The 137,670-nt window shown below is 40.9% G+C and overlaps 2 protein-coding genes, 1 long non-coding RNA gene, 35 other non-coding genes and 1 pseudogene across 42 annotated transcripts; 36 read left to right on the forward strand and 3 right to left on the reverse strand.

Moving 5' to 3' along the window:
• Window positions 1-9,456: 9,456 nt before the first annotated feature.
• Window positions 9,457-23,716, forward strand: LOC143707652 (transmembrane 4 L6 family member 1-like). 5 transcript variants are annotated; one of them, XM_077200037.1, is made up of 6 exons: window positions 9,457-10,591; window positions 12,008-12,609; window positions 12,713-12,781; window positions 13,723-13,868; window positions 15,565-15,751; window positions 19,901-20,191. In XM_077200037.1, exons 2-6 carry the CDS (start codon window positions 12,439-12,441, stop codon window positions 19,916-19,918), a joined length of 591 nt encoding a protein of 196 aa, XP_077056152.1. In that variant the 5' UTR covers window positions 9,457-10,591; window positions 12,008-12,438; the 3' UTR covers window positions 19,919-20,191. The 5 variants fall into 5 exon arrangements, with proteins under 5 accessions (XP_077056152.1, XP_077056151.1, XP_077056155.1 ...); XM_077200036.1 differs by lacking the exon at window positions 9,457-10,591 and having other exon boundaries at window positions 11,622-12,189; window positions 12,392-12,609; XM_077200040.1 differs by lacking the exons at window positions 9,457-10,591; window positions 19,901-20,191 and adding an exon at window positions 23,699-23,716 and having other exon boundaries at window positions 11,622-12,609.
• Window positions 23,717-25,705: 1,989 nt separating this feature from the next.
• LOC143707667 (uncharacterized) lies at window positions 25,706-29,116 on the forward strand (annotated as a pseudogene).
• A 6,240-nt stretch (window positions 29,117-35,356) lies between these two features.
• LOC143707661 (uncharacterized) lies at window positions 35,357-50,293 on the reverse strand. Its single transcript, XM_077200048.1, has 15 exons — window positions 50,170-50,293; window positions 48,396-48,491; window positions 45,395-45,937; window positions 44,238-44,332; window positions 44,007-44,048; window positions 43,406-43,757; window positions 43,154-43,300; window positions 42,752-42,868; window positions 42,582-42,671; window positions 40,690-40,833; window positions 40,267-40,394; window positions 40,060-40,104; window positions 37,131-37,467; window positions 36,971-37,054; window positions 35,357-36,683 (listed from the first exon to the last, which is right to left on the reverse strand). The coding sequence occupies exons 1-15, from the start codon at window positions 50,291-50,293 to the stop codon at window positions 36,601-36,603; spliced, it is 2,427 nt and encodes an 808-aa protein (XP_077056163.1). The 3' UTR covers window positions 35,357-36,600.
• Window positions 50,294-64,907: 14,614 nt separating this feature from the next.
• trnam-cau (transfer RNA methionine (anticodon CAU)) lies at window positions 64,908-64,981 on the reverse strand. Its single transcript has one exon. It is a non-coding gene; the product is annotated as a tRNA-Met (tRNA).
• A 7,122-nt stretch (window positions 64,982-72,103) lies between these two features.
• Window positions 72,104-72,864, reverse strand: LOC143707668 (uncharacterized). The gene is made up of 3 exons (XR_013193194.1): window positions 72,761-72,864; window positions 72,490-72,605; window positions 72,104-72,396 (listed from the first exon to the last, which is right to left on the reverse strand). It is a non-coding gene; the product is annotated as an uncharacterized LOC143707668 (long non-coding RNA).
• Window positions 72,865-73,804: 940 nt separating this feature from the next.
• Window positions 73,805-73,878, forward strand: trnat-ugu (transfer RNA threonine (anticodon UGU)). Its single transcript has one exon. It is a non-coding gene; the product is annotated as a tRNA-Thr (tRNA).
• Window positions 73,879-74,017: 139 nt separating this feature from the next.
• On the forward strand, window positions 74,018-74,106 carry trnar-ucu (transfer RNA arginine (anticodon UCU)). Its single transcript is given in 2 exon segments — window positions 74,018-74,054; window positions 74,071-74,106. It is a non-coding gene; the product is annotated as a tRNA-Arg (tRNA).
• Window positions 74,107-74,645: 539 nt separating this feature from the next.
• Window positions 74,646-74,719, forward strand: trnat-agu (transfer RNA threonine (anticodon AGU)). The gene has a single exon. It is a non-coding gene; the product is annotated as a tRNA-Thr (tRNA).
• A 1,630-nt stretch (window positions 74,720-76,349) lies between these two features.
• Window positions 76,350-76,423, forward strand: trnat-ugu (transfer RNA threonine (anticodon UGU)). The gene has a single exon. It is a non-coding gene; the product is annotated as a tRNA-Thr (tRNA).
• Window positions 76,424-76,562: 139 nt separating this feature from the next.
• Window positions 76,563-76,651, forward strand: trnar-ucu (transfer RNA arginine (anticodon UCU)). The gene is given in 2 exon segments: window positions 76,563-76,599; window positions 76,616-76,651. It is a non-coding gene; the product is annotated as a tRNA-Arg (tRNA).
• Window positions 76,652-76,787: 136 nt separating this feature from the next.
• Window positions 76,788-76,861, forward strand: trnat-cgu (transfer RNA threonine (anticodon CGU)). Its single transcript has one exon. It is a non-coding gene; the product is annotated as a tRNA-Thr (tRNA).
• A 763-nt stretch (window positions 76,862-77,624) lies between these two features.
• Window positions 77,625-77,698, forward strand: trnat-agu (transfer RNA threonine (anticodon AGU)). The gene has a single exon. It is a non-coding gene; the product is annotated as a tRNA-Thr (tRNA).
• Window positions 77,699-78,416: 718 nt separating this feature from the next.
• On the forward strand, window positions 78,417-78,489 carry trnat-cgu (transfer RNA threonine (anticodon CGU)). Its single transcript has one exon. It is a non-coding gene; the product is annotated as a tRNA-Thr (tRNA).
• Window positions 78,490-79,325: 836 nt separating this feature from the next.
• trnat-ugu (transfer RNA threonine (anticodon UGU)) lies at window positions 79,326-79,399 on the forward strand. The gene has a single exon. It is a non-coding gene; the product is annotated as a tRNA-Thr (tRNA).
• A 139-nt stretch (window positions 79,400-79,538) lies between these two features.
• trnar-ucu (transfer RNA arginine (anticodon UCU)) lies at window positions 79,539-79,627 on the forward strand. The gene is given in 2 exon segments: window positions 79,539-79,575; window positions 79,592-79,627. It is a non-coding gene; the product is annotated as a tRNA-Arg (tRNA).
• Window positions 79,628-79,764: 137 nt separating this feature from the next.
• Window positions 79,765-79,838, forward strand: trnat-cgu (transfer RNA threonine (anticodon CGU)). Its single transcript has one exon. It is a non-coding gene; the product is annotated as a tRNA-Thr (tRNA).
• Window positions 79,839-80,584: 746 nt separating this feature from the next.
• Window positions 80,585-80,658, forward strand: trnat-agu (transfer RNA threonine (anticodon AGU)). Its single transcript has one exon. It is a non-coding gene; the product is annotated as a tRNA-Thr (tRNA).
• Window positions 80,659-82,202: 1,544 nt separating this feature from the next.
• trnat-agu (transfer RNA threonine (anticodon AGU)) lies at window positions 82,203-82,276 on the forward strand. The gene has a single exon. It is a non-coding gene; the product is annotated as a tRNA-Thr (tRNA).
• Window positions 82,277-83,910: 1,634 nt separating this feature from the next.
• Window positions 83,911-83,984, forward strand: trnat-ugu (transfer RNA threonine (anticodon UGU)). Its single transcript has one exon. It is a non-coding gene; the product is annotated as a tRNA-Thr (tRNA).
• Window positions 83,985-84,123: 139 nt separating this feature from the next.
• On the forward strand, window positions 84,124-84,212 carry trnar-ucu (transfer RNA arginine (anticodon UCU)). Its single transcript is given in 2 exon segments — window positions 84,124-84,160; window positions 84,177-84,212. It is a non-coding gene; the product is annotated as a tRNA-Arg (tRNA).
• A 136-nt stretch (window positions 84,213-84,348) lies between these two features.
• On the forward strand, window positions 84,349-84,422 carry trnat-ugu (transfer RNA threonine (anticodon UGU)). The gene has a single exon. It is a non-coding gene; the product is annotated as a tRNA-Thr (tRNA).
• A 763-nt stretch (window positions 84,423-85,185) lies between these two features.
• trnat-agu (transfer RNA threonine (anticodon AGU)) lies at window positions 85,186-85,259 on the forward strand. The gene has a single exon. It is a non-coding gene; the product is annotated as a tRNA-Thr (tRNA).
• A 1,630-nt stretch (window positions 85,260-86,889) lies between these two features.
• trnai-aau (transfer RNA isoleucine (anticodon AAU)) lies at window positions 86,890-86,963 on the forward strand. Its single transcript has one exon. It is a non-coding gene; the product is annotated as a tRNA-Ile (tRNA).
• A 139-nt stretch (window positions 86,964-87,102) lies between these two features.
• Window positions 87,103-87,191, forward strand: trnar-ucu (transfer RNA arginine (anticodon UCU)). Its single transcript is given in 2 exon segments — window positions 87,103-87,139; window positions 87,156-87,191. It is a non-coding gene; the product is annotated as a tRNA-Arg (tRNA).
• Window positions 87,192-87,327: 136 nt separating this feature from the next.
• trnat-cgu (transfer RNA threonine (anticodon CGU)) lies at window positions 87,328-87,401 on the forward strand. The gene has a single exon. It is a non-coding gene; the product is annotated as a tRNA-Thr (tRNA).
• A 747-nt stretch (window positions 87,402-88,148) lies between these two features.
• Window positions 88,149-88,222, forward strand: trnat-agu (transfer RNA threonine (anticodon AGU)). The gene has a single exon. It is a non-coding gene; the product is annotated as a tRNA-Thr (tRNA).
• A 1,634-nt stretch (window positions 88,223-89,856) lies between these two features.
• Window positions 89,857-89,930, forward strand: trnat-agu (transfer RNA threonine (anticodon AGU)). The gene has a single exon. It is a non-coding gene; the product is annotated as a tRNA-Thr (tRNA).
• A 139-nt stretch (window positions 89,931-90,069) lies between these two features.
• trnar-ucu (transfer RNA arginine (anticodon UCU)) lies at window positions 90,070-90,158 on the forward strand. The gene is given in 2 exon segments: window positions 90,070-90,106; window positions 90,123-90,158. It is a non-coding gene; the product is annotated as a tRNA-Arg (tRNA).
• A 136-nt stretch (window positions 90,159-90,294) lies between these two features.
• trnat-cgu (transfer RNA threonine (anticodon CGU)) lies at window positions 90,295-90,368 on the forward strand. Its single transcript has one exon. It is a non-coding gene; the product is annotated as a tRNA-Thr (tRNA).
• A 747-nt stretch (window positions 90,369-91,115) lies between these two features.
• trnat-agu (transfer RNA threonine (anticodon AGU)) lies at window positions 91,116-91,189 on the forward strand. Its single transcript has one exon. It is a non-coding gene; the product is annotated as a tRNA-Thr (tRNA).
• A 1,619-nt stretch (window positions 91,190-92,808) lies between these two features.
• On the forward strand, window positions 92,809-92,882 carry trnat-agu (transfer RNA threonine (anticodon AGU)). Its single transcript has one exon. It is a non-coding gene; the product is annotated as a tRNA-Thr (tRNA).
• Window positions 92,883-93,021: 139 nt separating this feature from the next.
• On the forward strand, window positions 93,022-93,110 carry trnar-ucu (transfer RNA arginine (anticodon UCU)). The gene is given in 2 exon segments: window positions 93,022-93,058; window positions 93,075-93,110. It is a non-coding gene; the product is annotated as a tRNA-Arg (tRNA).
• Window positions 93,111-99,156: 6,046 nt separating this feature from the next.
• trnar-ucu (transfer RNA arginine (anticodon UCU)) lies at window positions 99,157-99,245 on the forward strand. Its single transcript is given in 2 exon segments — window positions 99,157-99,193; window positions 99,210-99,245. It is a non-coding gene; the product is annotated as a tRNA-Arg (tRNA).
• A 536-nt stretch (window positions 99,246-99,781) lies between these two features.
• Window positions 99,782-99,855, forward strand: trnat-agu (transfer RNA threonine (anticodon AGU)). Its single transcript has one exon. It is a non-coding gene; the product is annotated as a tRNA-Thr (tRNA).
• A 708-nt stretch (window positions 99,856-100,563) lies between these two features.
• trnat-cgu (transfer RNA threonine (anticodon CGU)) lies at window positions 100,564-100,637 on the forward strand. Its single transcript has one exon. It is a non-coding gene; the product is annotated as a tRNA-Thr (tRNA).
• An 831-nt stretch (window positions 100,638-101,468) lies between these two features.
• On the forward strand, window positions 101,469-101,542 carry trnat-ugu (transfer RNA threonine (anticodon UGU)). Its single transcript has one exon. It is a non-coding gene; the product is annotated as a tRNA-Thr (tRNA).
• Window positions 101,543-101,681: 139 nt separating this feature from the next.
• trnar-ucu (transfer RNA arginine (anticodon UCU)) lies at window positions 101,682-101,770 on the forward strand. The gene is given in 2 exon segments: window positions 101,682-101,718; window positions 101,735-101,770. It is a non-coding gene; the product is annotated as a tRNA-Arg (tRNA).
• Window positions 101,771-101,906: 136 nt separating this feature from the next.
• trnat-ugu (transfer RNA threonine (anticodon UGU)) lies at window positions 101,907-101,980 on the forward strand. The gene has a single exon. It is a non-coding gene; the product is annotated as a tRNA-Thr (tRNA).
• Window positions 101,981-102,714: 734 nt separating this feature from the next.
• trnat-agu (transfer RNA threonine (anticodon AGU)) lies at window positions 102,715-102,788 on the forward strand. The gene has a single exon. It is a non-coding gene; the product is annotated as a tRNA-Thr (tRNA).
• The last annotated feature ends 34,882 nt before the right edge of the window (window positions 102,789-137,670 follow it).

Genomic DNA, 137,670 nt, shown 5'->3' on the forward strand with positions numbered 1-137,670 from the left:
GAAGGTCTTACGGGGTTGAACAACATGAGGGTGGGTAAATACTGACAGAATTTACATTTTTGGGTGAACTATCCCTTTAACCTCTAATTTCATGTAATTTAACACTATGAATATCATTAGAATTAATGTTCTTCTTAACTCGGTTTCATTTGCTCTGTCTTAACGGATCCATTGGTCGTGTTATGAAACCGCTCATAGAGGCTTGCTGTTGTGGCGTCCTTGGCCTAACTGCTCCTTGTTGTAATGAAGCAGCAGACTCAAGGGGATCCATTTGTGGCTTTTATTAGAGTAGTCAAACAGGCAGAAATCAACAACAGCAAACAGGGCAATGGAGACAAGGCGGAGACAAACCAGATAACAGGCAATGGTCAGGGCAGGCGGCGAGAAGCAAGGTCCAGTAAACAATCCAGGTCAGGGTAGCAGAGAACAATCAGAAATGGGGATATACAGTCCAAGGTCAAGGTAATAAACAGTCCACAGGAAACAAACGCTCAGTAGTGACAGCCAGGGCAAATCAAGACTTTGCACTGGTGTGGTGCGTGGAAATGGTTTATGTGTGTGTGTATGTGTATGTGTGTGTGTGTGTGTGTGTGTGTGTGTGTGTGTGTGTGTGTGTGTGTGTGTGTGTGTGTGTGTGTGTGTGTGTGTGTGTGAATGAGATACAGGTGTGTGCGTAATCAGTCCCAGGCAAGAGGCATTATGGGAATTGAAGTTCGGTAGTGATTAATATTCCAGAGACACATCCCTCCGGTGGTGCGGAGGAGGCGTTGCGGGAGCCTCTTCTGTAACACTTGGATGGTGGTGCTGCTGGTATACTGGATTCTGCAGATGTGGTCCAGGTGCCAGTCAAAGATCCAGCTGAAGAGGTGCTGGTGGTGGAAACAACTCCAGCTGTTCACTCTCTGTTCTAACATGTGCTAACGGCACAGTTGGATGTGAGGTTTAAATGTGTCTTCTCAACATTGAAGTGCTTCCTCCTTTATTGGAAAAAAAAATGTCTTGCTTCAGTGGCTGAAGTTTCCACAAAATGAGTCCAAACATCACTCCTTTTTCTAGCGCTTGACATTCTCCTGATCTGTCTGAGTCTCTTCTCTGCTCCTCACCTTGTGCAAAACAATGGGGGCAGGGATGAGTGTAGAAGGGTCACTGTCCCCTTAGTGACAGCCTTGAGTGACAGTTGCACTTCAACTCAACCATTGGCGAAACCCTTGTTTGACCCAAACACACATTATGTTTGTATGTAGATCATTGTATCTGTGATGACACCAGACAGTTCAGATGTTGTGTTGTTGTGCACAAGCAGCTGACGTCCCTTTTAAATCAGTTCTCCATGGACTCGGGACACTACCTGATGGATTGGAACTGGTGGAACATAATTGGGCATCTCTGAAACGGTTTTCTCAACTGCTTCCTCGCTGACAAAAAAACCCCCAATTTGATTGTTGTTTCTGTCTCTAGCAACACAGAAAACCTTCCCTTCCCAAGGTTCGCCTCAAAAACGTTCCATGTGGATAGTGGAGACTTCTGGATGTGCTCTCTGCACATAATCAAGCACTGGTCACAAGTACTGCCGGATTACTGGTGGGCCCTTTATTCTTGAGGGTGAAACGCTTCGGAAAGACATCGGGCGAGGGGTTGCATGATGTTGCACACCTGCTGGTGTGATGCTCCAAAGTGGACTGCCTGTATATCTGTGCTGGACATGCAGAGGTAATTTTCAGAGAAGTCAACATGAATGAAGCATTTATGTGCTTTTAAGCTTTGTCTCAACGCTCTGTAGTGGATAAACTGATTGTTGATGTTAAAAGTGTGACTCTTAAACCTGTGCAGCAAAAGGTTTTGCTGTTCCAGCAGTTCTTCTTGATTGGTCTAGAACTATTTTTTTTAATTTTTTTTATTGTGACTTAGATGTTTTGCCATTTGGGGTCATTCTTGTGTTGCTTAACTACCCACTGGGTATAAGACACTTTATTTTCTGGATTATACTGTGTAGAGACTGGGAAAGAGAGGTCCTTGCACTCAGAACATTCTCCATACATACACTTTATATTTTCTGTGTCCCATGAGATCCCTTTGATAAGGAAATCCAGATTGATTGTGCTGATTTCTTTCAAGCTTCTGCCCAGATTCTCATGCATCTTGCACATATCACTCAGCGGATGAACAACCCAGAAAGGTCTGAGCTTATAGAAGATTTAGTAAGAGATGGAGCTTTGTTCTTCAGCCAAAAACTTGTTTTTCAAATTTTTCATGGCATCCAAAAGGAATGCTTTTTTTTTTCCTTCTGTGTGAGGATCTGCCTCTTCGCATTTGTGATGCAACTCACATCATTCCTTAAGTAACAAGCCCTCACTCTGCTTATCAGACCATCTGCAACCCTGTTGTTCCTCCTCCGCTGGTAGGTGTAGTTAACCATCATATCCTTCTACAGATGCACCGATCGACCGGCCAGGGACCGGAATCGGATGGTTTTCCGCATGCTTGGCCCAGACCGGCCGGTCAGTCTCACGTCTTACCGATTCCAGATTCAACAGAACCTTTAGTTCTTGGTTTTGTTGACGAAGTTTCTTTCGTTTTTTATCTTCTTCTCTACCCTTGATTATGTTGCTTAATAAAAAAACAACATGCATCAATAAATGACACACTGCAATAGTCATGAACATGTAGTTACATTGTTAAATTAATCTCTTTGACATGATAAGCAAATTCATAGTGTAATGTAATTAGGGCTGGGTATTGTTAGGAATTTCACAATTCTTGAGGCTTCGATTCAATTTTGATTCGATATTGATTTATTAGCTTCGATATCGATTCAATAATTAGTAGATACACAAGTAATTAAGTACCTGAGTATATTTTTAAATAATGTGTGCAGTATTACCAATGTTTAAAGGCCATGGTGCAGGTTTTTTTTTTTTTTTTGGCAATTTTCTAGTTGGTAATCAACATTTAAACAGTTATCCATTGTATTTGATGTTGTAGGGTACTCAAAAATTAAAATATAATACGGAAAAGTAGGTGATATGTTAGCATTTAGCTACAGCTTAGCGATGATTCTTATTTCTCCCACAATGCATTCCATGATGTTACATGAGGTACTCGCTGACTGTTGGACGACAGACGAAAGCCTGCGGCCCGCCTTACCATTGAGGGAGAGTGATACGAGGAGTAGCTAGCTAGTGAAAGAGTGACAGTGACAGATTTATAAGTAAAGATAGATAGATAACGATAGATAGATAGATAGATAGATAGATAGATAGATAGATAGATAGATACGCATAGCATATATAGTGAGAGATAGCATAGCATAACAGATAGCTTAGAGATAGATAAAGAGTAGATCATAAATAAAGTAAGTCAAAATGGTTTATTACTGTGTTTGTGGCGGGTGCAAGAACTACAGCAAAACTGGACATAGGGTCCATTCCTTCCCCAAGGACAAAGCGATCTTCCGAAGCTGGGTGCAGTTTGTGAAGATTAGGCGGGCAGATTTTTCAGCTAGCTCTGTCACCGCCTACTCGAGAATATGCAGCGCGCATTTCAAAGAGGAGGATTACAACTCAGGGGACGCCAAGATGGTCTCATTTGGTTTAAAGAGTGAGGGAAGTGCTAAATTACTTCCTACCGCCGTGCCGTCTGTGAACGCAAACCTCTCTGCTTGCCCTGTCCAGAGGTCGAGAGACACCGTCTGCCGCAAGTGAGAAATTGCCACGCTACGCATCATGCTAACGTTAATGTTTACAAGCTGCGTGTTAGCTAGCTCTGTGTGTATTTTGTATACCGTGCTACGTTTGACACAGCCTCCACTAATTTACAAGCACGATCACTCTGACATTAGAAGAGCATATTTCGTGATTCACGAATAAAAATTAGAATAATAACAAAATTGCCCTGAGGTAAAAGGCCATATCATCATGAGTGTTTGGATCAGATCAAGCGGCTTTCGCAATGGTGTGTTCGCGTTTTGTTTTTTGACTGCTACGGTTCTCTTTCACATATATTTGACCGTGACGATGTCGCCAGGGCTGTAGTGAAGGCTAAATGCAAGTAAAACATTTAGTATCGCATATCTGGGTCCACAGTACTGTAATCTAAGTCAGTGGTTCCCAACCTTTTTTCTCTTGTGTAGCACCTACCCTCTTAGCATTTTTCTCACCCACTCGCACTGTTTTGATTTTGGTACGGCTGTGCCATAGGTTATTGTTTCCACTGGGAAACTAACGTTAGTTGTAGCACACACGTCCCATTTTATTGATGGACTTGTGAAATGACTGGGAATATTTACTTATCGTCTTGGAATTTCAAAGATAAGTAAATAATTCTCAGTACTTCCAAGTTGAAAATAAATGATTAATTTAATGTGCTCCTGCAATGTGCTTGTGCACCCAATGTGCTTGCGAATCACTTCTAAGTATTCATAGATTACCCACCTCTTATTTCACCACTACACCCTTGCATTTTGCTGACCCTTTTTCATATTTGTTTTTGCAAGATGTTGATAGACGCCTCACAGCAGGAGACTGTGGACAGTGTAGACACTGTGGAGAGTGTCTATACTGGGGATCAGCCCTTGCCCGCCTCCACTTCTGACGCTGGGACACAGTGTTCTTTGAAGCCCCCCCGATGGTCACACGGTAAAACTTGGGTATTTTAAGGGGTAGATATTATCATATAGTCTGAAACATTGCCAGTATCTATGCAATCAGAACATTTCCATACACATTGATTAAATTAATACATACCTTGTAAATGTGTTATTTTGTAGGCTTCTCTTAGCGGCGCTGCATTATAATCACAATGGCAACCGGGAGACAGCAAGGAGAAGTGATGGGACGGAGAAGTACTGCGTGTGGTATCCGCGCTTCAGAAAAGGTGCCCATGTGGTGCGTCCCATCCAAGAGGCAGCCTCATACGGTAAGCAGTGTCATGCAGTTCTATCATATTTTGAGATGATCTTTATTAAATATTATTATTATTATTATGTCTGCAGGTTATGCAACATCATTGATGAAGGCCCTTCAGGAAAGCTACACCCATTCACCTGCAGCTCTTCGAGAGGTTAGCGCTAATTTGTCCTCCGATGCACCCGCCCCCATCGCCAAATCCTTTGAACAGGTTCCTAAGGAGGAGGCCGTCAGCCTCTTCCTAGCCCGGCAGTCACGCTACAAGGGAACCTAAATGCACATTATAAAATAAAATAAAAATCCACAGACAATTCCAATGATTTAGTTGTAAGTATTTATTTTATTTTAATTTATTTTAGTAAGTATTTATTTAGTTATCCTATTTCCTTCTGTCCCTGTCATCTCATTTGGTGGTGGTTTCCTGTATTCTGCATGTTTTGTTTTTTCTTTGTGTGCTGTTGCTTTGGTTTTACTTTGCACTAAATCATTACATTTTTTCGTCTTTGTAAGTGGCAATAATTGTCGCTGTACCCCATTCACGGGGTCCTGCATGCTGCACGTCTGCTCCTCTGTCTGTTATTTGCATGAAATTTGTTGTATGTAATTCCAAATAATTTACCAATCATTTTACCTGTGCCTTGTCAACGTCTGTGTGCGGTGTTGTCTGGGCTCACTGTGTGTCAGCTTGATGTGCTTTTGCATGTAACACTGCATATGCATTCATGAAAGAGTGTGTGTGTGTGACTGTGTGTGCGTGCGTGTGTGTAAGTGAGTGTGAGTGAGTACGAGAACCATCAGTTGACCCTCAGGTAAGACCCCACTTTTGCAGGCATCTGAGAAATACTTTTTTATCCTTGGATGATGCTAAGCAACTCATACATATTTTTATTTTCTCCCATCTTGATTACTGCAATGCAATGTACACTGGCCTTTCGAAGAGTTCTTTAGCGAAGCTACAATTGATACATAATGCTTCTGCCAGAGTACTAATGAAATTAAAGCGTTGCATTCCATGTATGAAAAGTGCTATACAAATAAATGTAGTAACCCTTACAAGCAATGCCAATAAACTGTTTTTACTTATTCAAATTCATGTGTTCTGTGTACTTTATAACATTTTAAGGGCAATTGGGCGATCACAACAGAATATTTATTTATTAATATTTATTTACAGAATTATTTTTATTCATTCTCATTCAAACGAGGCCATTGAAAGCCCTGATAGGTCTGGTCACCACTTTGGAAGTTTTGCCTTATGGTTGAAACCACACAAGAGGGTAGAGGCTTCCTTATACTCCTCCCTAAAACTCCATAAGCCCAGCGTATAGCCTGCCTGTACACAGTGTACCGGTATTGCCTAGGGATAAGTAGGAAAGATTCGTAAGTTTTAAACTCTGTAAGTAGGTTGGAAACGTCATTTGAAGCCTGTCTCTTATGCATGTTTGTGCATGCAACACATGTCTTGTCACCTATAGCTGTTGTTCAAAGGACTCCCTGTAAAAAGATTGGTAAAGTAAACATAAACCATGAACATACTCGTGCGTGCTGGCTTGAAGGGGACCATGATCCTGCCTGAAGTGCGTGTATGCTATCTGTAGCACAAACGGATTCAGGCAGCATGCCTCATATCCAGGATGCTGCGTTAGGCACGTTACATCTGCTGGCCGCGGGGTGAGATCCTCGACCAGCGACCAAAACACGCTCACCTCCCTACAACACAAGCTCTCCACCACAGTTTCCATGGGACGACACCGCCCACACACACACACCTGCCAAACACAGCGACACAGACGCTTACTACTCACTCCCTATCCTGGTAAGCCTGACTGTGTCAATGACAATCAATCGCGAGTAAAACGAGTTGGCACTATCAACAATAATCACACTGAAGACATGACCAGCCTACTCGGCGTCGGCTACGGTGAAACAACATTTTCACCGGAGAAAGAGGTAAAAGTTTAAAAATAAACACTCACAGGTGGGACTGTCAAGCTTGCATTATATTTATAGATCTTCTGACTAAGTTTAGGGTAACGTTACTTTTCTGAGCCAACGACATAATCACTGTCACTGGATAAAAAGAAAACGTTGACTTTCACTTGATGCTATTCACTGACAGTAAAAAAAAAAAATGTTATTGTATGCACTGCTGCACTGCTGTTCATTGACCAATAGCTCCAGCGGTCATTGCTGCGTTTCTAAATGGTAGCAACTCACCAGGACACTACACCAACTCTCTATTCATTCTCCTCTGACCATGCATTTATTTGTCTTTGACGGCCATCGGCTCTCGGTATTTCCTCATTCGCCCTCTCACGTCTAAACGGTTCGAAATTGTATGGCTGTGGGCCATCACAAATGTTAACTGTGGGTCTTGCCACCTCTTCCTCATCCCAGTTAGACGCCATAGTAGTCAGTGCCAGTCTGCTAGAATTAGTTCAAGTAACTTAGCTGAGAACGGCTGAGGCTACATTCCACCGCGTCTACCTCGTGTGACGTCATCGGCGAGTTGCGTAAAAAATAACCGTTGCTAACCAAAAACTACAATAACTAGACTTTAACACCATTTTGGAGACATTTCTAACTTTATATACATATCTTGACTGCTTTATCTACCCATTAATCGACAGTGGTGTTTAACCTGCACCATGGCCTTTAAGAACAAATTGACCCCAGCATGTTTCCTGTCATTTATTTCACTTTATTTAGCAGAACAGACTGTACATATTGTACATGTGTTGAATACAAACCACAACTGTAACAAACAGGTGCTTTATTAACACACCTCTAAAGTGCATGTAACTGTAATAGAAAGTATATTTCTTTCTTCCTATACATTCAAGTTATAAAAGAAATTTAAACAGAAACACAAAATGTGCATACTCATTAAAAAAAAGCGCTTCGTGAGGCACACGCGCGCACATTCGCACACACACGCAAGGACTCTCGCTCTCTTCCTCTCTGTCGTGCGCGCGCTATGCGGTTCGGAGCTCGTGAGCTCTAGATTTCGGGAGATTTGAACTAATTTGCCGACATCAGGGAGCCGCTATCAATATGCGGGAGACTCCCGGAGACTTATTATTGTTCCTATTATCATTTAGGGGGGCTTAGGAACATTTTGGGGTAGCTTCAGCCCCCCTAAAATAGGCATAATGACGTCCCTGGTTGGTGGTGCAGGCTTGAACGGAGTGCAGCTACTGTCCGTCATCTTGCCGTTTTGGTAAAGCGCGTCTTGTACAACGCTGAACGCTCTCACTAGAGTGTTGCCCACAGCGCCGCAACTGGCCGGTGGGCTGAATCGATTCATAGGATTTGATGAATCGATATTGAATTGAGAAACAAATAATTGCAATGCATTGATGAATCGATATTTTTACCCAGCCCTAAATGTAATCATGACTATTTTCATTAACCCTGCATTATTATTATTATTATACATTACCATACCTTAAAAAATATGCAATTACAGTAAGCACACCTAAAAAGAAAACAAATGAAATAGCCTTTGTTTATTCATTTCATGAATTTAAGAACTGCACAATGGCTAAAAACAATTGTACACGACACTATTAAACAGTAGTGCTAGCAGAGCTCTGTTAGCCATTTTATTGCAAAACAAAAACTGGTCAACACTGATCAATCTACTCTGTCAGGTAATCACTTAGTTCACATTTACAAATTTTTTTTATGCAGAAAATTCAGACAAAACTGATCTACTCAGATATTTTCAGCTTTAGCTTTTGGGCTCTGTCTGACAGCCTTTGTCCATCCAGATTTAGAAACAGTTTTTGAAACACCTCGAGAGTATGCTGCAGGTTGGATGGGTAAATCCAGAGCATTATACCCAGGGTTTGAAAACCTGTGATGGATTCAGCTGCCTTCACAAAGTGTTATGTTTGGTATTGCAATACCTATTCTAAACTTCTTAAATCTGCCCCAGCCCTAAGTGTTTCTGTTTGTAATCCAAATTTAGTGGGATGTTTTGTTGTTTTAACCATTACACAGACACACAATATTTGTTTTTTGTGCTCTCCAACTTCAAGGACTGTGACGAGGCTGAGAAATCAAAAATGGAGATGGTCCTTGGGATCTGTGTGGTCCATCCAGAATGTGTACAACAACCACCAAAAGTGTCAATTGTAATTGAGAGAGTAGAGGTACTCTGGGAAATTCAGATTGTGCTGTGTGCCATCACTCTGCTTATGGGCATGGAGGCCCAGAGAGAAGGAAATGAATAGTTTAAATAAAGTCGTTATTTTTATTTTTTTTGCGCACAAAAAGTGTTCTCATCGTTTGATAAACTTAAGATTGAGCCACTGTAGTCACTTGGACTATTTTAACGATATCTTTAATAACTTTTCGAGGCCGGCAAGTTCCAATCCCTCAAGAAGCCTATGGAGGAGTATGGAGGAGTGATGCAGCGTTCAGATTTCATCAAAAATATCTTAATTTGTGTTCCGAAGATGAACGAAGGTCTTACGGGGTTTGAACAACATGAGGGTGAGTAAATACTGACAGAATTTTCATTTTTGGGTAAACTATCCCTTTAAGGTCATCCAATGAATGCCAATGAGCACTTTGTTGAGTGCATTACATTAACTAATATTCACAATAATAAATCAATACACCAGAGGATGCTACTCACCCCTGTTACAGTTACAGTTTATATAAGTAACAGGACTGAAGGTAACAGGACTGAAGGTAACAGGACTGAGTTTTTAGCATAGAATTAGCAAATACATGAAATATAGCTACATGGTATACATGCTATTAGCATGAGGATACTGAGCGAATTCTAGTGACTTACCAAAAAGTAGTATTTTTTTTTAAAAATAAACCAATAACCTCTAACAAATAATTTAGGTAACAGGACAGAATGTTGAGATTGACCTTTTCTAAGACAAGTGTATAGAAATATATAGAAAATATCAAATATATAAAAAAGAAAAAGAGAGGACTTACTTTTGGTCTTCACATTGCCTTCAGAAGATCCATATGATGCAACTTCCTGTTAAAAATGTGTCTTGTGGCATGGCAAAGTTTTTCAGAGGGGGGAATGTGTTCGACTAACAGTGAAAACCTGGGGACACGACTAAAATGTGTGTTTTATCTAAAAAATTTTTGGATTTCTCATGAAAAAAATATTTTAAAGCATAGATTGGATATAAAGTCACACAACAATGCAAACAAAATTTAAATTTAGTCATTAAATTCCATGGTAAGGTTTAGAGATAGAGGGTGGGGACATGCAACAAATGCTATTTTTAAGTGTTGCTAGTCTTTATTAAACCATGCCTTCTTCGAAAACACATGAACGCACACAGCAGATTTTGTAAAGCATCACGAGACGAAAGACAGCGTTAAACAACCTCATGTCTCAAAGCACATAACATTATAATAATAATAAACACCTGACTGCTGCATATTCATTTCGCCGTTGATCGAGTTGCCATTGAAATGCTTAAATTCGAGTCACGAACCGCTCCAAGTATAATGTCACGAGTTTCCATCTCTAACAAATTGCAGTAGTTATGGAGTGAACACAGCATAAACTGGTTGTTTTGGTTCAGGAGGAACTGTAAAAGGTGGCAGCAGTTTCGTTTGTGGTGCTCGGTGACTGACGTCTGTCTAACTCTGCATGAAGCGGGCTGATGACGTGTGATGTCTGTGCGAGCAGGTGCGCAGAGGTATGAAAATACATACGTTGACAGGCAGGTACAGTATGACATTGAATGCAATGATTGGACAAACATTTTATTGTCCTTTGCCTTCCACAGACGACATACAGTATATACATATACATACATTTAGACCGCTTAAAGGCACACTTTGCAGTTTTTCAAACTTCATAATATATTTCCAAGACATGAGAGATGGTACATCGACTTACAATAGGTTGAATGACACGTCTGCCATAGCCCGTCCGTGTCTGTATAGCTTTTACTGGCACTATGTAACTTCGGGGTTCGGGTAGTAACCCGAGCACAAAAAGAACACAAAATTCGACTGCTTTACGGCGTACGTCACTTCCCCCATCACCCCCCACTTCCTCAAATTCTGACGTGAGAGCCCAACTAGCGTTTTTTTTGCCGTCTGTATGTTGTTGTCTTGGCCGAAGCAGCAACTAAAACGAAGAAGGCAAAGGTTTTGTCGGAGGAGACTAGAAAGAGAAAAAGGGAGAGTGACAATATAAAAGGCCGGACGAGGATTAATATTGGTCCAGCGTTCGCTCGCTGGCATGAGCTAAAGGAAGGGGAGGGGTGCAGACACGAGTAAACATCGGACCTGCGTTTTCAGAATGGCGAAAAAAACCCGAAGAAAGCTGAGTGGTATTTACGACAGTAACGTTAAATACAAGTACTCTACAGCGACTCTAGGAGTCGCTGTTTGACAAAAACGGAAATCCTGCATAGTGTGCCTTTAACTTATTGATTGAAATCAGTATGTGAAAAGACTATTCCTGACTATATGGACTATATAAAAAATATTTTTAATGTTTTTAACTCTTTCCCGGCCATTGACTGAATTTTTCCGGAATGCGAAGATGATGCAGAAAAAAGCGATATCATATGTAATCATATGTATATGTTAAATAACGTAATCATTAACATTAAACAGCATATAAGTCAAATCTGCCTAATGTTACTGAATGAAATGTCGACCCAGGACGAGCTATCTGGCTGGCAACTTTTTAAAAGAACACTGGAGAGGAAGTTGCAGTTAGCTTAATGTAAAGGACACTGTGCGTAATAATAAAAAGTATTTTAGAGTTCCTGATTCTAGAATTCCTAGAGTCAGAAATGTCACCCATTTAGTGGAAGACAACCTTCATTTCTGTTTGAATTAAACAAATGATTATAATACCTAATCACAAAGTGTAGGAGGCAATAATGTAAGAAGTTATATTTTTAAATGGGATTCAATGATGTTTTTTTATTCCATAAACATAATGAATGAGACCTACTTAATAAATAAAATAAGTAAAGAGGTAAAAATTTTGGTGTCATAGAGTTAAGTTTTAGACATTTTGTCCAACATCACTTTCAAAAAAGATATACATTTTGATTTATGTGACTGAAACTGATTTCTTTCTTTGAAAGCAGGGTCATTGACCGCAGGGACAGGTGCCTGTGTGTGTCATACATGCTTTTGCTTACATTACCTTTAGTGGTCTCATGATACTGAACACTTTCCTGGTTTGCGACAACTTTTCACAAACTACTTGATAATTATTAGCCCCACCAGGAACTATTAGAACGATTTGTTAGTCAGCGAGTAGAGAAAGGTACAGGGAGAACTCAAAGAAACAGGTAAAATATGTTATTTTTGTTTATAGTAGCTGTAGTTTGTAAATTGAATAGTTTGTATTTTTATTCTTTTCCATTATTGTATGATCATGGACAATGCAGTAATAAAAATGGGAATGTTGCTCATCATTCAGTAACCGAATACTCTCAGTCTCTTCTGGTTCGTAATTTTAATACAAGAAAATTCTCTTTACGCCGATTAAGCAACAAACCCAAATCAGGTCATCATGTGTACGGGGAAATGTGCCAAATGCACCGGAGACCTTCTCTTTCCACTCGGCCTCTTAGCCATAGTTGCAAACATCTTGCTGTTTTTCCCCAATGGTGAGGTGTGGAGGACCGAGGAAATCACAGAAAAGATCTGGTTCTTTCCCGGGGTCATCGGGGGAGGACTGTTGGTGAGTCTGAAGCTTTGAGGGTATCTGAAAGAAAGAGATACAAGCCTCCATTCGCGTACTCTGTTCTAGAGTGTGATTCCTGTCATTTGTGTCCGTGTTGCAGGCGTTTTTGCCTGCTTCGGTGATGAAGGCTGCAGGGCACGAGGGGAACTGTTGTGCAAACAGATGTGGGGTGAGTAACTGCTCTCTGCTTGCACACACAAAGTTCAGATCTCTGATGAGGTGTTGGAGGCACTTTTTCTTTGTGTGAGCCGCATGTGCATTTGCTAAATCTTTATTCAAAAATGTGTAGCCTATTCTATAGAGTAGTCATCTTTATAAAGGTATCTTGCAATATGAGTGGCAAACTATTATGTCACACAACATGCAACTATTTTGCAGTAGAAGCACTGCAGTTCTAATGATCTGTTTAGCATTACATAAGGGACAACAGTCGGTCATATAATCTAATAACAAATAGATTTCATTAACAAACAAATAAATGAATGGACATTAAATGTTGATTTGGGTTTAAATTACTTGTAGAGATGGTGGGAGGATAAATCACAAGCACAGCGATGTATGAAAGATAAGTTTTCTGCATAAGCAGTCAGTTATAAAGCACTGGAAGACGGTCATTATTCAGAAATATTTTAGCGCTACATTTTGTGAATGACCAGTTAAAATCAAGGATAAAATGTTAAAAGCTTTGTCATTGGTAATAAACTAATTATTGTATGTGACACCCACGATTGAGATAGGTGAAGAATATATGCTTCGATTCTTGGACAATGGACAAAACTAAGCTTTATTCATTCTTTGTATTTATCAGAAAAAAGTTCTTGAATATATCCTCGCATGTACAAGAGTTGCCATTTCTTTCAACATTTATTTGTGAACAGTAATTTCATCCGTTCAAAATCAGACAAACAGCATTTCATGTGACCTTAAAGTAGGCTACATTTGGCCCTGGCAAAGAGCGCCGTGAGAGAAGCTGAGCCAGTGGTTTATGTGTTTGGTCTGATGCGTGTGTGTGTGTGTGTGTGTGTGTGTGTGTGTGTGTGTGTGTGTGTGTGTGTGTGTGTGTGTGTGTGTGTGTGTGTGTGTGTGTGTGTGTGTGTGTGTGTGCTGCAGATGATGCTATCCATGCTGATGTCTGTGCTGGGTGCCGCTGGAGCTCTGTACTGCATGATCGTCTCTGCCGTCGGCCTGCAGGACGGCCCGCTGTGTGACACGGGAGACGGGACCTTTATCTACCCATTCTTAAACAGAACTACAGAGTAACGTGAAAAACACACACACGAGTCTTCTTGCATCTGCAGTCTTGACATCCGTACAGTCTGACATTAATGACAACTGAGATCCTACAGTGTGACGTAGGCTACTCTCCTACATAGGATCCTACAGTCCTACATGTTCGTACAGTTTGACAAGTCATAAAGGACTGTTATAAATTGACTGGTGTGCACCTGGCTTTACTCACCAACTGTCCACACCCAAAACCTTTTTTTTTCTTGGATTTACACAATTCACATGGGTCATACTTTTCACGGTGGGAAATACGGAGGAATCACATCCCTGCTTAACTTAGTTTCTTAACTATGTTTGTAATATATCGTCGCTGCCCGATGAAACTCACGTATGTCCAAAACGGTTACTTTTCAGGAAGTGAAAAAAAAACACCGTAATTTCAAAAGCAGTTGAACTTAGCGTTGCATACTTGGTACGGCATCTTTAAATGTAACCATATTCTTGCCAGTGAAATGATATAATCCACATTTGACCAAAATCGAGTTTAAATGGACATACGTGCATATTTTACAGTAACGGTGGTCGATACGCTTTCTTCCGCTCATTAATTAGAATGGTCAAGTCGCGTTTCATATTGACAGATGAATAGGCTACGCTCAGTTTATTAAATACGCTCAGTTTATTAAATGTCTCTTGCAAACTATGAAGGGACAATGAATCAATACACTGACATGGCAATGCTAGACTGATACTTTGTTTGCACAGTCCTACCATAATTTTGTGCATATATAATAAACTTGAGAACAGTTGTCAAAAACAAACGTTTGCTGATACTTTACCTCACAGTGTTATTCGGCTATCCAATGCTGAGCTTCCAGAGACGCTTAAGATGAAACTTCACGAGACCGGCGAGATGCCTCAACAGGGTTGGAGATACGCGGCGTGATTGACAGCTTTGACACCAAATGGATATATGTGAAAATCAGATGACATGATTTCACAACTTTTCATTGGTCATTTAGATAATGTGAAGCATACTGTATACAGAAATGAACCTGGGCATTCTATCCATGACAAATCTCAAAATCGGCAAAATGGACATACCGTCATACCATCATGTTTTCATTGGACATCGACGATATATATGTATATGACATTTGATCTATTGGTAAATCTTTTGTCATTCGAGAAAACATTAAGAAATAGTATTTTTTGGTCTTTTAAGCATTAGAGCAGCAACAGCAGTTTGATAAAAGATTGGTGTTCAGTGTAATTGTCGGTTGGCAGGTGATGTAATCTATCAGTGTCACAATCAGGAACTAAAATACACAGAGATAATTAACCAAATGATAAGCGGCTGTGATGATTCATCTGTGTCCATAGAAACTAATGATTAGCAGGAAACTATGACAAAGGAGGACAAGTGACAGAACAAAACAAACTAAAAGTGCATGAAAATAAAACTAACTGAACAGAACCTTGACAATCAGAGTGTTGTGTGATTGCTGCAATAATGATAATTTCAACTGATGCAAACAGGTGTGCATATGTCACGTTTTAGTTTATTAGGATTTCGAACAAAATAGCTTAATGGCAGGAATATGCCGTCACTGTCATCACTCCTGCATGAATATGAGAAAAACACTGGCCTTGTGCAGTTAGAAGAGGCCTTTGAGGATACTTATTTTTGCAATGACTTTTTCCCCTTTGCTTTCCTCTGTTCAGAGAGAGTTACCTGTTTAACCAGACATCATGGATGGAGTGCAAGAGACCGCAGAACGTGGTGCTGTGGAACGTGGTCCTGTTTTCAATTCTGTTGAGCATCGGTACCCTGGAGGCTGTGCTTTTACTGGCACAGGTAGTCAACGGACTGATCGGATGTCTCTGTGGGACGTGCATGAACAACAATCAGGTTTCATGTTAACTCTCTATATTTCTATGTATGTAAAAATGTGTTAACTGTCAAAGTGTTTACTATACATTATAAGAGCCAAGTACGGTAACAGTTAATTTTGATAGTCAATTTTATTAAGTATTTAAGTATTTGGTCCTGTGATGAATAGCATTGCGAATACAAAGATCTGAACGGCTGCTTAAAACTTTTAAATACTGTACAGAAACAGAAAGTAGCAGCCTGGTTTATTTATAGGGTTACCACGGTAACCTGCTGTCACCGCCACGTGCTGTCAGAGAGTGAATGTGCAGTTTAATTAATTCTTCACTCGTTCCGCCATGCGTGCTCATGCGTGTTGGGCTTGTTTACATCAGTGCTCATGCCTCTTTGACGCAGCATACAGCGTTGTTGTGCATTTTAAACAGTTGATGTAAAGTATTCTTAAAATGCACTAGGGCTGCACAATTAATCGCAATAAAACCACACACGATTTGGCAAAGGCTACGATTATTTTATGTGCAGATTGTTAGTGCAGTGTGGCTGATCGGTAATAAATGCTGCTCCGTCTGAACACCAGAGGGCGTCTCATGCAGACACGCCATATATGCCCCGACGCAGAATTAGACAACACGCGTTATTCCAAGAAATCCCTATTGGGCATCATACTATCCGTAGCTGAATATACAGAAGATTGAAACATTTTGATTGATTAAACATGACTAATAAACACACGACTGCCCTTTTCTGTGTAAGAAGCCACATCATCTCACAGAAGGATGCTCAACCTTTGTTATGAAGTGAGTTTGGAGTAAAAGCATGTTATTAAAGGTTGTCTTTTGTTGGACAAGAGGTTCATAAATGCTTCTCATGTTTGGAAAGATGTTTGACGCGTGTTGCTTTTTCAAATGCACTTTATAAACCAAGTTTTGGATCTCCAGAGGGGCTATGAGGAGGACTGAGCATTTGTTCTCCCTGATCCGCTCGATGACCTGTGGGAGCATCGAGACCGGAGGGAACGAATAAAGGGGGCGGCTGGGCCACTTGTGGGCAAGCTTTTCTTTGGGTCCCTTTTCTTTGAAAAGAATATTGGGCAGTGAGCATTGCCTTGAGCATTGTCGAAGAGGTTGACCTATGCCTTGCCAAAGGTGCTCCAGATCATATGAACCATCTGAGGGTGGAGAGACCATTCCTCTGGGGGGACATTGTCTCTGGATGACATATCCGAGCCCTGGTTCAAAATGCCCGGTATAAACCAAGTTTTGGATCTCTGGAGTGGGGCTAAGAGGAGGACTGAGCACTTGCTCTCCCTGATCCCCTCGATGAATTGTGGGAGCATCGAGACTGGAGGGAACGCATAAAAGGGCCAGTTGTGGGCCAGCGTGTCCCTTTTCTTTGAAAAGAATATTGGGCAGTGAGCACTGTCTTCTGAGGCGAAGAGGTCGACCTCTGCCTTGCCGCAGGTGCTTTAGATCATATTAAGGAAGGAGACAGGACCCAGCAATAAACGTAGGAAATATGATCCTGAATACTTAAAGTTAGGTTTCACCTGGTCTGGGTCCAAGGCTGCATATCTGCCGCAGTGTGTGGTCTGCAAGGAGGTGCTAGCATGAGACTATGCAAACTTTGGCATCACATTGAAACTAAGCAAACAAATTTAGTGAACAAGCCAGTTCAGTTTTTTGAGAGGAAGCGTGATGATTTGCTGTCACAAAAAAAGCATAATACAGTCGTTTGGCACTATTCAGAATCAGAATCAGAAAGAGCTTTATTGCCACTATTAACATGAAGGCGACAGAAGCATCTTATCGTGTCACGCTACGTATAGCGAAGGCAGGCAAACCTCATAACATCGGCGAAACATTGCTTCTCATTGCATTACACATGTTAAGCATGTTTTGTTGACTTGTGGTTAGGCCTACTGATGTTCAGTGATTTTAAAAGTAGCCTCATTAGGCCTGCATGAAGCTGGAAATGATTTGCTGTTGCAAAGAATCATTTATGAATGCAAAGAAGTTGTGGAAATAAAATGTCTTCAAACACAATATTAAAAAAATATTTAAATTTGTATCAGTTTTTATTGAAACTCACATTGCCTGGAACACACACAAGATGGCATTTACTGCAGTGGCGTGTGTGGGTTAGGGCAGGCGGACGGGATTTTGGGGAAGGGGGGGCTCAGCTGTCCTTACCTACTGTAAGGGGAGGCTCACATTAACCCAATTTAAAAAAAAAACCCTGCTCTAGGGGGAACAATGTGTTGTAGCCTTTCTCCTCAGTGCCATCAATAGTGCAAAGCGTTGCGGAAGTTGAAGTCTTTAAGCGCGCCATGATTTGGTCAGCTCGTAGTGTAGCTTGGGGAAGTAGGGTGCTGGTCTTAGGGGTCTGCTGACTCACCGGCAGAAACCACACCGTCGAGGCGGCTTCTGGTGGGCTCCTGAGGCGGGGACCACTCAACGTCGAGGCCTTTGACAGCTTTAGTGAGGACGCAAATAAGTTCAGCATCCACGCTCACTCTAACGCCGTCTCTGCTGGCTTGGGATTGAGGGGCGGGGTCAACTGTCGAGCCCGGCCAGTCTTCTCCCTCAGTCCCTCACTTCCTCAGGCCAGTCCTTCTCCATCGCTTCTTCCGTCGCAGCTCGCGGAGGGAAGGAAGTGCAGGAGCGCGAGTGGCAGGGTCACCGTCCAAAAGGAGAGCTAGCCCCGAGCGCAGTATGGAGATGAGTAGGCTCTCGCAGTGCGGGCAGCCGCCATTGTTGAGTACAGGCTGTACGTGGGCGAGTCCCAGGCACGGGACGCAATCGCTGTGTCCATCAGTTTCATGCAAAAAAGCGATGCGATTGGTTCCCGCGTCTCAGCCGCCTTGCCATAGGTTCGTGCAGAGACGAAGTGAACATTCTTGAAAGGGAACTATCGTTCATACCCTCTGAATAAACGGTGAAAAGTATTACCTCAAGTATCCAGCACGTTTCGACAACATTGTCTTGCTTCCTTTGAAGTTGAGGTGAAAAAGCGGTTTTATTTCACTATATTGATTATTCACTATATGTTAGATTATCAGGTAACACTTTACAATACGGGTGCACTAATAAGCATTAATTCATGCTTAACTAATGCACAGATAATACTGAATTAATGTGTAACTAATGATTGTCTAAGCTATTAATTAATGATTACCACATAAGGAACTAATTAAGAGTCTGTATGGTTAATGTATTAGTTCATACATGAATTGTTATTAATCAAATATGTAATTGTGAATAAATTCCCTAATAACATTTTTTTTAACTAATAGTGTTAATTAATATGTTAATTACCTGAATGAGCCAAAGCCTTGTATTTCATCTTCCAGATAATACAGGTACACATTAATACATGATTAATTATTTCATTGTTAGTGCAAATTCATGTGTAAATTACAACAATTACTAAATGACTAGTTAATAATGATGTGCCTCAACAAGTAAAGTCATAACATAATGATACCTTTGCAAATCATTAGCTAATGATTTATTAAAGCAGACAACTGGTAGTTGAAGTGCATAGCTTTGACTAATTGTGGTAATTAACAAATTAATTTACACTATTAGTTAATAAAAATATGTTATTAAGGAATTAATACACAATGACACGTTGCATTAATATCAATTAATGTATTACTTAATCTATTAATCATATATACTCTTTATTAGTTGCTGATGCAGTAATAATTAATTAATGGTTTAGTTCTTCATGAATCATACATTAACTCATGATTATCTGTGCATTAGTTAAACATGAATTAATGCATATTAGTGCACCCGTATTGTAAAGTGTTACCGATTATCATATTAATTACGCTAGCTTCACTCAAAATACAGCATGCTGAGGACATCTGCTGGTTAAAGCCGTGTAAATGCAACATGAACAGCAAAACCATAGTCAATGGCGTTTTACATACATACGCAGCGTGTGAGCTTAGAATAAACAAATTATCGTTCGTTGGTGTGGACGCAAATATAGTTATCGTTATAGTTATCTTTATAGTTATCACTCTTGGTGTGAACGGGCCTTAAGTTAAAGTGAAATAAAGTGTAACCCCAAAAACATTAAGCAATTGCTTTCAAAATTTACTTACATGTTGGTATTAAAAATAATATATTTACAAATAATGTATTGCTTTGGCTTCAGCAGACGCAGTTGGCATGAAAACCAAAGAACACACTCCAGTAAGTGGGATCTTCACAGTAATACAGTAGAACACAATCTACAGATCTTCAGAAACACATGTGAAGTCTACTAAGGTTTCACTAGACTCAGATGATGTCATTTTCAGTTTTTGTGAATGATGCCCTTGTCTTCAAAAAATGAAGCCTTTGACACAGGTAATTTATCTATAGAAGGTCAAAATATCTCAGATGCATGACATTCATTTAATAGGCTACTGTAATATTCAGCTATCAAATATCATAATAAACAAGTCTCAGGGAAAAAAGTATACCCATGTTACTGACATAACCAAATATTGATATCAGTAAAGATTAATAATGTAGTCAGTTCATTGCAATGAGAAATTCATATTTCAACTAATAGATTTTTAAATAAACACCTATTGTCAGGATTATGTTTGGTTTATTTGTCTTTTTGTTTGTGTGACATGTATTGTTTCTTGATGACTTGTATGTTTCTTGTATTTCCTTTCCGTTTGGTCTTGATTATTCCCCTGTTATTTTCCTTGGTTACTGATTAGTTACACCTGTCTCGTTTAGTTCCCTTGTTTGCTACTGTGTATTTATGCTCCCTGTTTTGTTCAGTTCTTTATCGGTCGTCGACTATGTTGGAAATGTATTTAATAGTTTCTCTGTATTTAGTAGTTGTACATCATCGTATAGATGATGCTGTTGAGGGTAAATCACCTTTAATCGAGTTCATTGATTATACCTTGTGGTAGTGATGGTGAAATGAAGCTTTGTGAAGCACTGAGGCTTTCCCCTCAAGTGTATCGTAAATTGGTTCATTACTCAAAGCTTTTCAACACGGTGCACACTAACGACATCTTGTGGTCAAAAAGTGGAAAAGCTACCTTTCCCATTTATTTTATTTTATTGTTTTATGTAATAAATCACTTTGTGCTATGAAAACCACAAAGCAATAAACATCATTAGTGTTAGTGTTGATGTTTACACAATGTATGAACAAATGAGATCTGTGAATCAATTTATGAAAGAATTAAAACATAGGACAAATTAACTCTGCTTTGTTCAACAAATGCAGCCTTAAAACCTTAGCCGTAGTCCTAAACCTATGAGTTCATAGGCAAGGCTCATATAGGCATATATAATCAAAATAAAAGAAAACTATTGTGGAATGGTGAAGTGCTGTGAAAGTGCTTGTGAACTGGGGAGTTGGGTAATTGAAGAAATTAAAGATTTTTATTAAGGAACAGGACTTGTTCAACAGTGTGGGGGTTAAGTCTATTTCTTTTTTTATTTACTACTTCCCCTGCATTTGAGAATATTCTCTCACGGGACTGAGGAGGCAGGAGTGCATAAACATCCCAGGGCAAGATGCAGATAGACACCCTTTGAGTAGCCCCATCAATCATTTGTTTTCTGATCACTGCAATACAGTCAAGTATTTAAAATATAACTGAATAAGTATTATAACTATGCACTATTTAAGATGTCTCATTATAAATACAGAAATTGACAAACAAATAAATGAATGACTGATCAGAAGTCTTATAGTTGTTGGTCCACTTCCAGAAGATGTGTTTTCATGTTTAGCTCTAAAATGTCTCAACAGTGACGATGTGTTTTTATTATAAGAAAGCTGTTGAGAACATATTAGGCACTCAACCTACAGAAGGTGGTCACATTAACTTAAGTACTTTTTTCATATACATAATGTAGGCCTATTATTTAACATACTGTTGATTATACACTGAATATGCATAAAATTACATGTAAATATCAATTTACATAATTAATTATTATATTTATTTTATATAAATTTTATAAATCATAATTCATTTTAAAATCATATTCTTATGACAAAATAATAATAATAATAATTAGCTCGCTGTATTTGTGGATACGACCTGAAAACGCTTGGCTGGTTCCATGCTGAAAATTCAAAAGAGCTCACTCTGTGGTTCAGTCTCAGTCGGTCTCAGTTCACTACCGAAGCGCATGACACGAAACCTGCGCAAGGTTTGCGCTATTTATGAATCAGAATATGAAGCAGTCACGTGGCTGTGTGTCAAAACGAAGCTTCGGACGTCACTGGTCACATGGTTATGTCAAAACGAATCAAGCTCCGGTACAGTGGTTCATGTGAGATGTTTCGTTTTTTTTGATACAAGCTTCGAAGCCTCGGTGCCGAACGTCACATCACTACCTTGTGGGTTTGCGGATCCTCCCTCACCGTGGGAGTCTTCAAGGACAACGCCACCATCAACTCCAAGTCCCCGGGTCTTTTAACACCTCCAGCAGCCATCTCTCTGCCAGATCCAGATAGGACACATCGCCCCTGCCCGGAGTGTCCCGGACAGCTAGAGAGATCCTCCAGCTCCATCATTCACCTCGACGGAGATCCTCCATTGACCAAAATCCCGAGCCAGCACCTGACTCGTATCACAAGCAAAAAAACCTCCACAGAGCCAGAGCCAGCCATAGAGTTCATCCCGGAATCAGAGCCTGAGCCACGGCATCTGAACCGAAGCAGGATCTGATCGCCAGGTCCATCACAGAGTCAGCACTGTCAGGTCAGTCCACGGCCCTGGATTCGCCTGCTCCTCTGGTGTCTCGCAGCTCCTCGGCTCGGCCTTCGCATAGCTCTGTGAAGCAGATCCCCTTGCTACACCTTGGCCCCCAGGCCCATGTCTCCACCTCGGCCTGTCAATCCTTTGGCTCTGCGCTTCCTCTGCTCCACCGTGGTCTGCCATCCCTCAGGCTCCACCATGGTCTTTCACTGTGGACTGCACCTCAACACTCCACCCCTTCTGCTCGACCAGGCTCCTCCTTCCCTCCGGCATCACACTGTTTTGCCAGGCGGCTGCGTCCGAAAACTGAAAAAGGCTGCCTCTGCAAGCAGGAGATGGAGGTAGGAAGGTAACAAGGCACATCCCAATCCAATGATCATGCCACATCCCATCTACTGATATACCTTCATCTGAGCGATTTTTGAAGGCAGCATAGATGGATCCTTCGCTGCCTTTGATATCCCACAATCCTGTGTGTTCCATTTCCTGACTGTTGAGCTAAGAAATAAAAATGGCGTCTGAAATTTGAAGTTGGTGGTAGGGTTTGTGTGTAAAGTTTACATTTTTAACAACTTTTCCCACTCTTGATGACATTTCTACCGAGGAGTTAGTATTGTAGTAATTAAATATTACATTTGTTTTGTCAGCAAAGCTCTCTCTGTTTTGTTATCGATTCATTACATCTTTACACTGCCAGAAGTCTGTCTGAAATAAGCTTTGTGAGGTGTGGTCCAGTGGCGTGTCTATTGGTGGCATCTGTGCAGTGGGCGGTTGGTCTTTGCCGTCCAACTTCGCCAGATTTTACAACTTGGAGTCATGCAGAACTTAATGTAGTCATTTGACCATTAAAACAGACATGTTAATCTGCTTTATGCAGAAATGTTTTCTGAAAACACCTGCAATAGCTGAAAAAGAAGCTACTTAACAAAAGTCAAGAGCCCACCTAAAGCAAACACTGCGCAACTAAAGCAAACTAAATATTTTCAACCAAATATCAACATCTAAACCTCTTGTTAATTCTCAATAAGAACTGCTGTAGACATCTGACAGAAAGTAAATCTGGTTAGTAATAAATGAAGCTGGAAATGATGTCTGTGGAGTTGTTTAATCCTTCTCTGCTGAGATCTTCAGAGATTAAAAAAATTTTTTTTAATCTTCCGATTATTTCATCTAAGGCTGTGGCTGAAGAAAGTTGTAGTTTGTGTTCTTATTTCTCTTTCTTTTAGTAAAAACGCACCCTGGAGAAACTCAACAGCAGTGCAAAATATGAAAAGACAACGCAGAAAAGACAAAACTTGTAGTCCATTATAACATCTACAAAGACAGCATCCATGCTTTCAATAAGAAACTAGGCAAAGCTAGACAGACTTTCTTCTGGAATATTATAAACAGCAATATAAAAAACACACACACTCTTTTTGCTACTGTAAAGAGACTGACAAACCCCCCAAGCCAGATTCCCAGCGAAATGCTCTCAGTGAGAAAGTGCAGTGAGTTTGCTTCTTTCTTCTCTGAGAAAATCAATAATATCAGAAAGGTGATCAGATCATCCTTGAGTTGCGCTGGGGTCAGACAGATCAGACCACAGCCTGAGAAAGTAGTCACTATGTCTGATTTCGAAGAAATTGATGGCAAAATTTTGGAAGAAACTGTACAGCACCTTAACTAATGAACCTTATGTAAAGTGTTACCTAAATATATAATAACAAGCTATAATTATTTGTTCAAATAAAGTATCAAAGTAATCATATGGGTTTTATAGAACAAGGCTTTTAAAATAGACCATGTAAAATAAATGATATAAACTAATTTAAACATAACTTATGTACATTATGTAAAAACAAATGTCCGCAGAGAGCACCAACGGCTTGGTTACACTAAGGCATGATCAAATCCTAGATTTACAAATGCAGACCTGCAAACTTAACAGTGGTGAAAAAGGTGACATGTCTCCTGTTGGGGAGAGTACTTTTTGTGCGCAAAAACAAACAAAAATAACGACTTTATTTCAACTATTCATTTCCTTCTCTGTGGGCCTCTAGTCAGTTAACGTAGTGTGATAGAGGTTTTACTGTGAAAGGTACTTTTAACACAATCTGCACGCATGTAATTAATTAAAGGTTTGTGCTTTTCTGTGGGGAAAAAAAAACAGCGCATATATTTAACTAAGCCTTTTGTCTTTTTCTCCATCACTTGTGGGCCAAACTCAGATTTCTGCACTAGACATATCAGCAAAGCGTTTTCTATTCATTTATCTGATAATTTGATACCAGCCGCTCGAATCGGAATCCTGAATATGAAAATATGCATCCTTGTTCAAATGTTCAGGCTAAGTCAACGTTTTCTCAAAACTCCCTAATGCAGCTTTAACAGTGCACAGTAACAAATATGAACAACAAACACACGTACAACAACAAGAATATTTAAAAAAAACATTCTGATAATAAACAATCAACATTAGACTACTTAAAAGTACAATTTATACATTCTGTAGATTTAAAAGATGTAGTTACTAATAGTTATATATTAAAAGCAGTGACAGCAATTTATAGCATCTATTTCCAAAAATGTCATGTAGTGTTTAAATTGACCAAAAGAAATCAGATTTCGCAACTGCAAATCAGTCTGCGATGTGTTCCATGTGGAAGGGGCTGCATAACTAAAGGCCTTCTTACCGAGCTCTGTACGGACCGTAGGTACAGATAACAAACACAGATTACCAGAGCGCAAATTGTAGGAACAGCTGTTGCGAGACATAGAAGTGCAAAGGTAAGAGGGAAGCATATCCAGCATAGACTTGTAAATAAACGTAAGCCAGTGAAAGTGCCTCCTCACTGATAATGAAGGCCAATTTGTCATTTTGTACAAAGTACAATGATGTGTTGATGCTTTATATCCAGACACAAATCTTAGTGCACTGTGGAAAACAGTATCCAACAAAGATAAACATTTATCAGGCGCATTTCTATAGAGCAGGTCACCATAATCGAGTGCAGTAAGAAAGGTTGCAGCAACCAATCACCTCCTGGTTTTCCAAGAAAAACAGGCTTTGTTTCTAAAATTAAATCCTATTTTTAATTTGAGCTTATGTACCAATTTATCAATGTGCAACTTAAAAAGAGAGCTGATCATCAATTAATATACCCAAATATTTATACAATTTGACTTGTTCAATCAGTTCGCCATGTATAGTAGAAATACTTGGAAGACTGTCAAGAGACTTCTTAGTATCACTGACGATGTGTCCAGGTTGCACCACAAGGTGTATTCAAGTACTAAGCCAGCATGGCATCGCCATTGACTTCCAGGAAAAGGCTGGATGACGACCTCGAAAGTGTGGTGACTGCTGGAGAGACAGTGGACAGTGCGGAGAGACGGCAACCGGGGCAGGGCGGGTTAGCACCCCAAACTGCAGCTCCCGAGAGGGAGCACCCAAAACACGCTACGGAAAACCCTAAGGAGAAATACCCCCAGGGGCGCCCGAGAGGGGGGGAGAATGAGCGCCCCGAACGGACTGTTTTTCTGGTAACGACTAATGCAAATGGACAATCGACTACGAGTGCAGTCTGCAAATGTGGCAAGGTCTGCAAAAACACGACTGGTCTAAAAATACACCAGACCAAGATGGGCTGCCTAAGGAAGCTTGTGACGCAACGCACAGTGCCAGTACTCAGTATAGCAACTGGTGAGACGGAGGAGGAACCAGGCCCGGATACATACCACAGTGCCCAGAGCCTCCAAGCACCACAAGCTACACCCCAAAGCAGACCATCAGAGCGGCGTCGGTTTTTGTGGCCTGCTGCCAACAAAGAGTCAGTGTGGCGACAGTTTGATGAAGATGTTGATGCAGCCCTTGAAGTAACAGCCAAGGGTGGTGTGGACCAGAGGCTCCGAACCATGAGCACGTTCATAACCAGCATCGCTTCAGAAAGGTTTGGCGCCAAGGAACAGCGCGCCACCAAGACGTCTACTGCGGCACCAATTCCGAACCGACGAGAGGTCAAGATTACCCAACACAGACAAGAGCTGAGGACACTCAGGAGACAGTACCGGAAGGCAAGCGAGGAGGAGAAGGTAGCCCTGGCAGAACTTAGGGGTGTGGTAAGGAAAAGGCTAATCACCCTTCGGCGGGTTGAGTGGCACAGGAAGAGGGGCAAGGAGAGGGCCCGTAGGCGCAGTGCCTTCATTGCAGATCCATTCGGTTTTACAAGGAAGCTGCTGGGAGAGAAACGCAGTGGTCAACTCTCATGTCCTGAGGAGGATATCAACCGCTATATCCGTAACACCTATAGCGATGGCATGAGGGAGCACGACCTTGGTCACTGTGCAGCCCTTATTTGTCCACCTGAACCTAGCACCCTCTTTAACATCAACGAACCCACCCTGAAGGAAGTCAAAGAGGTTATCAAATCGGCCAGAACATCATCAGCACCGGGCCCAAGTGGAGTTCCATACAAGGTCTTCAAACATTGCCCCAGGCTTCTGGAACGTCTTTGGAAGATTCTAAGAACCATCTGGAGAAGAGGGAAAGTACCTCAGCAGTGGAGATATGCAGGAGGCGTGTGGATTCCCAAGGAGGAGAATGCAAGTAACATCGAGCAGTTTAGGACAATCTCCCTCCTCAGTGTTGAATGCAAAATCTACTTCAAGATTGTTTCCAATCGTCTGATGGGGTTTCTCCTTAAGAACACCTACATAGACACCTCGGTGCAGAAAGGAGGAATCCCAGGGGTCCCAGGGTGTATTGAACACACAGGGGTGGTGACACAGCTGATCAGGGAGGCACGAGAGGGCAAAGGGGACTTGGCAGTGCTGTGGCTGGACCTTGCCAATGCTTATGGATCGATACCACATCGATTGGTGGAATTGGCCCTGAGCAGATAACACGTCCCAGAGAAGATTCGAAATCTCATCCTTGACTATTATATCAACTTCAGTCTTAGGGTGTCCTCTGGGACTTCAATATCGGAGTGGCATCGTCTGGAGAAGGGCATCATTACAGGCTGCACAATCTCTGTGACTCTGTTTGCACTGGCCATGAATATGCTCGTGAAGTCTGCAGAAGGGGAATGTAGAGGTCCACTGTCCAGATCTGGCACCCGACAACCCCCGATTAGAGCATTCATGGACGATCTCACGATGGCTCTCGGCAGTGGATAAGTCAGGGCTTCCTGGTAGGTTTAAGGCCTGGATCTACCAACATGGCATCCTCCCTCGTCTCCTCTGGCCACTGCTGATATACGAAGTCCCAATTACCACCGTGGAGGGCTTTGAGCGGAAGGTCAGCCTATTTCTGCGCAGGTGGCTGGGCCTGCCACGGAGCCTAAGCAGCGTTGCTTTCTTTGGCCATAACACCAAGCTACAGCTTCCCTTTAGCAGTCTGGCAGAGGAGTTCAAGGTCACCCGAGCCAGAGAAGTCCTGCTCTACCGAGACTCAGTTGACACCAAGGTCTCTTCAGCAGGGGTAGAGGTCAGAACAGGAAGGAAGTGGCGCGCCCAGGATGCAGTGGAACGGGCGGAGGCAAGGCTGCGGCATAGCACCCTGGTGGGTACGGTGGCTACTGGGCGGACCGGGCTTGGTAGCAATCCCAAGCCATGCTACAGCAAAGCCAGAGGAAAGGAGAAGCGGAGACTTATCCAGGAGGAGGTACGAGCCGAGGTTGAGGAAGCTCGCTTCAGCAGAGTGGTGGGCATGTCCAAGCAGGGGGCCTGGACAAAGTGGGAGCAAACAGCTGGCCGTAAGATCACTTGGGCAGAACTCTGGAAGGCGGAACCACACCATTTCAAGTTCTTGGTCCAGTCAGTGTATGATGTCCTTCCTAGCCCTGCCAACCTGTTCACCTGGGGCCTGGTGGACTCACCTGCTTGCCAACTCTGCCAGAAAAGGGGATCATTAGAGCATATCCTCAGCTGCTGCTCAGAAGCCTTGGGAGATGGGCGTTATCGTTGGCGCCATGATCAGATCCTGAAGGCAGTAGCAGACGCCATCAGCACTGGCATTAACATTAGCAAGCAGCATCATCCAACCAAGTCTGCAATTGCCTTTGTTCGAGCAGGAGAGAAGCCTCAGCCCCCTAGAAAGACCCAAGGGGGCGTCCTCGCAACAGCAAGAGACTGGCACCTCCTGGTGGACCTGGGGACTCAATTGAGGTTCCCAGAAACCATTGCAGTTACATCACTACGACCGGACATGGTCTTGATGTCCGCAGCAAGTAAGCAGGTGGTGTTACTGGAACTAACGGTCCCCTGGGAAGATAGAATCGAGGAAGCCCAGGAAAGAAAGAGGGCCAAGTACGCTGATCTGGTAGCGGAGTGTCGGAGGAATGGATGGAAGGCCCGCTGTGAGCCTGTTGAAGTGGGCTGTAGGGGCTTCGCAGGCCAGTCTCTACACCGGGTCCTGGGACTCTTAGGGATTTGCGGACTGCACAGGCAAAGAGCCATCAAGAACATCCTGGAAGCCGCTGAAAAGGCAGCACGGTGGCTCTGGTTAAGGAGGGGGGACGCGTGGCGGAGAGCGCTACCTGGACACAAGTCGGGGCTTGATCACCCCCGGCTGGGTCGCCCGGGTGAGGGTGTCTGATGTAAGACCCGAAACACCCTATGACCCCGGGAGTATCACTGACGATGTGTCCAGGTTGCACCACAAGGTGTATTCAAGTACTTAGATTTTGGAAAAAAAAGCATCATCTTAGTTTTCTCAACATTTAAAACTAGTTTAAGCTGATACAGTTGCACCTGAACAAGGTTGAAAGCAAATTGTAAATTAGAAAAAGCTTGGTGTAAAGTTTCAGCCTTACAATAAATAACGGTGTCATCTGCATAAAAATGAAAATGAGCTTGTGGGATGTCTTCACCCAAGTTATTAATATAAATTTGGAGTTAATAATATAAAATTTGACCCAAGACTGATCCTTGCGGTACCACTAGATACAGTCAATGTTGCTGATTTGAGATTGTCAGAATAAACACACTGAGTTCTGTCTGCCAAATAATTAGTCTACCAATCTACAGTCTGTTCAGAAAAAACAATATTATGTAGCTTTTCCAGTAAAAGGCAATGATCCACTGTATCAAATGCTTTAGATAAATCTATAAAAAGAGCTACACAAGTGTTCTTACAGTCTATTGCTTCAATAAAGTCATAAATGACCTTCATTGTTGCAGTAGTAGTGCTGTGCTGCCTTTGAAACCCAGACTTTAAGTCAGACAAAATATTGTTGGAAACCAAATAGTCCTTCAACTGATCACCAACCAGAGTTTCTAAAACTTTAGCTAAAATTGGTCATTTAGAAATCGGTCTATAATTACAATTTTTTATTTATTATTTTTACTTTGTTATCCTCCTCCTCCTCCTCGTCTGCAAAATACTGGAGAGAAATAAAAATCAAACAAAAAATGAACAACACAATTGCAACTGCAACCAAACTGAAATCCTTCAAACTTCAAGCTTTTAAAACTTCTTAAAACTTTGATACTAACAAACTATCTTTCTATCTTTCTTTGTTTCTCTCTCTCTCTCTCTTTCTTTCTTTCTAACTTATCTATCTATCATCTGACTATTTTTATCTATCTATCTAATATTTCTAATCTATCTATCTATGAATTAATTTATTAATAATATCCAAGATTTTGATTGTGTCAAGTCAAGTCACCTTTATTTACACAGTGATAACATGAAAAAATACAACAAAGTTTGTTTCTAGAAGAATATTGCATCGTCGTCCACCTTAAGCGAGACGGATCAATAATATTGTTGAATATTAAATGTCCCCAACTAAGCAAGCCAAAAGCCAAGGCAACAGTGGCAAGGAACCAAAACTCCATCAGTGACAGAATGGAGAAAAAACCTTGGGAGAACCCTGACTCAGTCGGGGGACCAGTCCTCCTCTGGCCAACGAGCAAACAGTGTCTGTTTATGATCCAGGCAGCATTACAGGTCAGAAGTCAAATTGGATCAGAACATCATATTATGCAGTGCATCTGGTTGGAAGTCGGAGTCATCACGCCGGTATGGAGACGAGATTGTTGAGGATCAGTGCCGATGGCTGTCGTGTCGATGAGGCCTTCACAGGGCTGATGAAGGATGCGTCATGGATGGGTCCAGGTGCTGGTCCACCATCTGATCTGGATACGGCCGGGATCCGGCTGACTTCAGTAACAGGGACGGGACTGGTTGACACTTCAGGACTGCGTTGTTGTCGTGTCCAGGCGAAGGTCCTTCATCAGATCTGGATCCGGCAGACTGCGGCAAACCTCGGATAAACAGAGAGACTAGTATTAGCGTAGATGCCATCCTTATGATGTAACGAGTAGATCAGGATTTATGGGGAGTGTCCCCGGTTCCGGCTGATCTAAACTATGCAGCCTAACATTGAATTATAGAAGTCTATAATGTAGTATGTGTATGGTAAGCCAAAGAGATGTGTTTTTAGTCTAGATTTGAACTGACAGACTGTGTCTGCTTCCCGGACGATGTTAGGAAGATTGTTCCAAAGTTTTGGTGCTAAATAGGAAAAGGATCTACCGCCAGCAGTCGATTTAGATATTCTAGGTATTATCAACTGGCCGGAATTTTTAGATCGCAATAGACGTGATGGACTATAATGCGTTAAGAGCTCCCTCAAGTACTGCAGAGCTAAACCATTTAGTACTTTGTAAGTAATCAGCATTTTTTTTTAATTTATACGATGTTTAATAGGGAGCCAATGCAGTGTTGACAGAACCGGGCTAATATGGTCATACTTCCTGGTTCTGGTAAGAACTCTAGCGGCTGCGTTTTGGACCAGCTGTAGTTTGTTTATTAAGTATGCAGGGCAACCACCCAGTAGAGCATTACAATAATCTAGCCTTGAGGTCATGAACGCATGAACTAATTGTTCTGCATTTTTCATTGAGAGCATATGACGCAAATTAGATATATTTTTAAGATGAAAAAATGCGGTTTTATAGAAACTAGACACGTGACTTTCAAATGAAAGATTGGTATCAAAGAGCACACCCAGGTTCCTAACCGACAACGAAGACTTGACAGAGCAGCCATCAACTGTTAGACAGTATTCTAGGTTATTACATGAGGAAGTTTTTTGTCCAATAATTAGAATCTGTTTTTTCAGAATATATCATATATATGATAAATATATATATATATATATATATATATATATATATATATATATATATATATATATAGTATCATCAGCATAACATTGAAAACTAATGCCATGCTGACGAATAATATCTCCTAAGGTTAGCATGTACAGAGTGAACAGCAACGGTCCTAGTACTGAGCCTTGTGGTACCCCATACTGAACTTTTGATCGATAAGATATCTCTTCATTTACTGCTACAAACTGATAACGGTCAGATAAGTATGATTTAAACCATGCTAGTGCAATTCCATTAATTCCAACATAATGTTTGAGTCTATTTAAAAGAATGTTGTGGTCGATAGTGTCAAATGCAGCACTAAGCAATAAAATGGAACAGTTTATTTGAAAAAAATGCCTTTTCTTGTATCTTTGACAGAAAAAGTAGATTCGAGATCGGCCTGTAATTGACTATTTTTAACAAGCGGTTTAATCATAGCCAGCTTAAAAGTTTCCGGTACGTATCCTAATGCCAAAGAAGAATTAATGATTAATGAAGAGGATCTATGACCTCTATAAGCATCTCTTTCAGTGGCTTAGTCGGTATAGGGTCTAACATTCATTTAGTCGATTTAGATGATTTAACGAGTTTAGAAAATTCTTCCTCTCCTATAGCAATGAATCATTTTTCTTCATGGAGAATACACTGCACTGCCTGAAATCTCAAATCTCAAACGGGATTTATCATTTACACTAGATATTGTTACATTAAGCACCAACACTTCAATAGAATTCTATTTGAAACTAGACTAATTTTGAAAGTATTACTATAAATTACAACAACAACTCCCCCTTTGCCTATTAGACGAGGCTCATGTTTAACAGTAATCTTGGGGGGTGAACTCATTTAAAGTAATGTAATTGTTTGGTTTTAGAACAGGTTTCTGTCAAACACAGCACATCTAGGTTATAGTCTGTGATCATATCATTAACTATGAGTGCTTTTGATGTGAGAGATCGAATATTCAGCAACCTGAGCTTTATCATTTTTTCATTTGTATTATATCTGTTTTTTATTTGTTGAACATCAATTAAATACCCTTAGATGGGTTTGGAAGTTTTTTGTATTTCCTAATTCGGGGAACAGACACAGTCTCTATGTGATGACATATAGGTGACAGAGTCTCTGTGTGATGGGGTTTATCTGACCTTGGTGACGTGAGACAGCTGGCAGGCGGTCGGTCTAGCCAGTTTGTCTGCTTCCTGACCTGAGCCCCAGATTGTCAAGTTTGAGCTCTAAGAGTATGTGCCATATTACTAGACAGAAGAGCAGCACCATCCCAGGAGGGATGAATACCATCTCTTTTCAACAGGTCAGGTCTGCCCCAAAAACTTTTCCAATTGTCTATGAATTGTATATTATTTTGTGGACACCACTTAGACAGCCAGCCATTGAGTGATGACAGTCTACTAACTATCTCATCACTCCGGCGAACAGGAAGGGGACCAGAGCAAATTACAGTGCCTGACACCGTACTTGCGAGTTCACACACCTCTTTAACATTAATTAACATTAATCTCCGACTGGCAAAGTCGAACATCATTAGTGCCAACGTGAATAATAATCTTAGAGAATTTACATTTAGCATTAGCCAGCACTTTTAAATTTGCTTTGATGTCAGGCGCTCTGGCTCCCGGCAAACATGTGACTATGGTGGCTGGTGTCTCTATTTTCACGTTCCGTGTGATAGAATCTCCAATAACTAAGGCACATTCAACAGGATTCTCAGTGGGTGTTTCACTGAGTGGGGAGAACCTGTTTGATGTTGTAACCGGAACGAAGAGCGGTGTTTTGTCCCGCGACTACAGCGCCTCACAGTCACCCAATTGCCCTGCTGCACGGGCTCTACTTCAGCCAGAACCGAACAATGTACAGTGTTCTATAAGCTAGTCACATCCAAAGCAGTATCTAAAGCCCTTGCACTCTTACAATTAACCTCAATTAAAGTTTGGATGCGTGTCTCTAGTTCTGAAATCTCCTCCGTCGGCCTGACTATCTCCCTGCATTTATCACATGTAAACCCTGTGCTGAAAGAGAAGGCCATGCTATACATGTTACATAATTTGCAAGTCACAATAAGAGGAGAAGAAGACATGACTTACCGTGTTTGTTGACTGATCACTACTTACCACAGCTTTGATGGATTTGTGAAAGGCGCAAGCTAAATAAAGAAATAAATAAACAAATAAAGATCGCACTGATGGCACGCCAACAGGCTAGCGAATTACTAGCGCGTTGTACTAGTAACGATTTAGATTAAAGCTAGCGATGTCAAGTTAATATGTGATGTTGAGTAAGATATTTTAGCAGTATAAACAAAAGGGAATGGTAGTAAATAATGATTCAAAACGGGAAGATATACGAAGCTACAGACGCCAACCAACTCAGCATAGCAGCGAGGTAGCGAGTGTCAGAGAGAGTGAGGGAGTGTGTGTGTGTGTGTGAGAGAGAGATATTGAGTGAGTGTGTGTGTGAGATTGAGTGAGTGAGTGTGTGTGTGTGATTGAGTGTGTGTGTGTGTGTGTGTGAGAGAGTGTGTGTGTGATTGAGTGTGTGTGTGTGTGTGTGTGTGAGAGAGTGTGTGTGTGATTGAGTGTGTGTGTGAGTGTGTGTGATTGAGTGTGTGTGTGATTGAGTGTGTGTGTGTGTGTGTGTGTGTGATTGAGTGTGTGTGTGTGTGTGTGTGTGTGTGTGTGTGTGTGTGTGTGTGTGTGTGTGTGTGTGTGTGTGTGTGTGTGTGTGAGATTGAGTGAGTGTGTGTGTGTCTATAATTCAATGTTAGGCTGCATAGTTTAGATCAGCCGGAACCGGGGACACTCCCCATAAATCCTGATCTACTCGTTACATCATAAGGATGGCGTCTACACTAATACTAGTCTCTCTGTTTATCCGAGGTTTGCCGCAGTCTGCCGGATCCAGATCTGATGAAGGACCTTCGCCTGGACACTACGACAACGCAGTCCTGAAGTGTCAACCAGTTCCTTCCCTGTTACTGAAGTCAGCCGGATCCCGGCCGTATCCAGATCAGATGGTGGACCTGCACCTGGACCCATCCATGACGCATCCTTCATCAGCCCTGTGAAGGCCTCATCGACACGACAGTCATCGGCACTGATCCTCAACAATCTCGTCTACATACCGGCGTGATGACTCCGACTTCCAACCAGATGCACTGCATAATATAATGTTCTGATCCCGGCCTTATTCAGATCAGATGCTGGACCTGCACCTGGACACGAATTACAACAATAACTTTATAATATTTGAATGATATAGTACGCCTCACTCATTTCTGGTTATGTTTACTTTCAATGTACTGTGGTCGTCTAAACTAGCGACCGCGACGCTGAAGTGTGTGAGAACAGAGGAATAACATTAGTGCGAATCACCAACATTTGCTTATTGGGATTAAATATTTTAACCATTCTGTGTCATTTTTCAATATCAATCTTTTCACTATTTACATGTTTATGCCCAAAATGCTATAACATTCCAAGTAGTTGACTGTCATTCTCCTCTACGCTGTGTGTGTTATTGATTAAATAGCCTAGCCTATTTAACATGGTTACAGGCACCTCGGTCTGCCCATTTTAAAAGACTGGATTAAACACCAGCGCACACAAGCAATTATTTTAATACTCAATTTCATTTAAAAATGTAAACCCAACAGGTATGACATGTCAGAAAGAGAAAAAAACTTCATGAGAAGACGAACATATAGGACAGCCACAGCTTAGTGGATAAATATATTTTAGCTATTTATTATTCAGGATGCACAGCAGGCTCAAGATAATTAACACAGAGATCAGAGTATTCACAGAGAACACAGAGTATTCACTGTTTTAATCAATTGGCAGCCATTAAACAGTGATAATAATCTGAATGTGTGGAGGTGTGCTGAAAGCTGTAACCGGAAACTCCCGATATGCACTAACTAGAACGCGGAAGAAGTTGTGCAAGTAGTCCATTGACGTGCTACATGTGAACGATATTATTTGTACTGTCCTGTAAAAATAATGTAGTTCATTTCAATTATTCAGCCTTTATGAGCAAGAAACTAATGCGCAAATGGCAATCTCATCGTTTTGATTTCAGCAAATTAGTTTCAGCAAATGCAGTGATTAATATTCACGAACCCGGCAGTTCATCAATCCTTAGTGCGGTTTATATTCTTATTAGTAGCAGAATTCGTAGTAGTATTATTATCATCTTATCAGTGTTATTGTTTGTTTTATTTTTAAAGAAACACTGACCGACAATGTCTTAAGCAACACCAGTCCTAATTTCAGTTAAAATGACAAATCTGCATTCTTACGTCCTCATTCATACTGTTACCAAAAGTGAGAGAGCTTGCGCAGCACTGAGACAACGGTACTTTTAAATCCATAAGTAATTAACACGCTAGTTTTCATACTGAAAGAATATTTAACATAATTTGGTACTTTAGATATTTTTAACACAAGAACATTACACATTCTTCATGCTACATTTCTCAACACTGAGAATGAATAAATAAATGCTTGTTTCTCCAGACTCGCAGTTGTCAGTCATCCACAAGTCAGAGCACTTTCATAAAGCCATAGCGATTTCAAGTTTATTTAGATTATATTGTTCCGAGTGACTATGAATGACAAAGCGTATAGAAGGGGGATCGAGCGGGATTCTGTGTCGCTGTCTCTTTTCTATCATAAGCCTTACGCATTTGTCAATCATCCTGGCTTGCTATTTGGGGAATGAGCCAGCGCTGTGATCGGCCAAACTCTTCTTCTTCTTCTGCTGTTGCTTGATTTGAGGACAGCTCGTGCAACAGGCTTTTGCGTAGTTTAGAGTGACAAATCGTACCAGCGTACTTTGAGGTCAAAATGCGAACAGGTTGGCAGGTCTGAGTCTGTCTCAAATAATATCTTTTTGATTTAAAGGCCAGAATTGATTAAACAAACAAAAAATAATCTTTTTGTTACTTATTTGGCTTCTCTCTTCTTCATTCTATGTCCAAATCTGCAAACAAGGGATGATCTACCAAGTTCTCTGCAGTCAAGTAGTATTTTGCATCAGGCACATGTTCTGTGGAAGAGTAAGTGAAGAGGGCGGATTAATCACATTTTGCCTTTCTGTAGTAGGCGTGTACACGTAAGGTGAATGTTACCATGACATACAAAGCATGTGTTGCTGTTACTATGACATGAACATTTAATCACTGCTAACAATCATTATCAGTCACCTGTGTTTTACACTTTGCTCATTTGTCATCAAGGTTTGACACTTATCATTTTACTGTCACTTTATGTTTCAGAACTTTATATGTTTTCCAAGCAATGTTAGTTCCACTTTGTTCTTGTTATCGATCTTACCTAATAATGGGTCTTTGTTGTGTTTTTCCATGAAGAATAGAGCGATGTATTCACAGCGCAAATCCTCATCCGTTTCTTCAATTCCTGCAAGCAATAGATTTCCAGTGTTTAGTAAAACATCACCAGTCATCAGTGATCTGTGTTCAAAAAGCCAACTCACTACTGAATTCTTTTTCGGCAAGGTGTGCATATTTTATATGCAGGGTTTTTGGGTTGATCAGTATCAATCTCTTGAGTAATGGGTAAGAAAGATCATTATCCGTCCAGTGACGGATTGCAACATGGATTTGGCTCATGATGCGGTTCGCTGTCTCGTCAGTCAGGCTCCCTCCGTTTCCTCTGATGAACTCCCTCAAGGTCACATAGGCAGGAAGATGTTCCATTACCAGGGCGGTTTGGTCTTCCAAGATGAAACGCTCATATAGACGTACGGAATGGTCGCAAGTTGGACGCTTTTGCATTTTCAGCAATGAAGTGCCCTCTTCGACAAACTTAGGCTAAAGAAAAGAGATTGATAAAACATTGGCTAAATTCAAATCTCCTAATTAAAGAGTGAGGGAAATGAAAGATGAAAGCATTAGCCATGTTTCCATCACCCTGTTTTTACGCACATTTTAAAGTCTCGCATCAGAAACGTGATGGAAACGGCAAATGAGAAAAAAATCCCTTACGTCGCTAAAAAGTTCACACACTCACTTGAGGTGGTTTTTGACTTGTGCGAAAAAGGAATAATGCGAATATTGGGAGATGGAAACGCATTTGCCAAATTAATTTGATTTATATTGAACTATTCAAAATAAAACCATTGTAAGCACATCACAGTATCATTCGAATCAATGTCTCAGTGTGACTGGTACAAATGTCTCATTTCCAAATAAATAAAACAAAAGGTAATATGGTTTTTAAGAGTTTAGAGATAACTGGCACACAAAGGAAGATGATCCAACCCCCAAAAGGTGTCAACTCTGAATGCAAATTACCATTGTTTCCATGTGAAAGAGGTTCTGGCTATTTAATGGGCCGCAGCGAGGGATTCTGGGCCTTTCTGTACTTCAGATCAGGCCGTGAGGCTGAGAGTGTCCGAGACTCTCAGACTCATGTATTTTTTAAAATGTTGGGCAGGGCTGGACTGGTAATCTGTCATACCGGGCAAATGCCCGGTGGGCCGACGTGCTTTTTGGGCCGATACATCTCATAATTTTTTTATTTTTTTTTTACGGCCCATAAAACTCGTACATCGGCAGCCCATTCGTTTTGTTTTGTTTAATTGACGGCGCTGGGTTAGTGCCGATGTAATGCATTGGTCAAAAAAAAAAAATCATATTTTTTTCCAATGACAGACCGGCCCATGAAACACGTAGATCCGCGGCCCATTGGTTGTTTTCTTGATTGACACTGGGCTGGCCCAATCACATCTTGAAACACCTCCCCCTTTGTGCTTTGAGTGAGCGTGCAGTGTCAAGTGTACTGTGTATCTATAGTCTGAGAGATGGAGAAGAAACGCAAGGAATGTGCAGAGAAATAGCGTGAAAAATAGATATAGGCCCTTCAAGCAGACGCTGTAAAATGTGTCAAAGTATTGTTGACGATTACAGCAATTTACTAGAAGTTTAATGAGTCGCGTTTGTATCCATGTTTTCCGCCAAAATAAAAGCTTGATGCAGTTTCCGTCAAAATAAAAGATCATGTGCTTATCTCTTTCAAGTTTATAAATTAGTACAAAACTAATAATGAAAGTTTTCTTTATTTTTCAGTGCATTTGTTTTACAATATATGGCTATTAGGCTACCGTCTTGAGATTAATTATAACTATTATTATGTAGTAGTGTAATAGTTTTATACTAAAAGAGGTTTTTTTTCTGTGTTTAATTTGCACACTAAAAATGGGTTGGAGCTTTTAATTTTTAACTCTCAAAGTGCACCAGATTGATGAATTTAACATTAAAATGCACACAATTTTCTTAGGGGGGCATGCCCCCAAACCCCCCTAGAGTGACAGAGGTCCACCCACCACAGTTTTACCAAAGATCCTGTGGGAAACACTGGTATTGCTATGCCAGTGCAGCTTATAGCTTGTTTTTTGATGCATCACTGCGGAGTATAGTTCAATTGTATTAATAAATTACAATTTCTTACTTATTTCACCTGTTAACTCTCACTCGTTCCTACTCACTCATTACATGCCATTAGTGGTTTTAATGAATAGGAGTTGAACATATTCAAGGGCGTGCAAAGATGGGTGGTGTTTATGATCATATGTAGTGGGCCAGTCTGGGCAAAAATGCCAGGGCAGATTTTCTGTCCCAGTCCAGCCCTGATGTTGGGTTTGCATCTCTTCTCTTTATTCCAGAGCATTTGATGTTTGGTATCGATTATCTTTGGATTGATTATGTAATTGGCATGATACATTTACCTGACATAATAAATTGTTACATTTGATTATTCTAACTGACTTTGATACTATTTTCATTAGAGTTAAAAGGAATAGTCAAACATTTGCTCACATAATGATGCTCATTCGAAAAAGATTTGCTTCACGTTTGGATGGAAACCCAGCTAATGAAAAAAAACTCTATAACCGATGCTTCTAGGCTTTGGTTGTGTAATTCAGTTATATATCATACTATCTATATTACCGAATTTAACAAACCAATTCTTACTAGAGAATTTCATGAAGAATAAAGTCTTAGAATTAGTCTTAGATTTTTCTAAACTGTCTCTGTTAATAATGTATTGTACCAAGTGTCCATTTCATTATAATATTCAGATTTATCATAAATAATTGAACATGCACATGTATTTTAAGTTCTGTTAAAGAGGGGTGGAGGTGGGGTCACATTTGAGCATTTAAAAATTGACTTGAAAGAAATGCAATAGTCACTTTCTGAAGTAACTAGTTACTTTTATAATGTGTAACTGAGTAACTAATTTAGTTACTTTTTGGAAGAAGTAACTAGTAACTGTAACTAATTACTTTTTAAAAGTAACTTGCCCAACACTGGTTATATATCATACTATCTATCTTATCGAATTTAACAAACCAATTCTTACTGGAGAATTTCATGAAGAATAAAGTCTTGTCAACTTACCGATGTTTCCCAAAGTCTGCACCTCTCAACAAATTTGATGGCAACCTAAAAAATAAAGACAATTTTTTGCACATGATCATCTACAGTCTACATTTTTTTAAACACTTTTTGAACAAAACTGTCAAAACTGATGTTTATGGCAAGACTCAAAGTTCACAGAAGGAAACAAGAGACAAAACTTTTGTTTTTGGAGAAAGAGCAACATACTTTCTGGCCGTCCGATCTTCTAATTCCTTCATGGACACGATCATCATATCCCACGTTCTTTCCCACTTTATAAAGACACCGAAAGTATTTATGTTGCAGTGTCGGTTGACGAGGAAATCTTAAGGTCACTGAAAAACACACAGCAACAACGTGTTAACATACAGCATGAGACTGAACACACCAGTGCAGATCAGGAGCCAGTATGAGTGGAGATTACAAACAAAACCAGAACAACAGATTGAAATGGACATGAATCCAGTGGTACGTGATACCTCTACTGTAAGTAAAAGTAGCATATATGTTCTCATGAATGTAAGCGTAGCAGCAGCGGCTTGTTGCTATATTGGATTGTCTCTAGAACTAGGTGTGCAGGAATCTCAGTTTACTCTAGACTACAGCACTGCATGATGACTGGAGACTCACGGTCTGTGGGCTCGGCTGGCCTCGGCTCCTGTCCGGGAGTTTGTGGCCGCTCCTGCGAAGGCTCAGGCACACAAGGACACACTTTCCCTATAAAGGACTGGAAGCCGCGCTTTACAGCAGCCAAACGAGGACGGCCTTCCCTCCCTTCAGTGTGTTTTTCGGAAAGCAAAGAATATTGATTAGAAACTTTTATTAGCACAGATTACAGCTGAATGATTAATGTAAAACTGTCCAGATGTTCATGTGAATAATTAGCAGGTTTAGCACTGAGGGTCATGTTAGAAAGATAACTTAGTCCAGTATCCAGGCGCTGTTTGACAGGCTTTTAGTGCCTGTGAGCGTCGGGTGTATGTGAATGAGATGTTTAGCCGGCAAGGCTTTCAATCACATGCAAATAATGAACTTTAGTGAATGGCAGTGTCCCGTGAGTGTAACTCTACCTCTGCCTTAACATGTGACGTGAATGTAACAGAACTGCCACTGATAGAATGAGCGCAGTAACGCGATACTACGACATTTCTTCAGAAGCAGATCGTGGAGACTCGTCCACGAGCAAATACTGTGATATCGCACACCCCCATGTGTCCCGCTGTTATTTCTGCATACAGTTGGTACTCAACCAGAAAATAGTTTTGCCGCCGCCGTTTCCCCGCGGTGGCAAATTGGGATGTGTATTTGCTGCCCTTTACCACTAATTGGTGCTGTAATCACAGACTTTGAAAAGTGTAAGTTTATTCTCTCTATGGCGTAATCTGCCGCGGCTCATTGAGGGCTGAGGACGCAGATAAATTCAAGTTAAACACTTGAGTATACTATAATAGCCTACTTGTCTTTTACTTCGTGTTATTTTAATTTGTTAGTAGATTTAATAACTGACATAACAGTGAAATAACTTAAAATAAATAATTGTAAAATTAAAACATTGTCAGGACTTGCTAACTGATCTTAGTCGGCAGAATTTGTGTTTTAGGATTAATTAAGAATTAAATAAGGCTTACAGTAGGTTGTTATTATTAGCATACTTTTCTTTAATAAATAATTAAAACATTTCAACATAAACATTAAAGATTATTAGAATCAAGCGTTTTGTTTAATTAATAATGGCACATTACAACATCAGTGTGCTAGATTCCAGCAGCGCCTCTGTTGTGCTGCACAGACGACTAAACCCGAAGGTCTGTTGAAGATTATCAGCCCATCGCACCAGAAAATCAAGACCAGGCTGAATTATTGTTTTGTGAATCATTCACGAAATTGAGACGATTGCCAGTGCTTTCCGGCCATAACAAAAGATTTGTGACATTTTAAATTTGTATTGACAAAGAAATTGCAGCTTTGTTATGTAAGCTACAATTAAAACGGTACAAAATGAAAACAGTAGCCTACAAAGCAACATAAATTAAGAACGGGCGTTTTTCTGTGCCTCTCTCTCTCTCGCAGACGCGCTCCTGGATCTCTTTTTAGCTTATTTTGTCACTCTCACTCTCTCGATATTAAATGTTTCAGGCTAGTAACACAGGCTTCAGCTGATAATACTCGCACTCGCTTAGTTGGCATAAACGCGTTTAGTCAACAGTTCATGTTTAGATAAGGCCAGAATGCTGACAATCATACACACTGCTCACACACTCTAAAACCCTACAAAACCAGTTGAAACAACTGGATTAAACCCTTCCATTTTTTTCAATGAAAAACCTATTTGGACACATCGAGAGATTTATCTGAAAGGAATCTTTCCTTTGCCTGTTCTGCTGAATCAGAGTGGTAATAGTTAATGGTTTAGTTTTGCTGCGGTGACTTTGCCGCGGGGAGCTACCGCAGCGCTAATAGGCATTCTGGTTGACTACCTACTGTACATGTGAGTTTTGATTTGTATTAATGTCCTCAGTTACCTGTCGGGTCGTTCTGCGCAGGCACATCTGTTGGGCTTCTGCTCGATGGTTGAGCACTGCTGCTATCCATTCCCTCAAACTGCATGTTGCCTAAGGAAAAATTAAAACCAGCATCAGAAACATCAGGCCGAAGCGGACACGAATCAGAGTGGTAATAACTCGAGACTCACCGTCTGACTCGAGTGCATCAGTGCCTGGTGTTTTTTTAAACCAGTCATGATCTAAAATGTTCTGTAAGGTGATCTCTGACTCTCTGTCACGAAGTTTCCGAAGTAGATCCTGGCATTCTGTAAACGTTTTCAGAAGAGAGCTGATTAGTCCTGTTTGATTTTGAGATATGTCGTTTGTGTAAGTACGGTAATGTTAATATCAAATACACTGCATTTGTTGCTGTTACTATGGCATTCTCTGGATGCCCATGAACATTTATTCATTGCTAAACTTCACTGTCAGTCCGCTGTGTTTTACACTTTGCTTATTTGTCATCAAGGTAACTTTACTGTCACTTGTGTAAGAGCTTGACATGTTTTCAAGCAATGCTATTTCCATTTCGTTCTTGTTTTTGGTCTCACCTTTGGACAAGCGTGTATTTTTCCAACCAAACCAGAGTTTCAAAGAGTTTGCTTCGACCATCCCCTTCAGCACTCTGTATAAGCCTTCATTGGTTGCAAATAAAGCGTGAAATCTCCTCACTAATGCTGATTTCGATTTAGCTGTTTCTGTAAGCAATACGTTTTCAGTGTTAAAAAAAAACTTTAAAACGCCCTTATTTCCATATCCTGTGCATAATAAATCAGTGATTTGTGCTGGAAAAGCAAACTCACGTGTTTCGAAGATGGTCAGTGCTCTGTAAAAGCCGGTTAACTTGATCTGCATGGTGTCAGGGTCGATGAGTACTTTACTCAGGCTCATGTCTTTATAATAAACACCCCGTTCACTGCAGAGCCGAAACGCAGCGATGAGTTTCTGCATGATGTCTTTCGCTACCGCTTCAGTCAGACGACCTTCGTTTTCTTTGATGAAATCACACAAGGTCATGCTGGTACCTGGATGCTCCATAACTAAGATGTTGTGATCTTCCATGTCAAACCAGTCGTATAACTTCACGACATGGTTGCTGTGTCTCATTATCCGCATTATAGCTGCCTCTCGACACAAAGGTTCGGAATGGCCAATCTAAAAGAAGAGATTGACGAAAGGTTCGTTGACTTCTAACCTCAAACCTCCTCACTAAAGAGTGAGTGACATTCAAGAAGAAAACAACCAACTGTACATGTACAATACAACTGATGCTTCAAGGCTTTGATTGTCTATTTCAGTTTTATCCTATGCTGTCTACATGCAGACTTATCAATTACCGAATAATAATTTAATAAATAATTCTTAATAGTAATTTTCATGAAGAATAAAATCGTGTCAACTTACGTGGAAATCAAACCGGCGCTTCTTAACAAATTTGATGATCACCTAAGAAATAAAGAAAATATTTGCAAGCGTAAGTGAACTGATACATTTTAGTTGTTTAGATGACAATCTACAATCTTTTTTAAAACATGTTTTGATCAAAACTGTAAACACTGATGTTTATGTCAGGACTCAAAAGACAGAAGGAAACAAGAGGCAGAAAGTTTGGTGTATCGAGGAAGAGCAACATACTTGTTTGTCATCTGATTTGCGAATTCCTTCATGGACGATGCCATGGGATCTTGATGCCAGTTTCTTTCCCAGTTCATAAAAAGAGTCAAAGGATCCTGAAAAACACACAACAGCATGAGACTGAACTGCATGTGACTAAACACACCTGTGCAGAACAGGCGAGGAACCAACCGGTGTGAAGATCACTAATAAAATCAGTAAACAGGCTGAAATTGACACATGTGAATAATTAGCATTAAGGTTTTGCATTTAAGTTCATGTTCCTTATACTCGAGATGGCAACTTCTTGAATCTGCAATCCTATTACAGTATTTTTCTCAAATAAAGTAATTGTTTAAAAATATGTGAATATGTGAATAAAAAGGAAGTAAACACTGTAACAGGACACTCAGTAATCTGGTAATTTCGTGCGCACTGATAATCATATTTCTTCAAATAAAGGTAATGCTAATTTTACATACAGCACACAGTGAAAACTATATGAATATGACACAGTGGGCAACTGGATATAGCACAGCATATTTTACAATGAAGGATTCAAAGTTTTTCGATCATGTCTCCCGTGAAGCTGATCTTCAGTTCGCACTCACTCGCTTCACACGGCCCGACCGTCACTCGCAGGAACACGTTTATATCGGCTACAAATGCACACTTCACAAGATATCACAGCTGGATTCCAAATTGCATATATCACTGACTTGTGAAATTAAATGTTTATTTGATATTCAGAGATTTGTTTAAATGATGTAGATGTGGATTTGCTGAATGTTGACGGCAGTTGAGAAAGTATTTTAGCCTGATTGTTTGCCTTTTCTGTTACAAATAATACGAAAGCAAACTCTTTACTTTTTCACACACCATTTACTTTCTTTGTTTACCAGTTCTGTTTAAAAGTATAAGATATGACTGACAGAGATCGTTAACTAATGAAGACGGAGAATGTGAGTGTGTGATCAGGCGCTGCCGTTTTCTTCTCACGCGCTTGTGTTCTCAGTGCCGCCCGTCAAAATAAAAGTCCCATTTCTAACTCATCGGCCAATCAGAAAAACGAATCGGCCGATGTTTTAAAAATGCCAAATATCGCCGTTGGCGATATATATATCGGTCGTCCACTACATGTGAGTTTTGATTTGTATTAATGTCCTCAAGACAGTTACCTGTTGGGTTAATCTTCACAGGTCTATCTGTTGGGCTTCTGCTGGGGTTTCTCTCAGATAACACAGCAGCGCTGGTCGATGGTTGAGCGTAGTCCACCATTGGCTTGGTCTCGAGCGCATCTGTGGCTGGAGTCGGCTCCTGTCCGGGAGTTTGAGGACGCTCCTGCAATAACACAGCAGCGCTGGTCGATGGTTGAGCGTAGTCCACCATTGGCTCGGTCTCGAGCGCATCTGTGGCTGGAGTCGGCTCCTGTCCGGGAGTTTGAGGACGCTCCTGCAATAACACAGCAGCGCTGGTCGATGGTTGAGCGTAGTCCACCATTGGCTCGGTCTCGAGCGCATCTGTGGCTGGAGTCGGCTCCTGTCCGGGAGTTTGAGGACGCTCCTGCAATAACACAGCAGCGCTGGTCGATGGTTGAGGAGCACTGCTGCTATCCATTCCCTCAGGCAAATACTCGTATGCGTCCACGAATACGTCGCTGCTGCTGATATCCATTCCCTCGGGTAACGTTGCATGCATGATGTTTACTTTCTGCATGTTGCCTAAGGAAAAGTTCAAACTAACATCAGAAACATCAGGCTGAAACGGACATGAATCAGAGTGGTAATAACTAGAGACTCACAAACTATAAGTGTAAGCTATTGTGATTGTCAAAACATTTGGTAGCCTAACTTAACATCATTTTTTCAAGTTTAGTGACAGCATGGTGCAATAACTCGCTGGAAATAGTGTTTTAAGTGTGCTCAGCACATGTTGAAAGAGTCCCTCTTTTTGACGAGACATTGGTTGGGAGGTAATGCCATAGCATGGTGTTGGTGAGAATGAGATGTTTGTGTGTGTTCTGTTCAGGTTTTTCCCAGCGGCTGCACTCGAGAGGCAGTGGGCGCACGTATGCCGTTTACTTTAGTGGATGCAGTGGTTTGGTGTCAGGGTGTCACATATATTTAACAAAATTAAAGTTTTGGCTCACCTGGGACTGGTAGATGAAAAAATCCACCAGCCAAGCATATTTTTTACCTTTTTGTGTCACATATACATTCATTCCTACATTTAATTGAGATAAGGTATTATGTTGAATGAATAAGAGTACATAGAAGTCAAAACAGAGCAACAAATAGTAAGACATGGAAGATGTGAGTTTAAATATAATGACGTAGCTCTTTTGCCCGCCCACGGGCGATCAGAGTGGAACAGGTTAACCCTTCGGAGTCTTGGGCTATTTTGGCCGTTTTTGAGTACTTTTATTTTTTTTAAATTTTGCAACATAAAAAAATGTTTACCATACCAATGTTTGGTATAATTTTTTTCAGCACAACATCACCTATATGATCAGACAATTAGTTTTTCACTTTGATGTACTCTATCAACATACTGGACCCAAAATCACACAAAAAACACAAAATCCGAATAGAAAAAGTATAGCTTTTCTACTACAAAAAACACAAACATGCTCAATGAAGCATTTTAAAAGGTTTAAAATGTAAACACAAGTTGTAAATGTCAACATATACAGGTACAATTCAGATATAATCAAGCTATATACAAAAAAAATATGATTTACAAAAAAAAGCGTGTGTAGCCATAGGCTTTTTTTCTTTTTTTTTAGCTCAGCCACTTTTTAAAAAATGTTGTGCACACAATTATTCAGAGAGCTATATTTAAGGCCTTGTATTCCCAGAGTATGAGGGTTCGCAAATAGTGCAAATACAACATAAAAAATTTAAAATTGAGATAAAATTAAACTATATGCAGCAAAAAGCAGGTGTGGCAATAGGCGTTTTTTCTTTTCTTTTTTGCTTAGAAACTCTACAAAACAATTCATGTACAATTACACAGATATCTACATTACAGGGATTTCATTCCTTGAGTAAGAGGGGTTCCTCAATAGTGCAAATATACCATACAATAGGTAAAATGAACACAAAATCAAATTATACATACAACTATTTACAGCAAATATCAGGTGTTTTTTATTTTTATTTTTTATCTGTGCCTCTCCTCAAAACAGTTTAGCTAAATCTACTCCTAAACTACCTAAACTACTCCTAAACTACCTAAACTATCTACACTACTCCTAAACTACTCTCAAAATCTACTCAAACTCTTCCAAAAACTAGCAATAATCTCTCTCTATATATATATAACGTATATATGTCTATCTTTATCAACTCCGTAAATCCTCTGCCTTTCAATTTTGCGTCTTAGCTCAGTTGGCATGATGTACCTGTGAGCTCTTTAAGTGGGCTAGGTTACAATAAGCTGTAACCGTAATTAAACTAAACTAAACCTGTTCTGTCTCCATGCAGCGTATATTCTCTGGCTCTGTACGCATTATTGCCCGACTCCGGTTCCAACAGATAATGACATTTCATGAACACAAAGGTCCATGTTTAATAAAAATGTTCATGAAATTAGAAAATATTTAAGAGATTGATGTTTAATTTAGTTTTATACATGTTCTCATACTCATTTATTTTGTTATAATGTCAGTAATAATATTTTAGAAGTATAAAATGTGTATAAAGTAACTGGATGACCCCTGACCTTTCCTTGCGAAGGAGTAAATAATCTTTAAAGACAACTGGCACATGTCTGTCTCTTATTCAGTGATTTAAAAATGTTTGCCACTACAAAATCAAACCGGTTTCTAGGTTTCAATTGTACATTTATGCTAACCGTTTAAATAACGATCTAGTCTTGCGTGTGCGCATCAGTTGCGTTTGTGTAGAACTGAATGTACAACAAGTTTGTCCTTTTTCAACCGTATATAACAGCAAGTATGCAAAACGACATATTCTTCACTTAAATCAACACGTTTTCCACTATGGAATGACAAAGCTGTCGAAATAATAAATAAATACACATCAAGTATCTGTATCATGTCACATTGCAGCCTAAAGGTGGTGCCAGAAAGTGGGAAAACGGGTGAAAGAAATCTATCGGTTTTAAACTCGGTATAAATGGAGAGTTTCTCCATGTAAAGTATTTAAGGAGTTTTACCTCGAGACTGACACTTCTTAAAGAGAAACCGTAATAAGAGTCCAGCGAAGATCAGACCCAGAGGAACCAGAACCAGAGGGATGATCAGAGAAGAGCCTGAAAACACAGGAGAAATCATCAGAGAATATGATCACGTTGAGCTCATTATATTACAGTTATATCCCTTTGTTGGTTCCAGACTCAAACCAACACTTTCTCCATCTCTGAGACTAGTATTTCTTTTTTTGTTAAACCTTTCAAGGTCATATAATGTGCAACGATTTGCATTCACAGTAATATGGTTGTATCGCTAATATCGCTGGTATGAGAGATTCGGCATGTTGGGACACAGTGCATCCAGTGATGCGGTTTTCTGTAAGTCCTGCCGGCAGTTTCTGAGCAAAGTGAAGCAAAATTTACCCAGCTTGTTTAATACCGAAGTATATCCCTCACACACACAGTTCATCTATATAATATCACACACAGTGCAGTTTTTCTCCAGATATAAGCATGATAACAAAATGTGATTTTGATTTTATACACGTTTAATAAACAAGAAGTTAATATTAAGTTTAGTACATTTAAGACACCATATTGCCTGTTTTAGCTCTATTTCGCCGAACTAAAACAGTGGAAAACGAAGCCACAGCACTGTATTAGCGTCTCTAAGAAACACTCCTCACTGAATGAATCAGCTTTTTCAACGAATCAAGTTGAATCTCAATGACTCACTCATTAACCGCCTCCTACTGGCGGGTTTAATCTTACATTTAAAGTACCTTTTCATGTTTTAAATCATTTCAAATATCAATATTAAACGTTTTATGTTTAAAACATCAAAACATTATTTATGGATAACTGCAGGTTCTTCATTTGTCATTAAACAGTCTGTGTAAATGCATTTAAATGCCACTTCAGCTGCAGATTCTGTTTCCTCTCCATTGCAAAGATTTTGTTGATACAATTTTATTGCTAAAAGCCCTATTGTGTCTTATTATTATAATTTAATAAATGTATGAAATTCATACAAAAGGTGATGCATGCTTAAAATAAATGTATAAAGGTAAAACTGCCCATAAAATCAACTGAAACGTATTGGTAAAAATGATTTCTGTCACTGCTGTGAACTGACCAACACACAGAGTATGAAGAATATCACACACTTCAGGAGTCAGCTGTACACAGCAGTCCTAAACATGCAAGCTACAGCACAATAACACACTCTGCTAAATATGTCCTCTGTGTACATATCCTTGCAAGTATAATTTAGCTTGTATTATTTTAAGTAAGAAGAGAGTTATAAAAAGGGGGAGTATTGGCTTAAGCCATGTGGTGCTGCTCGGTTGGGGGACTGGCTTTAGGCAATGCTGTGTTACATGCGCTTCATGAGGCACACACACACGCACACACAGAACACACACACACGCACACACAGCACGCACACACACACACACACACACACACAAGCACACACACACACACACACACACACACACAAGCACACACACACACAAGCACACACACACACACGCACACACACACACAAGCACACACACACGCGCAAGGTCTCTCCCTCTCTGTCGTGCGCGCGCTGTTTGAACATACATATTATCACATAGGCAAAGCCTTTTGAAAACCGGGACATATTCACGTAGCCTTTCCCGGGACAGGTTGTTAAAAAGAAGGACAATCCCGGGAAAAACCGGGACGGGTGGCAACAGTAATGCTGTGCCACATACAAGTCCTGCCATTTATGTCGATGTGTGTGTCAGTTCTGATGTGTATAACTCAGTACCTGTTGTGTGGTCCTCCCAAGCCTCAGTTGTGTTCAGGCTTCTCCCAGCGAACACAGCAGCGCAACTCTGCGGCCGAGAGTCCTCGAACAAGCTCTCCAGATCCAGCGGGAACTTTACAGACATGATGTCGGATTGACACGGTCTCTGCCTGTTGTTTATAGCGGTGAACTGCGTTTGCAAACCTCGTCCGTTAGTGACTGAACTACTGTTATGATCAGAAGATTCCGTCAAAGTAACTCAATATTGTATAATATATTTTGAATGACACCGTATTCTGTCAGATTCAGAAACTCGACGAGCTGTGTAGACGTGCCTGTTGTTTAAAGCGGTAAACTGCGTTTGTAACACTTTGTCCGTTAGTGAATCTCGACTCTGATCATCGCTGTTGAACTCAGTCTGTGACGTCACATGGAACTCGCGCTGCCTGTGGCGTCACGGCTGATGCTCTGCTAGCGCTCGAGCACGCATAATTAAAGGGATAGTTCACACAAAAATGTAGAGAAAAAAATAATGTCACAATTTACTCACCCTCATGTCTAATCTGAGAGATGTCTGTCCGTCCATTGAAAACTCATTCACCCAGATTCTCAGAAGAGACTCGATCACTTTATATAATGAACAGATTGAATTTGGGCTTTTATTCTTTATTTTTTTTATTCTATGCTACAAAACAAATAAACCCTCTAAATTCAAATGGTTAAAGTGAATTGTATTGTTTTTATGGCCAAAACGCACTGCATTTGTTTATTAATCAGCATTTATTCAGTGTTACACACACATTTTACACACACACACACACACACACACACACACACACACATTTAACACACACACACACACACACACACACACACACACACACATTTGTGGTTTATGAGGTCAACGTGACTTTTTAGTGGTTTACGGGGACACACCTTTCCCAACATCCAATCGCCATGAAAGTCATGTCAAAAATTTTCATTTGATCTACAAAAAAAACAACCATGCTTCAAAATAGCAATTTCCCTTTTACAACAAACAAATAATAATTATGTGACATTTCACAGGCTTATGGGGCCAAATAGTGGTTTATGAGGTGTCTCTACACAGTGGCGCAAAAAGTGGGTATGCGCGTTCACGAGTCCGCAGTGACGCTGATGACGTGTATCTGGTGTATACACGTCACGTCATGTGACGCTCGTGTATCCGTGTATTCGGGTTCAAATAAATATGGCTGGGCAAAAAAATGCAAGTCTTCGTCTGTGTGGAAATCCTTAGACATGTTTGTGAAGATTGTTTTGTTTCCAGCGTGCGTCTCCCTCAGACTGTAAACGAAGCTCGGGCGCACCAGACACACGTCAGCAGCGTCACTGAACGCGGATCCACAACAGAACCGGAAGACAATACAATGCTGAATAAAGTCCTAGTTTTTGTTATTTTTGGACCAAAATGTATTTCCGATGCTTCAAAACATTCTAACTAACCCACTGATGTCACATGGACTACTTTGATGATGTCTTTATTTCCTTTCTGGACAAGGACAGTATACCGTTCACACATTTCAATGGAGGGTCACTTATTGCAACTTTGTTTATTGAGTGAATAAAATCCATGTCAAATCTGCAATCGTGCTGATATTCGAGAAACAACACTACTGGCGGTCTCATGTTGCTTAACTAGGCTACATCATAAACTATAAATGTAAAAGCTAAATGTTTACAGCAGTGTTTGTTCTATATGTTTCTTTGTCAGTACTAATTTGTTCTGATTTCTCCATGAGATTCTCTCACCTCAACTGGTGTGGCTGTTACTGTCAATACATTATTCATGATCAACTGAGGCAGTTCAGGTGTTTGTATTTCTGTATTTGTTTTTCTTTTTTAAATTGCTGATTGTTTTTTTTTCTTGGTGTTTAACAAAACCTTAAAAAAAATCAACAGCATCAGTAGGAGAGTAAAAACGTTCAAAGAAAAATTCATTTTTTGAAATGGGTAAAAAAACAAACATTGTCACTCAGTGAGTTTTTTGTTTTTTTAAAATATTGTAAAAACAACAATAATATTACATTCTAGTGCTGTCAAATGATTAATCGCATCCAAAATAAAAGTTTTTGTTTACATAATATATGAGTGTGTACTGCGTATATTTATGTATACATAAATACAAACACATGCATGTATACATTTAAGAAGAATATGCTGTTTATACATTTAATATAATATAAAATGTAATAATAAAAATATGTAAATGTATACACATGCAATTTTTAAATATATATTAATACTGTATCTGTATTCATATGTACATAAAGTACGTAAACAAAAACATATTTTGGATGTGATTAATGGTGACAGTAAAGGATAGCAGATGCAGGCAGATGGATGTTGTCAGATGTTGCTGACCCAGAGCACAACCAGGACAAAAGCCCACGGCGGATTGAATGGAGGGAGGAGCCATGATGGTGGTTTAAGGGGCCTCATCCTGGTGACGATCGACGAACAGGCAGCCGCTGGAAGAGACTCCTTCACAAACGTAGAGCCGAGGAAGCGATGAAGTGCCGATGACCCTGGCGACCCACCGACGGAGCCGCAGCGACGACCCCCGAGAAGGAAGCGAGGATCCTGAGGGCTGAAGACGAGCCGATGTGACTGAGGGCGGAGGTGACAACTGGGGGAAGGCGGAGCTAGCCGGAGCCGAAGAGATGGAGGGTCGGAGGGCAGTGGACAACCCGCAAGTCCGCAGCAGAGGCGTGGCGAGGTCTGACCCAGGCGAGGTTGAGCGGCCGAAGGTCAACGCTACAGTCGAGGGATGAAGGAGTGCAGGAGCCAGGGCGACGGGTCGAGGTGAGTCTGAGCACTCCAAGGCTGGAGGCGGAGCCACGGGCTCAGACCACTCAGGAGGGATTGGCTCCTTGCAGGTCCAAGCTGGAACCATGCCACTGAGTTACCAATGGAAGACGATGACGACTGGGTGGTAGCAGTGGCTGATGACTGAGGATAGGCACAGAGAGATGAACAGAATACAATTAAAAACAAAGTGCTACCAATAGCAGTCAGGAGAGTTACTCATGGTTTATGAGGACATGATTTGGTTTGTGACGACTGATGACTATTGTATGTGACTCAGCGGTAGACTATTGTTTTACAACACTTGTGTGTTTTACTCATGGTACTGTTAACACACACGAGTGTTTTTAACAATAGAGTACTGCTAAATCACATTTAGTAGCAATAAGATAATTTTATGACGTTTGAAACTTAATTGATAAAAGTATTAACGAACCTCTTCAGGAGACGTGACTTCACTTCCTGTTAAGGCTGGAGCGACAGGCTCATGGACAAGCTGGAAGACAGAAACAAAGAGAAAGGAGCAATAATGTGACTCAGCGGTAGACTATTGTTTTACAACACCTGTGTGTGTGTGTTTACTCATGGTTTATGAGGACATAATTTGGTTTATGACGACTCATCACTATTGTATGTGACTCAGCAGTAGACTATTGTTACTCGTTCAAAATAAACAAATCTTTTTTAGAGTCATTTCGTTCGTTGAATGAACAGAATGACTCGAAAAAAGATTTGTTCATTTTGATGATGGAGTTCGAACAGGAGAGTCACGAACGTGCATCACAGAACAGAGCAAGGCGAGCATTTGAGCTTATAAAACTTAAACGTTTTTTATTTATTTTTGAAGTGACCGATTGTTTCGCAAGATAAGACCCTTATGCATCGTCTGGTGTCGTTTAAAGCCATTCGAAGCTGCACTGAAACTGTCATTTGGTCCTTGAACCGTTTGGTACCCAGTGAAGTCTATTATATGGAGAAAAATCCTGGAATGTTTTCATCAAAAACCTTCATTTCTTTTCGACTGAAGAAAGAAAGACATGGACATCTTGGATGACATGGGGGTGAGTAAATTATCAGCAAAAGTTTTTTAAAAATTGAACTACTCCTCTAATTTAGAAATTGTTTGAGATCAGAAAAAGATCAGAGATCGGTGTTTTACAAGTAAAGCCCTGTTTTAAGATCGTTTCTGATGAAATCGAACGGTTGAGATTAAAATTTGGACACATGCTGCTGTCCCGAGAATTTTAGGTTTCTGTGTTAGTTCATAGGGGCACTGGAACAATCATTCATATAAACGCATTAAACTTTAGTTTACAGAGACGTGAAACTCACCGAGTGGTCTGGAGTGTGCACTGATATGCTCACGCAAAAATCGCTGCAAAAGATGCTTAGTGTTCACACAAACACCTGTCAAACACAGCGATAGGGACATTGATCTATTTTTTTCTTTCTGACAATGAGTGGCGTTTTAATATATCAATACGGATGATTCTGTATCGATACAGTAGCAAATCCATTGATGCAGTTTTGAAAAAGAAACCGAACAGAAAAGACAAATTTTAAAACGTTTAAAAGTTTAAAAAAATAAATAATGTGCAGTGTGCACCTATTAATAACTCTGGGATTAGAAACTGAAGTATCTTAATTTGACCCAACCTGATGGCTTTTTCTTCTCTGTTATACAGAATAAAAAGAACAGCTGTTATAGTAAACTGTGTAGGACAAAATCAACGGGGCCCATGTTTCGTACAGTATAGTTTTATTTAATGCCATATCAGCATCTGTGGCTATTTTCATGGCATAAACTGATTTACACAAATACAAGAGTTACATTTATACAATGAAAATAAAAACAAAGCAAACAGAAACAGCAATTAATACTTTACAAGATGTTTTACATTAATGTGATACCTGTTCTGGTACATTCTTACTAAAGTCAAAGTGAGTTTGCTGCCTTTGCTGTTGTTGTTGATGTTGTTGTTACTGCTGCTGCTGATACTGCTGATACTGCTGGAGCTGATCTGAGACTGTAGACATTAAAACAAACATATAGAGATATATTAGCTGATTAAATCATTTTTATGTGACCATGACAAGATGTAAAGATTGCTGACAGTGTTTGGAACCTTCACTAGCTCACTGACCTGCTGTAAAGCTGCAGATTCTGCCCAGGCTGCTATAATATAATAATATAATAATAATAGTAGCCTAATAGTATTAGGGGAGATGTTCACAGAGGCTTCTGCACACAAAACATAAGATATTGGTAAGCCTAACGGTATGTGATAATAAGCCTAAACTCTTACCAGATTTGTGATCATTTTTATGGCACTATTTTTTTAAATAAATACTGTAATAATAATAATAGTTTAAAGTAAAAATAATAGTTTTTAGTGAAATAACATAAAAAGACCAGACCCCTCGACGCCCGTGAAACTTTTCTCCCTCAAACAGCAAGCTAACGTTACTTCTACAGCCTACACACAGCAATATAAACAACATCTCTGCATGCTCTCTTCACGTCGTTCTTGTAAAATAATAATAATAAGTAAACAAACATCAAAATCACTTCGCTGAGAATAAAACACCACTTACCAGCAGCCGCAGAGTTGAAGATATCCTCTGGTAGTGCGCGTAGTCGCGCGAAATTAAAAAATGCGCGTGCAGCGTCAGGAATCGTCCCGGATGAGTTCGTCAGGTGAAAGGTCATCATGTGGGTCATTTAATTTACGGATAAATTATTATTCATTAATTTTACTAATAGTTAGATTGGGAAGGCATCCACAAAAGGGCCTTTAATTACAAAAAAAGGAGAGGAAATTTTGCCTTGACAAAAGGGCACTTTGGGCACCAAGGGGCAAAAGGGCAGGAGCTCAAGCAACAAAAGCAAACAAAAGCCCCCCCCCCCTCTGCACGTGCCTGGATGCCAGCAAAAGTGCCATTGTGCCTGTGCAGTGTGTGCATCTCTACAGCTCTGATTAGGACCACTAACACCATGTAAGTAAATAATGTCTTCAGTTGTTGTCCCTTCTTGCTATTCTACATGATGGCAAGATTTTGAAAAGACTTTAGCTTGTTTCCTAATGTTATCCGGGCTAGCACCAGGCTAACCTAGGCTAGCTCTAGCTACTCACCAGGAAACCTGGCCAAGCCTCCACTAATTTTCCTCACACCAAGCATTAATAACTCTTTGAGGGCCATGATTTCTGACAATTTCCTCCCCTCTCTCACGCCTGACTGGTTCAAAATTGTAGGGCTGTGGTCCATCAAGAATTTGATGGTTTCCCTCCTCTTCAGTCTCCCAGTCGTTCTCCATAGTCAAACCGCAAACAGAAGGAATCTAGCAGAGTACGGGTTGCTACTCCCTGTTATGACGTCATCACCCAGTTACGGTAAAAAACATGCTACCTTTGAAGAAACCCCAATAAATGTTATTTTAACGTATTTTAAGACAGAAATTATTTAAAAAAAAAATATATATATATATATTGAGCACTTAAATTAACACATTAATTGATTGTGGTGGTTAACCTGCAATTTACACTTTAACAAAGCCTCTAAAAAATATTTTCACGTTTTTATCTATGACATAAAACACACCAGTTATAACCTGCTCGTGGTTTTTTAAACTTTGTGTCTGCTTGTGGTTTTTTAAACTTTATATAGGCTTCAAAATGTATTAATTTTGGATTAACTTGTGAAGATTATCTTGATAGACAAAACGTGTAAGGGTCACAACTCTTTGTTGAACACAGATCTTATTTTTTGCGATTTTCCAAAAGTCTATGGGGAAGATGCATAGCTTTTCGATCGAGGGAACCCATGCGCCGCTAACTTCCGAGTTGTCCTACAAAGTGACGTCATAACTTCGGCACTCTATATGATGATTTGCTGCTCAGAAATTCTGATTATTATCAATGATAAAAATAGTTCTGCTGCTTCATATTTTTGTGGTTGCTGAAAAAACTACGTTGCATTACAGGGATTGATTACATTTTAAAACATAATTCAAACAGGAAACAGTTAAAGTATAAAAGTATTTCACAACATTCTGGGCACAAGATGTACACGATGCTGTTTTTATTAAGAGGACTGATGCTGATTTTAACCGTATGGCTGATTACATGCGATTCCATGTTGGTGAATCAGGACTTGTTGATGTCGGAGGCGGTTCTGTGCTATACCCGTGACCAACTTTTACTGCTCCAGCCTAGTCACACACTCGCCCCCCAGCTACCGAGGGAATTACAGGCGAGAACAGTGGGGGAAAGCCGTCGGAGACGGACGCGGAAGAGGGGAAAACGTGGCGGTGTAAGGCAGAGATTACGGAGAAGGGCAGTAAGACCACCACTACCCTCAATGCTTCTCTGCAACACCCGCTCCCTGAGAAACAAAGTTGAGGAGTTAAGAGTCAATACCAGAGTTCGACATGAGTACCGGGATTCATGCCTGCTTGTGTTCACGGAGACGTGGTTACGAGAAGACGTGCCGGACTCGTTCATTGCCCTGGAAGGCTTTTCTCTGGTACGCTCTGATAGGAATGACAACTCAGGCAAGAGCAAAGGGGGCGGTATTTGTGTTTACGTTAACCAAAAGTGGTGCTCGCAATTCTCCGTGAGGGAGCGGCTCTGTAACTCCGACATGGAACTGGTATGTGTAAGCCTTAGGCCTTTTTATCTTCCACGCGAATTCGGAAACATTTTAATATGTATCGTTTATATTCCACCTAGTGGGAATGCTGCAAATGCAGCTAAACTTACAGCAGACTGTATTCATAGACAATTAAGTCGTACCCCTGAAGCACCTTGTTTCATTTTAGGGGATTTTAATCATTGTAAACTTGATGCTGTGTTGCCTGGATTCCATCAATATGTGGACTGTAATATGAGAGGCAAAAACATCTTGGACAAATGTTATGGGAATGTTAAGAATGCCTATATAGCTAAGGTTAAATCGCCATTAGGCTCCTCTGATCATAATGCTGTCCATTTAATTCCGACATATAAGTCCATGCTTAAGAGCAGTAAACCACAAACTAAAACTGTATATGTGTGGAATGATGATGGAATTGAAACGTTAAAAGGATGCTTCTCTTGCACTGACTGGAACGTCTTTCAAAGTTTGGATCTAGAGGAGGCCGTAGAGACTATGACAGATTATATACTTTTCTGCAAAGATAATGTGTTAGACCAAAAAATAATAACTATATATCCGAATAATAAATCCTATATCTCTAAGGAAATTAAGGAGTGCATAGTACAGAAAAAAATGGCTTTTAGGAGAGGAGACCTTGCAGCTATGAAAGATGTACAGAAGGAACTGAATTATAAACTAAGGAATGCTAGGAGAAAGGAGAGGGAGAAATTTGAGGCCCATTGTTCGACTATGAATACCAAAAAATGATGGGATTCTATGAAACATATGACAAACATGGCTCCAGCCAAAAGATCTATCAATGTGATAGATGAGGGGGCAAAGGCAAATGAGTTGAATGACTTTTATTGTAGATTTGATGTAAGAGACTTCTCACAGGAGCAGGCAAATGCACTGGATGCCTTGTCTATATTGGATAATCCTAAAATAATTATTGACCAGAACATGGTGGAGAGACTGTTTTCACAGGTCTGTCCTAATAAGGCTTCTGGGCCGGACGGCATCTCTGGGCGGTTACTAAAATCTTGTAGTAGAGAGTTGGCCGAAGCCTGGTGCCCTATTTATCAGAAATCTATGGACACGAATAGAGCTCCACTATTATCCCTGTCCCAAAAAAGGCTAGCTGTAAGGAGAATAATGATTATCGTCCTGTAGCACTTACTTCAATAATAATGAAGTGTTTGGAGAAAATTATGATTAATTTTGTTAAAACAGACGTGAGTGGTCTATCAGACCAACTTCAGTTTGCTTATAGGAGCAATAGAAGTACAGACGATGCTGTTATAGCTATAACACATTTTATAAATAGGCATTTAGATGATCCAGGCTCGTATGCACGTCTTTTATTTGTAGATTTTAGTTCAGCTTTTAATATCTTGCAACCACATCTTTTAATTGCAAGGCTGAATGATTTTAAAGTCAATCCACTTATTATAAAATGGTATTATTCTTTTTTGACCAATCGTAGGCAGCAGGTTAGTGTTAATGGGACACTATCTGAATTCAGAACGTTAAGCACAGGAGCCCCTCAGGGCTGTGTTAGCTCACCGGTTTTGTTCACTTTGTATACAGATGATTGCAGAAGGCGTTATTCTAATAACCACATCATTAAGTTCTCAGATGATACTGCAATTTTAGGGTTATTGAAAAAGACAGAGGACTTGTCTGAATATCTGTCAGAGATTGAACAGTTTGTGAATTGGTGCAAGGATAACCACCTAGCTCTGAATGTCAATAAGACGAATGAAATGGTGTTCGACCCTAGAGGAGTTGGTGATCACAGGCCTGTGATTATCCACAATGAAACCATCATACAGGTCCCTTCACATAAATATCTTGGGGTCTTGTTTGATAATTTATTGACATGGAATATCCATGTAGATAGTCTTTGCAGTAGATTACAACAACGGTTGCACTTTTTACGGCGTCTTAGACTTTATGGTGTGGATCAGAGGTTTATGATAATTTTTTATCAGGCAGTCTTCGAGAGTTTAATTAGATATAGTATTGTAGTCTGGTTTGGTAATCTGTCCGTAGCACGTAGAACTAAACTGGTACGGATGATCCACACTGCTTGGAAAATCATTGGAGTAAAAGAACAGACATCATTGCAGACCCTCTATGAACAGGCTACTTTAACGCAAGCTAAAAAGATTGTGTGTGATCCGTCGCATATCCTGTACACAGAGTACGAGTTGCTGCCTTCTGGGAGGAGGTTTAGAGTTCCTCGCTGCAGATTGAACAGATACAAAAACTCATTTATCCCAGTGTCTGTAAAGTTGTTAAATGAAGGCGGTACGGAGTTGTAATTTATGCCATTTTTATTATTAATATTGTCTGGTTTGTAAATTTGTTGTATGTTAACTGTATACTGACGGCAGCATGGGTGATGGCCCAACACAAATTTCCCTCCGTGGGACAATAAAGTTTTTACTACTACTACTTTTTTTTTTTTTGTTACATTACCTCAGGTGAATGCGGCTATACAGCCACAAAAAGCATCATTAAAGCATAAAATCTATAAAAATGGGAATGTCACTTGATTAATGACATGCAAAAACAAAAGTACACCTTACTGTCAAAAGAAATGACCTCAATTTTAAGCCCCACAAACATAATAGGCATAATTTACTGTTACGCGCCTAAAAACAAAAAGACAACTTAACGGCTAAATTTGTTTAAAGGTCATTTCAGTTGCCAAAACACGGTTCCCTATGGTTTAAAACACAGATAATACAGACATGTTTAGAAAATATTCATTTTACCTCCTTACTTTATCCACGACCTCGTCGTATATCCAGAAACGATTATGAAGTCGTCGCTCGCTTCGCCCGTTCGCCGGCGCCACCGCTCTACGTTTGGTTTGAAAGAAACTGTATCCTTGCGCCTGGGGGGGAATTCTTGTAGTTTGAATATTTCAAATCTTTATAGCTGTATTTTAAATTTCCGATTATTTTCGGTAAATATTATATGACATATGATATAATGATATGTGAAAAAAAAATCGTAATTAAAAACATTCGAAGCAGGACTACTTTGTCAAGCGTAATGTGTCGTCAGTCAGTGACTAGGTCATGTTGAACCCGTAGGTCTCATATGGGACCCACTTCATTTCTGACATTTCTTAATTTCTCTCATTCCCAGCTTTGCAAATTGGAAATAAAATACATGTTTGATAAATTCATAGGCAGGTGAACGTTGTAATAATGATAATTCAAACAAAACGAAATGTCACAATAGAAAATAATGCATTTATATTTAAAACAGTTGTTATACTGATCCGATGCTATCTATGATATTAGTTATTTGTATAAAAGTGACTACCAACCAAATGTTATCATTTCAAAATTTTAAACGTATAAATATATATATATATATATATATATATATATATATATATATATATATATATATATATATATATATATATATATATATATATATATATTTTAAGCATGAAATTATTTTGCCCACATAGGTCCTATGAAGGTCCCATATTATCATCCAACATGGGCATACCTATATGTGACCCACATTGTGAAACCCACATGGGACCCACATCAATTGCCCATGTTCAGCCAATGCCCACAAGGAACCCATGCTGCCTGGATATAACCCACATGGGGCCCACATATCAATGTTGGCTGGGTACCCAGTCATATTGTGAGTAAAACCCCAATAATTGATGTTTGAAGCTCGTCTGATGAAGATTGCTGTGACCATTTTGCACCGAATTCATAACAAATAGAAACTAAGAACTAATTGCCAGTGTACTAGCCATAGCTCTTGGTTTTCCTTTATAGTGATGTGATTTATTCAGGATGTAGTGCGTAATGATTGGTGTGGGTATTTGTGTGCGCAATTGAGTGGTAATAGGCTAACGTTAGCTTTTATTTGCATTGGACTAGAGATACTGGTAGTTGTTTCTTCTTTTCCTTCCGGTAAACTACTGTCTGGATCTGTGGAGATCGACGTGCGGTGGGACCAACCCAGGACATTTATTCATTGACCATAAGGACATCATACCAGACTGTGCTAAGGACTGCAGCTTTTTTTGACAATGTGTTTTAATAATTAGATCATCTTGATTTTATGGTAATAAATGATTTTGTAATTCAATCTACTACTGTTTGAGTGTCAATAGTGTCCAGCCCTCAGTGAGAATTATTTAATTGGGTGAATTTGGGTCCTGGGTTTCAGTAAATAACCTAGGTGGCGTAGTCGGCTACTTTTTAACTGGGTTCAATACCAATAGTATTGCTCCTTTTCGTAGGAAGAGGTGTTATAAGAGAACAACCCTTTCATCTCCATTGAACAATGGACAATCATCTCCATTTGCTGTGCCGTATCGCGCCACATATCTATCAATGCAAACAAATATCATTTGGGAATTACCCGTCTTTCGAATATCTGGATATTGTGTTAAAAGGTGCTCCACGCATTTTACTTATCATTGTTTACAGGCCTCCAAAATACTCTCCAGCCTTTGCTGAGGACTTTACAGAACTGTTATCAACAATTGCCTCAGAGTTTGACTGTTTTGCCATTGCTGGAGATTTTAACATTCACATAAATAACGCAGAAACCAATATGGCAAAAGAAATCAAAACTGTTTTAAAAACTTGATCTGACTCAGCATGTACATGGACCCACACATAATCGTGGACACACTCTAGATTTACTTATCAGTAAGGGTCTAAACATTTCATCGATTGCTATTAAGGACGTAGCACTGTCTGATTATTTTTGTATTCGCTTTGATATATTGATCTCTCCTGCCATTGAAGCTAGATCTTTGTCTGTCAAGAAGAGATACTTAAATGAGAACACTAGTGTACTATTCATGAAGGCTATATCTTTAACACCAAGCATATCTGCTGACTGTTGATTTTCTCCTTGATTCTTTTAACTCAAAAATTAAGAGTGTAATTAATGATATTGCTCCTGTGAAAGTCAGGAAGAAGAATGGCACACAAAAAGCACCTTGGAGAAACTCAGCAGCAGTGAAAAATATGCAGAGTGCATGTGGCGGAAGACAAAACTTGTAGTCCATTATAACATCTACAAAGACAGCATCCATGCTTTCAATAAGAAACTAGGCAAAGCTAGACAGACTTTCTTCTGGAATATTATAAACAGCAATATAAACAACACGCGCACTCTTTTTGCTACTGTAGAGAGACTGACAAACCCCCCAAGCCAGATTCCCAGTGAAATGCTCTCAGAGAGCAAGTGCAGTGAGTTTACTTCTTTCTTCTCTGAGAAAATCAATAATATCAGAAAGGTGATCAGATCATCCTTGAGTTGCGCTGGGGTCAGACAGATCAGACCGCAACCTGAGAAAGTAGTCACTATGTCTGATTTCGAAGAAATTGATGGCAAAATTTTGGAAGAAACCGCACAGCACCTTAAAACATCAACCTGCACCCTATCGAAATGATATTCGCTTAAATACTGATACAGGCAAATTATCAGTGCTGGTACTACTCGACCTCAGTGCTGCATTTGACACTGTCGATCACAACATACTTCTTGATAGGCTGGAAAACTGGGTCGGGCTTTCTGGGATAGTCCAAAAATGGTTCAGGTCATACTTGGTAGGGAGAGGTTATTATGTGAGTATAGGAGACCATAAGTCTGAGTGGACATCCAGGACATGCGGAGTCCCTCAAGGCTCAATTCTTGCGCCACTCCTATTCAACCTGTACATGCTCCCAATGAGCCAAATAATGAGAAAGAACCAAATCGCTTACCACAGCTATGCAGACGACACACAGCTCTACTTATCCCTATCGCCTAACGATTACAGCCCCATTAACTCCCTCTGCCAATGCATTGATGAAGTAAACAATTGGATGTGCCAAAACTTTCTTCAGTTAAACAAAGACAAAACTGAAGTCATTGCATTTGGAAACAAAGATGAAGTTCTCAAGGTGAACGCATACCTTCAGTCTAGGGGTCAAACAACGAAAAATCAAGTCAGGAATCTGGGTGTGTCTCTGGAGTCAGACCTTAGTTTCAGTAGTCATGTCAAAGCAATAACTAAATCAGCATACTATCACCTGAAAAATAATGCAAGAATTAGATGCTTTGTTTCTGTTACAGGCCCCACGCGGAAGGCTCAGTATACAGATAAGACAGTTCTGCAAAATAACAGGAAAAATTTATGAGACAGGAGCCACAGTGTCACGTCGCACTAAATCCTCAGCAGATGTGAGGGCGCAGGCGCACACAGCTCCTATATGAGAGTCCTCCTTTCACTTTTCATAATACGAGTCCCGTCTTCTCACTACAACAACAAACTATATTTCTACACCGATCCTGTACTGATTCACTTTCAAGTTCCACAATTCTTTTTAGTTCACATAAATAACAATCCAATTTTGCTTAATGAATTAACACTTTACCGAAAATGTGCACATACTTTGGGGTGTCACATTTCCAGTCAAGACTTAGAGAAACTTGTGCATGCTTTCATCACCAGCAGGGTGGATTATTGTAATGGACTTCTCACTGGCCTTCCCAAAAACACCATAAGACAGTTGCAGCTCATACAGAATGCTGAGCAGAACCAGAACATATGAACACATCACACCAGTCCTTAAGTCTTTAGAGTCAAGCTAGAGTCTTTAACCCTCTGGCAAGTTTATCCAGAAATGCAGCAATGTTGGCAAAGCACTGCAATTCAGTTCATGCTAGAATTAACCAAACATTAAAGTAACACTGACCTGCAGTACATGACCTTTAAAGTAACACTTTAGTGCAATGTATGGGATTCTATGGCACTTGGAATTTCAAGTCATGACATTTCAGAAAAAATGGACATGTTGATTGAATCGGATTCAACTGAATTTCACGCAATAACATGTTGTGATGTTTACCGGAAGAAGATGCAGTAGAATTTCATGGCAAGGATTCTTGGAAATTTCTTGGAATGAAATGTCATGGGTTTGGGGGCATGGGGTGGAGTGTCATGACACAAGTTTCAAGGAATGTCATGTAAAACATTACATTAGCATTAACAAGACATGCCATTAGAATGAAAGAATGATATAAGCCTTAACAAAACATTGTAACAACACTGACACATATGACATGAATATGAGAGTAATACTATTACTGCATTTGTTCAACATTAGTCTTAAAAAAACACTGGATTTCAATTACAGTGCATATGAAGAAATGGACAAAGGCATAAAAGGGAATACAGAAAGCAGCTCATTAATTTACACGGTCCCGTGTATCAAAAAGCACCATTCTGCCCCATGTGAGGCTCGAACTCACGACCTTCAGATTATGAGACTGACGCGCTGCCTAACTGCGCCAACGAGGCATGTGCTCTGACTTGGGTGAGCGGTGAAGCCCTACCTTCTAGATCATCTGCCATTCGGTGTAGGTCCAAAAATGCTGCTCAACACCGGCCGTCATGTCAGGATGGACATGTCATGTCAACCAAGGACAATCTCAGGAGTTTTGGAACAAAGACTCCAACCAACAAAGACTCCAACCAACAACGACTCCAATCACCCATCCTTCCGACTTCCTCACTTCTCCTGGGTGCTCGGCGTGGCCTCAACAGAGTCCCAGGCCTTCACCAAACCAGTCATGCGTTCCTGGAGAAAGAGAACGCTCAACCAACTTCCACTTGACACTGCCGGAACCATCAACGACTCCAATTTTCAACAACTTCAAGAATTGTTCCCATTACAAATGCAAGTATTCAATTCAATGAAATGTGAAAATGAAATTCTGATGGTTCCTCTCATAGACCCTCTTCCGGTTTCCAATTTCATCCTATCACTAACCTATTTATGTATTCATGTGTGTATGTTGTTTAGTTTATTTATATTCATATAAATATCTATATTTAGTTAATAAAACTTGTACATAATATGTATTTGGTTCTGTTTTGTTTGCAATACAAGTCACTTTACGATCACGGTTTTTGCTACTGGCTCAAAGTACTGTACAGGCGAAGAAATAATTATTCTTCGGTGGCCATGGAAGATACCCTTTATTAGAATAAATTAATAATCAAAATAGTTCGTTGGAAGAACTGATTAATTGATTGTAATATTAATTCAGCCACATCAAGTTAATCCAATTAACTGACCCAAATATTTATAATTAATAATAACAAGATATTATTGATTATTAATATTTCCAAAAAGCTGAGTTCCTTACATAGCTCACCATTACCTGCAGTGTGTTTCGAGCTGTGGCCTTCCGGCTCGTCTTAGGACAGACTGTGGGACAGAAAATGGAGACATGGCTGCCATCCACTGTTCTTTAAGAGAGGACCACACCGATGACTTTGCAGGTTCTCTCAGCCACATGTATGGCACTTCAACTGCCAATCAAAGGATTGAAAGTTGGTGGTCCTTTTTCAGGAAACAGAGGTACGTTTAACAATACTGTTACTCACATATTTTTCAATACTGTTTCATATTTCTGTAATCTTTTCGTAATATTATGCTGGGTTGGAACCATACAATGCTGACTTTGAAAATGTAGGCTTATTTATATGAGCGTCATACATGGATCAGGCTGTGTACTGCCGATTGTGCAATAGTTATGGTAAGTAAAAGGATTAGTGTGCATGGTTGACTGTTTCAAATTGTAATAAGTGTTTACAGTCCATTCTGCACTGGTGAATGCAGTGCAGAATGTTGTTTTCCAAGACTGTCACATAATTTAAGTATTTGTATTAGAAACATTTATACAAAACTAAAATCACTGTACTCCATTATTAGGACACAGTTCTGGATGGATTTATTCAGTGACCTGAGAGAGAGACACTACTTCAATGGCACCCATGAACACAAGTGCCTTGTACGGTATGTGTTCCTGGGCATCTTTCAGAAAGAGCTTGATGAACACCGAGAGCTTTGGAATAACCATACCATCAGACCCGTCCGGCAGTCTCTCTGTCCATCTGGGAAACCTGATACCATTTACAACCTGCCTCACAGGTTTGTATGTAACACCTGTATTGTCATTTTCAATAAATGTTTGGTTGGTTTCCCTTTGAGATTTAAACACTATTCAAAATGAGTTCACTGTTGTGCTTTCTGTGCGGCCTTAGGTTTGGTGGAAGGGATTGTGGATTCCCAGTGGATCCCCAAGTGTTACAGGAGTTCAAAGACCTTCTGCCACCCACAAACAGTTTGTGTGGAGATGCTAACCTCCAAGCATATTTTGCCAACTTGGAGAGACAGAGCCAGCTCGCTCCACCCATCAACTGGCCAGCTGCTGTTGACAACTACATTAGACTTAAGGAAATGGCTGGTCTTTGAGAGAGAGAACTAACAGACGTGTAGGCAATTTATTTTCTTTCAGACAGCATTGCCTCCAGTGTGGTGTACTGATATGGACACCTTAAATTAAAGGTTAAATTAAAAGCAAAGATATTAATCGATTGCAATGACTTCCCTTACTTTTTCCACCATCACAATGTATGCTTTTGGTGTTAACAGTGTTGATAAATACGGTATGCTGAAGCTAATGGTGACTTTCATGCTAGATCGGTAACATTTCATGACCAATTTATGCAACAACAAATAAACTTCATTCTGATGGCTCTTGCAAAATGTTTCAGAATAGACAAACTTACATTTTCTTATAAAAATTATTTTATTTCTTTTAACTGTTAAAATACTGACAAACAGTAAAGTGCGAACAGTAACAGCAATGTAAATCTGTCACGGAAAGTTTCCAAATAGAGAAACTTGCACCTTTTCTTATACAAAAAATCATTGGACTTCTGTAAACCATGTAACCATACAAATAGTAAAGTGCGAACAGTAACAGCAATGTAAATCTGCCATGAAAAGTTTCCAAATAGAGAAATTTCTTATAAAAAAAAAATGGATTTCTGTAAACAATGTAACAGTGCAAAGTGCAATGCAAACAGTAACAACAGTAATGCAAATTTGCCACTGATAATTAATTTCTGATTGACACCTCAATGGAGCCCAAATCCTGGAGCGTTCTTGATTCCATAATTCATGGCTTCCTCAAAGATTTCATATGAGGGTAAGATTGGGAGTTTTAATGTGTTCGCGCAGACATTAGCCTCAGGAAACCTTGAGTGTTTCTGGAATGTGAGTTGAGGCTGTGGTATTAATTTTGCTGCTGGGATTTCTTTCAGGCCTGTGGCGAACATCAGAATGTCCTGCAAGGACATCCCTGACCCTTCCTCTGTGGGGGTTGGGAGTAAAGAAACACATTGAGATTTATCATCCATTTGTGAACTTCACTTCAAACAACATACAGAAAATTATACCTTTTACAGCGATTAAGTAGTCCAGCCAGTAGCCAAGCACTCTCTCCTCCTCATGGCGATTTGAGCTACCAGTTGGGCTCATTTCTGGACGGAACAGTGACTCTACACTCTCGGCTGTCAGGTCTTCCGCACTGTAACACATGTAGGGCAGGAAAATGGAGGGATGCTGTTCCAGAGCGTTGAAAAAGTTGAGGGTAGCCAGGCCATCCTTGAACCTATTACCGGGTTGGGTTGTGGGTGAGGGGAAGAGGCAGATCATGGTAAGTTCTTAATGCTATTGCCAGTAGGACTCACATTTGTTAGACACTCATTTGAGTTTCATTCAAATTCTCGTTTGAATTCTTACAAAGTAGTCAGAGTGACCTACCTCTGGAAGTAAACATGGTTGCGGTAGGTGAAGTACCACTGGATGTAACCATCCACAACTTTTTCCTTATCCTCCAGTGTCCTCAGGCATTATAGCATCCTGCTGTCTGAAGCATGCTGGAGTGCTTATCTGCGAGTTCCACGAGTTCTTCCAGTGTCCTAGCATTCTTAATCTAGAGTAAAATAAAAACACTGTCTGTACACTCTAAAAAATGTTGGGTTATTTTGTGTACCCAATAACATTTCTTCTGGTGAGAAAATCCTGCACAACAGCTCTGTACTTTCATGTCAAGTTATAATATTTTGTCTATGATATAATGCACTTGTTTAAAGATTAATCCATTGTTCTTTCTGTTTTATGTAAAGACACTCTTGGAGATGTTGCTTTAAAAACCCTGCCAGCTATCCTTCCTCCATTGCCACACAAAACAGGCTGCAAGATGGCTCGGCCCTCTTACCATGAGGCAAAACAAGCATTTGTTGATTTACAGCCTGTAGGTACATCATTTATGACAACACATTTGGGGTAATATTTGATCCATTTGTGCATATTTACCATTTAAAATTTCTATTTAAAGGTTGGAACAAACATCATCAAGTATTTGGAGGAGGAGGAGCAACGGAGGCAATTCCCTCATGTCCTGCAGCTTGGGGACAAATTCAACTGCTCACAAGCCTTCGTCATTGTGGGAGGAGCGGCACTAGAGCAAGACAGCCTTTTACAAGCTGTGGATACATGCTTTAAATTATTTTATGTTTTAGACATTGAGTATCCAACGCCTGCGGCAGCTGTTTGGCAGTTGCTACAACACACAATATTTCACGAGTTCACACTTACATACAATTAAAGGGAATAAAGTATAATGCGTATTTGGCGTGCTGTACGGGGGGAGGGCTCCGAGCTCGGAATTCGGCCCGAACCCAGAGTACTCCCCCCTGTATGTAAAGTGGTTTAGGACTAGAAGAGTGGAGAAGGGGTGGTGGAGGGACGCTGCTAAACTGTCAGAGAAATGAGGTGAGAGTGCTGAGTCTATATATACACGTTTTAATCATGATTGCTGAGTGCTCTCCAACCGTGTTAATTATCTGAACGTGCTTCTCCCGAACTTTGTTAATAAAACATCATATTCTGTGCCAGGAGGAGTTCCATCAACTCATTGTCGCCTACTTAGGCAGTTTATAATTGGATAAGCTGGACAAGCTTTGGTTTGTTTTGTTTGTGTATTTGTATTCCATGTTTCTTAGAACTTAAAACATAATTGTAATTAAATTAATTTTAGCATTCTGTGGCAGGAGCTGTTCCCTCAACACACTGTCGCCTTATGAGGCAGTTTATAATTGCATTACTTCTATTTATTTATTTATTTATTTATTGAAAGAATTTCTTATTTTAAGGAAGTAAATGAAAGCAATTGCAAACAATAACTTAATGAAAATGTTTACAACTTGTAATGTTTACAACTGTTTATTTGTGTTGTTGTGATCCATGTTTCTTAGAACTTAAAACATAACTCTAAATTAATTAATTTTAACATTAATATTCTGTGCCTGGAGGTGTTCCCTTCAACACGTTGCCTTATGAGGCAGTTTATAATTGCATTACTTTTTTTTATTTTATTTATTGAAACACTTGCAACAATAACTTTTGAATGCAATGTCTAATTGGATGTAAATAAAGCATTGTTAATATACTTAAGTTGTGAGTGAGTGAGTTATTTTCATGGAAATAATAGTAATTATAATTAATATTAATAATAGTTTGATTAAAGCATTTTGGCCAAATAACCCAACAGATTCGTTTTTTGAAACCCAATTTATTGGGTAAAACTAGTTACCTAAGTTATTGGGTTAAAATAACCCAACAATAGGTCGGTGCTATATCAACCCACCATTGGATTAGCTGTTGGGTTGATTTTAACCCAACTTTTTTAAGTGAGTATTGGTTGGAATTTAGACTACATATTAGTGACAAAGCATGGAAGTCACTGGTTTTATTCCAATATCACACTGGTTTTTCAAGCTACTGGGGTGTCCAAATTGTTGATTGTTCATCAAAATATATAAAAAAAAAAATCTTGAATATTCTTAGAAACACATAATTACAATTACCTCAAGGAGAACATTCCTGACTTCAGTATCAGGTATATCCTCAATTGGTGCCTCAATGGTCTTAACTTTACCAACCAGGTACTGGTAGAAGCTTGGGGAAAAGCATCGAGGCCCTGGACCACCATGTACAATGGAGACGGCAACCATTCTTCCAACATGGAAATACTCATCACCTTCTGCAGCTAACAATGGCAATGTTCCACGGTTAGTTCAAATTGATTTATAATACTGTCAAAATGTGACAAAAAGTGAATTACCTTTGCTATCAAATGACAGGTATTTGCCATCTTCTTTGCCTTCAAAAAATCGACTGGTTTTAATGGCGTCCATCAAGAGTGTCAGAAATTCCCGTGTAGGCCCTCCTGTGTCCACAGCCTCCTCTGTTTGCCCGATGTCATCAGTGAATTTGACCAAAAGGCTACAGGTGGGGTCAAATGAGGAACGTTTGAATCCCCTCAGAGCACCATCCCAGACATTAGCACGGTTTATATTTAACCTGCTACAGCTTTTTGTGTTAATGTTGTATGACAGATTTGACAGAACGTCTGCAGCCGTCAGTCCAATATCTGCGTCTCTGCAACACAAGAAAGAGAAACATTAACACTGCCTTTTATTTGGATAATTAAAATATAAATCTTTTATGGTCCCATTACAGTGAGAACACCATATGTGTGTGATGAAATGTGATGGGCATAAGCATGAAGCACACATTGCAAGCTTTCAATAATTTCTGCCAGATTTTGTTACGGTTTAGGGGTAAGTAAAAAAATATATACAATTTGAATATTTGCTTTAATAATTGTATGGCAACAGAAACCAGGTAAAATGCCAAATGTAGCTTGAACTATGTAATATATCTGAGGAAACAAACAAAAAAAACAACAACAAAGGTTGACAGCATTATTTCTATCAAAGTACCTGTCTTCCTCCTGAAAATTGTCTACGTCCTCAACATCAGAGCAACTGCTGTCAATGACAACTGGTGCATAGATCTTGGTATATGTGCTGTGGATTAAAGGAACAATGAAATACTAAAACAAGATGGTTGTGAAATTACAGTAAAAAGTGTTATACTTGGTACTGTAATGCATTACATTCAGCAGTCAATATTTCATGCTAAACCCAGAGCCAAAAGTATTAGTGCAATGAACGAACAATTTGAATCCATTGTGACTTACTTGTAGAAGTCACATGATGTGGTGTTTTTGGGTCCTGGTCCTGCTCCATTGGCCTGTTTATGAAAGTAGAGATAACACCAAACAAATTAACAATAATTACATCATTAACATAAACTTAATAACATTACAGAATAATACATACTTGCCCATCAGATGGCCTGGACACTGTTGGTGGACATTGTTTTGGTAAACTAAAACAAACAAATAATTTGAATAATTTAATTTAAATCATATTATAGATATTTGTTAATATGATTTAAAGAGCACAACATGCTCGATCTATTCCTTTCAGTGGAAGGCTAGCAAATGCCTCATCATCGGATTCTGAAGAGGAGTCATCTCCATGACTTTGGAAAGAGAAAATGATGCATCATTATTAGGCTAGGTATATGCAAAATATATGGCAATTTTACAACCAGCTCAAATTAAATTAAGAACTCACTTAATTACCAACCATTATCAATTATTATTATTATTATTTTACATACATGTACTTCAATACTTACTCGAATCCTGAAGGGGGCAGATGTACAGTACGATCCTCTGGTAAGACTTTCCAATGGCCTCTTTATAATGTTCAAGGACAAAGGGTTTGTCTGTGCCTGGTATATTTTGTACCTGAGAGCCATCAGGATATACCAGGACATATTCTCCATCGTACATCATGTCTTGATTAAAATCTCGCTGTTTTTTTATAGCAGCTGGCAAAATTTGTTTTGATGACCACAGGGGTTCAACATTTAATGGCAAAGTTTTCCCTCTTATAGGTTTTAACCCATATTTTGTTCTGGTCATTATGCCAATTGAAATCTACAGAAATAAGAAAAGAAGAAAAACAAACATGTTTAAGACTGTGTACTGTGTAATAGTCACATTGTGACCTAAACCTCCATATTAGTTTACCTTGACCATAATGTTTGGTTTCTTTTTAGCCTTTGAAAAGGTCCTCCTCTCAGCCTCTTTAACTTCCCTGAACCTCATGAATTGACCTGCTCTTCCTTGGATACTTGTCTCATTCACTAACACACACACACACACACACACACACACTGATTCATTATAGCTATGCTTTGTGATTGGTTGATAAATTGCCACCTTTCTGACAGCTAAAACCATGGGACAATTCAATGCAGCACAGTAACGTTAAAATGGGAGCACAGTAAGGGGATATTACCTGTAGGCCCACGGCCTAGGCTTGATGACGTGGATGGACACACCGTAAGGAACCCCACGTTCAGACCACACGACGGGCAAAACTTGGGAGCGTCCCCCAGTTGCTCGGCACAATACGGACAGAACATTTCAAACTAAAAATTAAATAAATAGTTCAGATATCAGGACAACATTGTACAAACGCCAGTAATGCATCTATTTAATGGCCAGACACGAGCTAGCCAGCTAACTTAGTTTCCAGCTAACAACGTTGGCAGACTAATACGTTATGGGGACAATAACTTAATATGTTAAAAACACACAAAACCACTTCGGTATCAGAGCACATCGACAAGTCTGTCATAATGAAAGAGAAACACTTACCTCTTGAGACAAGAAAAGCACAGCACACATTCAAAAAATAGCGCTAAGACAACCGGATGGATGCGGGTCCGTCACTGATTATGGCCCCCCCGGAAACATTTCCGTTGTGTTTTTGCAGTTTGCAGTTTGTTTCCCTATTTGCTCGTGCTGCAAATATTTGCAGCGAATGTGAAATCGACAAAGTTGTTTTCTGAATTTGCATGTGTTTTCTGAATTTGTATGTTTTCTGAATTTGTATGTGTTTTCTGAATATGTAGTTGTTGTGGCGTTGTTTGCATGTGTTTTCTGAATTTGTATGTGTTTTCTGAATATGTAGTTGTTGTGGGGTTTGTATGTGTTGTGACCCTTCTCGGCCACCGTACTTTACAAATATGAATATATAATTCATGAAAATCTTTCTGGATTTTGTCTTTCAGATCAGCTGAAAGCATAGCAGAGATTGCTTTCCATTTCTCCCAGCTGAGACAGAATTTAGATGTATTGTAACTGGAGGTTCCAAAAACATTTCAGACACAAGTATTGAGAGTTTCAGATATCCCCTCTTTCTTCAACAGAGCCCTGAATGCCCCCCGGGTTTTGGAAATAATCCCCTAACCTCTTTCATGATGTAATCAGCTATTTTCCTGACCTGCTACCTCTTTTAGACTTTTTATGCCAACACATTGTAGAAGGTTCAGCAAGTGGCGCTGTGGCTTAGTTTGTCAAAGTGCCTGTCTTGTAAACAGGAGATCCTGGGTTCGAATCCCAGCAGTGCCTATGCCACAGGATGTGGGCACCGCTCACTTAATCTTTTACATAGGTAAATCTTTGCATGCTGAACAGTGTGCATCTGCACAAAATGTGGAAATCTAAGAAGTGATGTGCATGCAATAGCGTCTTAAAGTTTGTCTTTTGTGGCTCTGTGGCACAATGGATAGCGCATTGGACTTCTAGATTGTGAATGGAGATATTCAAAGGTTGTGGGTTTGAGTCCCACCAGAGTCGTGCATACCCTCTTTTGCTCAGATGTCTTTGTGTTGGACAAGCATATGCTTAAAACTTGAATCCATAAACTACTTCAGAAGCATACCCTTCACGTTCTGCTTATTTCCCTCTTTGGACACACCCAACTCAGATCACAGAGTACTCTACTAATTAACTTAAGTCACCTATTTAAATAAGAATAGGTTGAAATCCACTGGTCTAGGCCAAAATCTGCAACAACCTATTGTTGGCCACCTACCTAGAAAAAAAAGAAGAAAAAAAAAACACGCTTTCCATTTCTCCAAGCTGAAACAGCATTTAGATGTATCGTAACTGGAGGTTCCCGAAACATTTGAGACACGAGTACTGAGAGTTTCGATCCAGAAATAAATGGCTTGAGATATTCCCTTGTCCCTCAACAGAAGCCTGCACACCTTTCAGGTTTTGGAAATAATCCTGTAACTTCAAAGGGACCTATTCATGATGTAATCAGCTATTCTCCTGACATGCTACCTCTTTTAGACTTTGTATACAAAAGCATCGAACCAGTGACAGTAACTGGCGCTGTGGCTTAGTTGGTCAAAGCGCCTGTCTAGTAAACAGGAGATCCTGGGTTTGAATCCCAGCAGTGCCTAATCTGTGGCTTCTAAGAGTAGTCATTTAACCTTCTCCTTCTCTGACGTGAAAGTCTTGGCAGGAAAGACAATCTGGACTTCTCGGTTGCAAATGAAGGTTTTAAAAAGGTTGTCGTTTTTTGGGTCCCACCAGAGTCACGAATGGTGTCCCTTTGCACAGACGTCTTTACCAGACTGACATTTGCTTAAAGCTGGGGTTTTCCAACTTTTTCAGAAGCCTATGCAACACATTTTTCTTCTTTTCCTTATTGAGCACACCCAAGTCAGATCGTCGAGTACGTTAATTATCAATCAATTATTTGATTCACCTGTATTAAATGAGAGAGATAATAAAAAAAATATATATATGTGGTGCAGATGCGCTTCAAGAATGGTTTGCAAGCTCCTGGCTTAGGCCTGAAATCTGCTACTACCCATTGATATGGTCAAGCCTATGGATATTTGTACAAACAAAGTCTTTACATATATGAAGAATAATACATGGATAACTTTCTGGATTTTGCCATTTCATATCAGAAGAAGGCTCAGGAAACATTTTAGGCATGACTATCGAGAGTGTAGAGCCAAAATTAAATGAGTTCAGACATTCCCTTGAGGCGTGAAAGGCCCTCGTGTTTTGGAAACAATCCTCTTACCTCTAAGGGACCTCTTTCATGACGTGATCAGCTGTTTTCCTGATGTGCTACCTCTTTTAGACTTGTTTTACCAACAAATTTCACTGATCTGTGGCTTAGCTGGTCAAAGCGCCTGTCTCGTAAACAGGAGATCCTGGGTTCAAATCCCAGCAGTGCCTTTGGCACAGGATATGGGAGTGCTTAACCTTTTCACATATGAAAGTCTTTGCATGACGAACTGTGTTTACCTGCACAAAACTGGAAAAACTAAGAAGTGCTGCGCATGCAATACTTCCCTGAAGTGTGTCATTTTATGGTACAATGGATAGAACTTTGGACTTCTGGGATGCGAATGGAGAAATTCCCTGGTTGTGGTTTTGAGTCCCACCAGAATAGTCAGTGGCCTCTTTTGCTCTGATGTCTCTGTGAGTCAGACATATGTTTAAAACTGGGGTCCACAAACTACTTCAGAAGCCTACCCTTCACATTCTGCTCATCTCCCTTATTGGACACACCCACGTCAGATCATAGAGTACTCTACTAAGTAGCTCAATTAACCCTTTTGAAATAAGGTAAATAACAAAAATGTATAGCGTCTGGGAGGTTTCGAGAATGTTTTGAAAACCACTGGCTTAGGCCAGAATCTGCTACTTCCTATTGTTGAGATCCAGCCTCTGGATGTATTCAAAACAGTCTTTACAAATATGAATATATAATTCATGAAAAGCTTTCTGGATTTTGTCTTTCAGATCAGCTGAAAGCATAGCAGAGATTGCTTTCCATTTCTCCTAGCTGAGACAGAGTTTAGATGTATTGTAACTGGAGGTTCCAAAAACCTTTCAGAAACACGTATTGAGAGTTTCAGATATTCCCTCTTTCTTCAACAGAGCCCTGAATGCCCCTCGGGTTTTGGAAATAATCCCCTAACCTCTTTCATGATGTAATCAGCTATTTTCCTGACCTGCTACCTCTTTTAGACTTTTTATAGCAACACATTGTAGAAGGTTCAGCAAGTGGTGCTGTGGCTTAGTTGGTCAAAGCGCCTGTCTTGTAAACAGGAGATCCTGGGTTCGAATCTCAGCAGTGCCTATGCCACAGGATGTGGGCACCACTCACTTAATCTTTTACATATGTAAATCTTTGCATGCTGAACAGTGTGCATCTGCACAAAATGTGGAAATCTAAGAAGTGATGTGCATGCAATAGCGTCTTAAAGTTTGTCTTTTGTGGCTCTGTGGCGCAATGGATAGCGCATTGGACTTCTAGATTGTGAATGGAGATATTCAAAGGTTGTGGGTTCGAGTCCCACCAGACTCGTGCATACCCTCTATTGCTCAGATGTTTTGGAAACAATCCTCTTACCTCTAAGGGACCTCGTTCATGACTTGATCAGCAGTTTTCCTGATGTGGTACCTCTTTTAGACTTGTTTTACCAACAAATTTCACAGTATCTGGCGCTGTGGCTTAGCTGGTCAAAGCGCCTGTCTCGTAAACAGGAGATCCTGGGTTCAAATCCCAGCAGTGTCTTTGGCACAGGATATGGGAGTGCTTAACCTTTTCACATATGAAAGTCTTTGCATATGAAAGTCTTTGCATGACGAACTGTGTTTACCTGCACAAAACTGGAAAAACTAAGAAGTGCTGCGCATGCAACACTTCCCTGAAGTGTGTCATTTTATGGTACAATGGATACAACTTTGGACTTCTAGGATGCGAATGGAGAAATTCCCTGGTTGTGAGTCCCACCAGAATAGTCAGTGGCCTCTTTTGCTCTGATGTCTCTGTGAGTCAGACATATGCTTAAAACTTGAATCCACAAACTACTTCAGAAGCATACCCTTCATGTTCTGCTTATTTCCCTTATTGGACACACCCAACTCAGATCACAGAGTACTCTACTAATTAACTTAAGTCACCTATTTAAATAAGAATAGGTTGAAATCCACTGGCCTAGGCCAAAATCTGCAACAACCTATTGTTGGCCACCTACCTAGAAGAAAAAGAAGAAAAAAAAACACGCTTTCCATTTCTCCAAGCTGAAACAGCATTTAGATGTATCGTAACTGGAGGTTCCCGAAACATTTGAGACACGAGTACTGAGAGTTTCGATCCAGAAATAAATGGCTTGAGATATTCCCTTGTCCCTCAACAGAAGCCTGCACACATTTCAGGTTTTGTAAATAATCCTGTAACTTCAAAGGGACCTATTCATGATGTAATCAGCTATTCTCCTGACATGCTACCTCTTTTAGACTTTGTATACAAAAGCATCGAACCAGTGACAGTAACTGGCGCTGTGGCTTAGTTGGTCAAAGTGCCTGTCTAGTAAACAGGAGATCCTGGGTTCAAATCCCAGCAGTGCCTAATCTGTGGCTTCTAAGAGTAGTCATTTAACCTTCTCTGACGTGAAAGTCTTGGCAGGAAAGACAATCTGGACTTCTCGGTTGCAAATGAAGGTTTTAAAAAGGTTGTCGTTTTTTGGGTCCCACCAGAGTCACGAATGGTGTCCCTTTGCACAGACGTCTTTACCAAACTGACATTTGCTTAAAGCTGGGGTTTTCCAACTTTTTCAGAAGCCTACGCAACACATTTTTCTTCTTTTCCTTATTGAGCACACCCAAGTCAGATCGTCGAGTACGTTACTTATCAATCAATTATTTGATTCACCTGTATTAAATGAGAGAGATAATAAATATATATATATATATATGTGGTGCAGATGCGCTTCAAGAATGGTTTGCAAGCTCCTGGCTTAGGCCTGAAATCTGCTACTACCTATTGATATGGTCAAGCCTATGGATATTTGTATAAACAAAGTCTTTACATATATGAAGAATAATACATGGATAACTTTCTGGATTTTGCCATTTCATATCAGAAGAAGGCTCAGGAAACATTTTAGGCATGACTATCGAGAGTGTAGAGCCAAAATTAAATGAGTTCAGACATTCCCTTGAGGCGTGAAAGGCCCTCGTGTTTTGGAAACAATCCTCTTAACTCTAAGGGACCTCTTTCATGACGTGATCAGCTGTTTTCCTGATGTGCTACCTCTTTTAGACTTGTTTTACCAACAAATTTCACTGATCTGTGGCTTAGCTGGTCAAAGCGCCTGTCTCGTAAACAGGAGATCCTGGGTTCAAATCCCAGCTGTGCCTTTGGCACAGGATATGGGAGTGCTTAACCTTTTCACATATGAAAGTCTTTGCATGACGAACTGTGTTTACCTGCACAAAACTGGAAAAACTAAGAAGTGCTGCGCATGCAATACTTCCCTGAAGTGTGTCATTTTATGGTACAATGGATAGAACTTTGGACTTCTGGGATGCGAATGGAGAAATTCCCTGGTTGTGGTTTTGAGTCCCACCAGAATAGTCAGTGGCCTCTTTTGCTCTGATGTCTCTGTGAGTCAGACATATGTTTAAAACTGGGGTCCACAAACTACTTCAGAAGCCTACCCTTCACATTCTGCTCATCTCCCTTATTGGACACACCCACGTCAGATCATAGAGTACTCTACTAAGTAGCTCAATTAACCCTTTTGAAATAAGGTAAATAACGAAAATGTATAGCGTCTGGGAGGTTTCGAGAATGGTTTGAAAACCACTGGCTTAGGCCAGAATCTGCTACTTCCTATTGTTGAGATCCAGCCTCTGGATGTATTCAAAACAGTCTTTACAAATATGAATATATAATTCATGAAAAGCTTTCTGGATTTTGTCTTTCAGATCAGCTGAAAGCATAGCAGAGATTGTTTTCCATTTCTCCTAGCTGAGACAGAGTTTAGATGTATTGTAACTGGAGGTTCCAAAAACCTTTCAGAAACACGTATTGAGAGTTTCAGATATTCCCTCTTTCTTCAACAGAGCCCTGAATGCCCCTCGGGTTTTGGAAATAATCCCCTAACCTCTTTCATGATGTAATCAGCTATTTTCCTGACCTGCTACCTCTTTTAGACTTTTTATAGCAACACATTGTAGAAGGTTTGGCAAGTGGCGCTGTGGCTTAGTTGGTCAAAGCGCCTGTCTTGTAAACAGGAGATCCTGGGTTCGAATCCCAGCAGTGCCTATGCCACAGGATGTGGGCACCACTCACTTAATCTTTTACATATGTAAATCTTTGCATGCTGAACAGTGTGCATCTGCACAAAATGTGGAAATCTAAGAAGTGATGTGCATGCAATAGCGTCTTAAAGTTTGTCTTTTGTGGCTCTGTGGCGCAATGGATAGCGCATTGGACTTCTAGATTGTGAATGGAGATATTCAAAGGTTGTGGGTTCGAGTCCCACCAGAGTCGTGCATACCCTCTATTGCTCAGATGTTTTGGAAACAATCCTCTTACCTCTAAGGGACATCGTTCATGACGTGATCAGCTGTTTTCCTGATGTGTGTACCACTTTTAGACTTGTTTTACCAACAAATTTCACAGTATCTGGCGCTGTGGCTTAGCTGGTCAAAGCGCCTGTCTCGTAAACAGGAGATCCTGGGTTCAAATCCCAGCAGTGTCTTTGGCACAGGATATGGGAGTGCTTAACCTTTTCACATATGAAAGTCTTTGCATGACGAACTGTGTTTACCTGCACAAAACTGGAAAAACTAAGAAGTGCAGAGCATGCAACACTTCCCTGAAGTGTGTCATTTTATGGTACAATGGATACAACTTTGGACTACTAGGATGCGAATGGAGAAATTCCCTTGTTGTGAGTCCCACCAGAATAGTCAGTGGCCTCTTTTGCTCTGATGTCTCTGTGAGTCAGACATATGCTTAAAACTTGAATCCACAAACTACTTCAGAAGCATACCCTTCACGTTCTGCTTATTTCCCTCTTTGGACACACCCAACTCAGATCACAGAGTACTCTACTAATTAACTTAAGTCACCTATTTAAATAAGAATAGGTTGAAATCCACTGGCCTAGGCCAAAATCTGCAACAACCTATTGTTGGCCACCTACCTAGAAGAAAAAGAAGAAAAAAAACACGCTTTCCATTTCACCAAGCTGAAACAGCATTTAGATGTATCGTAACTGGAGGTTCCCGAAACATTTGAGACACGAGTACTGAGAGTTTCGATCCAGAAATAAATGGCTTGAGATATTCCCTTGTCCCTCAACAGAAGCCTGCACACCTTTCAGGTTTTGGAAATAATCCTGTAACTTCAAAGGGACCTATTCATGATGTAATCAGCTATTCTCCTGACATGCTACCTCTTTTAGACTTTGTATACAAAAGCATCGAACCAGTGACAGTAACTGGCGCTGTGGCTTAGTTGGTCAAAGCGCCTGTCTAGTAAACAGGAGATCCTGGGTTTGAATCCCAGCAGTGCCTAATCTGTGGCTTCTAAGAGTAGTCATTTAACCTTCTCCTTCTCTGACGTGAAAGTCTTGGCAGGAAAGACAATCTGGACTTCTCGGTTGCAAATGAAGGTTTTAAAAAGGTTGTCGTTTTTTGGGTCCCACCAGAGTCACGAATGGTGTCCCTTTGCACAGACGTCTTTACCAGACTGACATTTGCTTAAAGCTGGGGTTTTCCAACTTTTTCAGAAGCCTACGCAACACATTTTTCTTCTTTTCCTTATTGAGCACACCCAAGTCAGATCGTCGAGTACGTTAATTATCAATCAATTATTTGATTCACCTGTATTAAATGAGAGAGATAGTAAAAAATATATATATATATATGTGGTGCAGATGCGCTTCAAGAATGGTTTGCAAGCTCCTGGCTTAGGCCTGAAATCTGCTACTACCCATTGATATGGTCAAGCCTATGGATATTTGTACAAACAAAGTCTTTACATATATGAAGAATAATACATGGATAACTTTCTGGATTTTGCCATTTCATATCAGAAGAAGGCTCAGGAAACATTTTAGGCATGACTATCGAGAGTGTAGAGCCAAAATTAAATGAGTTCAGACATTCCCTTGAGGCGTGAAAGGCCCTCGTGTTTTGGAAACAATCCTCTTACCTCTAAGGGACCTCTTTCATGACGTGATCAGCTGTTTTCCTGATGTGCTACCTCTTTTAGACTTGTTTTACCAACAAATTTCACTGATCTGTGGCTTAGCTGGTCAAAGCGCCTGTCTCGTAAACAGGAGATCCTGGGTTCAAATCCCAGCAGTGCCTTTGGCACAGGATATGGGAGTGCTTAACCTTTTCACATATGAAAGTCTTTGCATGACGAACTGTGTTTACCTGCACAAAACTGGAAAAACTAAGAAGTGCAGAGCATGCAACACTTCCCTGAAGTGTGTCATTTTATGGTACAATGGATACAACTTTGGACTACTAGGATGCGAATGGAGAAATTCCCTTGTTGTGAGTCCCACCAGAATAGTCAGTGGCCTCTTTTGCTCTGATGTCTCTGTGAGTCAGACATATGCTTAAAACTTGAATCCACAAACTACTTCAGAAGCATACCCTTCACGTTCTGCTTATTTCCCTCTTTGGACACACCCAACTCAGATCACAGAGTACTCTACTAATTAACTTAAGTCACCTATTTAAATAAGAATAGGTTGAAATCCACTGGCCTAGGCCAAAATCTGCAACAACCTATTGTTGGCCACCTACCTAGAAGAAAAAGAAGAAAAAAAACACGCTTTCCATTTCACCAAGCTGAAACAGCATTTAGATGTATCGTAACTGGAGGTTCCCGAAACATTTGAGACACGAGTACTGAGAGTTTCGATCCAGAAATAAATGGCTTGAGATATTCCCTTGTCCCTCAACAGAAGCCTGCACACCTTTCAGGTTTTGGAAATAATCCTGTAACTTCAAAGGGACCTATTCATGATGTAATCAGCTATTCTCCTGACATGCTACCTCTTTTAGACTTTGTATACAAAAGCATCGAACCAGTGACAGTAACTGGCGCTGTGGCTTAGTTGGTCAAAGCGCCTGTCTAGTAAACAGGAGATCCTGGGTTTGAATCCCAGCAGTGCCTAATCTGTGGCTTCTAAGAGTAGTCATTTAACCTTCTCCTTCTCTGACGTGAAAGTCTTGGCAGGAAAGACAATCTGGACTTCTCGGTTGCAAATGAAGGTTTTAAAAAGGTTGTCGTTTTTTGGGTCCCACCAGAGTCACGAATGGTGTCCCTTTGCACAGACGTCTTTACCAGACTGACATTTGCTTAAAGCTGGGGTTTTCCAACTTTTTCAGAAGCCTACGCAACACATTTTTCTTCTTTTCCTTATTGAGCACACCCAAGTCAGATCGTCGAGTACGTTAATTATCAATCAATTATTTGATTCACCTGTATTAAATGAGAGAGATAATAAAAAATATATATATATATATGTGGTGCAGATGCGCTTCAAGAATGGTTTGCAAGCTCCTGGCTTAGGCCTGAAATCTGCTACTACCCATTGATATGGTCAAGCCTATGGATATTTGTACAAACAAAGTCTTTACATATATGAAGAATAATACATGGATAACTTTCTGGATTTTGCCATTTCATATCAGAAGAAGGCTCAGGAAACATTTTAGGCATGACTATCGAGAGTGTAGAGCCAAAATTAAATGAGTTCAGACATTCCCTTGAGGCGTGAAAGGCCCTCGTGTTTTGGAAACAATCCTCTTACCTCTAAGGGACCTCTTTCATGACGTGATCAGCTGTTTTCCTGATGTGCTACCTCTTTTAGACTTGTTTTACCAACAAATTTCACTGATCTGTGGCTTAGCTGGTCAAAGCGCCTGTCTCGTAAACAGGAGATCCTGGGTTCAAATCCCAGAAGTGCCTTTGGCACAGGATATGGGAGTGCTTAACCTTTTCACATATGAAAGTCTTTGCATGACGAACTGTGTTTACCTGCACAAAACTGGAAAAACTAAGAAGTGCTGCGCATGCAATACTTCCCTGAAGTGTGTCATTTTATGGTACAATGGATAGAACTTTGGACTTCTGGGATGCGAATGGAGAAATTCCCTGGTTGTGGTTTTGAGTCCCACCAGAATAGTCAGTGGCCTCTTTTGCTCTGATGTCTCTGTGAGTCAGACATATGTTTAAAACTGGGGTCCACAAACTACTTCAGAAGCCTACCCTTCACATTCTGCTCATCTCCCTTATTGGACACACCCACGTCAGATCATAGAGTACTCTACTAAGTAGCTCAATTAACCCTTTTGAAATAAGGTAAATAACAAAAATGTATAGCGTCTGGGAGGTTTCGAGAATGTTTTGAAAACCACTGGCTTAGGCCAGAATCTGCTACTTCCTATTGTTGAGATCCAGCCTCTGGATGTATTCAAAACAGTCTTTACAAATATGAATATATAATTCATGAAAAGCTTTCTGGATTTTGTCTTTCAGATCAGCTGAAAGCATAGCAGAGATTGCTTTCCATTTCTCCTAGCTGAGACAGAGTTTAGATGTATTGTAACTGGAGGTTCCAAAAACATTTCAGAAACACGTATTGACAGTTTCAGATATTCCCTCTTTCTTCAACAGAGCCCTGAATGCCCCTCGGGTTTTGGAAATAATCCCCTAACCTCTTTCATGATGTAATCAGCTATTTTCCTGACCTGCTACCTCTTTTAGACTTTTTATAGCAACACATTGTAGAAGGTTCAGCAAGTGGCGCTGTGGCTTAGTTGGTCAAAGCGCCTGTCTTGTAAACAGGAGATCCTGGGTTCGAATCTCAGCAGTGCCTATGCCACAGGATGTGGGCACCACTCACTTAATCTTTTACATATGTAAATCTTTGCATGCTGAACAGTGTGCATCTGCACAAAATGTGGAAATCTAAGAAGTGATGTGCATGCAATAGCGTCTTAAAGTTTGTCTTTTGTGGCTCTGTGGCGCAATGGATAGCGCATTGGACTTCTAGATTGTGAATGGAGATATTCAAAGGTTGTGGGTTTGAGTCCCACCAGAGTCGTGCATACCCTCTATTGCTCAGATGTTTTGGAAACAATCCTCTTACCTCTAAGGGACCTCGTTCATGACTTGATCAGCAGTTTTCCTGATGTGGTACCTCTTTTAGACTTGTTTTACCAACAAAATTCACAGTATCTGGCGCTGTGGCTTAGCTGGTCAAAGCGCCTGTCTTGTAAACAGGAGATCCTGGGTTCAAATCCCAGCAGTGCCTTTGGCACAGGATATGGGAGTGCTTAACCTTTTCACATATGAAAGTCTTTGCATATGAAAGTCTTTGCATGACGAACTGTGTTTACCTGCACAAAACTGGAAAAACTAAGAAGTGCTGCGCATGCAACACTTCCCTGAAGTGTGTCATTTTATGGTACAATGGATACAACTTTGGACTTCTAGGATGCGAATGGAGAAATTCCCTGGTTGTGAGTCCCACCAGAATAGTCAGTGGCCTCTTTTGCTCTGATGTCTCTGTGAGTCAGACATATGCTTAAAACTTGAATCCACAAACTACTTCAGAAGCATACCCTTCACGTTCTGCTTATTTCCCTCTTTGGACACACCCAACTCAGATCACAGAGTACTCTACTAATTAACTTAAGTCACCTATTTAAATAAGAATAGGTTGAAATCCACTGGCCTAGGCCAAAATCTGCAACAACCTATTGTTGGCCACCTACCTAGAAGAAAAAGAAGAAAAAAAAACACGCTTTCCATTTCACCAAGCTGAAACAGCATTTAGATGTATCGTAACTGGAGGTTCCCGAAACATTTGAGACACGAGTACTGAGAGTTTCGATCCAGAAATAAATGGCTTGAGATATTCCCTTGTCCCTCAACAGAAGCCTGCACACCTTTCAGGTTTTGGAAATAATCCTGTAACTTCAAAGGGACCTATTCATGATGTAATCAGCTATTCTCCTGACATGCTACCTCTTTTAGACTTTGTATACAAAAGCATCGAACCAGTGACAGTAACTGGCGCTGTGGCTTAGTTGGTCAAAGCGCCTGTCTAGTAAACAGGAGATCCTGGGTTCGAATCCCAGCAGTGCCTAATCTGTGGCTTCTTAGAGTAGTCATTTAACCTTCTCCTTCTCTGACGTGAAAGTCTTGGCAGGAAAGACAATCTGGACTTCTCGGTTGCAAATGAAGGTTTTAAAAAGGTTGTCGTTTTTTGGGTCCCACCAGAGTCACGAATGGTGTCCCTTTGCACAGACGTCTTTACCAGACTGACATTTGCTTAAAGCTGGGGTTTTCCAACTTTTTCAGAAGCCTACGCAACACATTTTTCTTCTTTTCCTTATTGAGCACACCCAAGTCAGCTCGTCGAGTACGTTAATTATCAATCAATTATTTGATTCACCTGTATTAAATGAGAGAGATAATAAAAAAAATATATATATGTGGTGCAGATGCGCTTCAAGAATGGTTTGCAAGCTCCTGGCTTAGGCCTGAAATCTGCTACTACCCATTGATATGGTCAAGCCTATGGATATTTGTACAAACAAAGTCTTTACATATATGAAGAATAATACATGGATAACTTTCTGGATTTTGCCATTTCATATCAGAAGAAGGCTCAGGAAACATTTTAGGCATGACTATCGAGAGTGTAGAGCCAAAATTAAATGAGTTCAGACATTCCCTTGAGGCGTGAAAGGCCCTCGTGTTTTGGAAACAATCCTCTTACCTCTAAGGGACCTCTTTCATGACGTGATCAGCTGTTTTCCTGATGTGCTACCTCTTTTAGACTTGTTTTACCAACAAATTTCACTGATCTGTGGCTTAGCTGGTCAAAGCGCCTGTCTCGTAAACAGGAGATCCTGGGTTCAAATCCCAGCAGTGCCTTTGGCACAGGATATGGGAGTGCTTAACCTTTTCACATATGAAAGTCTTTGCATGACGAACTGTGTTTACCTGCACAAAACTGGAAAAACTAAGAAGTGCTGCGCATGCAATACTTCCCTGAAGTGTGTCATTTTATGGTACAATGGATAGAACTTTGGACTTCTGGGATGCGAATGGAGAAATTCCCTGGTTGTGGTTTTGAGTCCCACCAGAATAGTCAGTGGCCTCTTTTGCTCTGATGTCTCTGTGAGTCAGACATATGTTTAAAACTGGGGTCCACAAACTACTTCAGAAGCCTACCCTTCACATTCTGCTCATCTCCCTTATTGGACACACCCACGTCAGATCATAGAGTACTCTACTAAGTAGCTCAATTAACCCTTTTGAAATAAGGTAAATAACAAAAATGTATAGCGTCTGGGAGGTTTCGAGAATGTTTTGAAAACCACTGGCTTAGGCCAGAATCTGCTACTTCCTATTGTTGAGATCCAGCCTCTGGATGTATTCAAAACAGTCTTTACAAATATGAATATATAATTCATGAAAAGCTTTCTGGATTTTGTCTTTCAGATCAGCTGAAAGCATAGCAGAGATTGCTTTCCATTTCTCCTAGCTAACACAGAGTTTAGATGTATTGTAACTGGAGGTTCCAAAAACATTTCAGAAACACGTATTGACAGTTTCAGATATTACCTCTTTCTTCAACAGAGCCCTGAATGCCCCTCGGGTTTTGGAAATAATCCCCTAACCTCTTTCATGATGTAATCAGCTATTTTCCTGACCTGCTACCTCTTTTAGACTTTTTATAGCAACACATTGTAGAAGGTTCGGCAAGTGGCGCTGTGGCTTAGTTGGTCAAAGCGCCTGTCTAATAAACAGGAGATCCTGGGTTCGAATCCCAGCAGTGCCTATGCCAGTGGATGTGGGCACCGCTCACTTAATGTTTTACATATGTAAATCTGTGCATGCTGAACAGTGTGCATCTGCACAAAATGTGGAAATCTAAGAATTGATGTGCATGCAATAGCGTCTTAAAGCTTGTCTTTTGTGGCTCTGTGGCGCAATGGATAGCGCATTGGACTTCTAGATTGTGAATGGAGATATTCAAAGGTTGTGGGTTCGAGTCCCACCAGAGTTGTGCATACCCTCTATTGCTCAGATGTTTTGGAAACAATCCTCTTACCTCTAAGGGACCTCGTTCATGACGTGATCAGCTGTTTTCCTGATGTGGTACCTCTTTTAGACTTGTTTTACCAACAAATTTCACAGTATCTGGCGCTGTGGCTTAGCTGGTCAAAGCGCCTGTCTCGTAAACAGGAGATCCTGGGTTCAAATCCCAGCAGTGCCTTTGGCACAGAATATGGGAGTGCTTAACCTTTTCACATATGAAAGTCTTTGCATGACGAACTGTGTTTACCTGCACAAAACTGGAAAAACTAAGAAGTGCTGCGCATGCAACACTTCCCTGAAGTGTGTCATTTTATGGTACAATGGATACAACTTTGGACTTCTAGGATGCGAATGGAGAAATTCCCTGGTTGTGAGTCCCACCAGAATAGTCAGTGGCCTCTTTTGCTCTGATGTCTCTGTGAGTCAGACATATGCTTAAAACTTGAATCCACAAACTACTTCAGAAGCATACCCTTCACGTTCTGCTTATTTCCCTCTTTGGACACACCCAACTCAGATCACAGAGTACTCTACTAATTAACTTAAGTCACCTATTTAAATAAGAATAGGTTGAAATCCACTGGCCTAGGCCAAAATCTGCAACAACCTATTGTTGGCCACCTACCTAGAAGAAAAAGAAGAAAAAAAAACACGCTTTCCATTTCACCAAGCTGAAACAGCATTTAGATGTATCGTAACTGGTCGTTCCCTAAACATTTGAGACACGAGTACTGAGAGTTTCGATCCAGAAATAAATGGCTTGAGATATTCCCTTGTCCCTCAACAGAAGCCTGCACACCTTTCAGGTTTTGGAAATAATCCTGTAACTTCAAAGGGACCTATTCATGATGTAATCAGCTATTCTCCTGACATGCTACCTCTTTTAGACTTTGTATACAAAAGCATCGAACCAGTGACAGTAGCTGGCGCTGTGGCTTAGTTGGTCAAAGCGCCTGTCTAGTAAACAGGAGATCCTGGGTTCGAATCCCAGCAGTGCCTAATCTGTAGCTTCTAAGAGTAGTCATTTAACCTTCTCCTTCTCTGACGTGAAAGTCTTGGCAGGAAAGACAATCTGGACTTCTCGGTTGCAAATGAAGGTTTTAAAAAGGTTGTCGTTTTTTGGGTCCCACCAGAGTCACGAATGGTGTCCCTTTGCACAGACGTCTTTACCAGACTGACATTTGCTTAAAGCTGGGGTTTTCCAACTTTTTCAGAAGCCTACGCAACACATTTTTCTTCTTTTCCTTATTGAGCACACCCAAGTCAGATCGTCGAGTACGTTAATTATCAATCAATTATTTGATTCACCTGTATTAAATGAGAGAGATAATAAAAAATATATATATATATATGTGGTGCAGATGCGCTTCAAGAATGGTTTGCAAGCTCCTGGCTTAGGCCTGAAATCTGCTACTACCCATTGATATGGTCAAGCCTATGGATATTTGTACAAACAAAGTCTTTACATATATGAAGAATAATACATGGATAACTTTCTGGATTTTGCCATTTCATATCAGAAGAAGGCTCAGGAAACATTTTAGGCATGACTATCGAGAGTGTAGAGCCAAAATTAAATGAGTTCAGACATTCCCTTGAGGCGTGAAAGGCCCTCGTGTTTTGGAAACAATCCTCTTACCTCTAAGGGACCTCTTTCATGACGTGATCAGCTGTTTTCCTGATGTGCTACCTCTTTTAGACTTGTTTTACCAACAAATTTCACTGATCTGTGGCTTAGCTGTTCAAAGCGCCTGTCTTGTAAACAGGAGATCCTGGGTTCAAATCCCAGCAGTGCCTTTGGCACAGGATATGGGAGTGCTTAACCTTTTCACATATGAAAGTCTTTGCATGACGAACTGTGTTTACCTGCACAAAACTGGAAAAACTAAGAAGTGCTGCGCATGCAATACTTCCCTGAAGTGTGTCATTTTATGGTACAATGGATAGAACTTTGGACTTCTGGGATGCGAATGGAGAAATTCCCTGGTTGTGGTTTTGAGTCCCACCAGAATAGTCAGTGGCCTCTTTTGCTCTGATGTCTCTGTGAGTCAGACATATGTTTAAAACTGGGGTCCACAAACTACTTCAGAAGCCTACCCTTCACATTCTGCTCATCTCCCTTATTGGACACACCCACGTCAGATCATAGAGTACTCTACTAAGTAGCTCAATTAACCCTTTTGAAATAAGGTAAATAACAAAAATGTATAGCGTCTGGGAGGTTTCGAGAATGTTTTGAAAACCACTGGCTTAGGCCAGAATCTGCTACTTCCTATTGTTGAGATCCAGCCTCTGGATGTATTCAAAACAGTCTTTACAAATATGAATATATAATTCATGAAAAGCTTTCTGGATTTTGTCTTTCAGATCAGCTGAAAGCATAGCAGAGATTGCTTTCCATTTCTCCTAGCTGAGACAGAGTTTAGATGTATTGTAACTGGAGGTTCCAAAAACATTTCAGAAACACGTATTGACAGTTTCAGATATTCCCTCTTTCTTCAACAGAGCCCTGAATGCCCCTCGGGTTTTGGAAATAATCCCCTAACCTCTTTCATGATGTTATCAGCTATTTTCCTGACCTGCTACCTCTTTTAGACTTGTTATAGCAACACATTGTACAAGGTTCAGCAAGTGGCGCTGTGGCTTAGTTGGTCAAAGCGCCTGTCTAGTAAACAGGAGATCCTGGGTTCGAATCCCAGCAGTGCCTATGCCAGTGAATGTGGGCACCGCTCACTTAATCTTTTACATATGTAAATCTTTGCATGCTGAACAGTGTGCATCTGCACAAAATGTGGAAATCTAAGAAGTGATGTGCATGCAATAGCGTCTTAAAGCTTGTCTTTTGTGGCTCTGTGGCGCAATGGATAGCGCATTGGACTTCTAGATTGTGAATGGAGATATTCAAAGGTTGTGGGTTCGAGTCCCACCAGAGTCGTGCATCCCCTGTATTGCTCAGATGTTTTGGAAACAATCCTCTTACCTCTAAGGGACCTCGTTCATGACGTGATCAGCTGTTTTCCTGATGTGGTACCTCTTTTAGACTTGTTTTACCAACAAATTTCACAGTATCTGGCGCTGTGGCTTAGCTGGTCAAAGCGCCTGTCTCGTAAACAGGAGATCCTGGGTTCAAATCCCAGCAGTGTCTTTGGCACAGGATATGGGAGTGCTTAACCTTTTCACATATGAAAGTCTTTGCATGACGAACTGTGTTTACCTGCACAAAACTGGAAAAACTAAGAAGTGCTGCGCATGCAACACTTCCCTGAAGTGTGTCATTTTATGGTACAATGGATACAACTTTGGACTTCTAGGATGCGAATGGAGAAATTCCCTGGTTGTGAGTCCCACCAGAATAGTCAGTGGCCTCTTTTGCTCTGATGTCTCTGTGAGTCAGACATATGCTTAAAACTTGAATCCACAAACTACTTCAGAAGCATACCCTTCACGTTCTGCTTATTTCCCTCTTTGGACACACCCAACTCAGATCACAGAGTACTCTACTAATTAACTTAAGTCACCTATTTAAATAAGAATAGGTTGAAATCCACTGGCCTAGGCCAAAATCTGCAACAACCTATTGTTGGCCACCTACCTAGAAGAAAAAGAAGAAAAAAAAACACGCTTTCCATTTCACCAAGCTGAAACAGCATTTAGATGTATCGTAACTGGAGGTTCCCGAAACATTTGAGACACGAGTACTGAGAGTTTCGATCCAGAAATAAATGGCTTGAGATATTCCCTTGTCCCTCAACAGAAGCCTGCACACCTTTCAGGTTTTGGAAATAATCCTGTAACTTCAAAGGGACCTATTCATGATGTAATCAGCTATTCTCCTGACATGCTACCTCTTTTAGACTTTGTATACAAAAGCATCGAACCAGTGACAGTAACTGGCGCTGTGGCTTAGTTGGTCAAAGCGCCTGTCTAGTAAACAGGAGATCCTGGGTTCGAATCCAAGCAGTGCCTAATCTGTGGCTTCTAAGAGTAGTCATTTAACCTTCTCCTTCTCTGACGTGAAAGTCTTGGCAGGAAAGACAATCTGGACTTCTCGGTTGCAAATGAAGGTTTTAAAAAGGTTGTCGTTTTTTGGGTCCCACCAGAGTCACGAATGGTGTCCCTTTGCACAGACGTCTTTACCAGAATGACATTTGCTTAAAGCTGGGGTTTTCCAACTTTTTCAGAAGCCTACGCAACACATTTTACTTCTTTTCCTTATTGAGCACACCCAAGTCAGATCGTCGAGTACGTTAATTATCAATCAATTATTTGATTCACCTGTATTAAATGAGAGAGATAATAAAAAATATATATATATGTGGTGCAGATGCGCTTCAAGAATGGTTTGCAAGCTCCTGGCTTAGGCCTGAAATCTGCTACTACCCATTGATATGGTCAAGCCTATGGATATTTGTACAAACAAAGTCTTTACATATATGAAGAATAATACATGGATAACTTTCTGGATTTTGCCATTTCATATCAGAAGAAGGCTCAGGAAACATTTTAGGCATGACTATCGAGAGTGTAGAGCCAAAATTAAATGAGTTCAGACATTCCCTTGAGGCGTGAAAGGCCCTCGTGTTTTGGAAACAATCCTCTTACCTCTAAGGGACCTCTTTCATGACGTGATCAGCTGTTTTCCTGATGTGCTACCTCTTTTAGACTTGTTTTACCAACAAATTTCACTGATCTGTGGCTTAGCTGGTCAAAGCGCCTGTCTCGTAAACAGGAGATCCTGGGTTCAAATCCCAGCAGTGCCTTTGGCACAGGATATGGGAGTGCTTAACCTTTTCACATATGAAAGTCTTTGCATGACGAACTGTGTTTACCTGCACAAAACTGGAAAAACTAAGAAGTGCTGCGCATGCAATACTTCCCTGAAGTGTGTCATTTTATGGTACAATGGATAGAACTTTGGACTTCTGGGATGCGAATGGAGAAATTCCCTGGTTGTGGTTTTGAGTCCCACCAGAATAGTCAGTGGCCTCTTTTGCTCTGATGTCTCTGTGAGTCAGACATATGTTTAAAACTGAGGTCCACAAACTACTTCAGAAGCCTACCCTTCACATTCTGCTCATCTCCCTTATTGGACACACCCACGTCAGATCATAGAGTACTCTACTAAGTAGCTCAATTAACCCTTTTGAAATAAGGTAAATAACAAAAATGTATAGCGTCTGGGAGGTTTCGAGAATGTTTTGAAAACCACTGGCTTAGGCCAGAATCTGCTACTTCCTATTGTTGAGATCCAGCCTCTGGATGTATTCAAAACAGTCTTTACAAATATGAATATATAATTCATGAAAAGCTTTCTGGATTTTGTCTTTCAGATCAGCTGAAAGCATAGCAGAGATTGCTTTCCATTTCTCCTAGCTGAGACAGAGTTTAGATGTATTGTAACTGGAGGTTCCAAAAACATTTCAGAAACACGTATTGACAGTTTCAGATATTCCCTCTTTCTTCAACAGAGCCCTGAATGCCCCTCGGGTTTTGGAAATAATCCCCTAACCTCTTTCATGATGTAATCAGCTATTTTCCTGACCTGCTACTTTTTATAGCAACACATTGTAGCAGGTTCAGCAAGTGGCGCTGTGGCTTAGTTGGTCAAAGCGCCTGTCTAGTAAACAGGAGATCCTGGGTTCGAATCCCAGCAGTGCCTATGCCAGTGGATGTGGGCACCGCTCACTTATTCTTTTACATATGTAAATCTTTGCATGCTGAACAATGTGCATCTGCACAAAATGTGGAAATCTAAGAAGTGATGTGCATGCAATAGCGTCTTAAAGTTTGTCATTTGTGGCTCTGTGGCGCAATGAATAGCGCATTGGACTTCTAGATTGTGAATGGAGATATTCAAAGGTTGTGGGTTCGAGTCCCACCAGAGTCGTGCATACCCTCTTTTGCTCAGATGTCTTTGTGTTGGACAAGCATATGCTTAAAACTTGAATCCACAAACTACTCCAGAAGCATACCCTTCACGTTCTGCTTATTTCCCTTATTGGACACACCCAACTCAGATCACAGAGTACTCTACTAATTAACTTAAGTCACCTATTTAAATAAGAATAGGTTGAAATCCACTGGCCTAGGCCAAAATCTGCAACAACCTATTGTTGGCCACCTACCTAGAAAAAAAAGAAGAAAAAAAAACACGCTTTCCATTTCTCCAAGCTGAAACAGCATTTAGATGTATCGTAACTAGAGGTTCCCGAAACATTTGAGACACGAGTACTGAGAGTTTCGATCCAGAAATAAATGGCTTGAGATATTCCCTTGTCCCTTGAAGGAATACAAGTTTATTAAAAGGTTTAATCTAACTTCTAATACTATCATATATAAACTGAGAAAGTTCTGTTTGTTGAAGTTAGCATTTCAGGTTAGGATGGTAAATGATATCAGCTGTGAAACAGTTTCCAGCAAGAGAATCTGGCAAATCCTGTTTTCTCCATTGTAAGTTAAATGAGTCTGATCACTGAGACTTTCTTTAATGGCTCTGAGATGGCTCTTGGAACCAGAGTTCCTGGCCACTATCAGCATTTGAATAGTTATGCTGATTCCATTGGATTGGTAATGCCCTCAGAGTAGGGTGTGTTCGTACTACATTTGCATGCTTTGTTTGAATTTATCTCCACCTCCAGAAGTCCCTCCTCTTAAAATGCCTATAATATACCATGTAAAGTTACTTTAATTTAGACGATGTTGGAATGACTGCAGCTACCGACAAGCAATAAAGAACTTCTGCTTGGAAAACTTCCACCCTCTCCTGGTCTGAGCTTCTAACTTTTCTACAAAGAAAAAGATCACTACAGATGGTGCCGTGACCCGGATAGAATTAACTTCACCTGAATCCAGATTGGAATTCAAGCTCAAAGATCTGACTGCATTCCAGAGAGAATCTTACCTGAATACAGAACTGAAATCTCCACTCAACAAAGACTGAGTTCCAGAACTGAAATCTCCACTCAACAAAGACTGAGTTCCAGAACTGAAATCTCCACTCAACAAAGACTGAGTTCCAGAACTGAAATCTCCACTCAACAAAGACTGAGTTCCAGAACTGACTCCTGAAACTTCAAAGCTCAACAAAGAACAAACTTTTTTTGGCTGAGTTCCAGACGGAATCCTTTCCGTACAAACAACGATTTGGTGAGTTTCACTCTATTCAAAGAACCACTGAAGACCAGTACAAATCTCTGCGCCGTCAGAGAACAGTTATCAGACAGCTGCAGTGTCTGGCTAACAAAGTTACCCTTTAAAAGTTTATTTTCAAGATGAAAGTATAGCCTCTACATTGCTAGAGAAGGTATCCTCTAAAGTTAGGGAAGGTTAACATTACGTGTCAATATTGGTGAACCTCTGTTCAAACAGGGATGTGTTTATCCTCTTAAAGTTAGGAAGGTGAAAGATCCTTTGCATTTCCTTTTAGAGAAGATTAGCGTAACGTGCTAATATTTTCTGTGTTACCCTTTGCTCTGGGTAAGGAAGGTTAACTGTGTTATCGAGTGTAGCCTCTTTTGATCAGAGAAGATTTAGTGTTTTTGTTTGTTTTATCCTCTAAAAGTTAAGAAGGTGAAAGATCCTTTGCATTTTTCTTTTAGGGAAGATTAGCGTAACATGCTAATAGTTTTTGATGTGTTGGTAACAAGGAAGTTTAACAAGATTTGATCTGTGTTAACAAGTATACCCTCTGTTGATCAGAGAAGTTTATTTTTTGATTGTGTGGTAACAAAAGAAATCCACAAAATGGTTAGAAGAAATGCTAGGCTAGTTCCATCAACTGAGAAAAATTGACTAGCTAGCCCTTTATGGACAGACAGTGAGTTCAAGTCATTGTTAGGAGAGAAAATGGATTCCATAATGACTGAGTCAGTTAGATTGGATTTGACAAAGAAATTTGGTATTGATCCAGACAAAGTTTGGTCTATTGAAGAATGCAAGAAGGTGTTAGGTGCATGTATCAGAAAGAAAAACATGAAAGGCATAATCTGTTGCCATAGAGAATATAGCTTATCCATTGCACAAGAACAAACTAGGTGTATTGATAAATTAAAAGAACAGAACAAACAAATGCACACTAAGGTGGGCCATAACAAGGCCTCAACCAAATGTGACTCAGAAGACCAACAGTCAGATGAAACTTATCCTGACTGATAAGCCTGTAGATTCAGTAAAGGTATGTGTTGCAAGAAGATCTCAGGGAATTGAGGGAACTGAAAGTGTTCCTCCCAACTCTTCTGTTGTCCAAAACCAAACTGTTGCCAAAGCACTCGGACCTAGAGACATAGAAAGACTATCCCAAAGCTTACCTTCAGTACGCACAGATTTTTCTGATTTTAGAAGGGCATTGATCAGTAAAATGCGTCTTTACGACATGTCGTTGGCAGAAGTCACACAGCTGATGTCACAAATTCTAACTGAATCTGAATTCAACAGTTTTGAGTCTGCTGTTACTTCTGAACTACAACATGCCAGAAAAGATGAATTGAGAGAGGGAGTTCTGAAAGCGTTGAAGAACATTGTTGGACCCAAAATTGACTGGTCGAAGATCACTAGTTGTTTACAGAAGAAGGGTGAAACTGTTAGTGAGTACACTCAAAGATTTTGCCAGTCAGCAGCAGCGTACAGTGGTATAGCTGACACTTCAGAGAAGGTGTTAGAAGATAATGGTCCCCTAGTTCGCACATGGTTTGATGGTCTGTTGTCAGAACATAGAAAAGCATTGCCTTTCTTAGACTTAACATGGTCCACTAGAACCATACAAAACAACTTGGAGAGGTTAACTACTTGGGAAACAGATTCTGATGTCAAGGCATGAGTAAAAATTGCAGCAGCATCCTTTAAGGTCAACACAGAGAATCAACAGAAACGCAAATGTCCTAAGAGAGAGGGCAGCAGTTGTTATTACTGTGGTAAACATGGACATTGGGGAAAGGAGTGTAGGAAAAACAAAAAGAACTTTAAACAAGTTAACAATGTTACTCAGCTCCTACTCAGTCTGCTTGCTACTCTGAAGCAGCCCGTCCCCTCGTCATTAAACTCGTTGGGCAGCTTGTTGATGTGTTAACCATTTGGGCTGTGAGTGCTTAATTTCCCCAGTAACTTCCAACAAAGATGAAAGACTTATTTTTGTTTAATAGAACAAAAGGAAAGTGACTGTCTCACCCTTCCTTTGGGGAACACCAAGTTAGGTAGACTCACAGCCTTAAATGTTATTTTACAGCACAGACCTTTCATCATTAAGTGTGTTAGGTCAGACTGTAAACGTAAAAAAAGCCCTCATGCAGTGTCCACAATAATGCCAAATATTGTCTTACAGCGTGCACCTGTCACAAATCCGTCCTCATGTATGCTGTCTGCTATGACTGAAGTTTTGTTAGAGGATGAAGGAGAAATTACTTACGATTGTGTTACGCTTACATATACACCTATGAGTGAAGTAAAAGAAAAAGGTAACAGACGAGCAGGTTATGCAGCAACGTCCACCACGGAAGTGTTAGCTTCAGGACGTCTTCCAGATCATTTTTCAGCTCAAGCTGCAGAACTAGTAGCCCTAACAAGAGCATGCACGCTAGCTTCAGGATCGGTTGCTAATATCTACACAGATTCCAGATATGCTTTTGGGGTAATTCATGATTTTGGTGTCAGGTTGAACGTGCAAACAGAACAATGAAAATCAGGCTAAGCAAAATGCATCAGGAAGGAGTACCATGGGTTGAAGCGTTGCCAGCAGTACTGTGTAGTATAAGAGCCTCACCAACAGATCAGTAGGACTGAGCCCTCATGAGATTATTACTGGACGCCCAATGCAGATGCCAGGTGTGATTGATCTTAGAAATGCTGATGTACACATTGCCTCAGATGCCCTGATCACTTACTGTGAAAACCTCACAAAGGCAGTACAGAGTGCCAGAGAGAGAGTTGAGTCGTGTTGGCAGACTCCACCAGAAGGTGGACACACTATCATCCCAGGTCAATGGGTTATGATAAAGTCATTCAAAAACAAGCCATTAGAGCCTAAGTGGCACGGACCATATCAAGTGATGTTGATTACAGCTGCTGCAGTATTATGTCAGGGAAAGAAAACCTGGACTCATGTGTCACATTGTAAGGTTGTTCCTGCTCCAACAGGGATAGCATAGGACACGAACCAGTGGGGAGCCGAGGAAAGAACCGATTGCAACAGGCGTCGGGGGCCAACCCTTCGGTGAAGAATCCCTCATAGGCCTTCCCATCCATTAATCCATCCTCATCTCACTGCGTTCTTTAGGTGTCATAATTAAGAAATAGGGAAGAAGGAACAACAATAGCAGACTCGGAAAAGTTTACAACCCTAGTGTTTGAACAAATACTGCTCTCCTGTCTTTTGTTTTCTCTCTTCCTCTGTGCAGATAACACTTGATGGCTGAACCGAGACCCATATGCACCGACCTCCTCGTCTGCGTATGAAGACATAACCTCAAGAAACAACTAGACCCACTCCCGAGCCAACTATCACAAAAGGATAGAGAAAAGAAAAAGAAAAAATAAATACACAACGCAGAGACTACGAAACCTTCAGTCATACATCGACATGATCAAGATTGTCCTACTACTACACATCATGAAGATCGCACAAAGTCCGGACTCCAGAAACAACATATTCTTAGAGCTGATGAATATGTCACAAATGCCTTGTTTGCTGGAAAGAAAGTGTGCATGTCACATCCGAAGATGACTGCATTCCAGGACTCACTTGTGCACAAACATGGTGGTCCAACAAGACATTCTTGATCTTTCAGCAAAATTACACCAAGATGACTGAAGATAGTTCTTCATGGTTCAGAAACTTGATTGATCACGAGAAAATCACAGTTCCAACCAGAAAAGACTCACGGACCCTAATTGCATGTTTTGTTTATGTGTCAACATGCAATTACAGAAAAATAAACACAGAAAATGCCTTATGTGCCTGTAACTATCACAAGTTGCAAGAATGAATTTTTAATTGTTTAAATTTGTATATAGTGTGGGAGTAATTTAGAACTCCCAAAGGGGGAATTGAAGGAATACAAGTTTATTAAAAGGTTTAATCTAACTTCTAATACTATCATATATAAACTGAGAAAGTTCTGTTTGTTGAAGTTAGCATTTCAGGTTAGGATGGTAAATGATATCAGCTGTGAAACAGTTTCCAGCAAGAGAATCTGGCAAATCCTCTTTTCTCCATTGTAAGTTAAATGAGTCTGATCTCTGAGACTTTCTTTAATGGCTCTGGGATGGCTCTTGGAACCAGAGTTCCTGGCCACTATCAGCATTTGAATAGTTATCCTGATTCCATTGGATTGGTAATGCCCTCAGAGTAGGGTGTGTTCGTACTACATTTGCATGCTTTGTTTGAATTTGTCTCCACCTCCAGAAGTCCCTCCTCTTAAAATGCCTATAATATACCATGTAAAGTTACTTTAATTTAGACGATGTTGGAATGACTGCAGCTACCGACAAGCAATAAAGAACTTCTGCTTGGAAAACTTCCACCGTCTCCTGGTCTGAGCTTCTAACTTTTCTACAAAGAAAAAGTTCACAACACCCTTATCCCTCAACAGAAGCCTGCACACCTTTCAGGTTTTGGAAATAATCCTGTAACTTCAAAGGGACCTATTCATGATGTAATCAGCTATTCTCCTGACATGCTACCTCTTTTAGACTTTGTATACAAAAGCATCGAACCAGCGACAGTAACTGGCGCTGTTGCTTAGTTGGTCAAAGCGCCTGTCTAGTAAACAGGAGATCATGGATTCGAATCATAGCAGTGCCTATGCCACAGGATGTGGGCACCGCTCACTTAATCTTTTACATATGTAAATCTTTGCATGCTGAACAGTGTGCATCTGCACAAAATGAGGAAATCTAAGAAGTGATGTGCATCGAATAGCGTCTTAAAGCTTGTCTTTTGTGGCTCTGTGGCGCAATGGATAGCGCATTGGACTTCTAGATTGTGAATGGAGGTATTCAAAGGTTGTGGGTTCGAGTCCCACCAGAGTCGTGCATACCCTCTATTGCTCAGATGTCTTTGTGTTGGACAGGCATATGCTTAAAACTTGAATCCACAAACTACTTCAGAAGCATACCCTTCACGTTCTGCTTATTTCCCTTATTGGACACACCCAACTCAGATCACAGAGTACTCTACTAATTAACTTAAGTCACCTATTTAAATAAGAATAGGTTGAAATCCACTGGCCTAGGCCAAAATCTGCAACAACCTATTGTTGGCCACCTACCTAGAAAAAAAGAAGAAAAAAAACACGCTTTCCATTTCTCCAAGCTGAAACAGCATTTAGATGTATCGTAACTGGAGGTTCCCGAAACATTTGAGACACGAGTACTGAGAGTTTCGATCCAGAAATAAATGGCTTGAGATATTCCCTTGTCCCTCAACAGAAGCCTGCACACCTTTCAGGTTTTGGAAATAATCCTGTAACTTCAAAGGGACCTATTCATGATGTAATCAGCTATTCTCCTGACGTGCTACCTCTTTTAGACTTTGTATACAAAAGCATCGAACCGGTGACAGTAACTGGCGCTGTGGCTTAGTTGGTTAAAGCGCCTGTCTAGTAAACAGGAGATCCTGTATTCGAATCCCAGCAGTGTCTTATCTGTGGCTTCTAAGAGTAGTCATTCAATCATCTCTGATGTGAAAGACAATCTGGACTTCTCGGTTGCAAATGAAGGTTTTAAAAAGTGTGCCGTTTTTTGGGTCCCACCAGAGTCACGAATGGTGTCCCTTTGCACAGACGTCTTTACCGGACTGACATTTGCTTAAAGCTGGGGTTTTCCAACTTTTTCAGAAGCCTACGCAGCACATTTTTCTTCTTTTCCTTATTGAGCACACCCAAGTCAGATCGTCCAGTACGTTACTTATCAATCAATTATTTGATTCACCTGTATTAAATGAGAGAGATAATAAAAAAAAATATATATATGTGGTGCAGATGCGCTTCAAGAATGGTTTGCAAGCTCCTGGCTTAGGCCTGAAATCTGCTACTACCGATTGATATGGTCAAGCCTATGGATATTTGTACAAACAAAGTCTTTAAATATATGAAGAATAATACATGGATATCTTTCTGGATTTTGCCCTTTCATATCAGAAGAAGGCTCAGGAAACATTTTAGGCATTACTATCGAGAGTGTAGAGCCAAAATTAAATGAGTTCAGACATTCCCTTGAGGCGTGAAAGGCCCTCGTGTTTTGGAAACAATCCTCTTACCTCTAAGGGACCTCGTTCATGACGTGATCAGCTGTTTTCCTGATGTGGTACCTCTTTTAGACTTGTTTTACCAACAAATTCCACAGTACCTGGCGCTGTGGCTTAGCTGGTCAAAGCGCCTATCTCGTAAACAGGAGTTCCTGGGTTCAAATCCCAGCAGTGCCTTTGGCACAGGATATGGGAGTGCTTAACCTTTTCACATATGAAAGTCTTTGCATGACGAACTGTGTTTACCTGCACAAAACTGGAAAAACTTAAGAAGTGCTGCGCATGCAACACTTCCCTGAAGTGTGTCATTTTATGGTACAATGGATAGAACTTTGGACTTCTAGGATGCGAATGGAGAAATTCCCTGTTTGTGAGTCCCACCAGAATAGTCAGTGGCCTCTTTTGCTCTGATGTCTCTGTGAGTCAGACATATGTTTAAAACTGGGGTCCACAAACTACTTCAGAAGCCTACCCTTCACATTCTGCTCATCTCCCTTATTGGACACACCCACGTCAGATCATTGAGTACTCTACTAAGTAGCTCAATTAACTCTGTTGAAATAAGGAAGATAACGAAAATGTATAGCGTCTGGGAGGTTTCGAGAATGGTTTGAAAACCACTGGCTTAGGCCAGAATCTGCTACTTCCTATTGTTGAGATCCAGCCTCTGGATGTATTCAAAACAGTCTTTACAAATATGAATATATAATTCATGAAAATCTTTCTGGATTTTGTCTTTCAGATCAGCTGAAAGCATAGCAGAGATTGCTTTCCATTTCTCCCAGCTGAGACAGAATTTAGATGTATTGTATCTGGAGGTTCCAAAAACATTTCAGACACAAGTATTGAGAGTTTCAGATATTCCCTCTTTCTTCAACAGAGCCCTGCATGCCCCTCGGGTTTTGGAAATAATCCCCTAACCTCTTTCATGATGTAATCAGCTATTTTCCTGACCTGCTACCTCTTTTAGACTTTTTATGCCAACACATTGTAGAGAGTTCAGCAAGTGGCGCTGTGGCTTAGTTGGTCAAAGCACCTGTCTTGTAAACAGGAGATCCTGGGTTCGAATCCCAGCAGTGCCTATTCCACAGGATGTGGGCACCACTCACTTAATCGTTTACATATGTAAATCTTTGCATGCTGAACAGTGTGCATCTGCACAAAATGAGGAAATCTAAGAAGTGATGTGCATGCAATAGCGTCTTAAAGTTTGTCTTTTGTGGCTCTGTGGCGCAATGGATAGCGCATTGGACTTCTAGATTGTGAATGGAGATATTCAAAGGTTGTGGGTTTGAGTCCCACCAGAGTCGTGCATACCCTCTATTGCTCAGATGTTTTGGAAACAATCCTCTTACCTCTAAGGGACCTCGTTCATGACGTGATCAGCTGTTTTCCTGATGTGGTACCTCTTTTAGACTTGTTTTACCAACAAAATTCACAGTATCTGGCGCTGTGGCTTAGCTGGTCAAAGCGCCTGTCTTGTAAACAGGAGATCCTGGGTTCAAATCCCAGCAGTGCCTTTGGCACAGGATATGGGAGTGCTTAACCTTTTCACATATGAAAGTCTTTGCATGACGAACTGTGTTTACCTGCACAAAACTGGAAAAACTAAGAAGTGCTGCGCATGCAACACTTCCCTGAAGTGTGTCATTTTATGGTACAATGGATAGAACTTTGGACTTCTAGGATGCGAATGGAGAAATTCCCTGGTTGCGAGTCCCACCAGAATAGTCAGTGGCCTCTTTTGCTCTGATGTCTCTGTGAGTCAGACATATGCTTAAAACTTGAATCCACAAACTACTTCAGAAGCATACCCTTCACGTTCTGCTTATTTCCCTTATTGGACACACCCAACTCAGATCACAGAGTACTCTACTAATTAGCTTAAGTCACCTATTTAAATAAGAATAGGTTGAAATCCACTGGCCTAGGCCAAAAGCTGCAACAACCTATTGTTGGCCACCTACCTAGAAAAAAAGAAGAAAAAAAAACACGCTTTCCATTTCTCCAAGCTGAAACAGCATTTAGATGTATCGTAACTGGAGGTTCCCGAAACATTTGAGACACGAGTACTGAGAGTTTCGATCCAGAAATAAATGGCTTGAGATATTCCCTTGTCCCTCAACAGAAGCCTGCACACCTTTCAGGTTTTGGAAATAATCCTGTAACTTCAAAGGGACCTATTCATGATGTAATCAGCTATTCTCTTCTTTTAGACTTTGTATACAAAAGCATCGAACCAGTGACAGTAACTGGCGCTGTGGCTTAGTTGGTCAAAGCGCCTGTCTAGTAAACAGGAGATCCTGGGTTAGAATCCCAGCAGTGCCTAATCTGTGGCTTCTAAGAGTAGTCATTTAACCTTCTCTGATGTGAAAGCTTAAAGCTTGTCTTTTGTGGCTCTGTGGCGCAATGGATAGCGCATTGGACTTCTAGATTGTGAATGGAGATATTCAAAGGTTGTGGGTTTGTCATATGGGTAATTAATAAATAAAAACGTATCGATACAAGGCCCCCACTCCAGAGCATTTTTTCACACACCGGCTTGTCTTGTGGATGTCTTGTGGATGCCATACCACCTTTGGAAGGTCAGGCTGTGCTGTCCTGTGTGTGGAGAATCAGGGTGTTCTGGTTAACCTCCACCAGCTGCATGGATGTTCCTCCCATCACCAAGCTGTTGCCCAGTACAAGCTGCCTTATCCTGCGATAGTCTTGCAGGATCAGAGACAATCTTGACAGGGCTCCCTTGCCTTTTCTTTTGGGGCTTGGGTGGACAGTGCAAAGTCTGATGAAGATGGTCTCCAGCAGACGGCAACAGTCAGGCCACTGAGCAGGTGCGCTGCTTGCACCCAGCACACATCTGGTGGTGCTCTCTACACCAGCAGGGAACTACACTAACATTTGCCACTGGTGGCACTTGCGCTACTAACTTTTTCAGTTACTAGCGCAAAACATGATTTGGTCGCACAAATTATTTATAGTAAGCCGCTCTGGATAATAATGACCAATAATGAAACTATTGCATACAGATGTGCTTTTTATTTTACTTGCCATCTTTTAAACCAAATGCCTTCTTGTTTTCTTTAAAATTGGTTGGGATAGATTTACTGCAATAGAAAATACAGTAGGCCTACACAATAAAGAATGAATTTCTTTTGGATTTCAACATGCTATGGTTGGCACAGATGGGCAGACTTCTGAACTCTTAAGGAAAAATAAAATAAATATAATCCACTTCGCGTGCTTCATACTGTCATTGTGAAGCTTCAATGATTTGTGTTTGAATTGTTTTGACGCAGTTAGAAATTTGGACAGTCCTGCAATTGAAGGCCCACAGAATTTACATTAGGGCTGCACAATATTGGTAAAAAATGACATTGCGATAGTTTATTTTTCTGCGATATATATTGCGATATAAAAACAATTTCACCAGATGACTTGAATAGCTCTATTTGGAAAGAATAAATCATTCTAGAATGACTGGGGTGGTTTTGTCATGGAGTAAATCCACATAGAAACTAATATTAATAGAATGTTTTAATGTCAAGTCAAGTCATCTTTATTTATATAGCGCTTTTCACAATACAGATTGTATCAAAGCAGCTTCACAGTGATAACATGAAACTAATTACAAGAAGTTTGTTTCTAGAATAAAGTTGCGTAATCGTCCACATGAAGTAACGCAGATCAAAAATATTGTTGAATAATTAAATGTCCCCAACTAAGCAAGCCAAAAGCCAAGGCAACAGTGGCAAGGAACCAAAACTCCATCAGGTGATAGAACGGAGAAAAAAACCTTGGGAGAACCCAGGCTCAGTCGGGGGCCAGTTCTCCTCTGGCCAACGAACGAACAGTGTATGATGTAGCTAATGTAGTTAACCAGACTTTAATAAATGGAACCTTATTGTAAAGTTTTTCTGATTTATGTCTCTTGAGTTTAGTGTTGGACAGATCAGTTGTTTTAACCATTCGTTAAAGTGAATCGGTTCAAAGGAGTCATATTAATTCGCGAATTGGACGTGTTATTAACGGACCACGGCACACGTTGTGTGATTATCCAGGCAGTTTAGGACATCGCACAAGATTTGTCTCAACACAGAAAACATTTCATCACTAGATAGATTTTTTGGTTTTTTGGTTTTGTTTATTGAAAGTGTTGTTTATGTAATCTGAATGTGTGGAAAGCTTTTCAGAGAAGATGAGGCAACGTTATTTTAGCACAATTCATAACCAGTGGTAGTTCAGGGAGAAAAAAAAAATTGGTCGTCCGACCTTTTACCATCGTGTATTCTCAAAGATGTTCAGTCAACTCAATTCATTAATATGAGCGAGAGCGGGAGAGAGAGCAAGACAGTGTTAAGACGGTGAGGGAGTGCGCGCGCGGGGGTTTCACTCTCTCTGCTCGTTCTCTCAGTTAAACAAGCGCGAAGCCAACTTGATCTGTTGAATGCTCCGAGCACGTTATAAAACGTATTCTTAAAATACACATTTCTGTTTTAATAAATGCTCATAGTAAATCATAGCATATTGCCTAAAACATATAGGTAGAAAAATAATCAAACGGTGATACATTTGCGACCCATTAAAAATTAGGGTCGCAATGGCATTTCAAAAGGTCGCATATGCGACCATTTTGGTCGCAGTGTAGTTCCCTGACCAGGGTGAGTGGGCTTCTTCGGGACCTTGAAGCGTCCACTCAGCAGTCTCTTTCGGCATCGACTGTCTTACACCACCCGTTCCTTGTCCCGGTCATCCAGGTTCTGCCAAAGAGCAATTATGGTGTTGGCTTCCTGGTTGGTCAGGCTGAGGGCTGTGTGGTCCCGGAGATCCACCAGATATTCTGCCAGCTGGTCCACATGTTGATAACCCGGGATATTTTGGTAGTCAACAGCCTATTAAAAAACACAAACATGCAATACAATTATTACATCACATCTGTCTAATGCATAATTCCATAACTGATTGTGTTATTTTCCTGTTTATCACCGTAAAGCACTGTATAGTACAAAGCAGAGAGAGCGCCATTCTTGACATTTTACAAAGCACCAAATAAATAAAGATGACTTGACTTGATGTGTATTTGCAGCTTACAAATGAATTTAGGCTGTACTTTTAAATGTAAAATATGTGGAAAGTCTGGATTTAAAGCACTGGATGTTAATTCATCATAATTATTCTAGTTAATTTGAAAGACATACAAAGGAGTAGTATTTACCGTCTCTTCTTCATCATCATCCTGACCAGCATCCTCTGGCTCTGAGGGGAGAGTTGAAACAGATGTTTCAGAGGGAACAGGTGTGACAGCAGTCCCTGAGGGTCCAGGTGATGAAGGAGACTGTGTGAGGACAAGTTTGGGGTCAGGGACCAGTGAAGGGGATGTGGAGCCCAGTACAGGTGTGGCACTGCTGGTGACCAGGGTGGAAGAACCCAGTGTCAGTGTGGCAGAGGGTGGTGACAGAACAGCCTCCGGATCTGCTATTGTGTGATCCTCGCTGATGTCACAGAAGCCCTCATCTTCATCTCGCTCCTCCACACTGAGGTCCTCAATGAGCTCTGCTGTCTGCTCAGAGTCAGGATTCATGTCCTGCAGTGCCTGACCAGTCTGCTGGAACAGATACTGCACTCCAATGAGCTCACCTGAAATAAAAACAATAAACAAACGGAAATTAAATAGAATGTTGTGTATCATATTTGATACATTAGGCTTTTGTAGTAGCTCATATAGTGTGAGAATATAGAGCTCATCGTCAAGGAGAAAAAAAACAAAATAGTTTTATTAAGAGGCCAAACACGTTTAATTATGGGGGCAAAACATGAAATGAAATGCAATACAATGATGATTGAGAGAAAAGTCTGATGATCATTTTGATATTTACATGTAACATGATTTTCTAATCAAGTGAACCCAAGCTGCTTCAGTCTAGTAACTAGTCATTAAATATTACTAACAATATAAAAGTTATTCTTACAATTACTTTATAAAATCAGTAAAGGTTTTACAATGAAAAGAAACGTGAAGCACGAGCTGAAGGTGGACACTTTTACAATTATACTAAAAGACTATAATCAATCAGACGACAGAGGGCATGTTTCCTAAAAAATTTTGATCATGTTGATCATTTAGAGTCCTTTAGAAACTTGCATATCAATTATGATACAATCGACTCTATAGGGTTAAATCTGACATATAGACGGAGGTTACACAGAAATTGCAAGTTGATAAAATAAAAAATATATAAAACAATTCTCACCGGTGTAACATGCAGGGGGACAAAACGTGGGGACCACTTTCCTGCCAAACAGCTTTTCATAATTGCCGTTTAGACAGTGAACAAGTTCTCCTGTGTAGCTGTGGAAAGCTGATGGCTCCGATGACAGGGAAGCAGCCTCCCGGTCCTGGTTCCACCGGTGTAGACCCTCCAGCAGATAAATCTGAAAGTTCAGACTGTTTGCACTGGTCCCTGTAAATAGACACAACAGTGTTTAGGAGGTGTTAAAGGAACACACAAAAACACTTAATGCTCTTTCTTTACACCTGCACAGTGTGTGTGACAAAGACAATACCTGGGATGAAACGGTTCAGGTGTAAATGAAAGGACTCGAGAGAAGTGGAGCCTCTGGCACATCTGTAGGTCTTCAGAAGCACACCTCCCTTGTTTAGGCTCCCTGTCTCTGTATAGAGCACAACACCAGGGGGGTCTTGAATGCATTTCACATGCTTCTTCTGGACATTCCAGATGTGCTCCATCCTTTCTCGGTCCAGGAGAGGAACACCCAGGGAGTCTTTGCCCTTGCTGCTCAGGAGCTCTGTAAGCAGCCGCTCAAGGAGAAGGATGGTAGTCTCCTCTCCACAGGTCCTCCTCCGGCAATGGAGTGCCAGCTCATTCCTGGTAAGATGCTTGTTGACATCTTCATCTGTCAGCGCAGGCCAACCCTGGGATATCAACAGCTCTCTCTTTGCTTTGCGAAGCATAGAAACATCAGCCGCATCCCACTCAAAAATGCACGCTGACAGCCGTGACATGAAGATGGGATACAGCTGATGGGCATCAGTTGTACACCCCATGGCAATCCTGCGCAAAAAATGCCAGATGTCCAAGCGAATCATGAGATCAGGCCACCCTCTGAATCTGGTTTTCAGCTTGGTCTCACCCACATCAGTGCAGCAGCCACAGTCCACGTACAAAACAGCAGGTGGATCCACACTAGCCTGCTGGTACCTTTTCACCAGACCATCGACCATCGTGTCCAGTCCTGCTCCTTCCTGTGCTGTCAGCACACTCATGAGCACCTGACCAAACTCATTGCCAACAGAGGTAAGCCAGAGTCCCGTTCCCCTTGCCGTCCCAGCCAGCTTCTTAGTGATCTGCAGTAGATGACAGGAAGCATGCAATGCAATGAAACATCACACCATGTAGAATATGATACTCATGCTCTTATAATGATATAACAGTAAACACCATAAATTAACAAAAATCCCCTGCTAACCTTTTTAGTGGAATCCATCTTCAAGACTGAACCATACGTAGATGTTATCCTTGCATGGATTCATCCAGCCTTGTCAGGATGTCTTGGCTGTACACGGTGAGCAGCCACTTGCAGCTTGGGACCACTGTAGGCTCTGGGGGTTCCTGGAATTGTATTTGCAACACCCCGGGTCGTTTGAGGAAGTCCACACATTGGGTGGTGTACCGGGCCATACGCTGCAGCCACTCCTCACTGTGGTTCTCACGCAGCTGTTTGATGACACGGGACTGTTGCCTAGGCCACGCTCACGCAGGAGCCGAATGACTCTCATATCACAGGCATACCTTAGGAAAAGCTAAATCCACACATTCATATATTTTACACAATTGATTTGTAAAGTATTTGCAAACATATGTGATGATGGGCTATCAAGTGGATGTGTAATTAAAGTGTACTTACTTCCGCGTGAGGATGACCCGAAATTCAGAGCGATTGCCCAGATCCAGCTGTTGCAGGACAGTCTGACTCCAGGACACATGCGAGGCTTTACACTTGGTACAGATGAGGGTTTCTGTGACCATGTTGTACATCCTATCGATGTCCAGAACCTGCCGTGCCCTTTTGTGCAGACCGCCTCCAGTCAGCTGATGCTGCCCGCAGGCAGAATTGGGACAGAGAGCCTTGATTTTCCAAAGCTTGTACGGCATCCACAGCAACAGAGCAAGACAAAAAAATCTGTCTGGAGCTGGAGCCTGGTTGTAAATAAGTGCTGGCTGTGGTGGGTAATACCAGAGCTGTAGGTTGTCTCGAAGCTCTGGTTTTCCCTTGGGCCCCATTTTAAAAAGCCTGCTGGCAATCCATCTGTGATCCTCTGGTGGCAAAGTGTCCGACCACAAACGATGCAGTCGAACTAGAGATGCATCTTGCAGTAATGCCCCCGAAGGAGTAGTCTGTGAATGAAAAAGACAAAACATTTAGTCTAGCAGGTCGTTTATTTAATTACCGCTTTATCTATCCAAGACTACCCTCATATAAAATAGAAAATATTGGATGTCAAAAACGTACTTAAGGTTATAGAATAAAATGTATACATTTGTTCCAATAGTTTTCAGAATTGTGTCAGCTGCTAGCACTAATTTGTGTGACTACTGAGTTGTGACAGTTAATATGCAAATTCAATTATTTTGGACCAATAAAATTTGAAATTACTTACCGAGACAACATGCAATGAAATATAATATATGTTGCATATATAACAAGAGAAAGAAACAGTCATAACTGTCCAATAATTTTAACTAATCCTAGATGGAATTATACAATACTGTTTAAAGGTCTATGTTCAGTAAGATTCTTTTTGTTTTTGAAATATGATTAAAATACAGTCAAAAACAGTAATAGTGGGAAATAATATTGCAATTTAGGATCGCCGCTTATTTGAATCTGTTTTCAAAAGTATTTACAGTTTTTTTCAATCGCTAACAAGCGCTTACCCATACTTCAGATACTTTTTCCTAAACTCTTAACACAGACTCACACCAACAAAACACAATTGGCCAAATTGATAATTTTCTTCTCAAGAACACATTTTGTTACAGATTTTTATGATTGTTTACACACTAAAATAAAAATTTCCACACAATTTGCAAAATTCTACTCCAATGAGCAAAACCCCTCCGCAGATTTGCACAACATTACACACAATGTCTGCCTTACCCTTATAGCAAAACATTACACACGGTGATTTGTAAAACTCTACACACATTTTCACACCTTAGACACAGATAAGGATTGTGAGGTTACTTCCTTGTCATTACAAAGCCCCGGATTGCCATTGACCACACTAATGAATGAATTGGATATGCACATCCATCAGGCGTGGAAGCACACATGTGCTAATTTGAAAACGCATCACTCAGGAGTGCTATAAAAGGCAGCAGGTGAGTTCACCTGTCTTCAACAAAAATGGAAGGAGCTAGAAGAAGAAGAAGAAGAAGAAGAAGAGTGAGAATAAGAGGGGGGGCTCAAAGAGGAGATGAAGGAGGTAGAGGAAGAGGAGAAGGAGGTAGAGGAAGAGGTGAAGGAGGTAGATGAAGAGGAGAAGGAGGTAGAGGAAGAGGAGAAGGAGGTAGAGGAAGAGGTGAAGGAGGTAGAGGGACCATGGACTGACACCGATGGAAGCTGGACAAAGAGTTCAACCAAATCTCTGGTTGATACTGTAACTGAATAGTTACAGTATTCTTGTTGCTTTTACAGCAGTTTTTCTTCAGAGTCAAACTGTATGTACTTCATGCAGTAATTTTAATTTGTCTACAGATTTTATTTTTTTCATTGATTTCATTGTTGGTTGATTACTGTAACTGATTATGGTAAGAAATACTGTAAATAAATACTTGAAATATGAGTCTGCAGAAATCAGTGTTGTGCAGTGCTTGGTAAGTTTATAGTAGGCCTATTTGTGTACATTCTCCCTATATCTCAAACTAATCATGAAGAATGTTGTTTGTTTGTCACAATTTTTTTTTTTCATCTAAATTATCCCTTACATAACAATGTCTGGCCAAAAATCTAGCACATGCTATTTCCTAAAAATAGTATTTTTACAAATGTGTTTTTTATTTATCACAACAGTGTGAAACTGGTTACAATAGTGTCTGATCATTGAGGACTGTGTTGGTTAAATGAAAACTAATAGCATTTTCACAAATATGTGTATATCTTTTGACTGAAGTGTGTATGTTTTGACAGAAGTGTGTCATTTTCCAAACAATCTAGGAATTATGCCAATTGAGTGTGGTGTTTGGATAATTGTGATTACATTTTGAAAAAAAGAACCCGGTTTTCAAAATTGCGTGTAAACAATTGAAAAAAACTGTAAATATATACTAACTCTTGTAAGGAACTCAGCTTTTTGGAATTATTAATAATCAATAATATCTTGTTATTATTAATTATAAATATTTGGGTCAGTTAATTGGATTAACTTGATGTGGCTGAATTAATATTACAATCAATTAATCAGTTCTTCCAACGAACTCTTTTGATTATTAATTTATTCTAAGAAAAGGGTATCTTCCATGGCCACCGAAGAATAATTATTTCTTCGCCTGTACTTGTACTTTGAGCCAGTAGCAAAAACCGTGATCGTAAAGTGACTTGTATTGCAAGCAAAACAGAACCAAATACATATTATGTACAAGTTTTATTAACTAAATATAGATATTTATATGAATATAAATAAACTAAACAACATACACACATGAATACATAAATAGGTTAGTGATAGGATGAAGTTGGAAACCGGAAGAGGGTCTATGAGAAGAACCATCAGAATTTCATTTTACACATTTCATTGAATTGAATACTTGCATTTGTAATGGGAACAATTCTTGAAGTTGTTGAAAATTGAAGTCGTTGATGGTTCCGGCAGTGTCAAGTGGAAGTTGGTTGAGAGTTCTCTTTCTCCAGGACCGCATGGCTGGTTTGGGCAAGGCCTGGGACTCTGTTGAGGCCACGCCGAGCACCCAGGAGAAGTGAGGAAGTCGGAAGGATGGGTGATTGGAGTCGTTGTTGGTTGGAGTCTTTGTTGGTTGGAGTCTTTGTTCCAAAACTCCTGAGATTGTCCTTGGTTCTTTGTGAGAGAGTCTTCTCTCTTTTCCATGAGGCCGGATCTGGTTGGAATCGAGGCCTGCTGGGCCCTGGGGCCCCCGTGGAGGGGGAGGGGGCTCCCCAGTCTCACCAGAACAGTGTTGCGGCTGGATGGAAAAACTAAGAGAGGCAGGTCACATGTGGACTGTCTCTAATAAGGCCTGGAGAAGATCCTCCCCTAAGGGTTGAACTCGACCAATCAGAAAAGGGGACATGTCTGAGAGGGAAAGTGGCTCTTAGTTGATTTATGGATCTTTGTCCCTAGGAAGATTATACCTTCATTAATGCTAAAATAGCTATAACACATCCACACTGCATTCTAGAAGAAGGTGATGTACATCAAAGTGTGAGTCATTAAATGAGGATTAGTTAGGTAGGAGGCACTATACAGGTGAGGTTACATTGATCGTTAGTTTGTTGTATACCAGGATACATACCATAATATATACCTAATAGTACACGAGACAGTAAACCATTTACACTGTTTCTTTCACAGTTTTATGCATGTTCATTTATAGATCAGTTAGTCTATGATTAATGCAGCAAAGTCTGTTTTAAAGAGGGTTTCTGTTTCATAGTCTCTCTCTTGAGTATGTGGCCACATTCCTCGGAGGTCGTAAAATCTCCTTGTCATGCCCTGTAACATGACACTGTTTCTGCCCTTGTGTTTGTTCATTTGGGCTGTGTGAGGAGTTTCATAAACCTTTGTATATAATGAATAATTAGTATGTGTCTGATTGGTCCATACCCTACACTCTTCATTTCAAAATAGAACACATCTTTCTCTGCACACACTAACTTTACCAAAACACTGGAAATCTGACTCAGAATGAAATTATTCTGTCAAAGAATAACACTTGTTTTCACTTCACAAGGTACATGCAGTCAATCAAAGTACAACAGGTTTCAAAATACTGGCTATTGTATTACAAAAACTTCATAGACTTTTGTGTTTCAGTTTTACAGGTATTTGCATACAAAACATGCAATCCACCATTTTTACACTAAATTTATTGGTTGGGAACTGTATGTCCACATGTACAGTATTCCAGTAAAAAGCAAATCAGTTTTTTTTCCCTTTACTGTTTACCAGCCTCTCTTAGTGAAAGACCGTGGTTGATTACATGGTCAATGATAGTGGCACGAATTTCATCACTGACTACTGTTCTTGCAGCCCTTGGAGTGCCACCACCACACATTCTTACACCTCTACCTTGCCCTCTCCTTAGGCCTGCTCTTCTCCCTGGCCCTGCACCTCTCACTGCACCTCTCATCTCTCACTGCATCTCTCACTGCACCTCTCACTGCACATCTCACTGCACATCTCACTGCATCTCTGACTGCACCTCTCACTGCACATCTCACTGCATCTCTCACTGCATCTCTCACTGCACATCTCACTTCACATCTCACTGCACCTCTCACTGCACCTCTCACTGCATCTCTCACTGCATCTCTCACTGCACCTCTCACTGCACCTCTCACTGCACATCTCACTGCACATCTCACTGCACATCTCACTGCACATCTCACTGCACATCTCACTGCACATCTCACTGCATCTCTGACTGCACCTCTCACTGCACATCTCACTGCACATCTCACTGCACCTCTCACTGCATCTCTCACTGGGCCTGCTCTTCTCCCTGGGCCCCTTGCTCTTACTCTTCCTCGTCCAGACATTACAGTGTTTGTCTTTTTCTGTTTCCAAAAACATCCCTCCTCAAAGTCCTCCTTTTACTGTATAAGTGTCAATGTAACAGAAAAAAATAACCCCTGCCACTGAGTCTAAGCCAGACTGGAATCAGCTATGGTTGGCCCAATTTACACAACATAAATCAGGTGTTTGTCAATTATTCAATTGTTTGTTTATTATCAGCTGAGATATATTGTTTTTGAACTGATATCATTGAAGAAGCCGAGGTTTTTATACTGTATCTAAGGTTTGGAATATTGTTTTTGCTATTGTGGGGTGGTGTGTGTTAACATTTGTAAATACTACAAAAACAATCCATAATTTTGTTGGGAGGTATAGCTTGTCTGTTACGAAAATGTAAGCATTGTGGAAATGTGTTCACTGACTGCATATTGTGTGAAAACTGTATAGTATTGCTCTTAATTCATTATGATAAGATTTCCTGCATACAAAATATATTTCTAAAAAGTGCACAGATGTGGAATGTGTCTTAGAATGCAAGTTTCTAAAAAGTGCACAGATGTGGAATTTGTCTTAGAATGCAATGTGGATTATGCCAGTACTTACAGAGACAGTGGTGCTTGGTGTAGGGGCACTGGACACTGCTGCGCTGGGTTGGTCAACAGCCTGAGATGGTCTCCTAGCCACACTCAGATTTGGCTTTGCAGCAGCAATGTGGGACCCACCAAATCTTGGCTTGGTAAACTAAAAAAGGGCAAAACAATTTCAATGAAAAGACAAATTGAATTGTAACAGCACATTGGCCAAAAATATAATAAAATGTAAAATGAGAAAATATCTATTGATCCTATCATTCATTATATAACTAAAGGACCTGCTTTCTTTCTTTAACTTATTTTTTTGTCTGTGTATTACCACACTCTACTACTTATACAGATTGAAATAAGCACAGTTAGAATAGAAAAATGTGTGGGAAGGTATTGCTAGAATGTGAGTATATAGTAATTTAACAAGTACCTTTTAAAAATGACTTAAAATCAAAAATAGTTTGCACATAGTTTGTAAGAGAAAGCGTTTATTAACAGTAATGAAGGTTACCCTTGAAATGGCAACAAAGCAGATTCATGATGACTTAATTAATAATACGTGTATAATTAATTGTGCATAAGTGGAATGTTACCTGAGAAATACAGAATGAAAGACGTAGCTTCAGTAGCCAGTTGGAAAAATCAAGAGAGATGCTATGAAGGACGCGAGTGTCCTTTAACCCATAATGGCAAAGCCCAATTAGAGAGGAAGAGGAGAATGCAAGAGCAGAGCCCAGAGAAGAAAGAGATCACATAGGTTACATTGTTCTTTCACCATTTTACTTGATCTAAACCAACCTGAGACAGTGAAACTGACCAATAAGCAGACTACAGCCGCCCCTGTACAAGGTGTCACAGCTTTTACATCTTTACATTTTTACCTTTTGAGTGTGAAAACCACATATGCACTTTGGGACCGCTCCGAGCAAGGTTGTCTGGCCGCGAGACTGCATCGGACATCTTTCAATCTGTAAACATTATCACACATATAATATAGAATACATGCATTTCTAACTTATCAGTATGAATGCCACATTAATTTATTGTAGTCTGTCATTTATTTTTATTCATGTTCTTTGAAGGGGAGATACAAACTGTAAAATTAGAGATAAAGAGTGAGTAAAGTTTGTATCCTCCTTTAAAAGAACAAGAGAGGAACATTTCACACCTTCAAAAAAACATCCATTCACTCAACATCCCCACCCCCACTGCCTCATATCTCTGAATCTCCCAGTGCAAAAAAAAGTTTTTTTTTTTACATAAATAAACATAAATCTCAAATACCTGCAACATTATCTACATACATATCCATAAATAATGATGACATTGAATTAAATGATTAGGATTACAATTATTACATCATGCAAAGGTGACAAAAGCACACTCACCCTTTGGTACACGTCATGCCACTTTTTCTGTCGAGGAGCTGGCCTGTTACCCTCATTTGATGGCCAAACTCCTGTGCTGGCAAACTTTTTTAGCCTTGCAATCCAGTCAGTATCTGACATGGCTTTATGGGATTTTTTGCCAGACATTTTTTTGTTGGGGGGCTAACGGTTAGGTTATATCGTTTTGAACAAAACTACTATAATACAAATTATTTCTTTAAAAAAAGCACACACGATATTTACAATTATAATATATACAATTATATACAAATATAAAATTACATTGTCCGAAAATACAGTTAAAGTTACCGAAAAATAAGTTTCGCAGTCCTCCGTTAAAATGATGCTGCCTGACCTCCGTGACAGTGATGCTCGACGTCTGAACTTTTTGACCTCTGACACGCCCCTCAGGATATGTCATTACTTCGTACACCTTCGGCTCAGTTCGGCAACTTGATTGACACTCGGCTAGCTTCCTGACTCCTCCTCCTAGCGGTGCTAAGCGTAAACGTGCCATCGACATTTCCTTGTACTCTGATTGGTCAAATGTCGAAAATGATAAGGAAAAAGTCAAGAATGGCGCTCTCTGATTGGCTGCAAATGTTATAAATGATAAGGAAAAAGTCAAGAATGGCGCTCTCTGATTGGCTGCAAATGTTATAATGTCGAGAATGGCGCTCTCTAATTGGCTGCAAATGTTATAGCGCGTCGACGTGATTGGCTGTGGCGTTCAACATTGTTCAACATTAACCCCATTTTGACGGACTATCCTTCGGCAGCTGGCGTTCAGGTCGCAGTCTCCCCTGGAGGCGAGGGTTCGAATCCCACTTCTGACAAACCTAACCTTTGGCTGCAGGCTCAAGCTAGAGTCTTTAACCCTCTGGCAAGTTTATCCAGAAATGCAGTAATGTTGACAAAGCACTGCAATTCAGTTCATGCTAGAATTAACCAAACATTAAAGTAACACTGACCTGCAGTACATGACCTTTAAAGTAACACTTTAGTGCAATTTACGGGATTCTATGGCACTTGGAATTTCAAGTCATGACATTTCAGAAAAATTGTAAAGCAAACGTGTTATCCACTACACTACGGAAACCTATTGATGAGACGCATGTGTTTTTTAGAAGATGGCTCCTTCCCATAATCTGCCCTGCAAGCAGTGTGACAGTCTGTAAATTCCACAAACAACAGAACAGAGGTCATTCAGCATGGCAGTCTGCCTACAGCTCCTTGGTACGATGGCCTTCACCTGTCTCAAAAGTAAGGGTTTTGTAGCGAATTGCTGGATTACAGCGAAACACAGGAAACCTCAATGGTCATTTGTTTTATTTTTGTCCTTTTCTAAAGAGATTAAACCACAAACATTCCTGCAAGTGTACCGACCTGCTCAACAGAAAATCACATACGATATTTTTGCAAAAACCACCCACAGTTTCCGCCCAGTTTCGAACTGGGGACCTTTCGCGTGTGAGGCAACGTGATAACCACTACACTACGGAAACAGTCTTCATGTTGCAGACATAAATCTTTAGGTGCACGCTTATTAAAAACCATATAAAGGAAATGAGTGCTCCACCCACCTAGCGTGGCAAACAGTTTCTGTCAGAATCCAACCGCGATTGAATTTAAACCACAAACGTCCCTGCAAGTGTACTGACCTGCTCAACAGAAAATCGCATATGATATTTTTGCAAAAATCACCCACAGTTTCCGCCCAGTTTCGAACTGGGGACCTTTTGCGTGTGAGGCGAACGTGAAAACCACTACACTACGGAAAAATGTCTTCAAGTTGCACACAAAAAATCTTTAGGTGCACGCTTATTAAAAAGCATATAAAAGAAATGAGCGCTGCACCCACCTAGCGTGGCAAACAGTTTCTGTCAGAATCCAACCGCTGTTTCTGCTCGGTTGCGAACCGAGGACCTTTCACGTGTTAGGCGAACGTGATGACCACTACACTACAGAAACCTATTGAGGAGACACATGTGCTTTTTAGAAGATGGCTCCTTCCCATAATCTGCTCTGCAAGCAGTGTGACAGTCTGTAAATTCCACAAACAACAGAACAGAGGTCATTCGGCATGGCAGTCTGCCTACAGCTCCTTGGTACGATGGCCTTCACCTGTCTCAAAAGTAAGAGTGTTATAGCGAATTGCAGCATTTATATTTAAAATGCCTCCACTTGTTTCCGGACAGTTTTGAACTGAGCACCTTTCGCGTGTAAAGCGAACGTGATAACCACTACAATACGGAAACTTGATTTGGACGTCAGTCCCACCTCTTCTCAAGCACAATCAGCACCTACACCTGCACCAATGCCGTCTGCACTGACTGAAACAGCTGTTCCCAGCTACTCGAAGAAAAAAAGTAAAGACAGTTAAACACACGTGCATTAAATGTGTTATACACGCAGATATATATATATATATATATGCATTTATTTCCTTTGCTTTGTGTTCCGTGCAGTTCTGCCACAGCCTTCACCGACATCACATGCAGTCTCTAGTTCTCCCAGTCCACCAGCTCCTGTGTGTAGACCTTCTTCACAGACTGATGGCTCTGTACCACCTCCTGCAGCACAATCAGCACCTACAGCTCCTGCATCAATGACGTCTGCACAGACGGAAGCACCTGTTACTAGCTACTTGCAAGATGTTATGGAGTAAAGATGGAGGCTTTTGGAGTCCAGATGGAGGATGTATTGACTTGCATTATTTTATCTTGCTCAGATGTGTAAACACTAAATGTTAATAACTGTTATCATTAAACACTACATAATTATTGATTTAAAAAATCTTTTTTTTCCCATGTTCTCCACAGCTTTATATTTTATTATTATTATTATTAATGTTATTTTTGTTTAATCTATAAGTATTTAATACATTACCTTTTTCAGTTTTACATAATAATATGTATATTTTTGTACTATAAATAAAACGAGAAACTTATTATTTGGTGTTTACTGGTTATATTTCATATATATATTGGATTTGTGTACATAGTTAAACAAATATAATGTAAATATCTCAATGTAAAATGTAAAGGTCTAAAACATTATCAAAATGTTCTTTACAATTATTCACATTAAAATATTTTCTATATTAAAGAAAACTATACCCTATTATAATGTAAATGTTTATTAAGGTAATTGCACATTTTGTACATCCTACACAATAACAAATCTTACACGTTTTATTCTATTTTGTGCACAAAGTTAGTTTATTATATGTAAATCATACTTAACATGAGTTTCTAATCATTTTTGAATCTACAGTAGATACACTTTATGGTATTTGTGGTCGAGACGGGAATCGAACCTGTTATTTCGTGTATTTTTTCAGTCCCCCCTCCCTGGAATTTCCTGCGTTCTTATTGGCTAGCAACGCTCTACACCTACATGCGACTGGCCGTTGCGTGTAAAGCGAACGTGATAACCACTACACAACGGAAACTTGATTTGGACGTCAGTCCCACCTCTTCTAGGGTACGCTTGTTCAAGAGCGACCGAAACTATAGACTGCCCAGTGTTTTTAACATGGCAAAAAGCTGCTAATTTAACTGCAGGGCATAGTCTGCCACCGTAGAACAGCCCTGACGTTAACATAGCAGCTGATCGTGGATGGAAACCGCATTCGAGGTTTGTGCGAAGACAACTTGAAAGTGTTCCAGAAAGCAACTCAACGATTGTAGAGCAGGTTAGAAACCCATAGCTCATTCCTGTACCCATAGGATATCTTGGCTCTTTCAGAGATGAATTGGTGGGCGTGGATCTCCATGTAAAGTCGACACTGCAAAAGGAATCCACTGCAAGTCTCGTCTCCCGAATATGAAGCGGGTCGGGCCATGGGGCTACTGGATGCCGGTCGGAGACTCTGTAGAGTGCGACTAAGTTCAGCGAGGGTTTCTTGAAGTGAGGTAGGTGGACTGGATGATGCAGCGTCCGCTTCGAAGAGAGGCGAATGTACTGTGGCAGTCGATGCGGTGGCGCCCTGAGTGGTCTCAGCACCGGAATGTAGAACATTATGAGCCGATGAAGCTTGCATAGTATGGTCCGGTCTTCTGTCAGGCTTCTACTGATGGACGAAGACACAAAGATAGAGTGACAATGTTTATTTAAACAAGTATAAGCAACTTCAGAATACTTGAAGGCTCGTGATGTCCCGGGGAATTGACCTTTCGCCGGCCCCTCCCCCAAAACGGCCATTGACCAATCACACATCATAGCAACCGTTACTATGTGAGCAGGTCCGTCAAACATTGACTCCAAGCAAGATGGTGAAGCGGTGCCCACGGCGTTTGTAAATCGGACACTAGATACCCCGAGAGATTGTCTGGAGGAGTTGTGTTCTATCCGTTTCCAAAGCCGAAAACACAACGTGAGCGGTGCCTACAATGGATAAAAACAGTGTGGACGGCCCCACTCCCAGTTACATGTGTTGAACATGGTTAACTCGCGTGCAGCGTGCGTGAGACTGACACTGAGATTAGTCAAAGAAACATGGAGAAAGCAGATCAAGAGGATCCACAAAGGAATTACGTTTTCTAAAGGTTTGTTGTTAACATGATATTTTCGGGGAGAAATGAGCAACAGTCACTAGCAGTGCAGCACCTGTAGGCTAACGTTACAGTTTAGAGGAGTGCAGGTTCGCAACGGGGAAAGCATGAAGCTTGCTTGACAACATCAGTTAATATCAATATCGTAACGAATAGAAATAACCTTAAATAATGTATGATTATCTGCATCTTTCTGTCTCTTATGTATAGTTACTTTATAAACACGAAAATCGCATTCAGCATGACACGCAAGCGGTTGCCGTGGTAATGAACAACCTGCTCGTTAAAGAGAATGTATAATCCTGTATCGGAGGCAAAATTACTAAATATGCAGCGTGAGTTATATATTTCTAACTCCAAACAATTGGCCACTGAACCAGCTTATAAAATCTTCTTAAAGGCTGTGCTGGTTGCATTTGAGGTACAGGTCATAGGGTTTCTCAGATTTCGCTTGAGACAGTATAAGCATTAGCCTCGATAGTAGTCGTGTCTCCTTCATTGCGTATTTTATATTTGGAATATATCCCTCCTCTGCATACTGTAACCCATTTTGCCTCGATCTGGAGGATATCGCGGAGGTATTGATCCAAAAAAGGTCACTGACACGCACGGGTACACCTCTTCCCGTCATGGCAATCTGTCCCGCTGGTCGTGTTTGACCATTTGTTTGTGGGTCGTAGCAACAGTGTCACAGTGTTGGGTTTGTGTTCCCCTGATGTCCACTAGATGTCCTCCTTTCCCACGGTGTCCTTCACTTATGAACTACATTTCCCACGATCCTTTGTCTCATCATTGCACTCAGCTGTTTCTTATCACTGATCATTGCACTCAGCCAATTCCCCATTATCATTGTCGATTCCCTGTGTATATAACCCTGTCTGTTTCAGTATGTGTCACGGAGTCCTTGTATTATGTCCCCACACTTCCGTTATTTGTATCATTCTGGTTCTCGTTTGTATTTTATGTTTTGGATTGCCTTATTGGACTTTTGACCCCTGCCTGGATGACTAAGAGTTTGGATTGCCCTTTTATATTAAACTACTGCTTTTGGATTTTCTGCCTCCAGTGTGTGTTCCGTGACAGAAGGACTCCGTCACACAAGATCCAGCGGTATGTTTCTCAATATCTCTTCCCCAGCCACCGAGCGGGAGAGAAGGGAGTTTTTTAAGGGGACCCGATTAGTTAAGTTTCGTGGAACCCGTGGAGGTCGCAGTGGAGGAGGTGGTCGAGAGCCTGTTCACGTCCCGTCTGCCCAGTCAGAGACTGTTCACGTCCCGTCTACCCAGTCAGAGACTGTTCACGTCCCGTCTGCCCAGTCAGAGAATCTTCACGTTCCGTCTGCCCAGCGAGAGACTGTTCACGTTCCGTCTGCCCAGCGAGAGACTGTTCACGTCACGTCTGCCCAGCGAGAGACTGTTCACGTCACGTCTGCCCAGCGAGAGACTGTTCACGTCACGTCTGCCCAGCGAGAGACTGTTCACGTCACGTCTGCCCAGCGAGAGACTGTTCACGTCACGTCTGCCCAGCGAGAGACTGTTCACGTCACGTCTGCCCAGCGAGAGACTGTTCACGTCACGTCTGCCCAGCGAGAGACTGTTCACGTCACGTCTGCCCAGCGAGAGACTGTTCACGTCACGTCTGCCCAGCGAGAGACTGTTCACGTTCCGTCCGCCTTCCTGGGCCGGGACTATCTGGAGCGTCTGGCTCGGATCCTGGACATGCCCGTGTCTGCTGTTCCAGAGCCGGAACCAGTGTCTGCTGTTCCAGAGCCGGAGCCGGAGGCAGAGCCAATGGCCGTTCCAGAGCCGGAGGCAGAGCCAGTGCCCATTCCAGAGCCGGAGGCAGAGCCATTGCCGGTTCCAGAGCCGGAGGCAGAGCCATTGCCGGTTCCAGAGCCGGAGGCAGAGCCAATGCCTGTTCCAGAGCCGGAGGCAGAGCCAGTATCCGTTCCAGAGCCGGAGGCAGAGCCAGTGCCGTCTGCCTTCTTGGATCTGGACTATCTGGAGCGTCTGGTTCGGATCCTGGACATGCCCATGTCTGCTGTTCCAGAGCCGGAGCTAGTGTCTGCTGTTCCAGAGCTGGAGGCAGAGCCATTGCCCGTTCCAGATCCGGAGGCAGAGCCAATGCTTGTTCCAGAGCCTATGCCTGTTCCAGAGCCGGAGGCAGAGCCAATGCCTGTTCCAGAGCCTATGCCTGTTCCAGAGCCGGAGGCTGAGCCAATGCCTGTTCCAGAGCCGGAGGCTGAGCCAATGCCTGTTCCAGAGCCGGAGGCTGAGCCAATGCCTGTTCCAGAGCCGGAGGCTGAGCCAATGCCTGTTCCAGAGCCGGAGGCTGAGCCAATGCCTGTTCCAGAGCCGGAGGCTGAGCCAATGCCTGTTCCAGAGCCGGAGGCTGAGCCAATGCCTGTTCCAGAGCCAATGCCTGTTCCAGAGCCAGTGTCTGTTCCAGAGCCAGTGTCTGTTCCAGAGCCAGTGTCTGTTCCAGAGCCAGTGTCTGTTCCAGAGCCAGTGTCTGTTCCAGAGCCAGTGTCTGTTCCAGAGCCAGTGTCTGTTCCAGAGCCAGTGTCTGTTCCAGAGCCAGTGTCTGTTCCAGAGCCAGTGTCTGTTCCAGAGCCAGTGTCTGTTCCAGAGCCAGTGTCTGTTCCAGAGCCAGTGTCTGTTCCAGAGCCAGTGTCTGTTCCAGAGCCAGTGTCTGTTCCAGAGCCAGTGTCTGTTCCAGAGCCAGTGTCTGTTTCTGTGTTTGTGTCTGTTTTTGTGACTATTACAGTTCTTGTGGCTGTTCCTGAGCCGGTGTCTGCTGTTCCTGAGCCGGTGTCTGCTGTTCCTGAGCCGGTGTCTGCTGTTCCTGAGCCGGTGTCTGCTGTTCCTGAGCCGGTGTCTGCTGTTCCTGAGCCGGTGTCTGCTGTTCCTGAGCCGGTGTCTGCTGTTCCTGAGCCGGTGTCTGCTGTTCCTGAGCCGGTGTCTGCTGTTCCTGAGCCGGTGTCTGCTGTTCCTGAGCCGGTGTCTGCTGTTCCTGAGCCGGTGTCTGCTGTTCCTGAGCCGGTGTCTGCTGTTCCTGAGCCGGTGTCTGCTGTTCCTGAGCCGGTGTCTGCTGTTCCTGAGCCGGTGTCTGCTCCGCCCTGGCCGCCCGAGGGGTCTTCGCCGCCCTGGCCGCCCGAGGGGTCTTCGCCGCCCTGGCCGCCCGAGGGGTCTTCGCCGCCCTGGCCGCCCGAGGGGTCTTCGCCGCCCTGGCCGCCCGAGGGGTCTTCGCCGCCCTGGCCGCCCGAGGGGTCTTCGCCACCCTGGCCGCCCGAGGGGTCTTCGCCGCCCTGGCCGCCCGAGGGGTCTTCGCCGCCCTGGCCGCCCGAGGGGTCTTCGCCGCCCTGGCCGCCCGAGGGGTCTTCGCCGCCCTGGCCGCCCGAGGGGTCTTCGCCGCCCTGGCCGCCCGAGGGGTCTTCGCCGCCCTGGCCGCCCGAGGGGTCTTCGCCGCCCTGGCCGCCCGAGGGGTCTTCGCCGCCCTGGCCGCCCGAGGGGTCTTCGCCGCCCTGGCCGCCCGAGGGGTCTTCGCCGCCCTGGCCGCCCGAGGGGTCTTCGCCGCCCTGGCCGCCCGAGGGGCCGCCCTGGCCGCCCGAGGGGTCTTCGCCGCCCTGGCCGCCCGAGGGGTCTTCGCCGCCCTGGCCGCCCGATGGACTTTGCGTCTCGCCCTGGCCGCCCGATGGACTTTGCGTCTCGCCCTGGCCTCCCGATGAACTGTGCGTTTCGCCCTGGCATCCCGATAGACTTTGTGTTTACCCCTGGATGCCCGATAGATTTTTTGTTTTGCCCCGGTCCCCGGTTAAACCCTCACTCCTTGTTCCTGTCTCCCTTCATGGACCTGGCCCACCTTCCCTCCCCCTGATCCTCCACCGTTCCACCTCCCTCCTGAACCTCTTGTATTATATTGTGTTGTGTTTTCTGTGTTTCTTGTTGTTGTCATGGAGCGTCTGGTAGCCGCTCCGTAGAGGGGGGGTTATGTCACAGTGTTGGGTTTGTGTTCCCCTGATGTCCACTAGATGTCCTCCTTTCCCACGGTGTCCTTCACTTATGAACTACATTTCCCACGATCCTTTGTCTCATCATTGCACTCAGCTGTTTCTTATCACTGATCATTGCACTCAGCCAATTCCCCATTATCATTGTCGATTCCCTGTGTATATAACCCTGTCTGTTTCAGTATGTGTCACGGAGTCCTTGTATTATGTCCCCACACTTCCGTTATTTGTATCATTCTGGTTCTCGTTTGTATTTTATGTTTTGGATTGCCTTATTGGACTTTTGACCCCTGCCTGGATGACTAAGAGTTTGGATTGCCCTTTTATATTAAACTACTGCTTTTGGATTTTCTGCCTCCAGTGTGTGTTCCGTGACAAACAGTAACTAAGGGGGGCGGGGCTCGGCGAAAGGCTAATTCCCAAGTCCCAGAGGATTCCGTGAACAGGAGTGATACAGAAAGAGCTCGACTTGATCAGCTGGATCTTACTGAAGGACCCTTGAACAGTCGTAGATCAGTGCAGGTGAAACACAGGAAGGTGATCGTGAGTATCAAGAAACCCAATTCACGGCCGCCGCAGAGGAGATATAAATAGGACATTAGCATGGAGTGAAAACCACTTGAAGTCAGGCAATAACTGGAACCAGGCGATGAACACAAGGAACCAGTGAGTCACAGGTAACGGATAGACGAGACCGGACGCTGAGTGAGAGGAGACTGAAGCTTATGAATGGTGTGCAACAAGGTGTGTAATGATGATGAGCAGGTGGAAGCGATTAGAATTCCGGGGATGTTGAGCGAGACCAGGTGCGCTGAGTTGCGATTGATGAAGTGGTGTCATTGATGAATGAATCGGTGACAATAGGAGGACCGAACCTGCAGAAATTAAAACTGAATAAATAAATATGTAAATGAATAAAAAGATAATTGGTGATAATATGTGATAATAGGAAAATAAATAAAGGATTAAATGGATTGATAAAATAAATATGATTTATTCTTAATCAAAGAATAAATTGTAGTTTTTTTCCTTAATTTATTTTCTTTTTTACATTTTTACATACAAAATATTTTTTAACTTTTATTTATTCTGTAATTCATTTTTATATTTGGTAAGCAAGACCAACCCACATTATTATTATGCACGGCAAAGACATGTAAGAATAAATATAAAAAGAAAGAAAGAAAATGTAAATAAATAAAGGTTAAAAATAAATAAATGTGGAAATAAATACATATTGGAATAAATGCATATAAAAATAAATGAATGCATAAATAAATATAAGAATAAATGGAAAAAATTAATTTAAAACAATAAAAATACATTAAAATATAAAAGCAAATAATAATTAATTAGGGGACAAATAATACAAAAATACATTTGATTAAAAATTAATGATATTTATTTTATTATAGTCGTTGATTCATTTATTTATTTTCCTATTATCATATTTATTTATTTATCTATTTATTCATTTATTTATTCATTTTTAAATTCTGCAGGTTTGGTCCTCCATACTACTGCACATTACATCTTACTTCACTTTTAACATATTTTAAACATATTATTTGAGTGCATCATATAATGAAACATTCAATGATGAAATCAATGATGAAACATTCACCTTTACAAACAAAGATACCATTGTAAAATAACAGCTGTATTTAAACCCAGGAGTTTGGTTTGCTGTTTCTTAACGTCACAAACCATTCAACACGATAACAATACGATTACATGATAAAATATATGCAATTTAGATGATAAAATATTTGAATAATGATGTAAATGCAGTTACCAGAGTTAAAATCTGTCTGCAGGTAAGGTAGTTTAGACAGTAACAAAACAAAACAAGTTTCCTAACAAGTTGGTAAACAAATATCTCTCCGATATTGGCACAAAATCCAAGATGGCGCCGCGGATGGCTGCCTCGGTGTGGAGCTCTCCAGCTATTGTGTTGTTTTTGTTCGTTTGTTCTGCGTTTAGTCATTCTTTTCCTATCCGTTTAACTAAAGACGAACTACTGGACATTAGGAAACACACACCAGAAACCTTTTCTACAGCTTTTGATTATTCAGACGTTTTGCTGGACATTCTCGTCGGAGGGGCAGCGGTGTTGTTCAAACGCGCGTTCAGACGCAAACGCGGGAAGCGAGCCGGCGCGCTGGTTAAACTCCGCCAGTATTCATCTCGCGAATCTCCGATCCCTTCCTAACAAAACGGATGAACTACTTCTCCTCACCCACACTAACAAGGATTTTTTAAACTCTGCTGCTTTGTGCTTCACTGAAACCTGGCTGAGTGAAGCCATACCGGACAACGCAATACATCTGCCGGGCTTCCAGCTGTTCCGAGCGGATCGCATCGCGGAGCTAACGGGGAAAACGAGAGGTGGTGGATTGTGTTTCTACATTAACGAAAGTTGGTGTTCAGATGTAACAACACTGAAGAAGATGTGCTCTCCTAATTTAGAGGCACATTTCATAAACTGTAAACCCTTCTACTCGCCTCGGGAATTTTCCTCTTTCATTCTCGTGAATGTTTACATCCCTCCAGACGCGTGCGTGAGCGTGCCGCTACAACAGCTGGCTGAACAAATATCTGAAACGGAACAAAGGTACCCAGACTCTCTTTTAATCATTCTTGGGGATTTTAACAAAGCAAATCTTTCCCGTGAACTACCAAAATACAGACAGCACGTTACATGTCCCACCAGAGACAGTAATATATTGGACCACTGTTACACCACAATAAGAAATGCGTATCACTCCGTCCCACGGGCAGCGTTGGGGCTCTCTGATCACTGTTTGGTTCATCTCATACCGACCTACAGGCAGAAACTGAAATCAGCTAAACCTGGAATAAGGACTGTAAAAAGATGGACTAATGAAGCAGAGCAGAATCTACAGGCCTGCTTTGATTGCACTGATCGGACTGTTTTTGAAGCTGCTACCAATGATCTGGATGAGCTCACAGATACTGTAACATCATATATAAGTTTCTGTGAGGATACATGCATTCCTACCAGGACATTCTTATCATTCACTAATGATAAACCATGGTTTACTGGGAAACTCAAACACCTTCGTCATGCCAAAGAGGATGCTTACAGAAGTGGGGATAAAATCTTGTATAACCAGGCCAGAAACAGATTGACAAAGGAGATCAGAGTTGCTAAAAGGAACTACTCTGATAAACTGCAAAAACAGTTTTCATCCAACGACCCATCATCAGTCTGGAATGGCCTGAGGAACATCACCAACTACAAGTCACCATCCCCTCGATCTGTGGACAATCAACACCTGGCTGACGATTTAAATTCATTTTGCTGCCGGTTTGAAAAGCCCTCATTCACAACACACACCCGGTCTGATCTGCACTTCACACATTCACCATCACCTCCTGCACTCCAATTATCACTCCCCCCTCCTGCCATCCAACCTGAGCTTAAGGTCTGTGTGGAGGACGTGAGCCGAGTCTTCAAAAAACAGAAGACTAGGAAAGATTCAGGCCCAGACGGCATCTCATCTGCTTGTTTAAAAGCCTGCGCTGACCAACTGGCCCTAGTCTTCACGCAGATCTTCAACAGATCACTGGAGCAGTGTGAAGTTCCCTGCTGCTTCAAACGCTCCACTATCATTCCTGTCCCCAAAAAACCCAAAATCACTGGACTTAATGACTACAGACCTGTCGCTCTCACGTCTGTGGTCATGAAGTCGTTTGAAAGACTGGTGCTGGCCCACCTGAAGGACATCACTGGACCCCTGCTGGATCCCTTTCAGTTTGCTTACAGAGCAAACAGGTCTGTGGATGATGCAGTTAACATGGGACTGCATTATATCCTGCAACATCTCGACAGACCAGGGACTTATGCAAGGATCCTCTTTGTGGACTTCAGTTCGGCCTTCAATACCATCATGCCTGGTCTTCTCACAGCCAAACTGACCCAGCTCTCCATACCATCCTCGATCTGTCAGTGGATCACCAGCTTCCTGACGGACCGGCAGCAGCGAGTGAGACTGGGGAAACACACATCCAAGACACTCACAATCAGCACCGGAGCCCCCCAAGGGTGCGTTCTCTCCCCACTGCTCTTCTCCCTGTACACTAATGACTGCACTTCTAAAGACCCCACTGTCAAGCTCCTGAAATTTGCAGACGACACCACTGTCATCGGTCTCATCCAAAACGGTGACGAGTCTGCTTACAGACTGGAGGTTGAACAGCTGGCTGCCTGGTGCAGTTATAACAACCTTGAGCTGAACACGCTCAAAACAGTGGAGATGATCGTGGACTTCAGGAGGAACAGCTCAGCACTCCCCCCACTCACCATCATGAACAGCACTGTGGAAGCAGTGGAGTCATTCAGGTTCCTGGGCACTATCATCTCTCAGGACCTGAAGTGGGACAATCACATTGACTCCACTGTGAAAAAGGCCCAGCAGAGACTGTACTTCCTTCGCCAGCTGAGGAAGTTCAACCTGCCACAGGATCTGCTGATTCAGTTCTACTCAGCCGTCATTGAGTCTGTCTTGTGTGCTTCCATCACTGTCTGGTTTGGTTCAGCTACCAAATCAGACATCAGGAGACTACAACGGACAGTCCGGACTGCGGAGAGGATCATTGGTGCCCCCCTGCCAAACCTCCAGGACCGGTGCTCTTCCAGAGTGAGGAAGAGAGCAGGTAAAATCATCACAGACTCCACTCACCCTGGACACCACCTGTTCGAACTGTTACCGTCAAGACGGAGACTCAGATCACTGGCCACAAGAACATCTCGGCACAGGAACAGTTTCTTCCCACAGGCCATTTCACTCCTGAACAGTTAACACTCCTCCCAAGGCATATGCCTGTAAGTGCAATACTCCCACTGTTTAGTGCAATATCCTACAACTCAGGTGATACTTATATGTAGATTTATTTATTTATAATATTCAAAACACTGTAAATAGGTTCATAATCTGTAAATCTGAAAATGTCTATTCTGACTAAACCCAACTGTGATAGTTTTATTCTCATATATTTATATTTTTATTTTTTATTCTTATAATTTGTAGTATTATGTTTCATGTTGTATTTGTATTTGTATATGTCCACTGGAAGCCTCAGTACCAAAACAAATTCCTTGTGTGTGCAAGCACACTTGGCAATAAAGCTCTTTCTGATTCTGATTCTGATCGTAAAACGGGTCTCCCCCCTCCACTGCGAATGATTGATTGACAGATGACACTACGCTTTTTAAATTCCCCGCCACAGAAAAGCGAAACAGCGCCAGGAAGTCTACGTTTGGCCAAAGGTATATTGCATCCGTAGTGTTAAGCACTACCATAGAGAATGAATAGGAAAAGTTAAGGGAAGTTAAGCTTAACCATTTTTTAAGTGCCAGGTCCAAACCAAGAGAGTTTCAAATTCATCTGCACCTGCCAGCTGCTAATGTATTGCGAAAATTCTTGCTGACCTCACAACCGTGCTTCCAGTCTACGTTCAAATGCCTGCGTTGGTGGTATAGTGTTGAGCATAGCTACCTTACAAGCAGTTGACCTGGGTTTGATTCCTGGCCAACGCATCACATTTTTAAATTAAAGACCTTGATTACGAGCATTCTTGCTGTATGGGTTCGATTCCTGGGTCTATCCATTCTTGCTGTATGGGTTCGATTCCCAGCCAACGCATTGCATTTTTCTCAAGCTGTCTTTAAAACAGTCATCCGGGTCCCCTTGCCAACTTCTCCTGTAACTTGTTTGCTGGAGCGAAACTTTTGTTAAGGTCTTTTGGCAGCAGTAAAGGACTGGATCTCCCCGTCGGGGAATCAAAACCTGGTCTTTCGCGTGACAGGTGGAGACACTTTCCACTATACTAATGAGGATGATGAGGAGTTGCAGAGACGGGTAGGTGTATCCGATCAGCTCGACTTCCAGGAACGGCGTCATGCGTCATTTTAGCTCAACGCTTCACAGAAGCCAGTGAATCCAAAAAATAATCTAATACCGTTTAAATATGAAGTGTCTGTATAAAACGTGTTACATTATTAAATTAGACACCTTGTTTTTTAATATTGTGCCTGGTAGGTCAGGTCAATAAGTTCATGCAATTTTTTTAAGTGCCAGGTCCAAACAAAGAGAGTTTTAGTTCATCTGCACCTGCCAGCTGCTAATGTATTGCGAAAATTTTTGCTGACCGCACAAGGGGGCTTCCAGTCTACGTTCAAAGGCCTGCGTTGGTGGTATAGTGGTGAGCATAGCTACCTTCCAAGCAGTTGACCCGGGTTTGATTCCTGGCCAACGCATCACATTTTTAAATTAAAGACCTTGATTACGAGCATTCTTGCTGTATGGGTTCGATTCCTGGGTCAGTCCATTCTTGCTGTATGGGTTCGATTCCCGGCCAGCACATTGCATTTTTCTCAAGCTGTCTTTAAAACAGTCCTCCGGGGGCCCTTGCCAACTTCTCCTGTAACTTGTTTGCTGGAGCAAAACTTTTGTTAAGGTCTTTTGGCAGCAGTAAAGGACTGGATCTCCCCGTCGGGGAATCGAACTCCGGTCTTCCGCGTGACAGGCGGAGATACTTTCCACTATACTAACGAGGAGTTGCAGAGACAGGTAGTTGTCCCCGATCAGTGCTATTTCCAGGAACGGCTTCATGCGTCATTTTAGCTCAACGCTTCACAGAAGCCAGTGAATCCAAAAAAATGATCTAATACCATTTAAATATGAAGTGTCTGTATAAAACGTGTCACATTTTTAAATTAAAGACCTTGATTACGAGCATTCTTGCTGACCGCACAACCGGGCTTCCAGTCTACTTTCAAAGGCCTGCGTTGTTGGTATAGTGGTGAGCATAGCTGCCTTCCAAGCAGTGGCCAGCCGCACGTAGGTGTAGAGTGCTGCTAGCCAATAAGGAGCTGAGGAAATTACATGGAGGAGAGCCAGAAATAATACACAAAATTAGAGGTTCGATTCCCGCCTCGGCCACAAATGCCATAAAATTACCATTCATATTTTTATCTAGATACACGTTAAGTACGATTAACATATAATAAACAAACTTTGTGCACAAAAATAAAATAAAACTCGTAAGATTTGTTCTTGTGTAGGATGTACAAAATGTGCATTTATCTTAATAAATATTTACATTATAATAGGGTAGCTATCTTTAATATAGAAAATATTTGAATGTGAATAATTGAAAAGAACAATTTGATAATGTTTTAGACCTTTATTTTTTAGAGATATTCACAGAAATCCAATATATATGAAATATAACCAATACACACCAAATAGTAAGTTTCTCATTTTATTTATAGTACATATTATATAAATCTGAAAAAGGTAATGTATTAAATACTTATAGATTAAACAACAACACCATTAATAATAAAAATAATAAAATCTAAAGTTTTGGAAAACACAGGAAAAAAAAGAAAAATATTTTAAATTAAATAATTATGTGTAGAGTTTTAGAAGTTACAGTTATTAACATTTAGTGTTTACACATCTGAGCAAGATAAAATAATGCAAGTTAATAAAATAAACTTTAAAAACATTAAAATACAATGTAAACAGGCTTCCGGGTGGACTGAGAGACAAGATGGCTGTGTGATCTTGAGCTCCCGATAGCAAGTTCGAATTAGCCCCCCTGAATTCACTAAATGCAAACAACTCGTAGTAATTTTATTTTGGAATGAATAGGGGAGCGATGATTAGAAGTCAAAAGAAACGTGACGCACAGAAAAGGAAGAATAAACCAGAGATGGACGACGCTCAGAGCCCCGACGGTAACCCCGCGGGAGACATGTGCTCAGTGCTTCGAAGTATCAGTAAAGAAATACGCGACTTCAGGACGAAAACACAAAGCTTCATGAGCGCCTCCTTCATAGCCGTACTAGCCAACTCGGTCTCGTTGATCCGCGTTTCCGCTTCAACGAGACCGAGTTGGCTAGTACGGCTATGAAGGAGGCGCTCATTAAGTCCATGGAAAAACAGAAAATAATGCAGGAAAAATTTACTGATTTAGAGGGTCGGAATAGGCGGAACAACATTCGCATCTATGGCGTACCTTAAGGTAAGGAAGGCAACCTCGTGTCTGATTTTGTGGAGCACCTTTTGAAAAGCGAACTTGAACTGACAGCGGACACTAGCTTGCGGTTTCAACGTGCCCATAGAGCATTAGCTCGCAAACCAGAGCAGAATGAGCCACCCAGGTCCATAGTGGTACATTATCTGGAGTTTACCACCAAAGAAACAGTACTGAAAAAAGCCTGGGGAAAGAAAATAATGATTGATGGACGACGCCTGATGTTTGACCATGATTATGCTACGGAGATCGTTTAGAAGCGCAAGGCGTATGCGGGAATAAAGAGGCTTTTGAAAGAGAAGGGAATACGATTCCAGACACCGCTGGATAAGATACGCATCCACTGGGAATCTGGACCACGTATTTACGAGAGTGCACAAGAAGCAGCGCAGGAGCTGAGGAAGAGAGGGTACTCGGTGGAGACACCTGGCCGCAGCACCGCGAATCCGAACCGGAAGGTGGAGCAGTTTCTTCAGGCCCTGACATCGCAGCGAGCCGGAGTGAGGAGCGCTGAGGACACAGCGATCCGTGCAAGGGAAAGACTACAGGAGTTTGGGCGGTCCCCCTCTAACTAATTTCCATTCCCTATTTTGTCAGGGTATGTGAAACTTTCTTGGCCCTTAATGAAACCAGCTGTGAGAAGTTAACGTTAAACGACTATTACATCACTTTTGCCTGTGAGGTGAGCTTTAAATCTTTCTATGCATATTCTTACGCCACCCTTGAGACTATCTTATTGATACTACATGAAAAGCAACTTTACTACAATTTTGAGTGATATCTCGTTTCACTTTATTCTATTCAATTTTTTATTTTATTCTATTTTTATTTAGTTATTCAGTTATTTATGTATGTATGTATGTGTGTATGTATGTATATGTATATATATATATATATATATATATATATATATATTAGTGCTGTGCGTTAAACGCGTTATTAACGGCGTTAACGCAAACACATTTTAACGGCGTCAATTTTTTTATCGCGAGATTAACGCTCTTTTTGGCCTAGCAAACAACATCACACCGGATAGCTAGACCGGAAACAAAACAACAGGCACGCCGCACGTACTTGTTTGGGCTTGCGCGCCGGCCAAAGAGTAGTAGGCTAACGGTACGTTTTGAGTGGATGGCGCGAGCGCGAGACGCCGATCTAGAGACGTGCACTCTCAACGCAGTAGAGTGCAGTGCGGGACTAGATTTGATGGCCGAGTGCGAGGGCGGGCTCGAGCGGTAATGCACTCACTCTGTGTGCGGATACGGGAGAATAAAACGATTCGCGGGACTCCCGCAAACTAGAAATATCTATGAATAAAACATAAAAACTAATACATTTTTATTCATGTTGCAGAAAAGCAACAAGAACAACTAAAACAAAATAGAAACGATTTACAGGCCAGAGTTTCTTTTTATAACATGTTTGCAGCGTTGAGGGATGTAGCCAATCACAGACATATGAAGAAGCATCAGAAGCATTTAAAATAGACTCCCCTCACCGCTCAAAACAGACTTTTTGTTCAGTGCTGAATTCTGTAAGCTGGCAAATCCTCAAATTATAACAAACAAAGTGTATATATTATGAAAGATGCATTGTGCAGTCAGCTTCACTGATAATAACAGATGTGTGAGATTGCGATGAACTGATGTCAGCTTTTTAGGAATTATTAAGGGAGCGCACTTTACGCGCATTCAGTCATGCCAAACCATGCACTCAGTAGCCTGCTTGCTTTTATGTTATAACAGTGGTTTGTGTGTTAATGCTTTAATAACAAATAATTTATCAGGAGCATTTATGCTGATGTGTATGGTGGCGACACGTAGGCGAAAGTATTTGGAGGTAGCCTACAAAAAAGATTCTATTTGCGGGCGGGAGCGGGACAAAAATGTTGCGGGCGGGAGAAAGTAACATAGAAAATAGTTGAGAACGTCAGTTATAACGACCCACGTATGAAAAAAATTGACGGGTTTAAATCGGGCTTGGGCTCATAATTACAGTTTATGTGTCGGGCCGGGCTCGGACACAATGCGCACGGGCTCGGGTCGGGCTTGATTTTTTGGGCCCGATCTAAGCTCTACAATGGATGACTTCAGACAGAAGCACATGGATACCACAGCTAAGAACAAACTTACTGCTGATCCACTTTTCCATGTTGATAAGAGCATTAAAATTAGAAAAAATAATGAGACAAATAGAAATGAAGGGACATTTAGAATAGATAAAAATGTGCGATTAATCGCGAGTTAACTATGGCATTAATGCGATTAATCGCGATTAAATATTTTAATCGTTTGACAGCACTAATATAATATATATATATATATATATATATATATATATATATATATATATATATATATATATATATATATGTATGTATGTATGTATGTGTGTATATATATTTTTATTATTATTTTTTTAATATTTTATATATATATATATATATATTTTTTTATATCTCTATTTAACTTTAACGCTGGTGAAGGGGGGCCAAAATACTTAAGACTAATGCTGACGACTTCAATAGGAATAAAATAAACGCTATCGGACGACGTTGGACTACTAAGATGTGTGAAACGAGGGTTTTCACAACTAGTGAGGGGCCCTCCCGGAGGAGGCTCCCCCCTCTGCCTACCAATGGGGACTTAGGGTGGCAAAGGCTCACCCTATCTTGGAGGTTAATTGTTTCCTTTTTGTTCTTTTTAGTTAGCACAAGTTGTCCAGATGTTCAGGTCTGTGCAGTTTTAAGCTGTCTGGAGGTGAATGAATGTAACATGGGTTTGGATCACTTAAATGCCATATAACAATATAAAACTAGTGTCACTTAATGTCAATGGGATGAATAATCCAAGTAAAAGAAGTAAGGTTCTGGCTAAACTAAAGAAAGAAAGGGCTCAGGTACTATTTCTACAAGAAACCCATCTGCCCCAAAAAGAACACGAAAAGCTAAAACGCTTTGGATTTAGGAATAAATTTTACAGTTCGTACAAACCTGGACGGAGGAGAGGAGTAGCTATTCTCATCACAAATACGGTTCAATTTGAATGCCTTAAAGAAGTTCGGGACACTGAAGGGAGATATGTACTAATTAAAGGGAAGCTAGAAAACAGAATGGTGACACTGGTCAATGTATATGCCCCCCCAGAGGTACCAAATGTTTTCTCAGAGCTCTGTTTAACACTATTGCTATAAAACTGAAGGTATTTTGATATGTGGAGGAGACTATAATGTGGTCATGAACCATAACTTAGATACAACAAGCCGAAAAGGAAGTAAGATGTATTTAACCAAGTTTATTAATACATTAGTCCAGGAAATGGGACTAATTGACGTATGGAGAGAACTTCACCCACAAGAAAGGGATTATACACACTACTCAGCACCTCATTCTGTCTGCTCCCGAATCGACTACTTTTTAATCAATGCAATTGAATGCCACAGGGTAACAGAGAGTAAAATTGTTGTGGCGGATGTATCAGACCACAGTGGGATCAGCTTGACAATACACCTCAATAATAGGAAAATAAACACTGTCTGGAGGGTAAATGTGGGTATCTTGAATAATAAGGGGTATGTGAGATACTCAGGACAGATATAGAAAAGAGGGCAAGATTTGTAAAGCAGACCTACTACGAATCAGGCACAAAAGCAACAAGACTTTTAGCTAGGCGCTTACGGAAACAACAGGCAGTTAACACGATTCATAAAATTAGGAACCCTCAAACCAACCAAATATCACATGACTCAGATGAAATTGAAAGAATATTTGAAGATTACTACAAGAAGCTCTATTCTAAACCTCTATCAGCAGATGAAAAAACAATAAGGGGCTTTCTAGACTCACTTGATCTGCCGTCTATTGGTAAGACACAGAATGACACTATTATGTCACAACTCACAGTTAAGGAGCTGGGAGCTGCAATAACTAGGCTAAAGGCTAGTAAATCTCCAGGTAACGATGGTTTTCCACCGGAATGGTACAAGGCCTTTCAGAAGGAGCTAAAACCTTTGCTTCTGCCCTGTTTTAACTGGACTCTTAATAAAGGTTGGGCCCCCCCATCGTGGAAGGAAGCAATCATTACAGTTCTACCTAAAGAAGGCAAAGATAAAAAGAACTGCAAAAATTATAGGCCAATTTCACTTCTAAATGTAGACTGCAAACTATTTACATCAATTATATGTAAAAGATTAGAGGCCTTCATTCCAGATTTGATCGACGAGGATCAAACTGGGTTCATTAAAGGACGCCAAACGCACGATAATATTAGAAGAACCCTTCATATTTTAGATAACGCTCGAAAAAGTGGTATAAGTACAATTCTTGTAAGTTTAGACGGCGAAAAGGCATTTGATAGTGTTAGTTGGTTATTCTTATATGAGGCAATAAAGAGATTTGGCTTCAACGACGGCGTAATTCAATGTATCAAAACTATTTATCAAGAGCCCACAGCGAGGATCAGAGTGAATGGAAGCCTGTCCAATACAATCCAGCTGGAGAGGGGGACAAGACAGGGTTGTTGTCTGTCTCCTACTCTTTTTGCTTTATATGCTGAGCTTTTAGCGCAGGCAATACGGCAGAATGGGGAACTGCTGGGTGTTAATATAGGGGGAACAGAACATGTAATTGGCATTTTCGCGGATGATGTCATTATTTTCCTGCAACAACCAGATATATGTTTCCCACACCTAATGTATTAACTGGAAAAGTATGAATACTATTCAGGATATAAACTGAATATATCAAAAACACAGATTCTCTCTCTAAATTATTCTCCAGCCCGACAAATAAGAGAGGCATATAATTTGGAATGGAATTCTAAGACAATGAAGTACCTTGGAGTAACTCTTACTAAAACCCTTAGTGATATGTACGAAAACAACTATAGTGAAATTGAGGAAAACATCCAAAAATATATTGAAAGGTGGTCTACCCTTCAGTTAGGCTTTAGTGCTAGAATACAAGCTGTCAAAATGAATATTCTACCTAAACTGTTATATTTATTTCAATCTCTTCCAATTAATATCCCCCAAAACAAATGTATTGCTTGGGACAAGATGATCTCTAGATTCATTTGGAATGGTAAAAAACCAAGAATAAAACTTAATACACTCCGACTACCTAGAAGTAAGGGTGGAATGGCTTTACCTAATCTTATAGAATATTTTTATGCAGCTCAGCTCAGACCTCTGGCCTGTTGGTGTAGTCCTGACTATGAGTCTAAATGGAAAGAAATAGAAAAGGGCATACAGGGCTATCCGACCCAGATACTGGTCGGGGATGAACATTTGATAGGTGCTTTAAGGCACGCTATGAACCCAATAATAGCATTTACACTAGAAATATGGAGTGCTGTAGTAAGAAAATACAAACTTAAGAGGGATACGTGCATATTGCAGTGGTTTGCGTATGACTCAAATTTTAAGCCGGGGATGTATGATCCAGTATTCAAAGAATGGGCACAAAAAGGTATGACAGCAATATGTACAGTTTCGACAGGTAGAGAATTTCCAACCTTCAAAGATCTTAAGGCAAAATACGACCTAGAAAACAAAGATTTTTACAAAAGAGATAAAGCCACTTGAAATGACAAATAAGGTGATTAGAGTCATTGTGGACTTGTACAAACAGAAGGGGTCTCGGCTCATCTCTGCTTTCTATCAAGCCCTGGGTGAGAGTAGGCAGGATACGACACTCTATATAAAAGCAAAATGGGAAGCAGAACTACAAATTCAGATACAAGAGGAGGCATGGAATCGCATGTGCGAGACACAATGTACTTCTACAAGTTCCTTAATATGGAGAGAGTTCTGCTGGAAAAACTTAGTTCGCTATT

This window comes from Siphateles boraxobius, unplaced genomic scaffold (assembly GCF_051911475.1).
Source record: "Siphateles boraxobius isolate OS27281-9 unplaced genomic scaffold, OSU_SipBor_1 42, whole genome shotgun sequence".
NCBI classification, from domain to species: domain Eukaryota; kingdom Metazoa; phylum Chordata; class Actinopteri; order Cypriniformes; family Leuciscidae; genus Siphateles; species Siphateles boraxobius.

Excerpts from the sequence above, each read along its gene's own strand:
- LOC143707652 (XM_077200037.1), top strand. The coding sequence starts at position 12,439 with ATGTGTACGGGGAAATGTGCCAAATGCACCGGAGACCTTCTCTTTCCA. Across the intron at positions 12,782-13,722 it reads GTTGTGCAAACAGATGTGGG|ATGATGCTATCCATGCTGAT; the intron begins GTGAGTAACTGC and ends TGTGTGCTGCAG. Across the intron at positions 13,869-15,564 it reads TTCTTAAACAGAACTACAGA|AGAGAGTTACCTGTTTAACC; the intron begins GTAACGTGAAAA and ends TCCTCTGTTCAG.
- LOC143707661 (XM_077200048.1), bottom strand. The coding sequence starts at position 50,293 with ATGTCTGTAAAGTTCCCGCTGGATCTGGAGAGCTTGTTCGAGGACTCT. Across the intron at positions 37,468-40,059 it reads GCAGACTTTGGGAAACATCG|CCTAAGTTTGTCGAAGAGGG; the intron begins GTAAGTTGACAA and ends TCTTTTCTTTAG. Across the intron at positions 36,684-36,970 it reads CAACAAAGACCCATTATTAG|AACATGTGCCTGATGCAAAA; the intron begins GTAAGATCGATA and ends ACTCTTCCACAG.